Raw genomic sequence first — 121,896 nt, 5'->3', positions numbered from 1 at the left:
TTGAATAAAAAGGAGACACTTATGTACACTGGTTGAACTGTTGATAAAACCAACAAAAGAAAATCTAAAGTCATGCATATAAACATAATTCTGATTAAATTCTTACACTTTTAATAAGGTGATTCTTACACTTTTAATAAGGTGTTCTCAAAAACAGAATTATTTAATCTATAAGATATTAATTACACCTTATAAGGCAATGTATACATATAAACTTATCAGCAAATGGTTACAGATGTAAGCACAATATTGCAATTTTTACATCACAGCGTGAGTTACGTTACCGACATTAAAAGATCAATGTCAAGAAAAATATCAATATCCTTCACAATGTTTAAGTAGCCTTATTCTACAAAATTGACATTTTTGAAATAATAACTGGACCATGGGGAAAATAGCAGCAAGTTTAAAAAATGAAAAAAATATATATGTTCATTTAAAATGAAATTATAAAATGAAAAGAACTAAAATGCTACAACAGTTTGCTTGAAAAAGTCAACAGGTTTAGTGTTCTGATGGCACACAATAAGTCATGTTTTGAAGGAGACATATTAAAAACCAATAATTTAACAATTCTTGCTCCGCTCTGACACTACACCTCTCCTCTTGCATGTTGCAAATAATGCTCAAACAACTCTGACACCCCAGAAAAAAGCCCCCCACACTCGGCACATCTCATGCCGTCCCTCGTCTCAATCACAAGTATGTTGTCTTCAGACGGGATATTGTCCAAAAGAGAATTGGTAAAGGTGGGGGATTTTTCGTGCTTGTGCAATGGCTTAAATGTTTTTATTTCAGCAGACTGTGTGTTGGAAAGGGACAGAGAACTGGGCCACACAGATAAGGGGGTGGGGCAACCCTGGACCAACGGGTTTGATTCCTTGTAGGACTGGGAGCTCGGCTGCCTTAAATGCAAAGGAACGGCAGAACGTTGAAACAGCGTCCGAGGCGGCTCAGCACGGTTTAATTTGGTGCCGGGGGGTGGGTCACCATGTGCGGGATCTGAGGGGAGGCAACTGGACAGAGAGTTACGAAGCTCTGGATGGTCCCTGTCAACCCGGCCGCCGTTTAACAGGAGATTGTCCTTGGAAGGGCCGTGGCAGAGCTGATGGTGGAAAAGGAGATCCACAGACTTAAAGCTGGAGTCACATTCTCCACACTCGTAAGGCAACACGGAAGACTGCAACTCCACTTCGCAGAGCACAGCCGTCTGAGCACGCATGCTGCGGTGTGCAATACTGTGGCATTCGAGCGTTCGCTGATTATCAAAACCCTTTCCACAAACGTCACAGATATGGGGCAAATTCAACTTGTGCCAGTCTCGCTGATGGGCCCTCAAACTCTCGGCCCTTGAGAAGGTGAGAGGACAGAGAGGGCACATGTAAGCATTTAGCTCTGGATGTTCTTGTAGGTGCTCCTTGTATGAACTTGCAAAACGAAAGCCTCGCGTGCACTTAGGGCAAAAAAAGCGACCACGTCTCTGTCTGTGGACTCGCTGGTGGTGCCAAAATTTGCTCCAGCTCGTAAATGCCTTGCCACAGCAGTCATATGAATATTTCTGATTATGGCCGTGAGTGAGCATGTGGGCTCGGAGTCGTCCGACGTGTCTGAAGAGCCTCCCACATCGCGGACAGAAGTACCTTCTGGGGTCATGGTCCTGGTGAAGGTGATTCAGATTAGAAACAAGGCGACTGGCAGCTGGAGCCGGTGCAAAGTCCGTAAGCGGGTCAGCCGACGGCGTGGTCGCGCTGGACGGACAAGTCAGCAACGAAGGCCGCGGGTCTGGTCTCTGCAGTGAGGCGGTCCTGCCTTCTGCACCCTGCCATGCGGCAGTTGCCTTTTTCTTGATGCCGACCTCCGGGAGTTCGCATTTTACAGGAACGCGGGTATTCTCGTGGCTGGGAGGACACGGACCTTCAGTGTTGAGCGAAGGCCCACGGGACAGAGGTTTGGCTTCAGCCCTCATGTCGTTACAGTAAAGACGATGGGTGCTGAGTTCAGATTCGAGACTGAACTGCTTGCCACACATATCGCAGCCGTACCGATCCGTGTCGGTGTGGGACAGCAAATGCTGGTCGTACTCACTCTTCAGAATGAAATACTCATTGCAGAGGTGACACTGGAAGGCCACAGGAGGGTGTGGCTGTTCCAAAGCTGTCGCATGAATACCCACAGCTTTGCAAGCATGTGTTTTCAGAGTTCCGATCTGAGAGAAGCCCCTGCCACATTTAGCGCACACGTATGGCTTGACCGACCAATGGATCTTCTCATGGACGCGCACACTGCACGCCTGAGAAAAGGCCTTTCCGCACACTCTGCAGGAATACGGCTTCTCGCCGCTGTGCACACGCATATGGATCTTCAGCACGGAGCGAAAGCGGAACTCTTTCCCGCAAATGTGACAAAGACAGGGCTTGCCCCTCTTCCGAACAGGCTTGGCACCGGCGGGGGCAACGTGTTCACTCTTAATGTCACTTTTCTCGCTCTGCACACACTCCAGCTTCTTCTCCATTTTGCTGTGGACCCTGCTGTGAGCGTTGAGGTTGGAAAGTTGGGCGAAAGCTCGACCGCACTTCTCGCAACCATACGGCTTCTCACCCGTATGTACGCGCATGTGGATGACGTAGGCAGAAAAGTGATTAAACGGACGGGCGCAATACTGGCAAACTAAAGGGCCCTCTCCCGGCCGGCGTCTGCGTCGACGCCCGGTCTCAGGATTGGCTTCCGACACTATGTCAGGTAGTGAAGTGCAGCTGGCGCCTACAGGCACCACGTGCCTTTGTTCCTTGATCGGGGCTGTAGCTCCGGGGTTTGCACCAGGTGAGGGAAGGACGTCAGCTGGGGAACCTAAAGATTCTGGCAATTTCACGTCTGCTGCATGAGGACTTTTAGCCAAACCGTTCACTGGAATTTTTGTAGCTTTTGAACGCTGGTCTGTGCTGTTAGGTTCACTTTTATTAACGTTGTGACCGGCTGAATTGCTTTTGTTCACAGTGACGTCACCACTACTCACTGTTCCCTTCCTGTCTCCAAGGGGTCTGGAGGGGTGTGCTAGTGGAGGGTCTTCAGGACTAGGCTCATGACAAAAGAATGGCTCTGAACTGATAAGTGCTTCCGCAATAAAATCCTTGGATGTGCTGCTTTCTGCACCGTCCTCACATGCCTGCTCTTTCTTCACACTGCTTGTAACAGTGGGTTTCTGCTTCGCCTTTCTTCTAACAGTTGAGTATACGTGCTTTCTTCTGTACCTCCTCCGAGAGCGAACGAGCTTTGAAGGCATTTCTGTAAACACTTCCCCCTGTTTCAGAACACTTTCCTCATCGGCCGTGGTCTGAGGATGGCTGGAAGCCTGATAGAGCACTGGGTATTGGGGTGGGGGTTTTTCAGCCTGCTTTACTTCTGCTAATTTATTTCCAGATGCACCATCAGGTGCAGCCAACTTCATGTTTCGAAATCTCTTGCGTCGTCTATCAATTTTCCGGGGTCTTTTCAATCCTACTTCACACTGGATGGTACAAGATGTGCTGCCCTCTGGCAAACTGTTTTGGCATTTTGGTGAATTCATATCACTACTTTCTTCTGGTTGTTCAAGCTTCACATCGCATGCTTCCTTAATCTTCTTACGCCTCCCCCTTTTTTTTTTGCTTAGAATGTTTGCATCAAGCGTCTGACTCCCAGCAGCACACAGAGGGTACACAGAAGGTTTTCCCTCATGTTCTTCAAGATTATTTGAATTAACCTGAGGAATTCTCTGATGGGACCTTGTCTTCACTGTTCCATCTGCAATTGGTTCAGCAGAGTTGTGCAATGTTTTTTGTGAGTCTTCAGATTTACAGCACATGACTGTGATTTGTGTCTGATCTTGGTCACATATTTGCAAGAATCTTTTCAATTTCCGTGCTTTCCTCGGTCGAGAAATGTCCACAAGATGATTTGTGCCAGAAGAAGCTTGCTGAATTGATGAGTCCTGAATGTCAGAGGTCTCATGTGAATTCTCTATTTTACAGTGAATGGATACCTGCCTTTTCTTGGCATTTCTTGGCTGTGGAACTCCCACCTCATGTTCTGAGGATGAAAATAAAGACCCGGATCTGTTCAGTTTAACAGGCTGATCAGAAACAGAATGTATTCTTGGTTGCTTCTGTTGGTGCACAATTTTGTCTTTATTGTCTACATTGTCTTTATTTCCTTTACACGCTCGGCTATATCTTCTCAAAGGAAGGACATGTGACTCTGTTCCCTGATTCCCTGATGATTGGAGCTGATGAAACTGAGACTTCTGAGAGTTTGCAGCTCTTTTCAGTGCCAAAGATTGCCTTGCTAGTTCTGTCCTTCTCTTGGCTGGTCTCCCAACTTTGCGCTTTTTCGTAGGTATGCCTTGGTCAGCCTGGCATGATGATTCACCAGATTCATTTTCTTTTGGATTTCCCGACTTAGTAGGCTGCTGGCAATTTTGTGGTGCAGTCGCTTCTTGGAGTCCTAAAGGGCCCTTCTTTGTTGCTTCTGTGAAGGGTTCTTGGTTAGGCTTCTGTCTAAATTGTTTCCTTGGCTTGCTTCTGGAGGTATCAGTTTCTTCTTGACGAGCAGCAATGCGTTTTTTTGGGACAGGTTTACACAGATGCTTCCTTTTTTTCCTCTTTGTGCCATGGCAAATGGTCTCTGCAGGCAACACGTTCTGATTAGAGCCTTCAGAATATCCGCTTTCACTGGATGCAGTGTTTAAACTAGCTTCTTTTGAAACTTCATTGGCAAGGTTACTTAATTTCCTTGGGCGGCCCACTTTGCGTTTTATAATTGTGACAGGTGGTGATGTATCTTTTTCTAAAGGAGTAGCTCTATCCTCTTCTACCTTGATGTTCTTCTTAGGTTGTCGTCCACGCGGCCGTTTCAGTTTAACAGAATTCTGTGCTGCCCAGAGAGTGGATTCTTGTTCAGTTTTATCTCCTTTTTGACACTTTAGATCAGGTTTGCACATTACATGCAAAGCACTTAAGTCTCCTTCTGTTGTGTCATTATGTTCACCATCAATCTGCCATGTTTGCTCCCGCTCATTAACCAGATCACTTGGATTTTTGCAGTTATTTTCAAGGAGTTCTTTTTGACCAATATCCTCAATGTTTGTTTCAGTGTTATGGCACATCATATTGGAAGTCAAAGGTATATTTTAATATTGCTTCCAGCCAGTCAAGTGTTTCACTGTACTAGACCTTCAGGGTAGCTCCCAGCTGCTCCGTGCATTTCAGTGAACATCACTCAGTTTGCTCATTCCAAATGTTGTCCTGATTTTGCCCCCTCTCAGGCTCAAGGCAAAAATGCTTCAGATGGATAGAAGTGGTCTTGTTTGATGAATGTCAGTAGCGACTAAGATGAGCCATAGAGCATGTGAAACCTAATGCACTTGAGAGATATAAATAGGAAGATATTATAATAATAATAAAAAGAAATCATTCATGAATCCCACATAAAATAAAAATTATTATAATTTTTTTAAACACCTTCAATAGCAACATCACTGAAATCATTGAAATCCATTTGAGGTAGCGGTTTCTGGGGAGGGGCACATCAGCAAAGGGGGGTGTTTATCAATCCTGCACCACATGTCTACCACCTTCATTAGTAGGCCATTAATTCTGACATTCTCTGATCAAACAGAATATGTATGGAACTACATTTTAATAAACACATTTACCTTGTAATAGAGACAACAGTGGCCTATACCCTGACATGGAATGTCTAAGGTACTACACAGAAAACAGCATAATGCTTTGTTGGCATGGCATTCTCAGTAAGATGTGCAGGCTGGTCCAAAATACAATGTAATTTATAAGCATTTCATATTAATTGAAGAAGGAAAAGAAACACTTAAGTTTAACTTGGTCTTACCTCTTTAGTATGCACTGTGATTCAAAAATGGTGGAGACTGCCTCTGTTAAAGAATTAATGCAATTAAATGAATGTGTGTCAAGGACAAACAATGAACAGAATACTCTGATTAAGATGGGCATTCAAATACATTTCCTTAATAATCAATTAATCAATGTATTTGATTTTTTCTGTAATGTTCCAGTAATGAAAGACTGTAAGACCAGATGAAAAATAGTTGTATTGCTTGTCTTAACCTGCTAGATAAAAATAATATTGTTATAGTGTTATTTGTGAAATAAATCATTTGTTTGTTTTCCACTGGTGACATAATGACAGCAATGTACCAGGATTCTCAAATAATTTTTTTGGCATTTCAGCTTAGTTTAAATTTACATGTGGTTACCACATGTTAGCACATTATCAGTAGCCTAGTAGTAACATACTCGCCTATGAGCCAGAAGATCACAAAGGTTCAAAGCCCACTTGTAACTAGGGGTGTTGAAATTAATCGTATAATCGATGCATCGTGATGCCGACATGGACAATATTGCATCGATGCAGTGCAGAGCATAATCGATTATCATAATGATGTTGCTTGGTGATTTTCTGTTGGTGAATCTCGTGAAAAAATAGTGCAGGTATTCTGAGTGTTCAGAGATCTACAACACAACAATATCATCTTACCAGGATTTAGAAAACACGCATATTTTTCGTGCGGTGAGCACAGCGTGTTCAATCTGAAAGTGGCTTCAGATTTTCTACAATGAGCAGAAAAACTGTGCCTGACGCTTGTGGCCAGGAGTGAGCACAGACCAGAGGGGCAGTGGTGGCCTAGCGGTTAAGGAAGTGGCCCTGTAATCAGAAGGTTGCCGGATCGAATCCCGATCTGCCAAGGTGCCACTGAGCAAAGCACCGTCCCCACACACTGCTCCCCGGGCGCCTGTCATGGCTGCCCACTGCTCACTCAGGGTGATGGGTTAAATGCAGAGGACAAATTTCACTGTGTGCACCGAGTGCTGTGCTGCTGTGTATCACATGTGACAATCACTTTACTTTACTTTAGACCATTTTTCTGATCATTGTAGAAAATCTACGCATACACAGTATAGATAGTCCCATCAGGGTCATGTGAAATGGGATGTTTAGTTTAATTCAGTTGAATTAAAAAATTGTTTAATTCTGTAATGAATACTATTTGGAACTAAGGTGTTGTGTAAGGAACTAAGGAACTAAGGTGGTTGGATTTTTTACACTCAGTATTGCTGTTCACTGTTTATATTTGAATAAAAGCTCACATACAACTGTTTAAGAATTTTTGTCTGAATTAATAATAATAATTTTCATAGAAAGATATTAGACATTAAAATAAATGATTGTTCTATAAAGGTTGCATCAAATTGCTTACAGTTACAAATAATATTTATATTGATTGAATATGTATTGAAAGTGAAAGTAAAGTGAGTCATTGTGAAACACTGCAGCACAGCACACTGTGCACACAATGAATTGTGTCCTCTGCTTTTAACCATCACCCTTGGTGAGCAGTTGGCAGCCCTGACATGCGCCCAGGGAGCAGTGTGTGGGGATGGTGCTTTGCTCAGTGGCACTTCAGTGGTACCTCGGTGGACTGGGATTCGAACTGGCAACTTTCAGATAACGGGGCCGCTTTCTTAACCTCTAGGCCACCACTGTTCTATTTCAAAGTTATTGCCTGTAACCTTTTTCAAAAGAAAACATCTAATTTCTATGCTGTGACTGAGTTGATAAAACACTGAAAAACTGACATGTACTTATTCACTTGATTTGTATTACAGTAGAACAATAATGTCAGTTCACGTCTTTACCTTCTGTCACTGCAGTGAAATTAGACATTTTCTTTTGAAAAGTTACTAGTGGTTACAGGCCACCATCTTGGAAGAGAACAATACAAACATTTTTCTACTCATTGTAGCAAATCCACACAAGCGTATGATACCCTTGTTTTGGAAAACATCATGTGACCATGTAGAAAGTTCATGGCATGCATCGTGATGCATCGATATCAAGGCACTAATAATCATAATGGAATCATGAGACCAGTGAAGGTTCACACCTCTGCTTGTAACCCCACTGCTCACCAAGGGTGATGGGTTAAAAGCAGAGGACACATTTTGTTGTGTGCACCATGTGCTGTGTTTCACAATGACAATCATTTCACTTTCACTTACTAGCATTGTGTCTCTGAGCAAGACACTTGCGTTGTTATCCTTGGTGATTGTTATCACTGTAATACACAGCACAGCGATGCACACAACAAACTGCATCCCCTGCAATCACACTTAGTGGGCAGTGGGCATCCATGACAGGTGCCCGAGGAGAAGTGTGAGGGGACGGTATCTTGCTCAAATGTACCTCGGTAACACCTTGGCGTTTCGGGGTTTTGGTTACGAGTCCACTTCACCATACGGATTGTAAGTTGCTCTGGACAAGGGTGTCTGCTAAAAGCAACGAATGTAAATAGAGGTGACTGAGGAATGACTTTCACTGTTTACTCTGCATTAATTTTTTATAGAAATACAATTATGCTTATATGTTGTACAGAGAACATTGAAACAGCACAATAAAAGCAACAATCATTTCACTAGACCTTGAGAATTCAGGTTGTTTGTTGAGCTGTAGCATGCATGTCACCGTAATCTTGGGTACATATAACGGGCAGGAACCGTACCCAGAAGGTTGGGGGGTTCGAATCCTGATCCGCCAAAGTGCCATTGAGCAAGATACCATCCACACACACTGCTCCCCGGGTGCCTGTCATGGTTAAAAGCAGAGGACACCTTTGCTGTCCCCTGCTGTGCTGCGGTGTTTCACAACGACAATCACTTCACTTTCACTTTCATATCAGCTGAGTAGAGCCACGAAACATGATTTATTATTTCACATAAGAATGTTGCATCCATAAAGGGACGAGACAATATGTGTTAAATATATTCTGAATACTTGAACCAGAACACCAGAAGGGTTCTCAGTGTCTGGGACTAGTCGTAAATGAGCCTTACTTTGACATTTACATTTACGGCATCAATCTGACGCCCTTATCCAGAGCGACTTACAATCAGTAGTGACAGGGACAGTCCCCCTGGAGACACTTACTGTCTTAAGTGTCTTGCTCAGGGACACAATGGTAGTAAGTGGGATTTGAACCTGGGTCTTCAAGTTCATAGGCGAGTGTGTTACCCACTAGTAAATTTCACCAGGATCGCATCCGACATTTAAAAAAAAAAAAAATTCACATTCTACATGATCTTAAACAGAAGTGGCCCAGTCGTGCATGTGTGTTCCAGACCCACTGGGGTCAAGAAATTGCGTTTGAGTCGGAAGGACATCGGTGATTTGTGAGCAGCATGCACTCAGTCCCAAAGCTTCGGACACGGAACGCAACCGAAGCACAAGATCTGAGTTTAGCTTCAGGTAAAGCCTACCTTGGTTAGCAGAACGCCAGCTAGTCTCGTTTTGCCCGAGAGTCACACGCTCTCGGATCTTGTGCGCACCGCCCAGTCAACGCACCGCCACCGCAAAAAAAACGCCTTTCTACACCACTCGTTTACCTTCTTGCGGCACAGCTCGCTTTTGTTGCGTGTTGAGTGTAATTTTTTTAATATATATTTTTTGAACTACATCCGTGCAGAGCCGGAAAAAAACCCGCTGGTTGGTTACTACGTCATCACTGTGCGCTGGGGCACGTTCGTGAAGATGCTAGCCTCATTATTCACACGTTATGCCTCGCGTTCCTTGAATGAAGAACATAATAATTTTTTTAAAGTCTATGATTAGGCTTAATCCGTGTACGATAAACTGATCCTTACACAAATATCAATGTAAGAACAATTGGATTGCAACTGACGCTGCAATAAATAATACTCAGTGACAAGTGCGACCGACAAGAGTATATCCAAAGACACAGCAATAGTAATGATGCACAAAACGACACGATCCAAATTTCAATAAAAAAAACAAAAAAAAAAAACACAAGGAATGAACACAGGCACAGAACACTAAGCAAACGTCTGTTTATTTACATGTACAGTACTTATCAGACGCCCCCGTCCAGAGTGACTTACAATCAGCAGCGATCAGTAGGCACAGTCCCCCCCCCTGGAGACGCTCAGGGTTAAGGGTCCTGCTCAGGGACCACACAGTAGTAAGTGGGGTTTGAACCAGGGTCTTTTGGTTCATAGGCGGTCTTATCCACCAAGCCATTTATTTCTTCAGCAGGCAATAATACAAAAATATACGTCACATTTTGCATTGTGTAATCAACAAACCTATTTAATGTAGTAAAATAAACCTCAACGCATCCAAACAAGACACCATACAAATTTGATATCAGTTTTCATATCATTTCTCATTTCTGTGAGTGTCGGCCATGTCATAACTTCCATCATCCCATTCTACTTTAGTCTGTACGCCAGTTGTCGTGAATGACGGTACGGGACTATTCACCTCGCATGCTTCAGATTTAGCATTTCTAAAAACACTGTGCGTAGTCTGAAGTCGAACAGTCACTTCCTTGTCCGTGTCCCTTGCAGTCTTGCGGTACGGATGCATCCTTTCTTGTCCTCCGAAGAGCTTTGTTCGTTTTGAAGCATCACTGTGTGCTCGCTCTTGCTTGATCAAAATAAGGTTTTTGGTGCACCAGTGTTGGCCCAGCTTGTCAATGGTCGTAAATGTCACGTTACAGATCACACATCTATGGGCTTCTTCAACTTTTAGACAAGACACTGTTTTAGATTGTTCTCCTTTGTTTGGGGATATTTCCTGGGCTTTCTCAACAGCACTAGGTAAATTTTTCTCACTCGCATGCTGCTTTTGAACATGGCACCTTAAATGCCACTCCGTGTAATACGATGCAGGACAATGCGGACACTTATTAATTGGGTATTTCTTGGCCACCGGCTGGCTTGAGACAAACCTGCCTTCTGTAAACCTGTTCACATCTTGGGCATTATCTTTACGACACTGGTAGTGGAATGAGGGGGGTGAATAACTGAGCAGGAGGAGGCCACAATGACGGCACCCATACACGCCAGTAGTAGCGTGGGTAGCAACATGTTCGATGAGGCTGTCCTGGCTACTGAAAACATTCAAGCATCTTGCGCACACGTACCGTCCGTCCCCACAAAACCTTTGCTTGGTTTTCAGTACCACAGCAGGCCTGAAGCGCCGACTGAGGCTCACGGTGGTGCCGCCGGAATCCATGCGAGACGCAGGCTTTACGGGAGCAACAGGACTGGTCACCACACTTGGGGTCTTCGCCACCTGCTTCTGTATGCCTGGATTTTCCTTTGTCTTTGCTATTTGACTGTCCGACTTCTTATGCACAATGCTGTTGCATTGTGGTAGGAAACCGACCATCCTGGCGGTTTCGTGTCTGATACGATGGGACAGCATGTCCGTGTAATTGGAGAATCCCATACCACAGGAGCAGATGAAACTTGCTGCGGGGCACAGGTGAGTCTCCAGAGAGGCTTTGTCGGAAAACACGGCACTGCAAGCAAAGCAGAAGACCGGGATGGAGTGCAGTGGACTAAAGCTGCTGTACTCCGAGCTCGCCATAGAGCAGCTGAGCAAATACGCAAGCTGTTTATTAGCCATCTTGAGTGGCCGCTGAAACATCTCCACATCAGCCCTAAAAAGAAGAAAAGATAACGATATTAAGAAACAGCTGGCTTCAGCAGACCATATATTTCATTCTACACGTGACTTCCGAACACCTTTCATTTCAAAGTGGCAACGCGGGACATGAAGACAACGCGGGACATGAAGTACAACGTAACATGCGACTTAAACGGCTCTTTCCCGCGTATAAACGCGGTTTACTGTCGTCCGTCTCCCGTTTCACCACCATAACTAACAACGTTGGCCATTTAAAATGACAAAGACTTACTACAACTCGATCACCGCCACATTGCAACAGCACGCCGACCAGGTACAGAATTTCAAAAAAAGAAACATGTTGTGGCGGAACTTCCGGCAGTGACGTCATGATTCCGGTAGTGACGTTTAAATAACGCAAATAACACAACCTCTCATATTGATACAGAAATGCACAGATGGAATTACTAATACAAATACATTTAGAATTTTAAATAAAGTCGGGGGAGTTACAACAATAAATGGCTCTTCGGTAATGTTTCTGGTGTTATTATTTGATTTATTAATTTTTGCCGTGATGGAAAACTATTTTAAATACGTTAAGGAAACACACAAATGAGGGCCTACGATTTGTCTTTACTACAGTGAACACTGTGTTTTCTCAGAATAATGACGATATTAAATGATTCGTGTAAAACAATATGTGAAACCTCAAATAGTGGAATGCTTAAAGTGATAAAATACCATGAACATGGTTCGACCTTAAATCTAAACCTTTAAATTTCACCAACTAGATGGAATAGGCCATTTAATACACTTCCTGCGAGTTTTCTCCACATCCAAATCTACATATTTCTCTCACACACACGCAAACCTTTATATGGACCTGTTCCATCTGACTTTGAAACTTTGACCTTTGAATTTCAAACATTTTTTGCCAACTATCTCGAATTGTCCGACATCCCAAAATATGGTTAGTCCCCTTTGGGGCAGCAGGGGTTTCACAGGGGAGTTAATCTCGAGGCACACAGGCTACATTCTGTGCAATCATACACAGTGGGTACAGAAAGTATTCTTAAAATTTTCACTTTGTTATTGTTAAATTGTTCACTTTGCAGCCATTTTTAGGTCTCTCCAGAGATGCTCAATTGGGTTTAATGCAGGGCTCTGAAAGGGCCGTTCAAGAACAGTCACTGAGTTGTTATTCTTGCTGTGTGCTTAGGGTCATTGTCTTGTTGGAAGGTAAACCTTTGGCCCAGTCTTAGGTCCTGAGCACTCTGGAGAAGGTGCCACCAATGCCCACATTTAAGTCCTTCAGGTGTTTTTAAGCAAACTCCATGCAGGCGATGAAGTGATCAATTCTGGTTCACTAGGACCCCCCAACAATGAACACAATCTTTTTATTCACTCTGTTTCTATACATAAGTCAGACAATAAGAAGGTTACAAGTTAATCTAAATATTCTTTAAAGAGTCTTGAGCTGCCATTTAAAAAAATACTCAGTAACTGCTGTTCTGACCTCAACGGGAAGTTCATTCCTCCACCTAGGGGCCAAGACAAAAGAGTCTAGATCAGTGTTTTCCTTTTACATTCAGAGATGGAGGGACCAGGTGAGCAGTACTCTGCCATAAAGCCCCGACTGGTGGAAGGCTGCAGTGATGGTTGACTTTCTACAACTTTCTCATCTCCTAACTACATATCTGGAGTCCACAGTGATCTTTGGGATCTTCCTTACCTCTCTCATCAAGGCTCTTCCCCCCGACAGTTCGGTTTAGCCAGACGACCAGCTCTAGGAAGGGTTCTGGTCATCCTAAACATCTTCCATTTAAGGATTATGGAGGATTATCTTTGGAACCTTAAATGCAGCAAATTTTTTTCTGCTACATTTGCCAGCTCTGTGCCTTGCCACAATTCTGTCTCTGAGCTCTTCAGGCAGTTCCTTGACGTCATGATTCTCATTTGCTCTGACAGGCATTGTGAGCTGTAAGGTCTTATATAGACAGGCGTGTGGTTTTCTTAATCAAGTCCATTCAGTATAATCCAACACAGCTGGACTCAAATGAAGGTGTAGAACCATCTCAGGGATGATCAGAAGAAATGGACAGAACCTGAGTTAAATATTTGAGTGTCACAGGGGTCTGAATACTTAGGACCATTTGATTTTCTGTTTTTCTGTCAATATGGGGTGCTGTATATACATTAATGAGGGAAAAATGAGCTTAAAAGATTGTTGCAAATGGCTACAATTTAACAAAGCGTGAAAAATTTAAGGGGGTCTAAATACTCTCCGTACCCACTGTAGATCTATTATCATGGCGCTGAGAACGCACAAACTACAGATCCCACAATGCAATCAGTTGCCTTGCTGAACGCGACGATTAGAGCATGGCCGCTGCCAGCATATTACGGAGAATCAGGCAGTTTCAGTCATATGAAACCCACAAATAAAATGTCACGGCCAGAAAGAAAGCCCCGCCTCTGAGAGGTGAAAACAAGATATCACACATGGAATGCTGAACATGTCTTGATGCAATTTAGGTGTTTATGATGGCGTCTAATGGATTTGAGCTAATGGATGTGAATTGTCAATTTGTTCAGATTGTATCGACACACGTCCGGTGCTAGGGCCCTTAATATTGATAAAAAGAATCTACTGTACATTATAATGTGCAGAACAAATTCTTTCTAAGATTGTTCATGCTCAAACAGATTTTCCCAGTTTACAAAATCTATATTTTATTACTGAAAATAGTTCACCACTAAAACAAAATCATAAAACTTTATTTTAAATAATGAAGATTCGGCTGCATCCACAAAGTTATCACAGAAAAAAAAAAATTACAAAATTGAGCACCTAGTGCTCACTCCTAAAATTCCTAAAAAGAAATGTCTTTTATTGCCCCACCAAAGGGCAATTAGAGAACCCATTAACATGTTGTGAGAATTTATATTTCTCACCCACAATTTTTCTATATAATGGCTGTACATAAGAGAATGACAAATTAATTCTTAATGTTTATTACTTTTTCAAAATCTGTAATACATTTAAAAATGACATCGGGAAAATGGGCTAAAAATTTAAATAATACAAAGAAATAACCTGCCAGCATACAGGTTTAGGTTTTACTTAAATATATGCCTATGCCAAAACAAATGTTTGCGCAGTAAAAACACATTAATGCAAATAATCACTACATCTGGTACATCAAACAGCACAATCATTAAAACATCACATGGAGCCTAGGACTACATTACTTTACACTCACAAACTACAGTACACTAATATTTCGTAATATTTTCCTATAACATTACCCCAAGAGACCCTCTAAACTTTTGTTACAACTGAAATGTTTGAAAGTTCGCTATACAACCCCAATATCTTTGTAGACAAATAGAAAAGAAAAAAAAAAATCGGTATGATATTAACAAACTTATTTACTTAAGCATACTTAAGTGACCCAAGTCAGAACCACATTATTGAGTTAAGAGACAAGCCCAGCATTTGAAATTCGATGGATTCTTCTTCTGTGGTCCTTTAATGACTGAAGATGTGGGTAGGTTCGCCGACAAATCAGACAGCGAAATTTGTTGTCCTCGATCTGTCCTGGAACTACGTTATGAACTCTTCGCTGATGCTTTTTTAATGCCTCATGGTTGAAGTAGTTTCGCTGGCAGATTTGGCACTGAAAATCTGACTTTACATTAGGCAAAACTGGCAAAGTGTTACTTTTTTCAGCAGCTTCACCTCCATCCAAAACGCAATGGACTTTCATTTTGTGGTCTTTTAACAACTGAATACTTGGGTAGGTTTGGTGGCAAATCTGACAGTCATGATAATATAGTCCACTAACTTTTTGTGTCTTGACTTCTCCACTAGATGTATTATGGACTCTTCGCTGATGCTTTTTTAATGACTTCCGGTTGGAGTAGTTTCGCTGGCAGATTTGGCAATGAAAATCTGACTGGCAGCTTTGCTTGACATCCGCCGGGATACTTTTTTCTGCAACATAACCTCCAGCCAAAATGCGGTGGACTCTCCTTTTGTGGACTTTTAATGACTGAATAGTTGGGTAGAATCGCTGGCAAATCTGGCAGCGAAATATATTACCCTGGCTACCTTTTTGTGCCTCATGGTCTCCTTTAACCACATCGAGAATTCTCCTGCTTTGCATGACATCCAAAGTGCTGACTTTAGCTGCAGCATACCCTCCAGCCAAGATGCGGTGCACCCGTCTTCTGTGGTTGTTCAGTGACTTCAGGCTGTCGTACCTCCGAAGGCAGATTTGACATTGGAAGGGGGCCGTTTCCAACCTATGAACTTGACCATGTCCAAATATCCGATGAACCCTCCTCCTGTGCTCTTTGAAAGAGTCTATAGACGAGTAATTCCTCTGGCAGATCTGACAGTGAAAACCATTTGACGGAACTCCTAAAGTTTTACCATTTTGCATGTAATGACCCCCAGGAACTCCATGCACCATTCTTTGATGTTCTCTGAGTGATGCGGCTGTAGGGTAAAGTTGCTTGCAAATATTGCACTGAAAAACATCAGGCTGGGCAATTGCCGTTGCAACCTCCTCCACCTTACATTCCTCTTCGACCGTTTCATGAACCCTCTTCTTGTGATCCACCAGCGATTCAAGACTTGAGCAACTTTGCTGACAGATATTACAGCAAAACACACCATGTGAGCTGTGAGTGACCAAGTGCCGCTTGAGTCCTTCCACACTGCTGTACCAACGAACACAAGCAGGACATTGCATTGGCTTAAAAAAATGAGTATTTGAGTTGCCATGGGCAAAATTACTGGATGAGTTGCTTTTTGACTGCCCTGATGTGCCATGGCAACTCATCCTTAGATGTCTCAGCAGAGACTTCAATGACATAAAAGTCCGGCCACATCGATGACAAGCCTGATTCGGCAACATGCGCTTAGATGGCTGCTGTGGTGGCTTAATGAGGGGCTCATGAGACGGCAGAAGATTATGCTGTTGGCTTGACTGCGTGTCGGAGTTCTGCTCAATCTCCAACAGCGATTGCTCTTGTGGAGACAACAAAGATGGCTTCCAAGACACTCCTTGTAGATCTGGCTGATGCTGAGACTGCAAGTGTAATCGTTGGTGAGTCTCATATGAAGCCCAAGACTGCAAGGTCTCACCACATTGGGGACAGATGTAGGATTCTTGGGCATGATTTTGCAAATGCTCAAATAGAAGCCGTGGACAAGTAAATGCTGCTCCACACTCACAGGTCACTCTCCGGGGAAGCACAGATGGTAAGGACATAATCCCCCAATTTCTGCTACTAGAGTCACTGCTGCCCTCTTGCCTAATAGGTTCCGTTTCAGGTGGTGGTGGAAGGACAAAAATGTTGTCTCTAGACTCTGGGGCTGTGACTCCCATCTGCGGTGCGTTCTTTATCTGGCACTTCCTCATGTGTGTCACCATGTTGTCTTTACGATTAAAAATCTTGCCACAGTGAACACATTCAAATAGCTTCTTGGGTTTAACTAAACTGGACGCCATTACCTCCCCGATATATGGGGTAACATACTTCTTTGCAGAACAGACCATGGAGTGTTGCTTTAGATTGAAACGGCGCGTAAATGTCCTTTCACAAGACTTACAAGCAAAACGTCTCACGCCGTCATCACAGATCACCAGCACGTCCTCACTTTGCATTTGTTCTTGCGGAGTTCCTTTTTGAGCAGCAGTGTCCTGTGAGGAGGAAGGTTCCTGATGATAATCATCTGCTTCAAGAAGCACATCAATTTCTGCCTCATCCTCAAGTGGAGATGATTCTAGCACCTCTTCCTTTTTCTCACAGCCTGAAAAATTCTTCGGAGTCACTCCAAACTCACCAGTCAGCAAAGTGGAATTAATTTCATCCATCAATACAGATTCTTGGGTTTGGATGGATGATGTTGGATCATTTTGAGGTGGAAGAAGGCTTTCAGCTGTACTCATTTTGGCACCAAGACTAAAAGAGTTAAGGATGTTTAGCTCACCATTGTCCAATTCTGTTTCTTCTTGAAGAATCTCTTTCTTGATTTGGCACTTGTAGTCCGTACCAACACCAATGTTCACACGCTTAGGGTAATGCGACTTGGAAATGTCTGTTTTTTTCACAGGACCACTGAATGAGGCATTAGAAGACATGCAATTATGATTTTTCAGGTCATCCAGGCAGTTATAGTTGTGACGACACAAGGGACAATGAAAGAATTTGTCTGTAGTTATTGGAGGGCTTTTGAACAGTAATGTGGTTCCAGGGCAAATATGATTCTGGGGAACAGATGTTGTGCTAATGATGAGCTCTTTACAGCGGCGGCAACACTTAACTCTCTCCTTCCTGTGCAAAGCATGGTGCATTATGAGATTATCAATGTTACGGAAGAGCCGCTTGCACTGTCCACAACGATGATTCATCTCGTCACAATTGGTGCCACTCCCATGAAACTTTTGATGGGTTTCAAGAACCACAACAGGACAAAAGGTCTGAGCCACAGACACAAAAGACTTCCGGGAGAGCTTCTGGCTAGGGCTTTTTGGGTAATTAATATATTCAGGTGGCTTTAACCGTGACTTTCTCAAAGAGCTTCTTAAAATTTGCCTTAAATGATCAACAGATGACCCAGTAGAGCCATTTTCATAAGACAATGGTGCATTTTGGGGAGGACTGATTATTTTATTGTGGTTCAATGTATTCTGACCGGACTGTGTAACATTTCTGTAGGCAGAGGCCAAAATTTTCATTACTGTCTTTGACTGACATTGTTCCTTGGTGTCATTAAGTGCATTTTCAGAATTTCCGCTCTCAACATCTGCCGAATCAGGCTCCGGCTGTGATGGCACTTGAATTGTCATGATGTGTTCAGATGTGTCATGTAATTTGGGTCTCTGTTCAGTGAGAGTGGTCACATTCTCAACCGGATTAGTTTCAGAAATGACTTCATGCTTGTCACTTTGCAATTCAGTACAATGGAAAACCAGACCGGATGTTATATTTGAGACAGTATGGCTGGATTTCACCTCACTTGATATTTCAGTTTGTTTCTCTGGTTGTATCTCATGATGAGACCTTTCATGTTCTTGAGGTTCCTTGGAATTGATGTCCTCCTCACCACAGCAAGGGGAGTCATTGAGTGGAGAAGAAGCTGTACAATTGTGTTGGGTTTGGAGTTCCTTGCTCGAAAACGTTGTTCCGCATTTGGTGCAATCTAGTTGAGGACGAGAACATGAAAACTCGCTGGCATGGCTCGCTTGATGCACCAATAAAGATGCCAAGCTGGTAAAGGTGTCAGAACAGCCCACACACCGATACGTTTTTGTCAACAGAGCATCTGAACTTTTTGCCTCTCCAGGTCCCAGCATAGTGGTGGATGGTCGTCCACGTTCCTTATGTGCATCTGTAGCACTTCCTAGGAGAGGGAGAAAAGGAAATATCTTAAAACATGTTTTAGAGATGACCTCTTACACATCATATGACTTCTAACCAAAGGGTTGTCTGTTCAAATCCCAAAAGACCAAGGTGCAATTGAGCAAGGATCTGTCCCCACACACTGCTCCCCGGGTGCCTTTCATGGCTGGCCCCTGCTGATGGGTGATGGTTAAAGCAGAGGACACGTTTCAATGAGTCACTATGTGCTGTTGTCACACTTCACATTTGTTGTAGGGCTGAAACGATTATTCCAATAAATCGAATGATTTGATTACAAAATACGTTTGAGAAATTCTTTGCCTCGAGGCTTCCTTTAATTAGTCACAAAATCCATCTATTATCATATCGCTCCCACGGAGCTACGCAATGTGAAGCTGCAAAGCACTGGAATCATTGTTTTACATGGACTGTTTTAACTGAAGCGCATTTTTAGGGAAGCGCAAGATTTAAGAAGACGCTATTTATTTTGAGCTCTATGGCAATGGTGGAAAATGAAGATACCGGTGTGCGTAAAAGGCATAAAATGTCTAAAGTGTGGGACCATTTTACGCTGCATAAGTTGGACAACATAGGGCAGTGTATATACTGTAAAATGGACCTGGCTTACCATAATAGAACTTGGTCAATACTACAGCACCTGAACCGAACAAATCCTCGCGTAAACCGCCCTTCTCCAAGCGGACTTGGAGCTTCTACATGGTATCGTATTTGTATGATTGCTAACTAACATTAGCGCTTCTTAGAATGTACATTATTTGTAATTTTTTGTTTTATGAGTCAATAGTGACAAGGCATGATATGTGGCAAGAGAGAATGCACACACACATACTGATAGGTTACATCTCAAAACACACCTTCCCCATACATAAGGTAGTAATAATAAATGCAACAGATGGATGCAAATCTACATTCATTAGCATATTGATTTACTTTTGGGTGAGTTTATACCATTTGTTGCAGATCAATGTTTTTTTTCTTCCCCAGAGTACATCACAGCGGTGCAGGCTTGCACATGCATTGCACACACCTGCACTAAGACTAATTCTCTCTCTCTATTTTGCATTGAACTTTGTACAACCTACCTCATCTGGATACAACTGGAAACTGAACGATATTGTTTAAGTTGGATTATTAGTAATACTTGAATTGTTTGTTTATATTTTCTTTTTACTATTTTGTACCTTTATACTTTTTAATTTTTTTTGTTATTCTCAGATGGGCTATAGCAGGGGGTGTACCCTTTTTCCTTTTTTTATTAAAATACAACTATGGACAAATAGGCTAACCTATGTTTGTGAATCAGTTTTTTTTTTTTATGTACATCATGAATGTTTCACAGAAAGATTGATTAAATTGGTTTAATTCTGGAGCCAGTATCCCAAAGGTTTTAAGCTTTTGATCAAATAAAAACTTAGGAATAATTGTCAATTACTTGCTCATTTTAAGAGGATTTTCATGTTGCATAACACACTATTGATAGAGTTGTTTAAAATGCAAAAGAATGATTTATCTGATTACTCGATGAATCAATGAAAAAAAGGACAGAATACTCGATTCCAAAAATACTCGATAATTGCAGCCCTAATTTGTAGTCATTGATCTTCTGCTATGAAGACAATCCAACAACTTTAGAAGAACCAAATTTTGATGCACACTAATCGTTAAAAATAGCAACTGGCAGTAAATCAAATTCAAATTTTATTTGTCACATACACAGTCATACACGGCATGATTTTGCCACTGCTTTAGACCTCAATATTGTATGTATTACAATTATTCAAGTGAACTGATATGCAAATATTGCAAACATAATCAAATATTACATTTAAGTTTTTAAATATAAAATATGTGTAACAGGTAGGGTGAAGGTGTGCAAATGTGTAGTGTAAATGATAATTAGTGCAAATTTGTGCAGTAGGTGGGAAATCAGACAGTAGAGCTGTAAGTAGAATCTGATAATATTATTCATATCATGACACATCATCACAATATTTATACAGTATTTTAAGCAAAATATACTGTTCTATATTGTACTTTGCAATGGTCAAAAAACCTAATCATAACATGATTGTGTTGCATCATGCTATTTTATTTATTTTTATTAGCATGGTATTACTCTGAAATCTGAATACTTTAATACGATTTTCACCACATCAGCAATGTAAAGAAAAGATTAAGCAGAAAAATCACTTCTCATATTGGCCAGAGTCCAGGTACCATAATTTACAGACTATAAGCCACTACTTTTACACACGCTTTGAGAACTGCAGATAGTTTATGGATTTTATAGGCAAACGCATTTAACCTCATCATATCAGAACAATGAAATAACCAAACAGGTCACAGTGGACCAATGAAACTGTAATGGCAAATTGTAACGGTTGTCACATGTATTTAATAGTCAATCAATACCTATTAAGTGAAAGTGAAATGATTGTCATTGTAAAACACTGCATCATAGCACACAGTGACACAACAAAATGTGTCCTCTGCTTTGGTGATGAGTGGGCGGCCATGACAGGCTGCCGGGGAGCAGTGTGTGGGGACAGTGCTTTGCGCAGTGGCACCTTGGCGGATCGGGATTTGAATCGGCAACCTTCTGATTACAGGGCACTTCCTTAACAGCTAGGCCACCACTGCCCATCAATATTAATAATTTCAAACAATCCTGCATCACAAACTTATGTACATAGATCAGTATAATAGTTTGGATTATGACCATTATAAATCTATTTCTAAAAGTTTTTTGTGTGTTTATTCATAGCAATCGTGCTAGAGATGTAAAGTCTTTAATCATTTCATATGCTGGCAAGACCAAGACGATTTGAGCATTTCCTGAAAAGAGTTTTTTATTCATGAAATCAGGTATAATGCAAAATGACACAAACAATAAAGTAGTAGAATCGTGGTTATCTGACGTTAAAAATCTGTATTAAAACGGAATGTATAAGCACATAAAGAGGCTTGAAAACCCGGTTAGAAATACTGCCATCTAGCGCCTCGATTTAAATCTACAGGAAACACGGGGAGTCGGAGCAGACCGCAACACGACCCTGGAGGCGTGTGCCCACGCGGTTCCAGTTTACCCGGGGGACCAGACGTCCCCTCCTCCCTTTACATGTCCTCTTCTGGAGACCTGGGAGTTGAAACTGGCGAGGCTCCTAGCTACGCGTCACTGTGACAGCGACAGACGGCGGACCCGCTGGGGGCAAATTCCCTGCCGCGTACCCGCCCGGGATGAAAAAAAAAACGACGACTCGCTGCGGCAATGAAACACGACGTTCGACGTCGCCGCTGTGGACAGGGCGGGACGTGGGAGCGAGTCTGGCGGCCAGATATCTGACCGGGCGCGCCGAAAACAATGCACGTCCACGGTACCGCAGCCATGTGTTCGACAAGCTCTCTCGGCGGAACGTTCATCGACGGTTCCGTTCATCGCGGCGGGACATGAATGTAAAAATGTAAACAAAAAAAAATGTACACTAGCACAGACCGCGATCACAAGAAATCCAAGGCCGTGACGCCCAGCAGGGGCTCGGACCACGCGACCACCACCCCGAACCCATCCGACTAAACAGCGGGATCTGAGAAATCTATCCAGACAGTGACGGTTTTCCAGACGGAACGAGCGGGTTATCACGCGTGGCTTCGGCATGTAACAGGGCCTGCAGCTACAGCAAACAACTGAAAAGCAAAACGCACGAAGCTGTCTTTTCGGCCCGGACCCAAGTACACACACGGGGCAAAATTCCACGTACCGCTCAACGTGGTCCGAGCTCCTGCTGCATTTTCCCGACATCCAGAGATTCCTCTGCAGGGGGGAAAATACCTGCAAAAACGTCGTTTGCTGGGCGACAGTTTCTCTTCTTCTTCTTCATTCGACAGTGGACACGGAGAAAAACCGAACCCTCCCATACCCCCATCTAGCGTCGCGGAGCAGGAGTGCAGGCGGACGCGTTCTTCAACTGCCTTATGTATTTTATGCACGGTTTGGGCACTTAATATGGTTTGCATTTCATAGTCCTTAATACTTAAGAATACTTGTTTGTTGGCCATTTTAAATTAAGAACTCAATTTTTCAGTGTTGGTGCGTACAAACAAACAAACAAATAACTAACTAAACACAATAAAATGAAAAAAAGCTCCAGCAGGAACTAAATCTGTTTAATTGAATCCCCCACTTGCTTTGTATTTGAGTTTCTTTTAATGATGTAGCAATTTGAGAATTATATAAGTTTAGCATTATTACTAATATACATCTAGACTTGTTTTTAGCATGTCAAAAATGGAAAAATATGCTTGAAGGCTAAGGTTGAAGGCCTAAAGTAAACCTGTAAAAATTGAAATGTTAATACCAACTATATAACAACTGTAATAAAAGCTTTCTATTGGCTTATTGAAATAGAAAACAATTATACACTTATACTAATTATACTACAAAATAATATTAATTTTATAATGTACTTGACAGGTGAATGACAGAAGCAAAGGCATTTACAAAAAAAATGCAATACAAAAATGTATTTAGTATAAACATACTGAATATAATTTGAACCATTACATTTTAAAATACTGCTGTGTTACAGTTCAATGCATTTGGAGTAAACATTTTACAATGTCTAAATGTACACAGCCTTTAAAAAAAAAAAAAAAAAAAAAAAAAAAAAAGGTGGGAGTAAGGGATATATATACACACACACACACATGCAAGCACATGTAACTCCTCTGTAACTTCGTAAATGTTCTAACAACATAACAGATAAAACGTAAGAATTTTTATGGTTTTATAGGAATCAAAAATCAGAAAATACAAAATGTACAGAAGGTAGTATTGCTGGACAATCATTTTAAACTATATACAGATTAGTGGAAATAGTTTCCACCTTATAACATAAAAAATAAGCTTTGTTTTCAAGAAATTCTGATATATACAAATACACCTGGAAGTGCACTAGGGGAGGAGGGGGAAAAAATGTCTAGATCACTTGCTTGTGGTGATTCCTTTTGAAAGAGCAGCACTGGAAGATGAAGCAGCTGCATGACTACACTGGTGCTCTTCCAAAAGGTGAAAAAATGCAAATGCCTTGTCACATTCTGTGCATTCATAAACAACCTGTCCAACATGGCTTTCCTGGTGCTTTCTCAGTTGTGAAAGTTGACTGAAAGACTTATAGCACATGTCACAGCGGTGCTCACCGCTCCCATCGAGCCTGTTCTGGACAGTGGCATGTTTCTTCTCATGCTGTGACAGTTCTTCAGCTGTATTGTAAGCTTTGGTGCAAACTGAGCACTGAAACTGCCAATTCTGAGTGTGGGAAGCTTGATGAGCTAAGAGAGAAGATTCATTTACAAATAATTGTGGACACTTGTCACAGCGATGGAGTCGCTCATGTATTTGTTGGTGTCTAGTGAGGTATCGCTTCTGTGTAAATCCTTTCCCACACACTTTACACTTAAAAGGACGAAACTCTGCATGCCACTTCACGTGTTCTTGAAGGTCCCCCTTGGACGAGAACCGCTTCTTGCAGACGGAACATTTGTAGAAGTCCTCCCCTACATCAACCTCTTCATCCTCGTTCTCTGAAGGCCCAGGAGATTTGCGAACAGATCGATGAGAAGGCTGTGAAGGCCCGTTGTTCACGTGTAGACGTTTGCGGTGAGCACAGTGGTGCCGCCGAAAAGCCTCACTGCCCAAAAAGCTATCGCCACATTCTGTACACTCGTACTGTGCAGCAGCAGTCAAATGGCATTGCTCGTGGTCTACAAGTTGCTCTTTGGATGCAAACGTCAAATTGCAAATATTACACATGTACGAATGTAATGAAAGGTGGTTCGCCAACTCCATGGCTTGAGCAAAACTTGCTGGGCAAATTGGGCATCGATACAAAAGTTCTGAATTTGGGCGTCTATCTGAAGACCTTCCTTCATTCTTTACAGCATGCTCAGAATCCTTCTCGTGTTTCCTTATGTGATTCAAAAAGTGATGGCGATAGCTAAAGCTCATGAGACACTGAGTGCACTGGAAATGGTGCGGCCCAGACGCTTGGTGGCTTAGCTGATGCTTCTTTAGGTGTGAGCCGTGCAAAAAATGTTTGTTGCAGTCAGGGCATGAGTATGGACGCTCTTTTGCTGCTTTGCATCCATGCTCCGAGAGCTGCTCCGGATCTTTGTACCGGTGGTTACAAATGCCACATCGATATTTATTGGGTGAAGTTGAGTCAGTAAGGCCTGGCGAGGAAAACGATTCGGTAAATGTAGGAAGCAAGGGTGGAAGATCTTCGTCCGGCCCACTGTGAACCCTGCGGTGCTCCTCGCGGCTTACTTTGCAGGAAAAGGTTTGGTTACAAAGGTCACAAGGGAAATTGTCATCGCGGTGGGTCTTTATATGCTCTGCCAGTTGGGAGTGCCTTGGGAAGGCCAGCTGGCACTTAGAGCAGCGATGAGGGCGATTCTTCGTATGTGTGTGTTTATGCGTGCGCAAGGCAAAGCTTGTGACAAAGCCTCTACCGCAAGTCTGACACTGGAACTCAGACTTATGGGTCCGCTGGTGTTGCTGCAGGTTTACAAGCTGGACAAAGCATTTGCCGCATTCTTCACACTCAAAAGGTTTCTCCCCCAGATGGCACCGCTGATGATCCTCAAGGCTTTCTGAAGTTGGGAACGTCTTGCCACATACATGGCATGGAAAGTAAGGTGCAGAGTCAGAGTCGTCATCACTGGTGGTGCTCTCGGCACTTGTATCATGTTCTCCAACAACATTTACTTGAGCAGTGTATTCTCGTGATGACGAATCACCTGCAACTTCGCAATCCGATTTTTTTTTGGGACCGCTATGCTTCAACCAGTTGTGCTTGCGATATGATGCTCTGGATGTATAGGACCTGTTACAGGGCACACAAGTGAAACTTGGTTGGGTTTCATGTCTCCGATGAACATGTGTAAAATGCATAGCCAGAGACTGCTGTCGCCAAAATCTACAACCACATATACTACAAGCAAATGGCCGATTTGGATCATGGCAAACCTTATGCATATCCAAGTCAGATGGATAGCGAAAAGACCTGAAACAGACTGAACAGATATTAGCATGCTTCTTGCCATGTTGAGTTCTTAAGTGACGTGTGAGTCCATTCACATGCGGAAAAACCTTTCCACATTGTTTGCATTTACAAAGATTTTTCTCTTGCGCCTCTCTTCCATGGTCCTCTAAATGGCTGATAAGCCGAAGACCATCTGTAAAACTCTGATCACATTCAGAGCACTGATACTTGTTGATGACTGTTCCTTTCTCAGAATCGGTTCCATGCTCTGCCAAATCAATGCTGCTTGAATTATGAAGATCTTTGCAGGAGAATTTGGTCTGCAGAACTCCAGTTCCTGTGGAAGAGTCTTCATTGAACAGCAGAACTTTCTCAGGGAACTCTTGGTCTGGTGTGACTGCTGTGCCCTCACCCTTCTCTTTTTGTAATGTAACACCTGGTTCCTGACATTTTCGAAGATGCTTTCGCAGGGAATATTTGCTCCAAAATCCTTTATTGCACTTTTTGCAGGTGAAGGGGTATATTTGGGTATGTGTGCGAATATGCATGCTCAATGCACCATTGTTCATGAAGGAGGTATTACAGTGTGGGCAAATATAGGATTTTTTTGTTTCTGCTACAGTTATGTTCTGTGTTGTGTTGTTCTGATCATCATAGATATCATTCATAGGTTCCTCTTTAATTTGTATAGTTTGGGATGTCTGCTGCTGCAATTGTGTAGACACCATGGACTGGTTTGAAATTTGGTCATCCCTATGTTTGCTGAGAAAATGTTGCTGGAGCTGCGAGAACAATAAAAATCGGTCACTGCAGTGTGTACAAGAAAATTCCCGGATTTTAGAAGGGTTGCTCGTCTTATGATTTGGAACATCTGGTTGCTTGGAGATGGCAACTTTACAGTTCATCTGGTGACTCCCAAAATCATCAGCAGCAAAGCTCTCACCACAATGGTCACAGAGCACATTTTCACCCTTTGAGACACACTTGGTCAAGTGGCGTTGCAAATAGTCTCGCCGAATAAATCGCTCACCACAGTTAGCACAGCCATATGGTTTCTCTCCTGTATGAAGGCGGGTGTGCACCAGCAGTTGTCCATTATCTTTGAAACGACGAGGGCAGTAGGCACACTGGTACTTCATTTTGTTTGAATACTGCCCTTGTATTCGCTGCAGCAGTTTGGAAGTCTCTCCTCGGGGAATTGAGGGGTCTTCTGCTTCCGCTGCTTTGGCCAGTGAACTGTTCTGCAAGGTGTGCTTGCATTTCATCAGGAGAGTATGTTTGCTTAGTGATGACTTGTGTGAGAATAAAGTCCCACAGTGTTTGCACCTAAAAGGTTTGTCTGAAGTATGTAGAAGGGTTGTGTGGCGACTCAAATTCTGCGTACTGGTGAAACACTTTGAACAGTGCTTGCATTCAAACAATTGTTCTTTTCCCTCCAGATTATTTTGCCAGCCTGTTCCCACACAGTCAGGGCTGATTTTATTAATGCGTACTTCAAGGCGTCGTCTCTTTCCCCTACAGCGGTTCTGATGTAGTTTCAGATGATCGTATCGGGAAAAACAGCTGTCGCAGGTTTTACAGCGATAAGGCTTCACGTCAGTATGGGTTAGGATATGACGCCTTAGATTTCTGGTCTTTGAAAAGCTTTTGGTGCAGAATTTGCATTTGAACTGACCATCAGTCTCACTTCTGATGACAAGGTTGGTATTTGATTGAGAGTGAGCTTCTTCATTTATCAATGCAGCCTGTTTCTGTCTAAATAAACCATCACAGAAAGCCTCATGGTGAAGATAGCGACGCTGACTTGCATATTTATGGCCACAATGCATGCATGTATATTGTTTATCCCGAGTGTGGACTGGAAGATGCTTGAGGAGGTAGCTTCTGTACCTGAAGGACTTTGAACAATGGGGACACCTATGTGGAAGTCGGTCTTTGACAGGTTTGAGAAGGTTTTTGTTCTGAACTAGACTTGTAGCTGCAGTGGCGCCACAGCAATTCTTCTCATGGTTATTTTTATTGTCTTTCCTGCTGAATGTTTTGTCACACTTTGCACATGAGTGTACCACAATTGTAGAGGTATCTTTGCCATCACATGTCCTCTCATGTCCAGTAAGCCTCATCATCTTGTAGCACTTGCCACATTTTGAACAAGGAAATATAGTTTTGGAAATATGGCCTTTCATATGTTTTGCCAAACTACTGGACCAGACAAATGCTTGTGGGCAGTGAGAGCACTTATAGTTTTTCTTCACCTCGTGTATCACATGACTTTTGGTTGGTTTGTCAGTCTTCTTAATGTCTGTAACAGGTTTAGCTTGTGCAGCGACGGGTTTTGTAACCTTGCACAGTTCCATGTGAACTTTAAGCCGCTCTTTTCGGTGAAAGGGCATCCCACATCCTGGACAAGTAAAAGGTTTTTCTCCAGTGTGAATACGAACATGGCGAATCAGTGCAGCACGACTGCAGAACTGGCGCCTACAGAGACTGCATTTAGATGAAAATTTGGGTACATGACTCAAGCAGTGCTCACTTAATGCTGTGGCATCCTCAAAGCCTTTCTTACATACAGAGCACATGAAATCATTACTAGCTGCCATGTTTTGTGGTACTGGATCTTCCACGTTTGGTGGCATTTCCTTCTGAGCTACTAACTTCTGTTTGCGTTCATGACTAGCCACGTGCCTGAGTAGAAAAACAGGATACCTGAACTCCATAGGACAATCAGGACATTTAAGCATTCCCTTATTGATGTGCGACTGCCTGTGCTGGATCAATTCTGAAATTGTAGGAACAATTTTCCTGCAGACAGTACACTGAATCCTTCGCTGATGACATTTTTTATGAGCGCTCAAGTATGCAAGCTTGCTAAATCTTTTGCCACATTCCAAGCAACAGTATGGTCTGTCTCCCCTGTGAAGTGCCATGTGCTTCTTCAAGGCGCCATGCTGCTGAAAAGTTTTTCCACAGAATCGGCAAGGCAAAGTGGACTCTTCATCACTCTCTTCACCTGTTGATTCTTCTCTCTGTTTCTGGTCTACTTGCAGAGACTCTTCCAAGGGCTTAGAATCCATTCCCTTCTTGGCAGTGAAATGCCTTCCACTTTTTTCAAAAAACCGATGTCTTTGCATGTGTCTGTAAAGTCCAGAACTCCAAGCAAAACCGGCTGGACACAATTTACATTTGTACTTCATGTCTTTCTGAAAACGTTGGGAAGTCTCCTTTGTAGCATCCTGAGCTCTGTTAGAATCATCGGTTTTGGAAATCTGTTTAAGCTTAAAATGAGGTAGGCACGTTTTGCTTAAATGCCTGCTCCGATTTGCAGAAAGGCTAAAGGTGGCCGAACAAAGTGGGCACTTGTACCGGGAACCTACTTTGCTCTTGTGGCTGGTGGTATACTGTTTAAGGCACTGCTGACGTAAATGCCGCAAACAGTTGTAGGAATATTTGAATAAGCGAGGACAGACAGGGCACTTGAATCTTGCAGAAGTTGCGTTCAAGTCTGCATCATTTGTCTCATCACCCGTGTGAGTTCTGATGTGAGAATTATACTGCGCTCGTAGTTTGAAGCTTTTGTTGCATATTGTACAACGTATTAGTGTGGTAGTCTCATCTTTCTTACAGAGGTCAACAAGCTTTACAAAGCACTCAGGAAACTTGGGAGAAAGATTATTTCTAGAACCCTCAAAGGGCTTCACACTAAATTTTTTAGTAGTTTGTTGTTCCTTTAGCACAGGGGACTTGACCATAAAAAGGCACTGACTCATTCGCTGGTGGCGACGCATAGAACAGCTCTGAGAGAAATACAAGCCACAGTACGTGCACTGGTAAGGTGTCTTTTGCTTGTGTCTGCCCTCATGCAGGAGATTAGCTCTTTTTTTGCTGAACCTCAGAGGACAATAACGACATTTGTATGGTCCAATTTTTTTGGGGGATAACGAGGCTTGATTCTGTTCAGTCAGTTCACAAAGGTGTTGCTCTGCAAATTTTTGGTCAGTGAAGAAGCCACCACAGGTGCAATGTGTCAAAAACTGATGCTGAACGTGAGCTCTGTGGTAGTGTTCAATTAGCTGATCTGAACTTTGTGTGGTTATTTGACAGGCAGCACAATGATAGATGTTTGTCTGGTCTACACTCTGGCCCAGAGAACGCTGCAAAACGACAACAGGTTGCATTTTTTTCTTCTGAATCTGTGAAGTTATTAATGGATTGTCAATTATGGAGCATGTGTCCTTAGTTGAAAGCAATGAGGGGTCTTGATTTTGCACCTGTGAAAACTGGAAAGGCTTACTGAAGCGTGCACGGAGTACAGGCGGAATTCCATCATCTACCAACTCCTTTTGTGCAGGGTCTCCATCAGTGGTGCCCAGTACAGCCTTTGTCAAACCTGGTGGCTTTGTACGAGTTACACAGGATTCGTTCATGTTTTTCCCTGGATCCTCACAGTCAGACCGCTGTCCATCAGTGTGCTTCATAATTCCTTGATCCAGATTGGTGTTTAGGCCTTCTTCTGTACTTTTCAAGCATGATTCCAAAAACCCAAAACAACTGCGCTCCACCTCTTGATTGCAGGCATCACTGCCCAGCACCTTGCAATGAGACATTTTATTGCCAGATCCTGCATAAGAGATCTTGGGTTTACTGGAAGTAGGCTTTGCAACTGGACTTACTTTGTCATCAACCACAGGAGGAGAAAATTTTTCAGAATCAATGACATTCAACAGCACGTTTTCAGAACCTGATGTGGCCAAGTCTCCTCTCAGTCCTTCCTCCTCTTCATTTCCCTTTTCCTCCTTTGGGTTAATGTTATCTTTAAGATATTCTAAATTTTTAGAGTCAATGATATTTGAATCGGTCATCAGAACATTTTCAGAAGCAGGTGTGGCCAAGTCCTCTCTCAATTCTTCCTCCCCTTTATTTTCATCCTCTGGGTTGCTATTGTTATACGTTAAAGTGTTTACATTTTCTGAGTCAGTCATCAGAAACCTTTTACAGGACAGTGTTGATTCATCCTCCCCTTTTTCATCTTCCTCGTCCAGGCTACTAATGTTGGAGTATTGCTCCTCAAGCAACATATCATGCTCCTCATCCTTATTTTCTGTGGTGCACTGTGAGGTACTCGGCAAGGTTTGAACTACAGAAATTGCTTCCTGGTTTCCTGCAAAAGAATGAGAGTCACTGTCCAAAACTTTGTCACATTCCAGAGACCCCTCTATCTCCGACTCAGAACAGCTACTTACATCAGAGTATTCATTAAGAGTGGAAGTCAAAAAAGCACCGGCTGGTTTTGTGTCTTGCAAATCTGAACAAATATCAAATGCTGTGCTGGTAACACTTGAAACTTTTGATTTTACCGGAGAAACATCCACCTTGCTGCTTTCATTGATACAGTCCTTCTCTGAATTTGCATCTTCCTGTAGGCAAGGTTCCTGCTGCACATTGTGCAGTCCTGTGTTTGAATCACAATTTGATGCAAACTGCTGTATTTCTTGAAAACAGTTCTCCCGATCCTCCTCCACAAGGTTTTCAGGCCGACATGAAGAATTGACTTTTGTGTCCAGCAGGATGTCCAAAGATCTTGAATCCGTTGATGCCTCTGTCCCAAAGCATGTGCCCCCTCCAGGATCCATGCTGTTGTCTCAAATGGATCTAGTTGCCTAAAAAATTAAAAGTTTTAAATTAGTACCAAAGCACTGACCACTTACCATTTGCATAAAGAATGCTACAGCGTTCCCAAACAAATCATTCTAATTACTGTTCATGTTTAAATATGACAATTGGTGTAATCATACAGCGAACCACAAATAACTAAACACATAAAACATTATTCAAACCTACAATGCCTTGATTAAAGACTTGAAATGTTTAAAACCCTTGCTGATTAACAAACCAGGACAATTTGTCGATTTGCATGCGAGATAATAGGGTGGTAGTAACCTAGCGGTTAACACTCTCACCTATGAACCAGAAGACCCAGGTGCAAATCCCACTGACTTCCATTGCTTCCCTGAGCGAGACACTTAACCCTGATTGTAAGTTGCTCTGGATAACGGCATATGACAAATGTAGTAAATATAAATGTATTGCAAAAAGCAAGTAATAACTAAAATAGTAATAGGGTTGGTGGCGTATCCATCATTGTGGGCTACAACAGCGTTCAGACCAAACATGACATGTGCTGCGCTTTGCTCTGAAACCCATTATTTTCTATGGCTTACATGATGAGGAAACTCAAGGTAACTCAAACCTCATAGCAAGTGCAGCACATGTGCAGTCTGAAAGCGGCTTACCATAAAAAGGACAGAAATTTGTTTACTCTGCTGCATGCCCCCTTCGGACAGACAGAGCATCATCTGCCCATGCTCTGCCCATTCGGCTGCATCTGCCATTCGCCTGGTCCCAGTGCCCACTTCTCAATTTTCATTGCACTTAGACATTGAGGGGGCAGTGGTGGCCTAGTGATTAAGGAAGTGGCCCCATAACCAGAAGGTTGCCGGTTTGAATCCCGATCCGCCAAGGTGCACTGAGCAAAAGCACGGTCCCCGCACACTGCTCCCCCACTCAGGGTGATGGGTTAAATGCGGAGGACAAATTTCACTGTGTGCACAGTGTATCACATGTGACAATCACTTCACTTTCACTTGAGGGGCATGAGCGGGCAAAGGGAGGCAGGGGGTCTTTTCCCCACCCTCACTCTCCATTTGCCAGCTGGGGTTGGGGGCCGAGAGGATGAGCTGGCCACCACCCTAGGGTGAAGGAAGACCATCTCCAGAGCCTATGGTACACCCCCCCCCCCCACTCTGGGGGTGGTGTTCCCTGGATTGGAGAGATTAGAGTGAGTATGAAGTACTACACAGAGGTTTATTAATACCTTAGCAGATTTATCAACGCTGATAAACTCACCGTCAGACCCTGCCCGGAAATTAGAACGTAAATGCCGTCGAAGTAAATTAAACGTACTCCGAATAGCTTGGAAGGAGAGCCTACTTAACTATAAGAAGGCTCTTAGCGCGGCTCGATCAACGTGTCTCTCCTCGTTAATAGAGAAAAACAAAAATAATCCTGGATTCCTGTTTAAACCTATAGCCAAACTAACCAGGAATAAGACAGAAGCGGATACTACCACTCAATATCATCATAGTAGCAATGATTTTATGAATTTCTTTAATACTAAAATAGTCGCGAATAGAGATATAGAGATTTAAAGCACAACAAATAGCTCAGCGGATATTTCTATGGAAAATAATATTCAAATATTTGATCACCGATTAGAACGCTTTAACCTTATTAAAGAGCATGAATTAATTAATCTCATCGTCAAATCAATGTACTTGCGCTTTGGATCCAAATCCAACAAGGTTCCTTAAGCAAATAGCACCCGATATTATAAATTCTATCCTCAAAATTGTTAACTTGTCGCTTTGTACGTGGCCGGTGCTAAGTTCATTCAAGGTAGCAGTCATTAGACCCCTGATTAAAACTGGGATCTTGATCCCAGTCATCTTTCAAATTATAGGCCAATATCAAACCTTCCATTTATATCAAAAATCTTAGAAAAAGTCGTAGCCCAGCAGCTGAGCGCATACCTGCTTGATCTGAGTGCAGCGTTTGACACTATCGATCATGCTATCCTCCTTGCCAGGTTAGAGAATGTTATTGGGATTAAGGGAACAGCCCTTGAATCGCTCAGATCATATTTGACCAACTGATATCATTTTGTGGACATCAATGGTGTTTCGTCTTCACATAGTAAAGTAAAGTTTGGTGTTCCACAAGGTTCTGTCCTAGGTCTGTTACTTTTTTCCTATACATGTTACCTTTAGGTGACGTCATCCGCAAACATGGTATTAGCTTTCATTGCTACGCTGACGACACACAGCTGTATCTGTCAGCAATGCCAGATCAGAGGCAGCAGCTGAACAAAATAGAGAATTGTCTGAAGGACATTAGTTAGTGGATGCTCACCAACCTTCTCCTGTTAAGCCCTGACAAGACAGAAGCTCTTGTACTTGGGCCTCAAGCAGCCAGGCATAAGCTGGCTGACTACACCATAACCCTGGATAGCCTTTTTATTTCACCAAGTATTGAAGTAAAGGATCTAGGTGTCATCATTGACAGGGTGGTAGAAGCCTAGTGGGTAACACACTCACCTATGAACCAGAAGACCCAGGTTCAAATCCCACTTACTACCATTGTGTCCCTGAGCAAGACACTTAACCCTGAGTTGCTCCAGGGTGACTGTCCCTGTAACTACTGATTGTAAGTCGCTTACAATCATTGATGCAGGTCTCCCCTTCAATTCGCATGTAGATAATGTCAGGATAGCATTCTTTCACCTTAGAAATATTGCGAAAATAAGAAATATCATTTCAATTCATGATGCAGAAAAGTTGGTCCATGCATTTATTACATCAAGGTTAGATTACTGCAATGCATTACTGTCTGGATGCTCTAGTAGGTGCCTGAGTAAACTCCAGCTAGTACAGAATGCTGCAGCCAGAGTTCTAACTAGAACTAGGAAATTTGACCACATCACCCCAGTCTTACAATCACTGCACAGGATTGACTACAAAATACTACTTTTGACCAATAAAGCTCTAAATGGTCTCGCCCGCAATACCCGAGTGAACTTTTAGTTCTTTACGACCCGCCACACCCCCCTTCGATCAATGGGTGCAGGGTCACTACTGGTACCAAAAGTACAGAAGGTCACAGCTGGGAGCAGATCATCCTCCTATAGAGCTCCGCAGTTGTGGAACGGCTTGCCTGTCAGTGTCCAGGACTCAGACACAGTCTCAGTGTTTAAATCCAATCTCAAAACCTGTTTTTATATTGGAAAACCTGTTTTAGCTACCTTTTATATTCCCCAACCATAAAAGAGGCCAAATTCTGCAGCAGGATGGTGCCCCATTACATACTTCCATCTCCACATCATTACATACTTCCTTCTCCACAAATTCCTCAAGGCGAAGAAGATCAAGATCCTCCAGGATTGGCCAGCCCAGTCACCAGACATGAAGATCATTGAGCATGTGTGGGGTAGGATGAAAGAGGAAGCATGGAAGATGCAACCAAAGAATATTGATGAACGATGGGAGGCATGCTATTCCTGATGACTTGATAAATTGTATGAATCCTTGCCAAACCGCATGGATGCAGTCCTTAAAGCTCATGGAAGTCATACAAAACATCACATTTGCATTTACATTTAAGGCATTTGGCAGACGTCCTTATCCAGAGCAACTTACAACGTGCTTTGATGTTACCATAAATGAAGTGATATATTCTGGTTCACTAGTACCCCCAACTATGAATACAATATTTTAAATCCCTCTGTTGAAGTTTCTATACATAAGTAAGACAGTAAGAAGGTTACAAGTTAATCTAAATATTCTCTAAAGAGGAAGGTCTGGAGCTGCCGTTTGAAAGTGCTCAGTGACTGAGCTGTTCTGACCTCAAGGGGAAGTTAATTCCACCACCGAGGGTCCAAGACGGAGAAGAGTCTAGATGAGTGTCTTCCTTTTAACTTCAGAGATGGAGGGACCAGGCGAGCTGTACTGGAGGCTCGGAATATACGAGGTGCATCGCTATTTTGAATATGATGCATGCAGCTACTGGGAGCCAGTGGAGGGAACGTAGCAGAGGGGTGGTGTGGGAGAATTTGGGGAGGTTGAAGATCAGTCATTCTGCTGCATTTTGTATTTGTTGTAAGGGTTCTTAATGGTACATAGGGGTAGACCAGCTAGAAGGGAGTTACAGTAATCCAGTCGTGAGATTACTAAGGACTGAACATTATCTGGGTGGCTTGTGTTTACAGATAAGGACGGATTTGTCTGATATTGTAGGGAAAGAATCTACATCAGCGGGAAAGATTGCTGATGTGAGTCGAGAAGGAGAGTTGGTTTTGTAGAGTTTCTATTGTCACCCCCAATGTTGCAGGCTGTTGTGGCGAAGCCGCTAGGATACTATGTGGTGAAGAATCTGCTGGAATGAATATTAGTTCAGTTTTGGTAGAATTGACTGAGGTGATGGGCTGCCATCCAAGATGAGATGTCAGTTACACATGCAGAGATATTGGAAGCAGCATATAGAAGCAGAGTCGAGTGTCGTCGGCTTAGAAGTGGTAGGATAATCAATGCGAGGAAATTACCTCACCAAGTGATCTTGTGTAGAAAAGGAGTACTGAGTACTGAGCCTTGAGGGACACCAGTGGAGAGTCTAGGTGAGGCAGAGGTGGATCCTTTCCAAGTCACTTGGTAAGATTGCTCATCAAGGTAAGAAGCAAACCACTGCCATGCTGAGCCCTGAATTCCAAGCCTCTTCAGGATAGACAAGAGTGTCTTGTCGTTAACTGTGTCAAATGCTGCAGAGAGGTCAAGGAGAATGAGTACAGATGACAGTTTTGCCAATCTGGCCACATGCAGCTTCTCAGAAACAGCCAGAAGGGCAGTCTCAGTAGAATGAGATGTTCTGAAGCCAGACTGGTTAGGATCCAGGAGGTTGTTCTGTGACAGATGAATTGTTGACGTCTGTAGGATCGGTGGTGGGTTTCTTCAGGATTGGAAGAACCCTGGCTGTTTTAAAGGCAGATGGTACATGGCCAGATGACATTGAGCTCTTAATGATATAAGAAATGAAAGGGATGAAGTCAGGAGAAATGGTTTGGAGCATTGCTGAAGAGATTGGATCTAGTGGACAGGTGGTTGGATTGCCTGTAGATATAATCTGAATGATTTCATCTGATATTACATTTGGATCTCACAGCACCACTACTTAATATGCAGACATTATTTTTGTATTTGCAGTAAATTTGTTCAATTTCTGTACTGGTGACAAAACCTGTCTTGATTAAATGATAAATCTTTTTTCCGTGAAACTAATTCATTTCAATGCATTAAACATAATTTGGTAGGGTTTTAGCTTTTCATATGAGATATTTCGAACACCAATTGATTGTTAATAGCAGTTGTTTCTACAAAATAGATAAGAGACAACATTTTAGTCAGGGACTGTATTTGCATGTGAGTGGATGAGAGTTGGAATGTCTGCTTGTGCATGTGGGTGCCTGCTTGTCTATGACTATGTGGCAGGTCGGGGGCAACAAGGAACCACATTTAAGCAGAGGAACAGGAATAATGACTAATCTCAAATAAAAAAAATCAAACCAAATAAAAAAGGACAGACTAGGTCAACTACAATAATAGTTAATTTGTCAACACAAATGACCATAGGAATCATGAAGGTCCATGCAGAACACCACCCCCTGCTGAACCCAGATGACATCAACTCATGTAAGTACCTTGATGTAAAATTGATCACAAATGTATTTTTTGTTTCAGTCAAGCAGAGCCTCTGAAGAGAACTATTCTGCATTGATGCAATGCAGAACATGATCAATTATATCATAACGTTGCTTGGTGATTTTCTGGAGGCAGAATCAAAATTCTTGTTAAAAAGTAGTGCTGGTGGTGACAGTGGCTACTTGATCTGAGTACAGCACCGCTCCGGGAAGGAGTTTCTGTGGAGGGAAAATGTATGGGTCTGAACTTCTCACGTATTATTTGACCACCACCTTTGGTCATGAAACAACCAGAAGACAACTGTGTATCTTATGTCCAACCTTGTTGATGCAAAAGCTGAATATAAGCTGATAAAGGGAAGGTTCTGTGACCTTGATGGGCGCCACTGTCCAAAGTGGTTTGAGCTTGTCTTTCGACATTGTATGCACCATGGTATAAAAGCTTGTGAACTCTAATCAGGTGGTGGGAGTTCTTCTTGCGAGTCCCCCCCCCATGTGCATGGTGAATTAAACTTGGAAAATGAACTCTGTTGACATTCATTTGCAGCTCCCCAGATGGAAAAATTCCCACCACATTTTCGAACCACCAATAGAATCAACCCCTTTGAAACACACACAAAGCGGGAATAAAGGAAATGCTGATCTTAACAGTCTCTTAGTGTCCAGAGATCTACAACACAACATTATCTTCTTACAGGGAGCCCCGTAGCGAGTTTGTAGACGACTAACTCCTCCCACAGCATAGTGACCATACTACCATTATAAACAACTGTGAGGCCAGTTAAGGTTCACACCTCTAACGTGCAAGGCCTCTTGAAACCCTACTCATTGGTTTAAGGATTGTGATTAGATTTTTTTCTTAAAATCAGTAGGCCCTACTGTGTACCATGGAACAAAGACCAGAGAGCTTATCAAGAATGTCAGATGCCTGCACAAGGCTTGAATGGATTACAAGACAATCACCAGGAGGTTGGGTGAGAAGGTGACAACAGTTAGTGCAATTATTGGTAAATTAAAGAACCATATACTGGTATTTCTCCATTAAATGCTTCTGAGAACAAGGCCACTGAGTGCCACACACAGCATGAAACACTACCCGGAGCGGCACTGTACTCAGATCAGGCTGACACAGTCACTAATGCCGCATTCACCACAACAAAATAAATAAATAAATAAATAGAATATAAAGATCACCAAGTAACGTCATTATGGTATAATCAATTATGTTCTGCACTGCAACGATACAGAATTGTCCATGAATGAATTTCAATGAATCAATTATGTGATTAATTTCACAATCCCACCTTCAAACATGGAGGTGGAAACATTTTCTGCCAAGGGGACAGGGCAACTGCACTCCCTCAGCCAGGGCATAGAAAATGGGTTGTGGGTGGATATTCCAGCATGACAATGAACCAAAACACACAGACAAGGCAACAAGTTCCACAAATCAGGTCATTTTTGTCCCCAAACCTTCAGGGATCTACTAGGACTCTGAAGGGAAATGACACCTTTCAACAAAACAATGTCCCCAAGCATATATAAACAAATACTAAGTGTGTTCAGAGAAAAACTAAAAGTTCGGAATGGCCCAGCCAGAGCCCAGACTTACACTACAGTGAAAAGTTCGGTGACACCTATTCTGTTGCGGTAACACAAGCACAAGATAATGCAGTAATCTTATTGCACGTGGTAAAAATTAACTACTCTGAAGTGTAAAACATAAATAAATAACCATATTTACAACAAAAATTATAACATGAAGAAGCCTACCTGTGCCACAGACAAAGCCCATTCTTGTAGTGTAGGAAACAAATTGTCCTGTTAAATAAAAACAATAAAAAAGGTCAGTGGTCAAATAAATTAAAATACTAAAGAATGATTAAGATAATCCTGACAAGCAAAATGTGAAAGTGTAATGTATATCTAGCAATATTTCGACAAATGAACAATTCTGTAAATGACAAACATTCTATATAGAGTAACTACACATGATTATTAAACTATATTATACTAACCTGCTTGCGTTACACAAGATAACATATAGGGTTTTCTTTCATTACATCATGAACATTTGAAGAAATGGACCAACACAAAACCCTGAAGATTTATGAAGTTAAATGGGGCAGTTTGATTTGTTTTATTAAAGAAAAGTTCTTAATTTGTATATCATTACCTCCAGAAACCACATACTTATTTACATTATAATTCACCTTTAGGCAATCCTATTAATAAAACACCAATGCAAGACAACTAAGTAAGAGCTACCACCAAGTAAGCCAGACCAAGGAACGGTCCACACAAAGAGATGTAGTACAGGCCAGGGTTGGGTATTAAAAAATTATCCCCAATACTAAATACAACACTAGTAAACATGGATTAAACGATTTATCACCCCTCAGTTATAAAGTCTCCCATAACCAGCCTAAATTATTACAGTCCTGTGAAATGATTTGAGAGACTAATCCTCCAGCACATCATCTCCCCAAACACATCGACCCGTACCAGTTTGCATATCGGGCAAACAGATCCACAGAGGACACCATTGCCATAGCCCTCCACTCTATGCCGAGCCACCTAGATCAGCAACAGAGCTACTTTTGGACACTCTTCGTCTATTACAGCTCAGCCTTTAACACAATAATTCCAGACATTTTCATCACCAAACTGGACAATATGAGTAAGCAGTGCGCGTAATAGTTAGCGAATATTGTTTTATTCACTCATACCAGTGAGAATATTATTAAAACAGTTTTGATTGAAGTATCTTCCTTGTCTTTTTTTGTAGCTAAATATGAGCAATTTTATAATAATGCAATTTATAAACCAGACTAGTTGATTATAGTCGATGAATAGTCCACTATAGTTTAGTTACAATCCTACTGTTATTTAAAAATGGGAAAATACAACGGAACCTGCAAAGAGAAGATCACTCTTTAATTGACCACTCAAGCAACAAAAAGCAATTGCTTAAGGGAAAAATAAGGCAGATAATTTGGAATATACCAAAAGGAATGCTGGAGACTTCAAACATGAGGAAGAAGTATGAACTTTCTGGTCATCAATGCTATGTCTGCAACAATCATAGCACAGACCATCATGTATACCCACATACCCATGCTGATACATGCTGGTGGAAGCATCTTGCTTTAGGGATATTTCTCACTGGTAGGGACTGGAGCTGGTCACAATTGGATGCCCTCTACTGGGCAAGTTGAAAGATTAAACTGTCCTGGAATGACCCAGTCAAGGCACAGAGCTGAATCCAAATGAATATCTGGACTGACTTAAAGATTGCTGGATAGAAGTGGTGATGTTAATATTTCTGCATGATGTTGCAATTGTAAAATAATTACTTGCAAGTTATCTGTATAATAAAGAGGAACTAATACTGTTGTTGTGTAATTACTTGTGAACTGTACAATCATTAGTTTAAAACAGACCCTCAGTAAATTGAAAAATTAGAGGTGCCACTGATGATGATTGACAGTTCTACCTACACAAAACTCCCTGAAAATCTACTCTTGATTAGAAATTTCAGAAAAAATCCAAACTGCACAATCTGGAAACACTATTCTTTCCTCCTCAGTTTACCTCTGGTATCGGTCCTTGACATAAGACAATGGTGCAATCAGTGGACATTACAACATGTTACAATTACAACGTAGTCACCTCTGGACAAGATCAACTTCCAAACCAACCTTGCATACAGATACCAGTACTTTTATTCAATTATAGTTGAGTCACTATTTCAGCACTCTATTTCAGACAATGCCTAAAAATACATACATAGTTGAATTTCTAAACTTTTGTCTGAACCGTGTGCGTGTTTGAGCAAATGTTGATTAAACGTATGCAGATTAAAATGAAATGTGGACTAAAATTATATTAAAGGCTATGGACTATTAAAATGTGAAATTACTTTCACACAAATTCCTAATTTGTAGTAAAACTATGAATCAGACAACCACAATGTCACAGGATAAAAACCCCACATCCTATCCTCGTCTTCTGGATGAAGACACGTATCCCCAACCCATTTGCTCCACTACTAATTCTAAGTAGCTCTGGATAAGGGCACCTGCTACATGCTGTAAACGTAAGTGACATATCTACTGATGTGTGTAGTCATGATTATTTTGTTGTCAGCATCAATAATAATGATATTTAGTGATAGTTAAGAGTGTTAGAAAATATCGATACGACAATATATCGGAATATTTTACGTGATGATATTTACGCGTTGATCCAGGGATATCAAATATAAATATTTTTGTATACAAATTTAGTCCACTTGGTGGTGCTGTTTAATGTTCAACGTAAAAATAAGTTCTCTATGCTGAAAGAGTGGCACTTAAATGCGATTGCTGAACTTCGACGGCAACTGATTTTCCCTTTAATGCGCACTGTGAAGCTAAATTCATTGAGTGAGTAAAGCATTTAAAATGTAGCGTATCAGCAGGCCACGCTGCAATGGCGGATTTTACGTCGATGTTGGGAGTACGATCTTACTCCAAGTATGCTGTTTCTGCAAGTTACTTGTGGTACCATCGGTGAGCTGCTGAAAGGGGAAATGGAGAAGTGGGACAAAAAAAGCGAGGACCCACTTTTTAAATGCTTTACTCACACAATGGATTTAGCTTCACAGCGTGTGCTAAAGCTACCATCTGTAGCCCGATTGCTGGAAAGGGTTTGAAGAATAAGAAGCTTTTTCAAATGCAGCACTACAGCCAGCAAGGTACTGCATGAAATATAAAAGTTGCTGAACTTGGTAGTTAAAATACATTAACATTAGTTAATAATATTTTAGTTGAGTTTATTAATATCATACTGACTGTGCCTTCTGTGTTCATTAAACATAGAATGGATTTGACACTTGCTGACACTTCCTGCACGTACACATTCAATTAGACCCAAACTGTCCCTGGCATGCCTGTTCCTTGACCCAGGAGTGATGGAAGCCTTTAACCATAAGGGACATCATGCATTTAACTTGCAAAATAAAATGCACAGCATATACAAAATGTACAGAGCTTTGTACAGAGTACAAAAAGTCCTAAGCATTGTCCTGGGGTACCAATTTTATATCAGGTAAAAAGTTTGTCTATTGTTTTCATTTGTGATTTAATAAGTTAACTGGAAAATACACAATACCAAGCTGAATGCTCTATCTATATAGACAGATGTGCCAACATTTTGAAACAAAACTTTGCTAATATCAAACAAAACTACGACATTGAAATGTAAAATAAAAGGTTGGAATTTTGACAACATACGTTTTTGCTTACATCTCGCTCTTTTTCATTTTCACTTTTGAGACTTTCAGTTATGCTGCTCTTTTTTACAGTTCCACTGCTGGCTTTTCAGTCGCTTCGCCCTGTTTTACATTACGATGCCTGAGAATACGGTTGGACTTCTGGCACAGTTCTGTCATGTGGGCGGGGCATCACGTCATAGGCCAGCAGGTATTTGGCTGAAAGCTCTGTTCTCCAGAACTATCACTGCGAGATATGTGGGCTAGCAGGGAAACTGTAAAAATGTGCCACGTAACTGAAAGTCCGACAAGCAAAAATTAAAAAGCTGTCAAAATTCCAGCCTCTTATTTTACATTTCAACGTCATATTTAGGTTTCATATTAGAAAAGTTGTGTTTCATAATTTTGGCACAAATCTGATTCCATAGACCTATCATATTGTCAGTCAAATATTCTACTGTGCTTGTATACTTACACAAGCACATGCGTACACATTGCACAAAAAAATACAAATACATACAATACAAAAGCCAAAATTTGTGAAACACTGCAGCACAGCACACACAACAAAATGTGTCCTCTGCGTTTAACCCATGGCAGCATGCAGCCACGACAGGCGCCCGGGAAGCACCATGTGGCGATGGTACCTAGCTCAGTGGCACATTGAACAGACAACCTTCCGGTTACAAGTCCATTTCCTTACCCACTAGGCCACCACTGTGAACCTGATGTTCTAAGCAATCCCAATATAGTGCTCTATAAAGTGAATAACGGATGCTTTGGACAGAATACTTTTGTAATTGATACTTCTTAACAATAAATATAGCTGACAAAACTAGCGATAAAATAATACAGATATAATTATATCTAAAACGCAAACAAATTCCTTGATATCTAGAACAGATTATGTGATAACAGATAAGACATGAGTGATAAATATTATACAATCAACATTACACAACAAACCATTAAATGCTGAATATTATTTTACTGACTTCTTACCCTTCAAGTGACTACATATTGTTTTACATTTAAATGTTATTATAAATAACGACCCCCAGCCAGTTTACTAAGATGAAAAGTACATACAGTTGGGTTACAGTTGGTAACATGGGTTATTAGAACATTAAAAACGTTCCATGGAGCCCCTTCCAGCAGGGACAATGAAAACAGTGCATGAGCAACACTTCATTGGTTTAAGGGGAAACACCCCCCATGGACTGACTGTGCATCTATATGGTTATTTTTACACTGACTACGCTTCGTTTGTAATGCTGAATGTATACAGAATACTTATTTAAAAAAACAAGCAGCGTGTTCACTGATAAACGGTACAGGCCCCCATCAATAGTGAAAGTGAAGTGATTGTCACTTGTGATACACAGCAACACAACGCACGGTGCACACAGTGAAATTTGTCCTCTGCATTTAACCCATCACCCTTGGTGAGCAGTGGGCAGCCATGACAGGTGCCCGGGGAGCAGTGTGTGTGGACGGTGCTTTGCTCAGTGGCACCTTGGCGAATCGGGATTCGAACCGCCAACCATCAAGTCCCTACATCTAATTAACAAGCAATTCATACATTTGTTGTCATACAACATAGCTTGAAGAGCTTTTTTTTTTTAGTCCCGAGGGTAACAAAAAGGAGCACTAATATTATATATATATATATATATATATATATATATATATATATATATATATATATATAAAACGTGATAAATTCACGTGTGCAAAATGTATGATCTGAAAAATATTACAGAGTGAAACCCTCTCTCCCGGGAGTTTTAAATGAGATGGGGGGAGGCACGTTCTACACAAACAACCGTGACAGATTAAAAAAGAAGGAAAAGAAACACTATGACGTTTGAATGCTCCGAACTTTCCCAGCACCACGGCACTGATACGTCCACCCAATTATGCTAGTAAACAAACTCAACTGTGCTAGCTTGCTAATAGCGGGTGAAATAGCACACTCCCAGGTGGATTCGGGCGACCAACGCTGCTCTTCCTGCGCGCATACGCTCGCAACTGCGGCGCGGAAGCCGTATTTACCGCATAACGCTGGACGAAATCAGCTTTACGACAGGGCTGCCGTGCACGAACGTGTCGAAATCCACGAGCCTGCTGCTACAGCCCGCTAGCTGCAATGGCCTCTCTGGCAGTACGCAGCCGTCCGGACCTTCTCGGTGCGCTGCCCCTGCGTGCCCACTTACCATCGCGGGTGGACCTAACGCATTTCGTCGCGCGAAGAATCCTCGCACGCCAGCCGGGACGTATCCGCGTCTGCAGCTCCCGGAACAGTGACGACGACGACGACAACAACAACAACAAAAAACTATTAATGATACAGGTCTCTGTCGTTCTCGTCCCCTTCCCCTTCTTCCAAGGTATTTCTCAGACAATGTGTCGAAGCCCGGGTTATTTCATGACGTCGCAGGACGGAACCCAATCAGGTCGGAGGTACGTTGCGAAGAGCCCGCCCCACTTTCTACGGGGCTTCCATTTCGTAGCGAGTGCTTGCGCAGACACGTCTTTGCGCAGCATGGTGGGAAGTGTTATAAGATGGCCACGCCGCCACGGGTCCATGTGCCGCACTCGGAGGTTCACCGTCCCTGGCCGTTCCCCGCCGTGCCCCTCCTATAGCCCTATGCGACAGAAGCCCCAAACACCAGGATTTACTCTCTAGTTAGTTGCCGGACCCAGGTCGAACTGTGACTGTTTTTCTAATAATAACTCAAAACTAAGAACATTACAAAGGGTTGCAACTGAATGTCACTCTTACCTGACAGGTTGAAAACAACCCTCACAACAGACCATGTCAGGAATGGTATAATACTGGGAAAGTACCAATGTAATGGAGTGACATGAGAATGACCTGGTTATTTGAGCCACATCACTTGCTTTATGCCATTAATTTCTGGACACAAAGGGTAGTAGTCACTGCTGGGAAAATGCATAAAACATGAGATGTATCAACCAGAGCAACAAATACTAATGGGGATCACTCCTGGAAAAAAAGAATTGTCCATTGTCCTGGACATGCTGGACACAAGCAATAAGCATGGAGTACATACAACAGTTCTGACTAAGGGGGTGGTATCCTGTGGAACACAGTAGTCCAGTAGTCCAACATGAATGCTTCCCCATTTATTACCTCTGATGTAACTTTCAACTTATTGTCCAGCAAGGCAAGAAACATTCATATTGCCCAATCAGGAGGGCTTGCTGAATTATTTTAGACAACCAGACAGTTTTTCAGTCCTGCTACAGGAAGTACTCTAATTTAAGATCACATTGCTGACAACCATCTGCGTTGTACATGAGGCTAAGAAGCGGGCGGAGTGACAACAGTTTGGCTGGGGCTTCTCTGAATGCACAATTGAGAAAGCCAGGATTAGATGTATTGTGAAAAGACTGGTTGCCCCCAGGATTTCTGTGATTTGAACACCGGTCTTGCTGGTACACATACACATCGTACACATGTGTCAGTTCAAGGGGTGGATCCTCTGGGGGATGCATTTGAAGACCATAAGTGGCTAGACACTAACTCACCCAGTTTCCATACCCACTTTTCACTAATCAAATCCCTTCTCGAGACCTTGGGACCAGGGAGAGGACTCCACCCAGGGCAAAGATGCCAGTCCTCCTAGTGTCTTGGGACCATGGTAGAAACCAGTGCCAATACGTGGAGCATGCAAACTCCACACAGACAAAGGTGGGGCCAGGATTCAAACTCATGATCTTTGAGGCCAAGAGGCCACAAAGTCAACAACGCCACTGTGCATTCTATTGGTTTGACAAGCCTATCCCAGTTCAAAGGCTCTTTTAATCTTTCTTTCCCAGGCCAAGGCAAAAGCCTTTAAAAATGTGGTCCATTAAGTCCTTTGTAGACCAAATGCTCCAGCCCCCAAATTAGGAGAACACCATGAGTATATGTATTTTTTAAGTGTAGGGTCATAACCTTAGCTTATTGAAATTTTAACATCAGATTGTCTTACCAGGATGTGTCTGAAAAGAAAGGTCTTTTTTTTTTTTAATTTTTCTGATTTGAATGTTGCCTTCTGATCCAAGTTCACAAAAATCTCTACATCATTATAACCAGCTGGTTCAGGCTTCTACGTGAAACCCTTTGCAGTATTGAAAATTAGCAAAAGCATGCACTCGAGATAGTACTGTGTGCATTGCACACTTGAGAGTAGTGCGTACCCAACGGAATAAGAGCACAAGCATGTGTGAATAGTGAACAGCACTGTGTAGATAGCAAAGTAAGCCAATTACATTTCTGTGTGGGTGGGTTTATATTTAATTTCTGGAAGACTGAAGTTGTGATAACTTGGAAAAGTAATCTCTATTTTCGGTTCAGTGAACATTATGACAGAGGGAAAGCCCCCCCCCAAAAAAAAAAAAAAAAAACGCATTTCACGACCGCCTAAAGGTTTTGCAGGTTGGGCTGTCTGGACTGCTGAGGTGCTGGAATATGGACACAATGCAGGCAGTACCACGTGATGTGGTTCACTTTGTAAAGCTTGCAAAGAGCAAAATGGCTGAAAAATGGAGCCAAGGATGGCAGTGAGTCATGGTTTCATAGGGTAATAAATAGTTTATTATCGCTGTTGTCTTTGGTTTTAGTTTGGCAATTTCAGAAAAAATGATCAAGAAAAAATAAATTGAACAATTCGATATGAGAAAGTATATCGCGCTCAAGTTCTTTGGTACATCACCAAGCCATACCAGTGACTGAGGTTTGTTTGAAGTCACTTTGTACATCCTGTTCCTGGAACTCTCCTAGCCAGAATGTTGTCCACTGAAATATGCCCAAACCATGAAGGTCGTGTAACCATAGCACTTTACCTTCATCCATGTAGTAAATATGACAAACTAGTCATCGGGACACCATACTCACTCATGAAGGGTGGGTGGAACAACAGAAACAAAACAATATAAAATAAGCAACAGAAATATCCTGCTTGTGTAAAGAAATTGAAATCTAGTTGATCGGTCTTTAAAAAGCACACACAGAACAGAACTTTTTTTTTTTTTCATACTTCTTCTCTACTCACCTTTGCCTTCTTCTGCCTAAGGGACTTCTCACTTACTCTGAGACTTTGCCTCTGCGCTTAAAGCATGCAAGTGCCAAAACCTGGATCACTGGGTACTAGGCAAGGACTCACACCGAGTGGGTACAAACCTATTGCAAGGCTTCGTTCACTCACATAACTCACGGCTATGGCCAATTTAGGGGTTCCGATTTGAGTCAATGCCTTTGAGAAGACATCAGAGCTTCCTGCAGAGACCCACACTAACACAGGGACATGTGAAAACTCATAGCAGTCATATTTTAACCTATGACCTTGGAGGCCTAAGGTCAAGACACCAAGCAGTCCCTTAAGGCAGATATTCCAAACCTGGGGTAGAATTAGGGGGAGTACTGGGGCAGAATTTACCAAAATTATATGGGTAAAAATAAAATGTATAAAAATCCCAATAACACACTAAATAGGATAATCAAAATCTGTATATTCCTGTAGGCTATGTAGAGTAGAGCTGTAAAACCTGTCAGATCCTGTAAATTTCTATCAGTTTAGTTAGACTTGGGTCAGTCAGCAAACATGAAAGTGCCATTGTGCACTTGTGCACATTGTGAAAGATTGCCATTGTGAAACACAGTAAATGGCACACACAATAAAATGGGTCCTCTGCATGTAAACCTTCACTGTTAGTGTGTAGCGGGCAGCCATGAAAGGCACCCAACGGACAGTGCATTGCTCAGTGTTTGGGGTGAGACGAGCCAGCATACATTGGTGTGGTGGAGGAGGAACAAGTCCGCTTAGGCTTAGGTGATGTCTGCTGTATGGTCTTAATGTTGTAGCAGTTCCGTTGTACATGGGGGCAGACGCGCAGGCAGCAGCACCATTAGGGGAACAATGGAGATGCAATGGAACTAGCAAGTAGCACTGTCGCATGGTACAAACAATGAACCGGCAGGTGCCACTGACATTTGTATGCTGGTCCTACTCAGTGGTTGCACTACGCACCCCAGCATTTGGGTGTATGTGCCCAGGGTCATAGGCAGGCAAAGGGGGTGCTTCAGAGGAACACCCTAATGAACATTAGAACAAGAGTACCCAATGGTGGCCTGATCAGACAAAAATTTGATAAATGGTGTCAGTGTTTCAGTGCAAACTAATTGAGAGTTCATAGACAACAGTGAAAAGTACCACTCCAGTATCTTGTCTTACTATTTGGTTGGGACACTGTTCTTAAGAGTCTAATGGTTAAAAGGAAATACTTACAGAATTGGCACGTTGCTCCAAAGATTACATTGTACCCCAAAATCCTGCTTGGTGGATTATTCACCATAAAATAAAAAGGTATCTGAGGATTTTTTGGAAGAACACAATAGGAATGACATGACATTGATTCTAAGGTGCATCAACCAATGTGGACTGTAATCAACTGTTGAGAAAAAGGTTGAAATTACTCAAGGAACAAATTTAATAAGAAACTGGAAAAAAAGTACATTCAACACAAAAGGCTTTAGTCATATTGACTGAATTAATCATCCCAATGTAGTCCAGGGAAATGTTAGTAGATTTGATGACATTTTAACATATATACAGTGAGCCTTTCCTCAATGACAGAAGATTCAGATATGACATGACAGTCTAAAAAAAAATTAAAACAAAAACCCACACAAGGGAATATATACAGGGGAAATAACACCAATACAGCAAATAACCAATTAGCCCCTCTGAAATGACCCTCAACATCCTTTTCTATGTATGAAACCTACCCCAAGGTTATTCTTCACCTGTAAATCACATACTACTCTTCACAGAATTATCTGCTCCATGAGCACTTTGGTGTTTAAGGAACATCTGTAGGGAGGAAAATGTTTCTGTACACTCAGTGCAATCATACAACACTTCAGGAGAAACACAGTCTTCAGTGTCTACATTATCACCATGATCCTTATACTCAGTTTCAGCATCCATCACATGGTTATTATTGGCAATTTCAGTAGCTGAAGTCTCCTTTACAGTTTGCCTAGAAATCTTATTCTTATGAGTTTCAAGGTGTAATTCAAGAGCAGAGTGTTGTGAGAAACGGCACTGGCAATGCAAACATTTGTGAAGCTGTAGAGATGGTTCTCTTTTGTGATATCGTAGATGACGCTGGTAAACACTGAGCAGACCAAAGATTTTACCACAATCATGACACTTTAAGGACAATCGTGGTTTGGGATGAACAAATGTTTCGTTTTCTTTTGAATGTGGGTTGTCATCACTCTGGTTTTCTTGAATATCTCCAATTGTTGTTGGATCCTCTGAACCATTCTCTACTGTCTGCATAGAGTTCAAATCACTTGACTCCTTTGGATCACATTCTATATCTGAACTCTCTTTTGCATCTGCCAATTCTCCAGCCAATTCTTCTTTATGGTACATGGCTACATGTCTTGTAACATCACAGCGTTGAGGAAAGTTTCTCCCACAGTACACACAAGTATGAAGAGTTCCCTTGTGATATCGCATATGACGAGAAAGGCTACTTGAGTGCACAAAGACACGATGACAATGCTTGCATGGGTACAACTTGGTGTAGTTGGAATGATGCACACGTCTACCTCGAATTCTTGTTGGCTTGCACGGATCAACTCTTTGCATTTGAGGCTTTGTTGGAATGATTTTGTTTTTCTCATCCAAAGGATGCTTATTATTCATGTCTCTTTCTTCTTTTGTTTGATGAGATAGATGATGTTCCTTGAGGTCTGATAACTGCTGAAACCGATTCCCACACAAGCCACATCGGTATGGTCGAGAGGGACTGTTTTGAGAACCAGAAGAGTCCTTTGAATCAGAATCCTTTTTTGTGTTGGTAACTTGAGTAGTATCTGTAGAAACGGTTTTCCTAAGGGAATGGCTGATTAGATGGCTCTGTAAATCAGAGAGCCAGAAAAACTGTAGCCCACATATCTTGCACGGGTACGATTTATCACTGTTCTCTTGATTATCTTCCAATTTACTTAAATTCCTGGGACCAAATGATCCATGTCGTTCTTTTTGGTGGGTTGCCAGAGTTTCCTGTTTCAAAAATCGTTTACCACAGTGTCCACAACTGTAAAAGCGTTCATGGGCATGATCTTGAAGGTGCTCTCTTAAGCTTTCTCTATCACAATGTACTTTGCAGCACAATGTACATTTAAAACCCTGCCCCAATGAATGATATCGCTGATGCTGTTGTAAACTCAGCTGATTACAAAACACTTGGCCACATCTTTCACATGGAAACATTCTTTTATCATGTTCTATTGATCTGGAAGTGGAGGAGGAGTACTTATCAAGAAACTGGTTTGCTAGTTTCCCAGTGGATGGGTTGGGTGACAATCTGTCAACCACAGTTAGGGTTCCATTTTTGTGAAGTGCAAACTCAAGTGGAGCATCATACCCATTACTTGTACCATCAAAAGGGAATGAATCAAATGGCCCATGAATGGCCATATGATTCAACAGCTTTGGGTATTGCTGAAAGCCTTCTCCACATTCAGTACAAATGAAAGCCTCTGTCCCTCCTACAAACTCACAAGACTTTGGAAAATCCAATAGAGGGCGTTCCATGACTGAACTAGTTCCTAGTTCGCAATGGATTGATGTCCATAGAGTGCAGTCAAGCAAAAGTGAACTTAAGAATTCCAAAGCTGTTATGATTGATCAGTATTAATGGCAACTGATTATACATAGTCCATTTGAGCAAAGGCATACAGTTAGAAGATAATGAGTTCTGCACATTAGACCATGGCCAGGGACTTCCTAAACCAGGATTCTTCAATGCCTCTTTTGTGTCTTCTCTTCATCTGCATCTAGAAGGGAGAAAAACAAGAGATTATGAGAACATCTTAGAGGCTTTTGATTTGTTCATCTCAGACATGGCAACCCAATTTAGATTGGGAAGACAAGGTGAATCCTTTGTATTAACAGATTTTCTTGTACAGTGTAATCTTTATCTTATTACCAACTATAGACAGCTAGTGGAGGAAACTCTGTTGAAGCATGCAGGGAAAGGACAATCTCATGAGGTGTCTATTATGCTCTCTATTATTCTTACAGCACTTCAGTTGCACCACACCCAGAAAAATGTTGGTAACTACTTGTACAGGACACAGGGACATTACACTCACCAAACTTTACTGCTTTTATGTAATACAAAATGAAATAATAAAAGGGACCACAGGAGCTTTGACCAGTCAGATTGGCGGAGAGTCGATCTGCATCAGGACTGGGACAGACGACTAACTCCGCCCACAGCACAGTGCCGTGTGGATTTAAAGGAGTACTACAAGTATATATGACTGTTGCAATGGACTGAACGCAAACAGTTTTTCTGCTCATTGTAGCAAATTTAAGTCCACACAGGTGTATTAGACCTTAACCCTGGGATTTGAAAAAAATCAAGTGACAAATGTAGAAAATGTATGGGATGTCAATAGAGACATTGATAATCGTAATTGAATGGAATCATTAGAACAGTGAAGGTTCACACCTCTACTCAACCATCTAGAAAAAAAAAAAAAACAGCCCATTAAAAATGCATAATTGTCACTCGCAATGTGATTAACATGTAACAGGTGGTGGTAGCCTAGTGGGTAACACACTCACCAATGAACCAGAAGACCCAGGTTCAAATCCCACTTACTACCATTGTCCCTGAGCAAGACAGACATTTAACCCCAAGTTGCTCCATGGGGGGGACTGTCCCTGTAACTACCGATTGTCTGATAAATGCTGTAAATGTAAAAATGTAAATTAAACCTAAAAACACACCCATCTTGATTAATGACTCTGAACACACGCCTTTCTTTAATTAAACATAAGATCCCTTTTTAATCAGAGTAAAACGACAGGTTTATAGGTTGCATTTGAAGATCTTTAGTGACTCAACTGATTAAACTCCCACTAGATGTTTATTCTACCACCTATGGGCCAAGTGAAGTTAAGTCTAACACAACAATTTTGCGACAACAGCGAAAAATAATCTGAGAGACTACAAGGACAGAGAAGAAAACTTTAAATCATAGAGAAAAAGACACACACAAAGAAAGGGGGAGAGAGTTCTGCCCATGATCTGAGGTAGGAGGGTACTGACCCATTCTTGCCTTTGTAAGCAAGCATCAGTATTTTGATTCTGATGCAGGCAGTTACAAGAAGCCAGTGGAGAGAATGTAACAGTGGACTGTAGAGGGAGGGTTTGGGAAAGTTGAATGTTGAAGTGCTTAAAGGGAATTTTGGCAATTAATTGAAATTGGACAAGTACCTGCATAACTCGTCCATAAAAATGGCTGAACCCTGGATTATAGAAGTCACAGGAAGGAATAGTTTCTAATATTTTAACACCGTTACATTGCAGTTACATGGAACTATTGCAGTTATTGTAGGTAAAATATGACCAATATTACAGAAAGAACCCAAGATAAAAAGGAGAACGATGAAAAGGGAAAGACAGGAAAAAGCGAGGAGAGAGCTCCAAGGAGGGAGCCTAAACCTCTAAGAAGTTGAGGAAGGAAGAGAAGAGCCCAGAAGCTAGGGAAAAAGAACCCCCAATGAGGTCTAGACAACTTCTTTATACTGAACATTGGGCTCCCCAAAAGTTTACCACAGACCTATCAGATTGTCCTTTGACGTTCCTTATTTGTCCAGAGAGAACCGCTGATTACAGGTAAGCAGGAATAACATGGTCATTACCCCCCACAAGACTCTCCCCTCCCAGGATTTGTTGTCCTTTTGGCCACCTTGTGATAGTCCTAGTTTGTGAGTGGGAGGCAAAATTTGTGAGAAAATGGGGGTCTAAATTAACCCATAAGTCATGGACTTGAAATTGCACGTCTTACAGATATTATCTCACCAGGAATATGAAGTGTATTGGGTCAGTGGTGGCTTAGCGATTAAGGAAGCGCCCCCGTAATCAAAAGGTTGCCGGTTCCAATCCCAATCTGCTAAGGTACCACTGAGGTCCCACTGAGCAAAGCACTGGTCCCACACACTGCTCCCCAGGCGCCTGTCATGGCTGCCCACTGCTCACCATGGATGATGGTTAAAAGCACATTTCGTTGTGTACGGTGTATCACAATGACAATCACTTCACTTTCACTATTTCTGCACAGCCTCTAAGAATATTGGCAAAAATTGGAAAACAGACAGCAAATTCATCACAATTGTTGTCCCATTCAAAACAATCCTTCTGATTTTGGAAGATCTAATGCTGGTTTAACTAATCAGTTCATTAAACGCACCTGAAGATTAGATGAGTGTTGCTGGATTCAATCACCTGAGATCACCCATGCTGCTTGAAAAGCCTATACACAGAGAGAGAGACAAAAGAGACTAAAAACATGATTCTCAAGTCTCTCATCGGATGCTACAGGTGAAAAAAAAACATTACTTTTTAACCCAAACAGAACACAGATTACTACCAGGGTCAACATTACATTTGAAAGTGAAAATAATTGTCAATACTGCAAGCACAGCACACGGTGCAAACAATGATATGGGTCCTATGCATTTAACCAATCACCTTAGTGAGCAGTGGGCAGCCATGAAAGGCACCCGGGGAGCAGTGTTTGGGTGTGTTGCTCAATTTCACCTCAGTGGTACCTTGGTAGTTCGAACCAGCAACCTTCCGACTATGGGTCCATTCCCTTACCTGCTTCCCTTACCACCACCACTTATTGTGAGATTGGAACCAGGGCCAAAGATCCGTTATGCAACCGCTTGGCTATTCCAGCAAATTTCTCATGTAATTATTATTGGTGCAGAAAGGTTTCGGGTTCAAATCCCGAACCGCCTCTGTGCGATTATACAATCACAACCTGTGATTGTGATGAAATTTATTTCTATGCCAGTGATCACCGCGACTGCCAGAAATCCTGCTGTTGGGATGCTTTTCCTCAGCAGAGACAGGGAAGCTGGTCAGTTGATGAAATGATGGGCAGAGCTGAATACAGGAAAAGACCAGTATTGTGTAAGAATAGGCCAGTTTAAGTCCACACCCAAAAACATTTGAGAATCTGTGGCATGAATTGAAAATCCATTTTACTCTACACGTAGATCAGCCATAACATGAAGTGAACAGGCTATTTCATTACAATGGCACCTGGCACTTTAATATTTTGTCCTTATGTTGAACTGTTCAAAACATAAAAGGGCAAGGGTAAAATCGGAAAAGGCCCGAATTTTCATGGCTAGTCGGCTGGTATACAGAATCTCCAAAACTGCCCTTCTTGTGGGATGCTAGTGATCGGCAGAGAACAGGAACAGAACTGGGTCAGAGACTCAACAGTGTTGAGGTAGGTAGGTTTATTTAAACTAGGGCTGCACGATTTGGGGAAAAAGACATTGCAATTATTGAGATCAATGTTGCGATATGATAAAGGGCACTTGCTTGTATATCAATGAAAAGTCGCATACAAATTACTAATAGTGAAATGCTTAATTCCAAAGTGAAACATAGAAACTACTTATAACAACTTGAAATGCCCAGTGCTTTCAAAATACAATATTATACTAAATTAATCACAAAAACGTCTTTACTTTAAAAAACATTACTGTTGAACGACAAACCCTGGTAAGGCTAAACAACTGTTTTGATTATATTTGGCCATTATAAAATCCTGTATTATAGTTCTTACGTTTAACCAAAACGTTGTTTGGAGGCTGACTTGAACACAGGGATGCATAGCTTTGCTAGCTTAGCTAAGGTTAAGATTTATAAACTGATGTAAATTTCTTTAGGAAACCTTCAAAGTTTGAGAAAAGTTAACTAAACAGCTTAGAACAGTCTAAATAGTTAATGCCTACGTTTAGCCAAAACGTTGTTTGGAGGCTGACTTGAACACAGGAATGCATAGCTTCGCTAGCTTAGCCTATTTTAGCTAAGGTCAAGACTTATAAAACGGGATTTTATAATGGCCAAATATATTCAAAACAATTGTCCAGCCTAACCTATGAAATGTAATCCCCCGGGATCTGGTTTGGAGCGTACAGCGGTTTGTACAGCCCCAAGCAGTACAAGAGTGATGCATTTTTATGCACTTCTCTCCATAGACATGTATATGCTTGAACTCCACAGCACAGCCTATCGCAATATGGCGGCGACGTTGATGTACGTCTACCCATATGTCTATGTGAGTCACGAATCTGAGGTCTCCATTGAACCGAATCGAAAGTCATGTGACCAAACAAGTCACATTTAAAATCGCAGCTTTTTGCGTTCATGTAATTGCACAGACTGACATCGCGATTACGATTGTGATTAATCGTGCAGCACTAATTTAAACAGTGAGAGAAAGACCAACAAATATCCAAAAGAATACATTTCAAAAAAGGTATAAATTAATTAGCATTAATGAAAAGTATTTAAACCCCTACCAATCAGCAAGATTTGTCAGTTCCTCCAGGAATGCCCAATGTTGCGATCGCAACAATTAATGCAAATTCAGTCAAACAGCGCAAATTATGTGTTTTGTACTTTTGTAAAATCACCACAACCTGAGCAACTTCACATATAAAGTATTTATCAGACACCATTGTCCAGAGCGACGTTCAACCAGTAGTTACAGGGACAGTCTCCCCCGGAGCAATTTAGGGTTAAGTGTCTTGCTCAGGAACACAATGGTAGTGAGTGGGATTTGAAGCTGGGTATTCTGGTTCATAGGCAAGTGTGTTAACCACTAGGCTACTACCACCAGAACTTGAAATTTCAACAGTTTCACAGCAACTTTTCCAAGAAAAAAAATTCACTAAAGTTTCTGTAAATACAGGCTTTTAGATCGCAACAAATCACAAAAGGATTGTAAATCCTGGAGGTTCTGATTTCTGGCTCCCTACACAAGGCTTGAATAGCCTACAAGATCATCACCAGGAGGCTGGGTTAGAAGTGTCAATTGTTGGTGTGCTTATTGGCAAACAGAAGATCTCACTTGATCTGGAGCCCCAAGCAATGAAAAAAGGAACACTGTGAAACCAGCCTAGAATAACTTAGCCTAGGAACTTGTCAATGGTCAAGGCAGCTTGGCCCATGGTCACCAAGAAAATGGTTGACATACTATGCTGTGAAGAAAGCACATGGACAAGTTAGCACCTGAACCTCTACATGCTTCAGAGCATGAGGGTGAACGTGCTGTGGTCAAATGAGACCAAAATTGATGTCTTTGGCAATTAAACTCCTTAACTCAACTCACCGTGTTTGGCCAGCTGAAATATGGGGGTGAAAATATTATGCTTTGGAAGTGTTTATCTGCCAAGGGGACAGGACAACTAAACCGCATCATGAACAGTCAAATCTTGGGTGAAATTTCTGGCTGAAGAAAGCAGGTTAAGTAAAAGAAAAAAGGGAATTGGAAATGGGTCGTGGGTGGGTATTCCAACATGACAATGATCCAAAACACAAGGAAACAAAGAATTGGCTCAAGTAGTAGTGCATTAAGGTCTTGGACTCCAGACATCAAATCCCATAGAAAATCTGTAAAGTTTCAAGATGCAAATCAGCCACAAATCATTAGTGAAGTGAAGCAAAGTGAATGTCTTTTTGTCTGTGTGGGTCACACTATTCTTTGTTCTGGTTAAATATTTATTTATTTGCCATGTTGGGGGAAATCTTGACTGTAGAGGTGTTGAAATTAATCTTATACTTGATGCATTGCGATGCAGGGCAAAACAGTAAATTACAATATAATATAAAAGTTTGACCGACATTTTTGCACAATCACACATTTCTAGTGCAGAGTCCTGTGGCAAGCACTGAGCTCAACACTTTTTTTTTTTTTTTTTTTTGTGGTGACCCCAATGCATACTGCATTTGATCTGAAAGTGGCTTTAAATATGCTTCAATGAGTGCGGTCTGAACACAGTATCCACAATCAAATCATCCACACAGGTGAACGAGACCTTACCTCTCGATTTCTGAAAACATTGTAAGATTGGGCGTCGCAGGACCATGCTTTTGTTGTGCATAGCGGCCGTCTACAAGAAGAAATGAGACATTCCTGTGCCAACTGTTGTGCATGAAGATTCAACACCTGTTTTTCATGCCTTTTGTCGAACAGCAACGTGTGAGGTGTCGGCCATCAGGACCGCCCACTTTCTTTGTCTTCCCCAGATGGGAGGCACCGGGGGGGGGGGGGGGGGGGGGGGTCTGTGACAACTTCCTGTAGGCCAGGGGTATAAAAAGGTCTGCTCACATGTGGGGAAGGGACTTTTTTTTCTTTTCTTTCCCAGCTGTCTTTCCATCGAAACCGGATCTTCTGGTTTTCGAGCCTGCTCTATCATCTCATTATTTCTCATGGCTCTTTCTCTCTCTCTCTCCCCCTTTACTCTTTCTTCTCATTTGTTTTCTCTGTAACCTTGGTACCTTTTTACATTCAATATTAACATGTAACTACAATAATTATTTCCTGGTGTTAATAAATTAGAAACTGTTCATTTTTAACCTCTATTGTTCCATGCCTCTTTCTGCCAGGTAACATCAAGTTGGAGTGGTTGAATACAGTGCTTTTGTGTGGAGGAAGTTTTTCTACACTCAGTTCTCTCTCTACCACGCTCTTTTTTACAAGATGTAATGTACAAAATTTATGGGATGCATCGTAATGAATGAATATTCAAGGCATTGACAATCATAATCGAATCGTGAGACAAGTGAACCACAGTCAATCCCTGCAACCCTACTACGAAAACACTGCCCACAGCTCATGATATCATAGGTTCTTGCTATTAGACCAACAAAGTTTAGGGTCAGTTTGGTGCTTGTTTTAGAGCACTGGCACCAGTTTTTGGGAACTGGCATTGGAGCCAAAGCAGAGGCAAAACAAGGTTAAGGGTGACTGGTTAAAGATAGGACATTTCAATGGGTGCACCATGTGCTGTGTAGGGCCCTATGACATTTTCATTTTTTCCTAAATTTGATTTTCTCCGTTTAAATTTTTCTGAAATCTCAAAACCTATCTGTTTTCTCTGGCTTTTTGCTAAAGTCCTAGACCCTCATTTCACTTGATTTTGATGCAGTGTCAATTATAAAGTCCAGTTTATCACAGAGTCCCCCTGTTAGACACAGACAAAGTTAAATTCACCAGTTAGGCTGTCCTAGTTAGGGTACCGGGCCACTGTAGCACCAATATACCACTATAAACACATATTTCAGTATCGGTCGTACAGTGCAACCGTCTGCCGCTGCTTCTGTTTGTTTTTCTCCGAGACACGGAATCAAGCGCCCAGACTACTGGCAGACCCCAGTGATCAGACCAGCAAATAAATCCTGGTTCCTGACAACTGCTTTACAAGGACAAAACATGAAACAAACCAGAGGGTCACCACAGCAACCACCACCATTACAACTACAGCTTCAGGGATCTTCAAATGGACCAGTAACATCATTATGGACACATAATCTAGACCATGACACTGAATACATCCTGGACTTCTCAAACCCTACAACCGTAGGACTTTATATCATATCCAACCCTGCACTGACACCATTTGCAGGCTCACACTACCCTGGAAGGGGGTCCCACTCTGTATCACTCCTTCCCAAGGTTTCTTCCTCTCTTTTTTTTGTGTGGAGTTTTTCCTTGTGTGCAGAAGGGTCAAGTGTGGGGGGTGTCAACTGTAGGGCCTGTCAAAGCCCATTGAGACATACTGTATGTGATTTTGGGCTATATAAGAAATAAATGTTGTTGTTGTTATAAACATGTGTGATTATGGAGTGGATAGGGGGAAAAAAACTGCAATATGACAAATGACATTTACATTCAGCACGGACCACCTCTTCGCCAGCGTTGACTACGTGTTTACATTGTGTCTGTGTGCGAATGTCCTGCCTCAAGTGGAAACACGTGTAGTGGGCTGCAGTGGCCAGAAATGCCAATCATATGCAATTCTGCATCTTATAGCAGATTACTGTGCGTGTTGCCTGTTTGTGTAACCAGTGCTAGAAAACATCCTGATTGGTTTACACAGCAAAATAAGAGAATCAGATCTCAGTGCAAGCAAGCTTATATTAAACTTCAAAGACTGCGGTAGTAACTGATAACTGTTACAAGTGTAAAGGAGCATCAATCCAGAGGGAGAGTGCCACAAAAGACAAAAATATAAAATGCATTACCTCAGACTACAAATTTGTTAGTTTTTAAAAGTTAGAAGGTCTGGGCTGATAAGGTGCTGGAACATAGAAGCAACACAGGCAGTACCACATGAAGTGATGCACTGTGTAAAGCAAAGATTGAAATGCCTGAAAAAGCCAAGGAGGGCAGCAATAGGCATGGTTTTATATGTTAATAAACTTTTTATTATATCTTTGGTATTAGTGAAAGTGAAGTGATTCGATATTGATGTGTCCTCTGCTTTTAACCCTTCACCCTTAGTGAGCAGTGGGCAGCCATGACAGGCACCCGGGGAGCAGTGTGTGTGGATGGTGCTTTGCTCAGTGGCACCTTGGCAGACCGGGATTCGGCAACCTTCTGGTTACGGGGCCATTTCCTTATCCGCTAGGCCACCACTGCCCTTTCAGTCTGGTGATATATGGGGGAAAAGAATGTCAATCGAAAAATTTGATCGTTTGATATGGGAAAGTATACAGTGGGTAGGAAAGTATTCAGCCATTTTGTTGCAGCCATTTGCTAAAAACATTTAAGTTCATTTTTCCTCAATGTCCAGACAGAGCCCCATACTGATCAGGTGCTGTCCATTTGTTCTTATCATCCTTGAGTTGGTTCTACACCTTCACCTTCCACTCACAAGCACTCCTACATGATGTTGTCCAGTTGTCCTTGTTCATTGTATGGAAAAGTTCTACTTTTCTCCTGTAGAGAAACCGGTACAGTATTTAAGCTTTATTTAGTATAGTTAGTTTAGTGTGTATATACATATGTCTTTTTCTTATATAAACCAAACTTGAAACTAGAGACAGAATTGTGGCAAGGCACAGATCTAGCCATGGTTACAAATTTTGCTGCACTTAAGGTTCCAAAGATAATGCTCCATAGTCCTAAACATCTTCCCTTTTAAGGTTTATCAGAACCCTTCCTAGAGCTGGCCACCTGGCCAAACTGAGCTATCGGGGGAGAACAGACTTGGTGAGAGAGGTAAAGAAGAACCCAAAGATCACTGTGGGCTCCAAAGATACAGACGGGAGATGGGAAGTTGTAGAAAGCCAACCATCACTGCAGCCCTCCACCAGTCGAGGCTTTATGCCAGAGTGGCCCGACGTAAGCCTTTCCTCAGTTCAAGACACATGAAAGGCTGCATAGTTTACTAAAATCACCTGAAGTAGGGATGCACAGATACATTTGGACAAGCAGTGTTAGCCCCGTGTCGCTAATTAGCCTAACCTAAGCTAGGCTATTTTTTTTTATAATAATTTTTTTCTGTAAAATGTTGCATACAACATGCTTTTCATTTTAAATAAATGTTCTTAATTCCAAACTAGTCCCTTGTTTTTTTGTTAAATTATATGACTAAAGCTGTTACCTGTAAATTTAAGTACTGAATGCAAGTACTTGTACTTGGAGAACAGTGGTGGCCTAGTGGTTAAGGAAGTGGCCCTGTAATCAGAAGGTTGCTGGTTCGAATCCCGATCTGCCAAGGTGCCACTGAGCAGTCCCCACACACTGCTCCCCGGGCGCCTGTCATGGCTGCCCACTGCTCACTCAGAGTGATGGGTTAAATGCAGAGAACAAATTTCACTGTGTGCACCGTGTATCACGTGTGACAATCACTTCACTTTACACTTGTTCTCCAAAAAAAGTGGTATCGGTGCATCCCGAACCTGAAGTAATGGTGATGGTCTCATCAGAAAAATTTTACTTTTTGGCCTTCTAAGCGGTATGTCTGGGGAAAACCAGGCACTGCTCATCACAATACAGTCCCAACAGTGAAGCATGGTGGTGGAAGCATCATGCTGTGTGAGTGTTTTGCAGCTGCAGGGACAGGACCACTGGTTTCAATCGAGAGAAAGATGAATACTGCCAAGTAAAGGGATATCCTGAAGTAAAACCTTCTCCAGAGGGCTCAGGACCTCAGACTGAGCCAAAGGTTTATCTTCCAACAAGATAATGACCCAACACACACATACAATAATGGAGTGGCTTCACAACAACTCCATAACTGTTCTTGAATGGCCCAGCTATAGCCCTGAATTAAACCCAATTGAGAATCTCTGGAGGGACCTAAAAATGGCTGTCCACCAATGTTTTCCATCCAACCTGCAATAACCAGAGAGGATCTGCAAGGAGGAATGGCAGAGGATCCCCAAATCCAGGTGTTGAAAACTAGGTACTCCATTTTAATTCTTTTGAATTCCATGTTTTCTTTTATAAACATATTTATAGACATAAAAACAATTTGATTAAAAAAAAATAAATAACCTCCAATATAACAAAGTGCATTTACCGTAAAATTGTAAAAATGTAAAACATTTACATAAAAATATTTCAGAATAGGGGATTTTTCTTTGATCGTTAAAAGTGTGTACTTGCGTTATTATTCCATTAATATTACATCAGTTGAAAATGGTCTCACAATGACTATATTAATTGTTTATTGCAATAATTCCTGGGACATTTACAGTCCAGTGAAATTTGTTATGACAGGCCTAGCAGCTACGATTCAGTAGAGGCCTATTCATGCAATACATTCAATGCAGCCATCATTACCATCTCAATCGCGGGCAAAAACAAACTTGTAAATATATATATATATATATATATATATATATATATATATATATATATATATATATAAATTATGGGTTCTAATGAGTAACACTCATTAGAAGAGTAATTATGATAACAAAAATGTCTTCGATAATAACGATAATGTTCGAACAACTGCACGGCAAAAAAAAAAAAAAAAAAAAAAAAAAAAAAAAAACACGAGTACAGATCATTTGGAACAGACGCGAAATTTATTTTCAAGCACTTTTATGCCCAAACTCTTAACAAATGTTTCAGCACACAAAATATAACTTTGTTCTGTTGGCACGCAACAAAGCTAAACGAGAGAATAAAGTCAATACCAACAGCATGTTGTCGCACCACGATTCCGAAAGACCGCGCCCGTAGAGTTTATTTCCTTACTTTTATATTTTGCGATGTGATTGCTTAGCATGCTAAGATATCACGTAGCTCGCTAACGTTAGCTAAAGCACAAATGAAAGGCCCGTGTTTCACATGTTTTTTTTTCGCAAACACTTACCGGCAGAACTCAAAAGTTGTTCAACGCCCTGATACACAGAACCAGGTCCGTGCCCGACTGCTTCAGCATTAGCACGTTCCTTGGATGATCTAAATAAGGTCCCGGCTGCTTAGGTCCGTTCGACATTACAGGGCGGCCAGAGAACGTTTGGGGAAAAATGTCTGTGGACTCACAGCTTTACCCCTGACGTGCGCAGTCACGTGTTGTAAATGGAGCGATCCTATTGGCTTCCACTAGAAGAACGACGGAAATATACCAGATACCCAAATGAAGAAAGAATAAGTCCAAAGGCGTCCACTCCATTACGTTTTGTGCCAAATACCGTATGCAAATAAGTGCACGTGAGCACCTGAAATTAAAACAGTCAGCATCATCCCCCGCTCCAGCCCTTGTGCTATTTTAACAATGAAAGCACACGTCTATTTAGGGCCCTGAGGCGGAATCGCGAAATCCGACGTGTCTGGCCGCTGCAGTCCGCTACACGTGTTTCCTGCTGAGGCGGGATGTTCAGTGTCGAACCCGGACCACTTGCCCGATCGGTTCCGCGCAAACAAATCAGCTGATTCAAAGCGTGATTTTATTTACATGGTTCCAGTTCGAATGCAAGAGGCGACTACTTTTGTGTATCCCAGCTCTCCCCGATGTTTATTTATTTGATACGTTTTAATTTTTTTTTCACATGGAGGAATGTGTAATAATGTGAAATGTTTATATTATATATATTATTTATATGTAAATGGTTTTCAAAAGTAAATGTCCAAGCACTTTTTTGAAGAAAAAAGTGTTGTTTAAAAACTGGTTTGTATTAATGTGTCTTAATACGAAAAGAACAAGCCCACATGATCTTACCCGCATAGCAAAGCCAATAATAAATAATAACAATAATAATAATCATACGTAAATTTCCTATGGGGCCACCGCGGCGCACCTCCCCCCTTCTTCTTTCACTATGGCAAGCCAACAGGGCCAACAATTGAGGCAGGTTCACGACGCGTTTTTAAAGGGTTAGTAGGCTACAATCACGGTGCAGCGCACACATCACTATTTGAGTGAAGGGATCAGCAGGTCTGGATATCTGGTTTAATAACAAAATAATGTTTAATAGACTGAAAGTAGCCTAGTGGTAACACTCTTGCCTAACACAGGTTCAAACACCACTTACTTCCTTTGTGTCCATGAGCAAGACACTTAAAGGCTCCATGACATGAAAAATTTAATTTTGTAAGATTATTTAATATTAGTCAGAGTTCTCCTAGGTTGCCTATGGTCCTAGAAATGGCAATGGCTAGAAATGGCAATAGGTGTAATGAGTGCTTTGGCCATTCTACTTCGCTGTTCAGAGAGTGGCAGCTTAAATGTCCGTATCTAGAATTTAGCCATCATTTAGTCATCATTAGGGGAAAGGTTACCTCCCATTTCTCATGCTTTCTTCATCCAGAGAATTTGATTACCTTCCCCTAAAAAGTACCTGCACTGACAGTCATGGTTTGCAAATGCGCGAAGCCCTGAAAATCTGCTTCAATAACCAGCATGCCTTGCAGCTGAGATACGTGCTGACAGGACGGGTGCGCAAGGGTACTGTAAATAGTTATCCATATTATGTATAAATGTGTTCTGTTGGGGTTTGGGATGTGTAAGTTCTGGGGATTTCATGTAGAGTGTGCGAGGGGAGAAGCGGCACACCAGGGAGTAGATGTTAAGGGCCAGAGGAAAAGAAGGGCTGCCTCCCTATTATCTATAAGCCTGAGGAGTAGGTATTGGATGTTGGTGCCGAGTCTTCTTTAGCCAGCCACCTTACAGCTACAGCATTCTGTAGGTCGAGCCTGGTGAAGCAGTTTGAGCAGTTCAAATGCCATTTTATTGTGATGGTGGCACAGAACACAGTGCACACAATGAGATGTGTCCTCTGCTTTCAACCATCACCCTTAGTGAGCAGTGGGCAGCCATGACAGGCGCCCCGGGGAGCAGTGTGTGTATGGTGCTTTGGTCAGTGGCACCTCAGTGGCATCTTGGCCGATCGGGATTCAAACCTTTTGATTACGTGGGCCGCTTCCTTAACTGCTAGGCTACCACTGCCCCCCGCTAGGCCATCACTGCCCCATATCTGTGGGACAGTGTGTTTGTTTACATGAAACAAACACACTTGTCTATAATTCCTGTTTATTGTAACAAAAAGTTGTGAATTACAAAACTCTTCTATTGCCTTCCCCCTAGCTGAATGGTAGAGGCCATGACCCTGATTTAGTGTGTCGGTAAACCGTTTTGTGTGCAGAAAATATATATATTCTTGGTTGTTGAGCTGGTGTTGAGAGCCCAGGAGAGGTTCTCCTCTAGATAAACTCCAAGGAACCTTGTGTTCTTGACAATCTCCACACAAGATCTGTTGATGTTCAGTGGGGAGTGGTCCCTCCATTCTCTTCTGAAGTCAACAATCATCTTTTTAGTTTTGTCCATGTTCAGAAACTAATTGTTGACCTTACACTGCTCCATCAGTTGTTGCACATCTTCTCTATAGGCTGTCTCATTGTTCTGTCTCATTGTGCTGAGGCTCGGTCCTTGTCAAACATCATGGAGAGATTGTCTTAACAAACTTGATGATGTGGTTGGAGCTGTGCATAGTTGCACAGTCACATTATCTGAGCATCTTCCAGGGATATTTTAAGGTCCAGCAGCCTTTTGTGAATTAATTCTGCCAAGAGTTTTCCTCATGTCCACCATGGTTAGACACAGCACCTGATCACTGGGAGGAGGGTTGGATTTCCTTGCAGTCACGTTGTTCTATGTGTTGAATCGTGCATAGAAGTCATTCAGCGGTAGAGAGGTGTCACTGTCACAGGCAGAGGTTTTAGTCCTGTAGTTTGTGATTCTTGTTTGATCTTGTGGTGATGGACTTGAAGACTGTAATGTCATCCAGGGTGTGTCGAAGTAAGTCATCCATGTTGTCTGTTACTTGTTGTAGGTCTTCTGCAAAATCTGGTAAATTGGGTGGCCACAGGGATGGCAGAAGATGTTGAGTAAATTCTGTACACATGGAATTAGTGAATATGTGCTGCTCAGATAAGGCCTAACATGTCTAGAATAGAACATGCTAGGGAATTGTTCTAGACAAATTTGTTTGTTTTTTTGTGAGTGTGTGTGCGTGTGTGTGTTAGTGTTAGACTTGTTAGACTCGTTTGAAACACTTTTTAAACAAGTGAGCTTTCAAATGTTTCTTAAAGGTGGTAGTAGTCTCGGCTAGTCGAATGGAGCAGGGCAAGTTGTTCCACCAGCCAGGGACAACAAAGGAGAATAGAGTCGATTAGGATCGGAGACCCCGTGAAGAGGGAATTTTTAGTGTCATTTCATTTGTGGATCTGTGAGGCCATGCGGGAGTGTAGCCTACTAATAGCATGTTAATATAAGAGGTTGAACTTCCATTTACAGCCCTATAGGCAAGCATCAAGGATTTAAACTCAATGTGAGCAGTTACCACCAGGAGCTAGTGGTGAGAGGTGAGAAGAGGCTATGAAAATGAGGTGGGCTGCCACATTTCAGACCATCTGGAGGGGTTTAATGGTAACTGCAGAAGCTCCAGCCAGGAGAGAGTTACAACAGTCAAATTTAGAGATGACCATTGCCTGGACGAGGAGCTGCATAGCCTGATCTGAAAGGAAAGGTCTAATCTTGCGAATGTTGTAGAGAGTGAAACTGCAGGATCTGGAGATCGCAGCAACATGATGGTTTATACTCAGTTTGTCATCAATCCAAACTCCAAGGCTTATTGCAGACGCTGTAGGTGTTAACAGTAGCGAGCCAATTTGAATTGAGAAGTTTTGCTGAGGGGAGTTGTTGCCAGGAAAGATCAGAATCTCAGTTTCGGAAAAGTTTAATTGGAGGTGTCGCTTAGACATCCATGCCGATATGTTTGAGAGACAGGCCGAAATTTTGGTTGCAATAGTGGTATCGTCTGGTGGGAAAGACAAATAGAGCTGGGTGTCATCAGCACAGGAGTGATAGGAAAAGCCATGTGATTGGATGATGTGACTAAGTAAGCGAGTGTATATTGAGAATAGAAGGGGGCCAAGGACAAAGCCTTGTGGAACCCCTGTGGTTACCCTGGAGAGGGCAGATGTCTCACCTCCCCATGATGCCTTGAAGGACCTGTCTTGAAGGTAAGAGGTGAACCAGAGTAGATAACTGACCTCAACATCTTTTTAGCAATCTCACAGACCGTATCAATATTATTTTTGGATTTATGCATTCAAACGTCATTTGTGCTGACGTTCATTACAATTTTAGAAAACCTGATTTTTTGCCTTCACTTTTCAATTTGATTTGAACACCTCAGCATCACTCAACAGCTATTTCTGCCACTTTTGGCATGATCTTCTAATTGTACTACCTTATTCTGCCACCCTCGCCATCAAGCTAGTCACTAGCCTACACTTTTGACAAATAAATCTGGCTTTACCGCTAGTGATGGCAGAAGCATAAGTAGAGAAAATAAACATCCTACAGTTAGAACAAGAGATGGAAGAAAAATCCATAATTTACAAGTGGATGTGTGAAGTGTAGTCACATGATTACATATGGCACTGCTGTTTCCTCAGCCTGGAATTGAGCTGTCTGGAGACGACATTGTGTAAAAAATCCCCAGCAGTCGTCCATGTTGCCATCATACAATGGAGAACAAGTCCTGGGAGGTTGGCTGCGCATGAGGGGGCGTTGCCATGGTGACTGCAGCGGCAGCATCTGCTGGAGTGGGGGAGGAAGCAAGATGAAGGCCAGGCAGCGCCTTCAGGGAAGGCTTAGCAGCAACAAAGTTAGACTTGCAATGAGCGACCCTCGTTCAAGTTGGCTGACCCCTGTGGGCCAGGGGGTGGCATGGCGACTTTGACAGTGCGTTAAATATCTCAAGATATAAACTCAGAACTAGTACATGAATTGTTAAGAGGTAGAAAAGTCCAGGTCTTTAGACATAACTTGTTTTAATTTTGGGATGTTCTTTAAATTTGAATAAAATGAAAACTTTTTATTTTAATCACAACACCTTTATCCATATAAGCTCATTTCAAAATTGCAGATCCCAAAATGTTTGACAGGGGGGCAACAAATGGTTGCAACTAATTAAGTTCATTGTAATCAGTTCTGTAAGATGATTAGCTATAAAGTGATGTCTTAGAGAGGCAGAGTCTCTCCAATTTGTGAAAGATTGTATTAAATATTTAAAATATTTAAAAAACAATATTCTCCAAGTCAAAATGCAAAACTTTGCAATTCTCATAATCTAAAGTGCATAAGATTTTTAAAAGAGTAAAAACAATTGAGATATCTCTGTGTGTAAGAAATAAGTCTAAATGCCCATATTCTTCGTCCCATCAGACAACACTGCATCACTCAATGACATTACTAAATGGGCCCAGAAATACTTCCAGAACTCACTGTCGGAAAACACAATCCACTGTTCCATCAGCTGATGCATAAAGGAAGCCATACATACATGTTCAAATTTGACATTCTTGTTGGTAATCATGGACGCCGCATCTTTGGTGCTTAAGATGAGGGTGACCTTCCAGCTTGTTAACAGCGTTCATTTCATGCCCGAGGGGCAGGGAGAGGAACAATGAATGCAGAGGGTGCAGAAAAAGGAACATAGTTTAACAGAAAACAAGGGATCACAAAATAGGAACAAAGCTACTGTGCAATGTGGTGAAAAAGGGGCAGGGCTCTTCTCTTCTCCAATCCTGTATGTTTCACAGAATCGTCACTTGTACAACACCACAGCAGGACACGGGGAAAACTTGGGGTTCATGTTGGAGAACAGCTCTGTATACTCCAGATTACGGGGGGGTTTTGCAAGGGAGTGGACAAGACACAACAAGCGGCACTTGATGCTCATTACACCTGTGAGGATCCCTATCCATGCGGAAGGGACCTAGGAAGGGAACAAGAGAAGGAACCCGCAACCCGGAAGTGCAAGAGAGGTGACGGCAACTGCATACTATGGGATTGGGACACGGTTACCAGCAAAACAACACACACACACCCTAATATTCAGGGGAGGGGGAGCATGTCGTAGGTGTTGAGCTGGTATGGACATGACAGTTCAGTTCCAAAGTCTGATGGCATGGGGGTGCATAAGTGCATAATTGCACATTCTGGAAGAAACTTTGAATGCTGAAAGTTATATAAAGTTTGTAGAGCAACAGAGAAGACCTTGTGCAGGACAAAGAAAAACCACATACTGCAGCTATTACACAAGCATTGTTCCATCAGAGAAGAGTTTGGGTGCAGAATTGGGCTACCTGCAATCAAGATCTTTCATCTGTAGAGAACATTTGGCGAATAATGAAATAAAATATTCTATGATTATGTCATGATACGGACCGGCAGGGGTTAATCCGGATCCGGAGTCCGGACCGGAGTTTCATGTTAGTCTCGTGTAATGTTCCCTGATCGTGTTCACCTGTTGTATATTTATATAATTGTATAAAACTATCATGTACGTGTCTCTTCACCATCGGGTCATTGCGTGTTTATGTTCCCCTGTCTCGTGTAGTTTGTATTAAACCCCTGTCGTGTGAAATCGTGCAAATGCGTCCTCCTTCATCGCCATGTCCAGCCCAACCGTGACAGATTATGAATTTTTCAGCAGCTAGAAACCTATATCATGCAGAAAAATGAGATGCCATAATCATGGTAAACATGCCCCTGTTCAAACTATTTTGAGACCCATATCAAGCATGGAATTTGAAATATGCAAATTTTGTGAAAAATTTTAAGAGTTGAAATATTTATGTTATCTGTGTTCTGAATAAAATATTGGCTCATGTTATTTGAAAGTCTTAAAGTGTTGATTATTTTCAAATTTAAGAAACATCCCAATGTCCCAGAATTCAGGATATATCTTCACTGTTACTGTACATCACTAGACTGCAACCAGGAAAGTGCTAATAAGATATAGAGCCTGTGAGCTCTTGTTTTGTTTTGTATTTGTTTTGCAGATTACTGTAACCGCAGATCAAGAGAGACCGCAAGGCCAGACGTGGTTGGCCTAGTGGGTAAGGAAACAAACCCGTAATCAGAATGTCGAATTGAGTCGATTTGAGGTACCACTGAGCAGAGTACCATTTCATGGCTGCCCACTGCTCACTAAGGTGATGGGTTAAATGCAGAGGACACATTTAGTTGTGTTTAACGTGTGCTGTGCTGCAGTGTTTCACAATGACAATTACTTCACTTTCAAGTAGAGCCTATAGAGTATTTGGTCAGTTTTCAAAGGAATTTGGGCTATGAGCTTCTTGAAGGTAACAGTACCCACTACTACTGTATGCTGTTATCATTTTGATTACATATTCTGTTGCACCCATGCACTGTTATTTTCATAATCTTCCTTTTCTTCTTAAATACTATGTGTGCATTTTTATGGCTTTAAGTGTTATTCTATTTTCATGATCCAGTCTATGTGACTGTATAGTCTGTTTTATTACTACAAAATAAAATACCACACAGGAGCATAAATATACACACAACATTTAATGCTAATTATTAAATACAAAACACCATACTTGATGACAATGCAACAAAATATACAAAAATAAACACATTTACATATTTAACTACATACATAACTTCATACAACAGAAATACATTTATATATTGTGACATATTTTACTATAATAACTATAGTAAATTGTCTGTATATTGTTTGCCCTATACAAATGATAAAATACATACACATGTACACAAGCACCTTGTTTCAATAACAATGGATGAGCAAAGAAGCGTGTTCACCATCACTCCTTTCAATACCATGGTTCAAATATTGGCCTAAAAAGGGCCCATTCCTTCAATTACTTGAAATTGGTTAAAACAGATTCTCTGACATAATGACATGCAATTACAACACTCACACTTCTGCATCTGAAAATGATTTTTCCTTACTTCGATTATTGTGCATAGAATTTGTGTTCAATGTGTTTGTGCGAGACACCTCTTCGGTGAAAGCTGTCTCAAGAACTTTCAAGATGGACTTTCGTACCTTGTCCTTAAAGTCCTGACCCATGAATACATACAACAGTGGGTTCAGACAGCTGTTGAAGAAGGCCAGGCTGGTGGCAATGGGAATTCCAACTGTGGTGACATGATGCAATATGCGATTATAATCATCTGACATGTGGTAAAACATCTCAATAAGCACAAGAATATGATATGGTGCCCAGCAAAGAAAGAATACAGTGATGACTGCTGCAATAATCTTGAAGGGGCGTCCTGTTCGACCCGACATTGAACGGCTCCTCCGAAGACGGTGAATGATGACAGAATAGCAGGAAACAATGATGGTAAATGGCACAACAAAGCCAAGGACAAAACGTGTAATAATCATAGCGCGGTGTCGGAGAATGCCAAGTTCTTTGGTTTTGTCTGATTTGGTATCATCCGAGAGGATAAAATTGTTGAAACAATTTATAACATTCTCACTATTCAGTGAAGGTGCCGTGTCTCGGAAAACAAAGTAGGGTGCACTGAGCAAAAGAGCAAAAAACCACACAACAACACTGACTCCACACGCTCGACGCACACTCCGGTGATTTTGTGCCCATATAGGGTGCACGACAGACACACATCTGTCTACACTGATCACCACCAGAATATACACGCTTGAAAACATGTTCAGGAGACCTAAAGTGCTGTTGAACTTACACATAAATTTTCCAAAAGGCCAGTGGAAATCCATGGCTGTGTAAGCAACGCTGAGCGGGAGGAACGCAGTGAAGAGGAAATCAGCCACAGCCAAGTTCAGAAACCAGACTGTGTTGACTGTTTTCTTCATTCTGAATCCAGTCACCCAGATCACAACACTGTTTCCCAGCACACCCAGAACGAAAGCCAGGGAATAGACAATGAGTGACATGATGTTTAGGGTTCTCCTAAGCTCTGGATGCTCTTCATAATCTTCATAGTAATAATCTTCAGTAAAGTTCGCCTCCGAAGAATAATTGTCTGGAGATAGAATGCCAGTTTCTGCGTTCCCTTGGGAGACCATCCACTCCATCATTTCTGTAAGTCTAGCAGGGAAAAAAAACACCAAACAAAAGTTGAAATTCTTTAAAACGACCTGAGCACAAGAAGTGACATTATAATTTGTTACAATTTGATGTGTGATTAACCCTCTGATGCAGGTTCATAAAACTTCAGTTATTACACCTTCAAACTAAAATAATCTATAAAAAGTTTATAAATAATAAAGGTTATGCAAAAAAAAAAATTTTTTAGTTGTTTACTCCACAATCTGTCCTATCCATAGATACCTAACATTCATGAAGTTGTAACATTATTAACCCCATAATCACTATGTTTATGTCATAAGCATCCATATGTTTTGCCTGAAAAATACAAATAAATAAATAATTTTCATTATACTTCATGTTAACTGGATTATGTGTAGTGACTATTGCAGCCTGATATATATAAATAAATTGCTATTGTTCTTCTTCCCAGGACCTGTCCTATCCATAGATATCAAGCATTCATGAATTGTAACATTTTTAACCCTTTATTCGCCAGGTTTATCTCATAAGAGCCTCTGTTTTTTTGCCTAAATATACTTCATGCAAACTGGATTATTTCCTTTTTTTTGTACAGTTTCATATTTACTAAAAAACCTCCGAGCGCTTGTTGAGTTCGTTTTCACATTGTTCCACTAGAGGTCACCAAAGGGGTGAAAAAAAACGGGCGTACCCGTCCCACGAACTTTATATTATCTACAGGAGCAGGTAAACACACAGACGACAGAAGTTTATCATTCTGTCATGGAATAAAACAAAATATCCTTGACGATTTCATGTGATTTTCATATGATTCATATGATTGTAGTCAGCAATTGACTACATTTGTGTTAAATCTTAGAGGTTTTTCTTCTGACAACTGCATCTTCCTAATTGAAACATACCTTGAATGTTTGAATGTCCCAACTCCACCGCGATCTCTCACAACTCTGGAGCGTTTCTCGCCGCTGCGTTGCGATCCCAGAAAAGTGGAGTTGGGTGCTTCTGGATGCGCTGTAGTCTAGAATCGGCGTGTGACGTCACCCCCCAGACGCGGGCCAGGCGAAGACTCCGCAGCTGCGCCCTTCAAGACGCGGCGTCCAACTGATTGTGGGCGTTGCGCAATGTTGTCGTTCGGTCGTGGTTCTCAACAGGGCGGCCCGGTTTGACCGTGCGAACAATCGGACGATTCCCTTGCTCGAAAAGCCGGGGCGATTCTGTAAACGCAGTTTTCAGGTCTCAATAATACTACGCATCCGCCCGGTCGCCCTTCATTTAAACAAGTTAAAAAAAAAAAAAAGCCATGACAGTTGGCCTAATATTAAACATGAAATGAATGAAACACCCATGCATGCAGCGCGCATGCCAGCTTGAACGCAGACGCGCCAAAACACTGCAATTAGCGCCAGTGCCGAGACACCAAGAATGCGCCTTTCACCACATGACGGGCGGGGCAGGATGTGCGGTGGCAAATATATATGGACACACACACACACACACACACAAAAAAAATCTGTCATTTTTTACAGACCAAGTAAACCAGTGCGTGTGCCTTGTTTGCAAAAACAGTCTAAAACTGTTATTTGCTATTCCTATTGTTGAGAGACTGACATGCAAGAAAATTAAGCCAAAGACGTATTCCATCGCAACTGGATTCATATTGTACATCTGATTTATTTACAATCTATTTTGTTAAATTTAACCATATATTTTAACCATGCTTTGGAAGGGGTGTGTAAAGTGTGTCACCATGTGAGTATAGCAATAAAAGCAGCAGCAACCACTTTAGAAACCCTTTTGAAGTTAATAATACAAGATGTTTTAGTGTTTGGGAACACACATGGAAAGTCGCATCTCCCCTGGGACAAAGTTGCATTTAGTACATTTAGCACCTTGTTCAAGTACACTGCAGCTAGCGGCGGATAACTGGATGCTCTCTCTAGGACCAGGCCCTCCGTGGGTCTGTATTCTCCTGAGCCTCAATTCACCCTGACCCACACAGAAGTCACTGAGCAAAGTGGAACATGCAGAATGATCACTTTGTGCTCTATAGCAGATAATTCGATTTTGCTTTGTGGCTGTTGGAGCACTGCCTGCAATTAAGGGATTTACAAACACTTTCATTTGCCCAGCCATAATGTTCTGTGAACTAATCTTGAAAGACCACGGTAGTCGAAGGCAATGGGTGTATATATGAGTATATATTTTGAACCAGAAGACCCGGGTTTGAATCCCGCTTACTACCATTGTGTCCCTGAGCAAGACACTTAACCCTAAGTTGCTCCAGGGAGACTGTCCCTGTAACTACTGATTGTAAGATAAATGCTGTAAATGTAAATGTAAATGTAAGTTAAACAAAATTATATGATGCACCTGGAAAGTATTCACAGTTGATCAGCTTTTCTACATTTTGTCATAATACAGTCTTATTCCAAAATGAATTAAATGCATGTTTGTCCTCAGAATTCTACACACAACCCCCCCACAATGACAACGTGAAAAAGTTTACTTGAGATTTTGGCAAATTTTGAAAAAAAAAAACACCAGGACTCTTCCTAGAGCTAGCCAGCCACCTAAACTGAGCAATCAGGGGAGAACCTGACAGTCACTCTATCAGAGCTCCAGAGGTCCTCTATGGACAGATGAGAATCTTCTAGAATGACAACCATCTCTGCACCAATCCACCAATCAGACCTGTATGGTAGAGTGGCCAGACAGACTCTCACACCATGAGAAAAAAAAAAAAAAAAAAAAAAAAATGGTATGAATGCCAGACTTCATATTTGGAGGAAATCAGGCACCACTCATCACCAGGCCAACACCATCCCACGGGTTAAATGCAGAGGACACATTTCACTGTGTGCACCATGTGCTGTGCTGCTGTGTATCACACGTGACAATCACTTCACTTTACAGTGAAGCATGGTGGTGGCAACATCATGCTGTGGGGATGTTTCTCATTGCACTGCTCTTTAGGTACACTCTGTTTATAAGATTGAGATTTTTTGTCTATTTATTGTACTGCACATTGTTAAGCTATACACACTTATAGACCTATGTACATTCATACATATATTCAGTATATATATTTATAAAAAAGTATAAACATATTCTACAACTTGTTCAAATAACACACATCCTTACACATTGTTGTTGTTTTCTTCTACTCTGTACTTGAGAGACACCATCTACCGGAATCTAATTTCTTTTATGTGCTTGCAAATACTTGGCCAATAAACACATTCTGATTCTGGGAGACCAGTCAGGATAAAGGGAAAGATGACTGCAGGAATATACAGAGACATCCTGGATTAAAACCTGCTCCAGAGTGCTCTTGAATTTAGAGTGACAGTTCATCTCTCGGCAGGACAGCAACCCTAAGCACACAACTAATATATCAAAGGAGTGGCCTCAGGACAACTCTGTTAATGTCCTTGAATGTCCCAGCCTGAGCCCAGACTTGACTCTGATTGAACATCTCTGGAGAGATCCACAAATGGCTGTGATGGAGCTTGAGAGGTGCTGCAAAGAAGAATGGGCAAAACTTCCCAAGGATGGTTGTGCCAAGCTTGTGGCATCATATTCAAAAACACTTGAGGCTGTCAACAAAGTATTGAGCAACCTGATTTTTCAGTTTTTTATTTTGTAATAAATTTACCAAAACATCAAGTAAACTTTTTCACATTGACATTATGGGATGTTGTGTGTAAAATTCTAAGGAAAATGCATTTAATCCATTTTGGTATGAGGCTGTAACATAACAAAATGTGGAAAATGTGGATGCACTTTGAATACTTTCCGGATGCACTGTACATGGGGCAAAAAATTTACTCTGTGTAAACTGAAAGGGCTGGTCTGAGGTTTCCCTGCAGATTCCCCTGGAGCGTATGTGGGAGAGGGAAGAGACAAAAAAAAGAAGCCAAAAGTGGTCACCATATGTGAGAACTCCAAGATTTGGAAATAAACCCCAGGTTGATACTTCATGATGAACAATGCCAGAAGTGATATTTGTCATTGGTGGCTACTTTTAAAAAGTCTAAACTCTGTTTTCATCACATTTTCAGCCTTTGCTCATATGTGCATTTCCTTATGTGTAATTTCACAGCTTAGATTTCCTTTCTGCTGGAAAAACAAATAAAACCCCTTAGAAATATTATTTTCAGGCCGAGTCAGGCAGCTGTGTGTGATTTTCTGTGGCCTAGACCAGAAGGGTGACTCTGATGAGTGTCCACTGAAGACTGGCACTGGTCTTAAGCAGAACTGTCACTGCAGCAAAGTAGCAGCTTCATAACAGGGTGGAGTGTATATTTCCTGGACCATCAATTACACAGACATCTTTCTTCATCCACTCAAGATTAACTTAAAATATGCACTTATGCTGTGCATGCTGTCTTTTTCCTGAAGTCATTTCTACCATGGAAATTGTGTTCAGTCTCTGGGCATTCTACGGTTTCTGCTGTACCAATTGATTGTAACTTAACATAAAATGGTCTGTTAGATGGATTCATGTCTTTGGCTTCACTGTTTTATCTAACAAACTCATAACTTTGCTAAGAGAAAATAAAGTGCTGTAATATGATGAAGAAAATGTAATGTGATGTCAAAGTGATTACCAAATGCATCTTATCAGGCAAAATAGTTGAATGCTTTACACGCCTTGATCAGTTACATACTGTATAATGGTTAATTACATTCAAGCTGTACATAAAGTTGAAAGAAGTCTATTGGTGAAATTGCACAATTTGTTCAGAGGAAGTGAAACTTGCTGAGTTAAAAACATCATCTGAATATCTTGATAACTATTAAAGAGGAAATGTATGAAAGATTTTAGAGGAATACCATATGGTATCCACAATAACATGTCTAATTTTATCAGCAATGCATTGCATCATGAAATACACTGAACAGCATATAAACATGGCGCTTAACACAAGGCTGATAGCACAGAAAACAAACAATACATTTAATAAATCAAGACCTTCATCTCCCACACACTCCTGTTTCAGGACTAAAGTCAGTCAAGAATGTGTGACAGCACACAGTCAGACCTGCAAAGAAACTGTCTGAACAAAAAGCTGGTCATTAAGACTGATTGGTATGGACTGTACACAAATAGGAAATTGCCACGTGGTCTCAGTTCAGAACAATCATTTATCATGCACATAGGTGGACAAGGCCATGCAAGAGCCTCAGCTGTATCCTGAATACAGCATATGCATGTTTTTACTAAAACCCAAATCATTTCAAGATGTAAAAGTGGGATGTGGAGGTGGGGAAGATACAGATCTGATCGCTCCTCGTGGGCCTGCTGTGCAGTCAGTTCTCTCTCAAAGCAAAAATACCTCACAAGGGATAGGGAAGGGCTCTGCAGCACCACTGTACCCCATTTCCTTCCACGTGTTCTGTCCCTGCATTTATTATACACCCACAATGAAGGCATGTGTACATTTCAGCGGGGGAGGCTGTGAATTCTGGCAGACATTCTGCAGACTTCTGCATCCTGAAAGTTGTCCAAAGTGGAAAACAAATTCTAAGGGGAAAAAAGATTTTATGGTCAGACATAGAGTTCGTGTCACTTGTCAAAACTCTGAGCGTGGAATGGTGTTCTTTAAAGAGCAAATGCGTTACAGCTGAGGGTAAAATGTAATGCATTTGTGAATTGATATAATATGTGATAAATACAGTGGTATTCCTTAGGTGCATATTGTAACTATAACTAAATGAATAAACTGTAAATGCATCTAAGATTAAACGGTTATGTATGTTATGTCATATGAAATAGGTTCTAAATTAGTCATTTGAAATGCAAAACTACAGCAAGCAATAATACACAGCAGTGTGTTCACTGTACAAAGGTATTTGCACTGAAGTTAGCACCATGAACAGCCCCTCTCTGTTTCTCCTCTCTATCCCACACTGTCTGCAAATTTCTGGCACTACTAGCAGACAGTGGAACATCGTAAGAGTTTCTGAGAACTGCCAGTGGATTTTGTTTTTAGACTGAGTGGGTGCTTTTTAGTTGATCCGATTCTTGTACAGTTCATTGTCACTGGGTAGCAGTGGTTGCCAGAGTAATGTGCTTCCGAATCCATGTAACCAATGGTGCTGTATTTAAAGGAAATGTAGGGTGATTGCAGAGAAGGTAATATAGATGCAATTAAATGTAATTGTTAATTTATTTAATCTCTCATCATTTCATATTTTCAATGATGTTGGTCCCAGCAGAGCTACAATGTTGTTATGACTCATTGAAAATGATGGTGTCAGCCTGGGATATTAAAAGATCGCTCAAGGCTATAGTTTGTGGGCAGCTTTTACAGACCAAGTTCTGCCACACTTCTTGATTTGCCAACCAAACGTGCAATTACGTCAGTCAGCGCAAATACCAATTTGGGTGGGTAAACCAACAGGCAGAACTGTGGGGCCAAATGAAGTTTTTCTAGGGTGAGGCTGAGGGGAGTTTAATGCTTTCATTCAGCTTGGAGCAGGATGTGGATTTGTGGAAAAAAAGTTTTTCATACAAAAACTTATTTCTCAATACGCATTTGACATCTGTAAAATATCAGTTACTACCATGGACAAAAGGAGGACAGGAGAAATTTTCAGTGCATGACCTCTAAATGTTTGTTGATATAATGTGGTTGAGTTGACTGGAAGTTCTGTTTGGACTTGGAGTGGTCAGAAGATTTTTTTTATCTAACCCCCACCTTTTATCATATCCTAAACCAACAATAAAAACATGAGTAAGGCACCAACCATGACAAATGTAACCATTTCCTCTTGTTCATTCCAGCACACATCGAAACACACATCTGACTGATTAAGGAGATATGTTGACTTGCACTGCCAGTAAACAAGTGCTGTGGTGTGCGGTGCAGATGACTGTGCCTTGGAAGACTTGTTCTTTTTTGTGTGCCATAGGAAAGACAGTAAAAAAGTTTTTCTCCATGAAGCATGAGAGAAAATAAAAGAGCATTGTCTTGCTTGAGAGCAGAGCCGATGTAAGAGGAAGGACGTGTGTATTTTGAGAAGTGAATGGGATTTCTGGTAGAGTGACAAGGTCAATAGCATCCTCCGTCTGCACAAGTGAAGTCTGTGGATTCTTTGCCTTTTTTCCATTCCGTTTGACCAAATCCTCTTTTCTCAGCTCAAAGCGACATGTGTGTGGCACATGCTTGGTGTTAGTTGCATAATGGTTTTCCTTTTTGTCAAGACAAAAAAAACCTCTTTTATTCATCATAGCTCATATGTTGATCATAATTAAAACATATGTTGATTGTACATAAATAAAAAGCACTTAACATGGCAGCAGAGGTCGGTCTGCAGATTGTCAGTCGATTGAAGCTGTTGAAAAGTCTCTTGTACCACCATAAAGGTTCCAATGTGAATGGTTGGAGATGCTCATTTGACTGATTTTCCCTTTAATCTGATTTGACATTCAGTCCTAGTTTTATTTCTACATCTAGGATGTCACAAGTTTATAGGTTCAGAATGACATTCTGAAGTTTTTGTTCCCTTTAAGTCACAAGACAGTCACAAATTTCAGATGAATTACAAAATACACACATTAAGTAAGCAGAAGTTGCCTGAACAAAAATACCTTAATTTCTAAAATTAGTACTAATTTTATGCATCTATCTACAGTTGATTTTTTTGTTAAATAAAGGTTTAGTTTTGTACTGATTTGTACTTGTTTAAATAAATTCTACTTAAATACAACGATAATTTTCCAAATAAAGCAACAGTCATGTGATTAAAGGTTCAGGGTATTTAATGCATAGAAATGCAGGAAATACACTTCAATTATTTATTATTATTATTATTAATTTTTCCTCCATTATTATGTTAATCTGGCAAGAGCTTTAGAGAGTGTAAATAAGAGACATGATGCATTAATCTGAATAACTGTGCCATGAAAAGATAAATAAAAAACAATCAATTAATGTAACCACTGCATGGCATGGTTATATTGATTGCACTGTCTGTTTAATGTGTTTTTAAATGGTAGTAAATGATTATTTCAAATGCAGTTGTCTGAGAGACTGAAGAGAGGTGGAACATGCCCATGCTAGATGAGAACGTGGTATATTTAAACCTTACGCATGTATAATGACAGGGTCTCTTTAATGGAGGCCTAGACTAACATTTGAATGGTTCCTTGTCTGGGTCTGATAAACGTAGTGTATCTACGTAATACCCGTTTCAATCAGCTCCATTAAAAGTAAAAGAAGATAAATATGTTTCAACAACATGTTCCATTATATTTCTGCAAAATACTCTAGAGAAACACATCCTGGCACATTATGCATTGTGGATAACACCTTATAATCATCTATAAAAAATACTTGAGAACAGCAAAAACACTGACATAGAATTTCCCTTCATCTGTGCCTGCACTAACCAGTTTAAAAGCAATGCTGTGCCATGTAGTTTGCATAAATTTAGCATCCCAGTTTTTGTTTAAAATCTATTTTGCTAAATTGGAACCAATTCATGGATTTATGGGGAACAATGTTGCAGTGAAAAACAGTGAAATAATACTGTATAGAATTTACACTGAGCTATATGAGATACAGCACATGGGCAATATTTGTGTATACCAGAAAGTTTGCACTGATAATCTATTTAATTAGACCTCAGAAGATACATAAATATAGCTTTCCATGACCTCAAACCCAGAAAGCGCCATTAGATAATCAATTTCAATCAAGACTGCAACACCCACATCACATTGCATAAGGAGGAGGGGATGCAAGAGCAAGGCAAAGTAATTTTATTTACATAAAAGCAAAAAGGGCATGTGGCCCCAACTGGTTGAATAAAAATACAGTGCATGTAACATTTGTTTTGTTACAGCCTTATTCCAAAATGGATTTTTCCCTTTTTTTAAAAAAAAGTTTACTTGAGGTTTTGGTAAATTTATTAAAATAAAAAAAAACTGTGAAATCACATGTACATAAGTATTAACACAGCCTTTGCTCATTACTTTGTTGATGCACCTTTGGCAGCAATTACAGCATCAGCATTTTTTTACATTTACATTTATGGCATTTGGCAGATGCCCTTATCCAGAGCGAATTACAACGTGCTTTCAAGTTACCATTGATGAAGTGATCAGTTCTGCTTCATTAGGACCCCCAACTATGAATACAACCTTTTTATTCACTCTGTTGTAGATTCTGTACACAAGTTAGACAATAAGAAAGTTACAAGTTAATCTAAATATTCTTTATAGAGGAAGGTCTTGAGCTGCCTTTTTAAATTTGATGGCCAGTTTGGTCCATTTCTCTTTGCAGCACCTCTTAAACTCCATCAGGTTGGATGTGAAGCATCAGTGCTGCACTGTGAATACAAATGCTCTGTATGTATATATTTGATGTGAAATTTGTACAAGTGAAAGTTATTAGTTGTCAAAATTTGACACACCACAGCACAGCACCAAGTGCACACAGTGAAATGTTGTCTCTGCATTTAATCCATGCCCTGAGGGAGCAGTGGGCAGCCATGAAAGTTGCCTGGGGAGCAGTGTGTGGGGATGGATACTTTACTCAATGGCACCTGGGATTCAAACCAGAAACCTTCTGATTATAGGTCTTTTCTTACCCGCTAGGCCAACCACTGCCTCAAAGCATTATAGAAAGAAAAAGAGACAGAACGAGACAGAGGGCATTTCTAAAAAGGCAGTGGCTCAAAGTTCTGAGCCACTGCCTTAAATGCTTTGTTCATAAAACCACAGTAAAAAGTCAAAAAGTGAGGCCATTTCACAATAATGGGGGTGAATGTGAGCTTAACAAGTGCTTGTTGCTGCAGTTCTTCTATGCAGTGATATCAGAAGTGCACTGCAGTGGTCCATTTTTTATCTAACTAAATGCTAAAGGGAAGATTATATAACCTTAAACATTTCTCAAATGCAATCTTGTTGATTTGTTGATGCAATCCCACAATTCAATTCAAATGAAAGTATAGAGTGCTGTGCTTGTTTACCACTTCCACTAAAAATCCAGTTAAAATAGGAAGTGGTAAACAAGTTTTTTTTCATTTGTATTGAATGGTAGGATTGCATCAACAAGTCTAGACAAATATAGGGTGCAGAACAAATGCACCTTTTGTCTATCACTGCTTTAACATTCTTTCTAAGCCAAATATGTACCTTACCTGTGTGTGTGTAAAAATGCTGATGAGATTTGAAACATAATCCATAGTCAGTGTGTATGCTGCCATTGAAAACTGACTCTGAAGGTGTCAGTGCCTCACAAGCCATGCAGGGGATTTATCAAACACAGTGGCCTGCAGTACCACACAGGAAATCTGTGTATATCATTTACAAAACTGATTCCGGTGGTATTCTACTGGAAGCTGAACTGTTGTGCATCTGATTTAATTGACAGAGAGCAATCTGGTCTATATTTTTTGCAAAACAGCAAATATAATATAATTGTCAGGGACTGCAGGGGGGGCTCTCTGGCGCCATGATTTGCACCAGAGTTTTGTTGTGTAACTTGTTAGCCTGATTGTGTGCTGCTGTTGTGAGCATTCAAATGTCAGCCTCTTGTATCGCTTCCTTGTCGCATCATTAATCTGTAATTCTTATTCCCTAGTCTATAAAATTGTATCCATGCGTGTGAATCTGTGCGAATGTGCCATTCCTTTTTTTTGCAGATTAGTATTCAAGTTAGAATTCTATCACAACACATTGTAAGTTTGGAGAAGTTGCCTTGAGGCAACAAATAACCATTTACTTTCAGACACTAAGGAAAATTGTGCGGGGGATCTCAGTGCAAACTGTGATGCTTGATGATGGCCAGAGAAATCTTTAAAACAACAGATCCTGTGAGATGTTCCTGAGGCGCAGTAGTTAGTACCTATGAGAAAAGGTTATACCTACGTGTTATCAACTGTAATTTTTGTTGGTTTATCAGGTTATCCATCTGTCTGTCAACCTGTTTCTCTATTCATTTATCTTGAAAGCATTAGGGTCTACATACCTTACGATTTGCAGCTTAACTGTCTGCTGAAATGTAACTGTTGCAAAAAAACACTCAAAATGTAATGCTGACAATATACTATACACAATATAGTTGAACTGTCTGCTGTGCTGTCTTGTTTTCATGATGACAGCTTTTACAAATAGGCATGGTGGAATTGAGAAGACTAAACAACAGCAATACCCAACTTTGTGGACATGCAGTGTGTCTGCTTGCAGTTGATCACTATATATATAAATATAGGTTTTCATTTTCCTAACAATCCTCATGCAACAATAACCAGTCAAGATATCACAAGAAAAAAATCCATATTTCTATAAAGCATACAAACATAGCACTTCATAAACAGAGAAAAAGACATGAAGCATTGCAGTCCCCATAAAAGCCTTCTCAACAGGACATTGGCAATGTTTTTTTCCTTCAGTTGTCTAAAAGAAGGGAAGTCATGTAACTATGGGATCTTAATATCTGAAAAAGAAGAAACAAGCTGAGGCTATGACATACTACTACAGCCATTCACGTCACTTATCCAGAGGGACTTACAATCAGTAGTTACAGGGACAGTCCCCCCTGGGGCAGCTCAGGGTTAAGTGTCTTGCTCATGGACACAATGGTAGTAAGTTGGATTTGAACCCGGGTCTTCTGGTTCATAGGCAAGTGTGTTACCCACTAGGCTACAACCACATCACTATGAACAGCTTCCTTCTTAGAATGTATCTCTTGTAAAAAAATGCAAAATCAAAAGGATATTAGTAAATTCCAAACACAGAAAAAAGAGAAAAAACAAACCCATGTCTGTTAAAAAACACATTGATTGTTTCCTTTTAGAAACAGAGCAGATGATTTCCTCTTTGGTGAGACATGCCTTTGTTGGTCTTTCTGGAGAAGTGGCAGTGAAGGAACGCCACCTGCAGACAGTAGTGGGATCTTACAATCTGGATTTCTGTCCCGTCCATCAGCCTGGGAGTTTTTCCTTGCCACTTGATGTGTCTTATTCATTGTAAAGGTACAATTTAATTTTCTTCAATATTTGTCTTTACCTCATATATCTCCAAACCATCTACACCACCCAATGTAGTATGAGGTAGTGCCTAATCCTTCCTCAGTCTGTTACCCTCTGGTAAACTTTACCAGAGCATATTCCTCCATGTAACACAATTCAGAGAGATTTTCCATGTGCCATCAGAACTGTACTCAACAAAGACTCATCTTTTGTTCATCTTTCACTGCAAGATTTAAGCTGATTTAAAATAACTTCAGGCAAATGTTTAAGGCTCCTGAATAGCTGTAACCCTTAACAACAGCAACATTTATTTCTTATTTTGCCCAAAATTGCAAGCAGTGTCTCAATGGGCTCTGGCAGGCCCTAACGTTGGTAAACCACACTTCTGCACACAAGGAAAAACTTGTGAAAGTGAGAGTGAAGTGATTGTCATTGTGATACACAGCACACGGTGACACAAAGAAAAGTTTTTTTTGTGGGGAACATTGACTCAGTGCCAGCTGACTCGAATTGACTCGAACCCGTCGTGTTAACCATTTGGCCAACACTCCCCATGAGGAGAATAAAAGGGAGAAACCTTTGGAAGCAGAAAGGGACCCCCTTGAAGTGAAATGATTGTCATTGTGAAACACTGCAGCACAGCACATGGTGACACAACAAAACGTGTCCTCTGCTTTTAATCCATCACACTTGGTGAGCACTGAGCAGCCATGACAGGCGCCCGGGGAGCAGTGTGTGGGGACGGTGCTTTGCTCAGTGGCACCTCAGTGGCACCTTGGCGGTTCGGGATTCTGATAACGAGGGTAGAGGGAGTGTGCAATAGTGTCAGAGCAGGGTTGGTATTAAATTGTTTGAGACATCATTCCATAATGGAACATGACCCTGCTGGTAAGGAAGCAGCCCCGTTATCAGAAGGTTGCCGGTTCGAATCCCGAGGTGCCACTGAGCAAAGCACTGTCCCCACACACTGCTCCTCGGGCGCCTGTCATGGCTGCACACTGCTCACCAAGGGTGATGGGATAAATGCAGAGGACTCATTTCATTGTGTCACCGTGTGCTGTGCTGCAGTGTTTTAAAATGACAATCACTTTCACCAGTACTTCTCAGCAGACACTTAAAGTCAGGAACCAGGATCTAGAGTTGCTCAAACAAAGATCATGTTCAGGTGGCTGGGATTATGTGGTTATGGCAGAACATTTAAGTGCATCGTTATAGTATATGTCAAGGCTTTAATATTAGAACAAAAAAATCTGAAGAATTCAGACATGTACGCATAGCACTTAAACCACTAGATGGGGTGCACACTCCATTAAAAGTCAAACAATGCCACTGAGAACTGTGAACTGTATCATCTACTGTATCACTGATGGTAATCATTTTAAAGCACAGAATATATCAATCTCATATGCTTCTGTTAATTATGATGACGACAACAACAAACAAGGAAAAACAATGATACAAATTAGATTAGTAATATTTGGAGTTTACAGTGTTAAGTTATTGTAAATAGTAATAATAATAATAATAATAATAATGGTAATAATTTGCATAATTAACAATGATTGTTGTGGCATTCTGGTCCCACAACATCTGCATTCCACTAGGTCTTTTTTTATATTTCTTTCCTAATATTCAGCATTTCCTTCTTTCTTAATTTAACAGATCACAATCGTGTAATACCAGTAGTTGGGATCGTTTCCGAGTTTTATTCGAAGATTATGATGAACGCTGAATATGGACGGAAAGTGTAACGGAATCCTGAAACCCAAAGGGGCTGGAGCGGGAGTCCAGAGCGATTACGCTCCAAACTGCCCCATTCCCGTGACGTCGGACCGTCCCCGCGTGGCGTGGGCTTACTGGAACATCTTAACACGGCTTCACACATCTGGCGCCAGATGACGAGGCGTGTTCACACGCAGACTATAAGTGACCGCGTGTGCGCGCTGGGAAGCGGTCGGTCCGAGAGGAAGACGCGGCTGCGCTCAGAGGTAAGAGCCAGATGTGCGGCTATGGCAGGACTCCATATGATGGCAAATATATTTTACTCTCTCTCTCTCTCTCTCTCTTTATATATATATATATATATATATATGTACACACACACACACACACACACACACACACATATATAGTTTTCTTCCATATCAAAGCCAAAAGCGAATTCAAAATACTTAAACACCAGGGGTTTTCATGTATGTACATATAATTATTTCAAAAATTGGTCAAATACGTCCATTTGTGTAATATACAGAAAGATATAATAAAAAAAAAGGTTTTCACAATTCTGGTGTGCCTAGTTTATTGACCAACACATGCATGCATGCATGCATTAATGTATTTTTTATTTGATCAAGAAAAAGTATTAGAAGTGTTTAAAGTTTGCTTCATTGTCAAATCCAGGAATAAATCAATAGGAGAGCAGTGCCCCTTTGACTAACACATGATGACAAGCCCAATATATTTTCGTATCCGAATTTATAAAAAAAAAAATTAAGGCGTATACTGCTGCCATCCCATCAATATTTCTATTTTTTTTCCCAGATCAAACATGGAGTTGAAGCCACTGCTATGGAAGTCTGGTTTGATCGCGCGCTTGTTACTCACGTTCATGTTTGCTCTGCTGGTGCTGTGTGTAATGGTGTGGGCCTATGCTGATGGTTTCCAAATTGCTGCATCCCCCTATGGCATCATCTCCTTTGGCTTCTATGGCCTTTTCCTCAGCATACATATGTTGGTGCAAAGTCTTTTTGCTTTTGTGGAACACCGGCGAATGGCTGCAAGGCGCAATCCTTGCACCTACTCAAAGACCATCGGCTTCACCATCTCTGCCTATCAGGAGGATCCCATCTATTTACGTGAGTGCCTGAACTCCGTACGTGCCCTGAAATACCCGCCTGAGCTGCTCCGGATCATAATGGTGGTGGACGGAAACAGCATCGATGATTGCTATATGATGGAGATGTTCAAGGATGTGTTTGCTGACCAGGACCCAGGATGCTATGTGTGGCAGAACAACTACCACACGTGGGACACAGCCAGGATCTGTGGTGGTGAAGCAGGTAATTCTGAGTGGGAAGAGGATCCACAGAGGAGAGAGGTAGAAGATCTGATCAGGACCAAAAGATGTGTTTGCATCATGCAGAAGTGGGGAGGGAAGAGGGAGGTCATGTACACAGCATTCAAGGCGCTGGGATCCTCAGTAGACTACATTCAGGTACGACACGAAGTGAAATGCAAAATGGTGTTTTTCTGACGAAATTCTCTCAATTTCCTGAACGATTTTCCTGTTGTATTTTGTTGTCTTAGGTGTGTGACTCTGACACCAAGCTAGATCCACTGGCTACAGTGGAACTGTGCAAGGTACTGGAGAGCGACCCAAAGTGTGGGGCTGTAGGGGGAGATGTGATGATCCTAAACCTGAGGGACTCCTGCATCAGCTTTATGAGTAGCCTAAGGTACTGGGTGGCTTTCAACGTCGAGCGGTCCTGTCAGTCTTTCTTCAACTGTGTTTCCTGCATTAGCGGTCCACTGGGTGAGAAATCAATATGTTTTATGGCAAATATATAACACAAACAGAGATATTCCAAAAACACAACCTCAAGGTATTTGTCAATAATGAGATTATAATACCAGAATATCTTATTTCCTCTTTGTTCCTTCAGTTCATTCCTGTTGTATTTTCTTGCGGACAATACATCCCACAATACATTGCATTCAGATCATTATTAAAATCACAACTATACATGCAAATGATTTTGGTCACAATCTGATTTCATCTGATCGCATTTTGTGGAGATTTTGTGCAAAGTGCTCCTTTAGTATCGACCATTTCTCTCTCTCTCTCTCTCTCTATGATTTATTCCTTTCGCTCTAGGACTGTACCGGAACGACCTGCTCCAGCAGTTCTTGGAGTCCTGGTACAATCAAACCTTTCTTGGAACACACTGTACATTTGGGGATGATCGCCACCTCACCAACCGTATGCTGAGCATGGGCTATGCCACAAAGTGAGAATACATACTTTTCTGTGTTTTCCGTTGTATAATCCTGCCAAAAGCCCACACAATCCTTTATTTGCTGAAATCAAGTTTTTAATAGTAAAGTAACTGTTTCGATCTCAGCAAATCTCCATATTACATAGATTTTCTGCTGCTGCCTATCTAATGACCACGATTTTTCAGATACACGGCCTGTTCTAAATGTTACACCGAGACCCCAGCCCAGTTTCTTCGCTGGCTAAACCAGCAAACCCGCTGGACCAAATCCTACTTCCGTGAGTGGCTCTACAATGCCATGTGGTGGCACAAACACCATCTCTGGATGACCTACGAGTCCATTGTCTCCGGCGTCTTTCCCTTTTTCGTCACAGTCACCATCATAAAGCTTTTTTGGACAGGCACCTTGTGGGACATCCTCTGGGTCTTGTGCTGCATCCAGATCATTGGGCTGTGCAAAGCCATGTATGCTTGCCTCCTCCGCAGGGACTTTGTGATGGTTTTCATGTCCCTTTACTCTGTTCTGTACATGACCAGTCTCCTCCCTGCCAAGTACTTTGCGATTCTGACAATGAACAAGAGCAGCTGGGGCACCTCTGGCCGCAGGAAGATTGTGGGCAACTACATTCCCCTTCTTCCTCTGTCCATGTGGGCAGCCATCTTGTTAGGAGGCCTCTGTTACACCATCTACAGGGAGAGCAAGCAGGACTGGCTGACCACTGAAAAGCAAGAGGAGGCAAAGTTTCTGCTCCTAGGTTCTTTGAGTTACATGTTCTACTGGGTCATGATGCTGGCACTATATTGGGGATGGATTCTAAGAGTGTGCAGGAGAAGATCAAAAAGTTATGATGTCACAGTGTAGAAATGCACTCGGTCACATTGTTTGCAGGATGATTTTATTTCAAGGATAGGTTTAGTTACTGTTCATTATTTATGTATTTATTTGTGAAGTATATTTATTCATGGTCAATTATAGTTTCATTTTACTATTTTTATTGTATTTTTGTCTTTTTATAATTCATGCGAGTTTATACTGTTGACCTGCTGACTGCACAAAGGAGCACTGTTTTGGATCAATAAATAGAGCCATGGCGTTCATAATTGAAAACTGCTTTACTGTTTAAGCCAAGAACTTGATTGTGATATTTATTCGTGGAGGGAGATGTTTTCAGGGCTTCGCCGAACAAAACCTTGGACAGCGGCCAGGCTCCAGTTCATCATTTGAAAATGTTTTAGTGAAGCACGGCATTGTTTGTAACTAAGTATGCTGGAAATTGTACAGCTGCACAAATGTTAATGGGACTGTGTGTGTAGTTTGTTGAGTGTTTTGTTTATTTATTTTGTTGCAAATCATGTGCCATCCAGTCACTGTAAATGGACTTAAGTTGCACAATGTGAATTAAATTAATTGTTTTAAAAAAAAGAAAAAAATCTAAGTGGTGGTGTGGTTTATGCAACAATGAGCACCAATGTTTGAATTTTCACATGCATAGCACACACTGGCCGCACTCGCAAACACACTAATACAGTCACAGCTTTTGAGTTTTGAAAAGATTTGAGAATGACACAAATACTGGTTTACACAAAGTTTGCTGCTTCACTGTTTTTAGAGCTTTTTGTTGTTTCTGTGGTGTATTGACTTCTGACTGATGGCAACCCATTCCTTCATCATCAGTGCTTCGAGTTTGGTTTTTTTTTTATTGTCCACCTGCCTCTTGATTATTTGACCACAAATTCTCAATTGGATTAAGGTCCAGGGAGTTTCCTGGATCCAAAATTTCAATGTTTTGTTCCCTGAGCCACTTAGTTATCACTTTGGCCTTATGGGCCGGTGCTCCATCATGCTGGAAAAGCCATTGTTCTTGGAAGGTTGGGAGAAGTTGCTGTCAGAGGATATTTTGGTAACATTCTTTATTCATGGCTGTGTACTTAAGCAAAATTGTGAGTGAGCCCACTCCCTTGGATGAGAAGCAGTCCCACACATGTATTGTCTCAGGATGCTTTACTGTTGGCACGAGACAGAACTGATGGTCACCTTTTCTTCTCCAGACAATAATTTTTCCAGATGCCCCAAACAGTCGGAAAGGGGCTTAATCAGTCCTCAGCCGTCCAATCCCTGTACATTTCGCAGAATATCAGTCTGTCCTTGATGTTTTTCTTGGAGAGAAGGGGCTTCTTTGCTGCCCTTCTTGACACCAGGCCATCCTCCACCTGCCTACTGCCATTCCTGAGCAAGCTCTGCACTCGTGGCACCCCGATCCCGCAGCTGAATCGTCTTTTGGAGACAGTCCTTGCGCTTGCTGGGCTTTCGAGGGCACCCTGAACACTTGAACTTCTCTCCTTGAAGTTTTTGATGATCCGATAAGTGGTTGATTTCGGTGCAATTTTAGTTGCAGCAATTTCCTTGCAGGTAACTATAGTTAAGAGGAGAAGAACAATTTTCAAGCATCACCCTCCCTTTAAAGTATCCAGTCTGCTATTCTAACTCAATCAGCACGACAGAATGATCTCCCGCCTTGTGCTTGTCAGCACTTGTGTTAATGAGAGGATCACTGAAATGATCAGCAGGTCCTTCTGTTGCACGGATTAAGTTCATTTTAATGGCAAAGAAGGACTTCATCTGATCACTCTTAATAACATTCTGGAGTATATGCAAATTTACAATAAAAAACAGAAGCAGTGAACTTTGAGAAACTATTTGTGTCAACTGTAGGAATCTATACTTTATATGAATTTGAGGTGGGACATGGTTGATGTTCAGTCTAGATTAATCTATTTTAGTACTAGCAGGCCTTATATTTCATATGTATATACAGATTTGCACGATGTGAAATGTGTGGATTTATTAGAATACAGCTCTTTCTACAGAAAGCAGAAAAATAATTTCATTGATAGAATACATCCAAAACATTTTCAAAGCACATCACTTTTTCTAAATGTTCTTATGTTACAGTCTAATTATAAAATAGATTAAATGCCTTTTTTTCTCAGAATTCTTTCATGTTGTCACCCCATAATGAGTTTACTTGCGGTTTTGTCCAATTTATTACAAATAAAACACTGGAGCAGGTTTTCATCCAGAATTGGGAATATTGGGAAAAATGACTGCAGCAGTACATGTACAGAGACACATTACAGCAGTCATGTTTCCCAATATATAGACAAGTGTGTACAATGTGTCTAATCAACTGTTTTTTCCACAGGCTTCCATCAGGGGAAACTGAGGCAACTGAGCACACCAGAGCTTCGTGGCAAAGGTTGTGAATACTTATGTACATGTGATTCTGTTTTTATTTATTTATTTTTTATTCATTTGCCAAAACCTCAAGCAAACTTTTTTTAGTTTTCATGATGGGGTTTTTGTGTAGAATTCAGAGCTAGAAATTTAATCCAGTTTGGAATAATACTGTAACATAACAAAATGTGGAAAAACTGATGCACTGTGAATACTTCCTGGATGCACCATTCATGTAAATTTACCTTTACAGATATTTATGGTCAATTTAACCGTTTTCAGGTCCTGCCTGGTTAATTAAGCTCTTAGACATGAATGTCTTCCATCCAGACATTTACTCATGCACACAATAACAGTGACTCAGAGTCACTGAGGTTTAAATGGTAGATGGTCATGAGTAATTCAGGAGTAAGGGTCTCTCGAGATCAAATGCAATTCATCATCAATGAAATGCATCATAATTCACCTCACTCTCAAAGATCCCTCTACTTTTACACTAAATACACAGATCAGCCATAACATTATGACCATTATGAAGCAAATAACATTGATTATTTTGTTACAATGATACCAGTGTCCTATAATGAGTGGGATACATTAGGGACAAAAAAAAAAAAAAAACAAAAAAAAAAAACAATCGCAAGTTGTGCCACTTCTGATAAGGTCCAAATTGTGATGGCACAATGTGGCTGCATAGGATCAGATAGCATCAATTTTCATCTGGGAAAGCTGGGGTCCTGCACACATGTGGATGTTACCCATGTTCCGCCTACCTAAACACTGTTGCTCTCAGATTATTTCCTGGTGACAGTTCCAGGGCTGCTTATTGGTAAAAGGGAGACATACTCAATGATCAGGCTTTTCATTGTATAATTCATGAATAGCAGAATGAACTTGGTTAAGTGTTAGAAATCCCATGAATACAAAAAATGGTTTTATGACTTTAATATATTCCCATTCAGAGGAGCTACTTATGGCAAGAACATCTAGAACTTGAATCTATTTGACCGATTCTTATACATGAGTCAACAGTAATTGTGAGGTCAATTGCACAGTCACTTGCGAATGAAAATTGTGACGTAAAGAGTGATACCCCTTCCCTGACATCTGTTTTCAATTCTCTGTCCACTCCACCCTTTCCTTACTCTCACGCCTTCTGTTTCACAGTTGCTATTTCCCCTGATGAATGCGCGGCCAGCATATGGGAATCATTACAAAAAAAGGAAGTGAAGTATGAGTACACAGTGAAAGGTCTGAACATTTAAAAAAGTTTACCTCCGTTTCCTTGGAGCTAAATGTTTTCTAGTTTTTGTGTAATAAGCTGACTGTTATAATTTTAATCAACAATCTTCAACAACAACAATCAACCAACAATCACATCTTCATCCCATTAGATAGAGGAAGTTACAGTTACATGCTAATTTATATTGAAACAGTCAATCAAAGATCAGTTAAGTGCAGGGATTTTCTACAGGGATCTAACATTAAACAGATTCTTTGCATATTCCATGTATTTGGTGATAGTGGAGAAAAGATGAACTCTGACACTAAGAGTAGCTTATCTGTTGGCAATGTGATCCAAACACATTACTTTTCCATTTCTGCTTCATGAACTGATCTGAAACAAAATTGTATATTAAGGAAAAACAGTAACACCAGCAACTTAAAATAAATGTTTTATATATATATTTCATACATCTGCTAATTTGTTTAAGATGATATACAGAATTTGATATTGTAACAAGGTTTTATTCTGAATGTTTCAAATATATTTCAAAATTGGAAAATTATTATTATTTCAGTTACAGCTGGGGTGGTGGTCATGGGATCAAATTCACCATCTGTCAACTTGCCACTGAGGTAACCTTGTTACTGCTAAAATTTGGTCATTAATATACATAAAGTGATCCAAAATAGCCATTTACATTTACGGCATTTATCAGACAAGTGACTTACAATCAGTAGTTACAGGGACAGTCCCCCCCTCAGGGACACAATGGTAGTAAGTGAGATTTAAACTGGGTCTTCTGGTTCATAGGCGAGTGTGTTACCCACTAGGCTACTACCACGAACGATAAAATCTGTTATTAAAAATAAAAAAACTCAACAAGCATTATGAAACTACAGAGGGTAAGTAATTTAAGATGAACTGTAAGTAAAAGTGATGTTCAGACGTTGAGGCATTACACTAAGTCAGGACAACCAATCTCCTTTCCACAACTATTGGAAAGTTTAAATTCACTACTGATAAATTTGTTATTTAAGACCACTGTATCTTAAGTTTCCTTGGAAACCACAGCAAAACAAACTGCTAAGGGATCACCCTCCTAGTTAAAGAGGCAGGGTTATTTTGTGAGTCATGTCTGGATATATTTAGTAACATCCCTAGAGCTGTATAAAAAGGCACAATGGTCACTCCTGAGTCGTAAATCAATGAACTCAAGTCCCAGAATCATAACGATGGTGACCATTGTGACTTCCAAGTGAAAGTTTTTTGTTATGCAATTTTAAGGATATTAAATATTGCCTTCTATGAATACAAATATATAGATTAAATAGTCAGATTTGTATATCTGAGTATTTTAAGTAAACCAGGTTCCCTTTTTAGAGAACTACTTGTAAAGGATTAAAGGTACTAAAGACAAACACTAGTCTATTACAAATAGCAAATGTTGAGGACATTTGCAAACCAACTATGAACACAGAGTGATTCTAAAATAAGCTCAACACTAAATAAATTAAACTGGATTCAATGGAGCGAGATGAAAAGTAGAATGTAGTGTACGATTATTGTACAGTATCCAAGACAACATCTATGATATAGGTTAAGGCATGTTCCTTTTTTATCTCTTAAAAGCAATGCTTGTAAGAACAGACCCTTATTTTCAATGATGCTGTCTCTAATAAATATTTAATCCTCAGGAGAGCTTTTTTGGTTTGAAGGGTGGTAGTAGCCTAATGGGTAACACACTCGCCTATGAACCAGAAGACCCAGGTTCAAATCCCGCTTACTACCATTGTGTCCCTGAGCAAGACACTTAACCTTAAGTTGCTCCAGGGGGACTGTCCCTGTAACTTCTGATTGTAAGTCGCTCTGGATTAGGGCGTCTGATAAATGCTGTAAATGTAAATAAGTGTTTCCCCATCTGCAAAAAGAGACCCTAATGTAAAATGATTATTGTAATGTTAAACATTTGTTCACACCAACACTTTTGATTCAATTGTAACAGAACACTGGTCACTTTAAACAAAGCTTGAACATAAATGACTACAGCCTTATTGGAAGTCCGTCAGAGCAAACCCAAGCCCTGCACACCCTCTAGTGGTAAAAAAGGGAAACCTGGACAGAGCTGTCAGATGGATTAAAGACTTACTTAAAGAAGTATTTCATTCTCTTTAAAGGTCTTGTGTCTGGAGCATGTTCTTCTTCTCCAAATGACCACCAGAAAAGAGCCCTTTTAAAGACAACATTTTTTAATTTGAACAAAACTATTAATACACTATTATGATTATCCTATGCTATGTTCTATTCGCCATATGATAACATTTGATCTATGTAAATTTGGTTCAATAAATAAGGGGAAGAAAAGAACAAAAATTTTACTGCAACCTCTGACAAATATACCATGTGCAGGAGTCCTGATTCAATTACACTAGGAGTACATGACGGAGACATGTCATTCCTTCACTACTGATCATTTAATGAAATATCTAGGCCAGAAGAAAAAGAAAATGAAAACACACACCGTCTGCTGTGGGCTAATGCGTGTACTTTCAGAATCCATTTCAGAATCATTTCTAATGGTCTATAGCCACAGGCACTGTTCTAAGACCGAATTTATTTTCTAGAAAGCAAATAAAAGAATCACTCTCTGCAACTGCTACTGTATAGCCTTCAAATGCAGTACATGAGGTGAATGTGCAATGTGATCTCATTATGCCCTCTAATGACAGAGCCTATGTGGTGAATCCAGAGACTATGATATCTGGATCATTATCTCTGGAAATTCTGATCTCCATGTTCCCTTGAAAATCTCTCCACACAGTAGAGAATAAATCCATAGATCTTAAAGGCATGCATTGTAATGACATAGCAATTACAATTGAGATATTTTACTTAATTTGGGGTTGTCCTAAACCCCAAAGATGCCCACCTATCTCTGCTTCTAGTTTTACCTAGCTTATGGTTTTGTGGTTGGAGGTGGCACAACCAATTTCTTTTATTTAAGTTCATATTAAAGGCAAATTAATCATATGTGTGTTATTATACAGAAAATAATGTATAATTTTTATTTCCTACATTATTATATAAATTTTGTTAATTATCTAAATATTTTTCATTTGGAAAATTGGGCTCACCATAACGAAACAGACAATATTGCAATAAAATGTTTTGATTTGTAAAACAATGCTGAGAGACAGCCCCGTTTTTTGCCCGGCATGTTTACCCCAAACAGAGGAACAGGAGGAGCAGCAGGCTAGTCAGGCAGGCTGTGAGGAGAGCGGGAGGTGGCAGGCGCAGCTGGGATACAGACTCACTCTCCAACAGATGGAGATGACCAGAGAGAAGGACTTGGTTAAAAACACTCTGCAGCTCAGACTGGCCAATTACATCCTGGGGTGTGACTGAGAAGAAAGGTAAGAGGCAATGTGAGGATGCAGGTGGCTCAGAAATAAAAATCATGCATCTAGCTTTTGAGCTATCTGCTGGGATAATCCTGTGTCTGGAGTGGACAATGAACTACTTCACCTCTGAGGTAAAAGTATATTCGAACAAGGGAGCGCTCTTTAGAGAAGATCTCACACTGGTAGGTGCCTTGGTGCTGGAGACTGGTTGAGGAGATGAAATAGAAAGGATCCAGACCTACAGTCACCTCCTCAAATTGATCAATCAATGTGGTCTCTATCTATATGAAAAGTAGTCTCAGTGTGATTATATGATAACCCACCAACATCCACCCAATAACCAGTATAAAATAACCACCTATATCAAGCAGAACTGTTAGTTTTTAATGAAGATGGACAAGGCTGCAGTTTTTTCCCTCACCTTTGCATACCTCCAGACAATCTCTATGTCACCCGGCAACTTGAACAACACGTCACAGCTCATCAGCGTCCGGTTGTTTTCCCCGACTGTCACTTCTTTTACTGTAGTCACACATGCAAAGATCCATATAAAGAACACACACAAGTGTAGAGACTCACCTTGCAGACTGTCTCAGGAGAGGCTTTGGGAGACGGTACTGTCTGCCTACAGTTTCCTAATTACACCGTTTAAGCAGCGCCTCCGGGGAGAGCAGTGAAAGGGACTGATATACGCTGAGAGTTAATTGTACACCACTGGACGGAAATTAATATTACCGTGTGTGTGTGTGTGTGTGTGTGAAGGGGGGGGGGGGGGTGCCTTACATCAAGAAGTCAAGGACTTAAAGGGTACATAAAAGGCGTTTCTAGAAATTATATAATGTGTGGAAATATTCACTCAAGGCACAAGCTGTGTTTCTCAAATGCTGACTTGGCCTGCAAATCAAGCTCTTCGAATATAATGAAAATGAATTTGCATAGCTAAATTTATTTAAGTAATATTTCTGCTTTGCCTCTGTGGCACACCTGGACAGTCCAGAGGGAATTCACAGGAGTCATACTGACAGGTAATGCAGTTGTAGACAGCACCGGATGCTTGGAAACCTGAGGGTCAGACGATTCAAGGTCATTAACACTTGACATGCCCAGAGCATTCTGAGATCTGCTCCAGGCCTTCAGAAAAGCCAACAACAGTCTCTCTATTATTTTCTCACAGCAATATATTATCACTAAATATTTATTACCATCACATATTATAGCAATGTATCATTGATTAATGATACATAACAGTGATTTGTAAAGCCAGTACTAAAACATTCAATATAACAATTAAAACTATTGCGAAGTCAGTGATCAGATGCATTTACTCACCACATGGGGGAAAACACCCAGAAGCTTTGTAGAAGATTTTTTTAAGTATAGAAAAACACACACACACAAATATGACTTTGTACATTTTCCATTCATTCATGGTGCACTCTCATTTCAATATGATATATACCATTTACATGAAATTAATTAAAGGACATAATTCAAATCAATGCTCGAATAAAAACATATAAAATCATATACATTAAGAATATATAGGCTATAAAAAGGGAAATGTATACTTCACCTCTAGGCAGCCTTGTGGCGGCATCTACAAAATTGCCTGCTGCGGTCTGTAACCTGTCTTCGTAAACACTATCTAAATACAAAAAAAATTGCAGACCGGCATGATCGCTATTATTTATGTGGCAGATTTTTAACTCAAGCACTTCAGGGGTGTCTTCCGCAGCCAGTCACTCATTCCCAAGTCCTCAATTTTGTTGTTCAGGAGGTTGTAATTTTGACCAGAATGCCTGAGAAACGTTGTAAAGCAGCGATATCGTTCTTAAGAAATCCTTTAAGACATTATAATTTGCCTAGAGTATAATATATAAATCAAGCGGAAGTCTCCGGTGCAGTCACCAGTTTGGACGGGGAGTCCTGCGGTTCTTACCTTCGTTGGTCTTCTGGTCAAATTCCTCAACAATGGGCAAAATTTCTGCAAGCATGATCTCCTTGAGCTTTACATCATAGCCTCGCCCTGAAACGAAGCAGATGAGAACAGGAGGCTTCGACAGACAGAAGGTCACGTCAGGTCACACCTGTCCCGGTATATCGGTGAATTTTTATTTATCTTTTACCGACTTTCGGTAAGTTTTCGGTCGTTTTCGTGTGTGTGCGCAGTGCGGCTGGATCCCCGAAGTTAAGAGGACGTTACCGTACCGAAACGAACAGCTAACTTTACTTCAAACGTAAAACAAATAGTAATACAAAATCATAAGCTCCCCGCAGCTGCAAACGATGCTCTGGGGTGACTTTTTTTTTTTTTTTTAAAGCGTTTTTCTAACAAATCTTTTTAAACAGAACAAACTCACCAACTTCTCCAGCAGTGATGACCCTTCGCTCGTCGTTAAATATTCTGTCCAGTGTTTTGAAGCACGAGTCTATATTTCGAATATTATATTCGGCTACAATATGACCCCAGCACAGGCGCAGGCTGTCCTCCTGACTCACAAAGCACTGAAAACAGCTCAGAGACGGCGCTGCGAGTGAACTGAAGTGCATCAGCCACAAAACACGAGCCCTCACTGCTGCCATTTTGAGGTCAATCGGGGTGACAACGACGGTAGAATCTCAGTGATTGTAAAAGCGGTGACGTCACCGCGCACAGGACGTACGTGTGCTCCTCGACACACTTTGTACAATAAAGTTTTTTTTTTTTTTTTATCAGTTTCCCTTTTTTACTTCAGCAGAAATGTGGAAAAGGACAGTCAGTTGTAGCTTTAGTGATATAAACCAGATTTACACAGTCTTTATTTAAATGAAACAGAACAATTGAACACAGCAGAAAACAGACATTGTTCTGTTTAAATTATGCTGACATACTCCAGACAATATCAGATATGCTTTATTGTTAAGGACAAAATTTATTCTCTTCAAGCTACACTTTGATATGCATGAGAAAATAATTTACAACAGATCTACAATATCCACACACTCACAATTTTTATAACTGGTGACAAGGTGAGAGACTGGGGCCGTGTCTCTCTCTGTACTCATCTTTTTACCCCTCCCATACTTCCCATTGTCTTTCTCACTCCCCACTCCCTCAATGCACCACTTTTGCTGCAGAGCTATGAGATGTGGTGAGAGAATGAGGCAGAGGCGAGGGATGAGGCTCAAACTGCAAAAGCAGATGTGCAGAAAGAGGGAGAAAGGATGGTGGGATTAGCGCACGGGAGCATTGTGTGTACAAAGGAAACAATTAATGAAAGGTAAATCTGAAAGCGACTGGAGGGTAATGAGGCAGACAGAGGGGGCAGGCAATAGAGGGAGGCAGCAAAAAAAAAAAAAAAAAAAAAAAAAAAAAGGAAATGAATGGCCCTGGCACTGGTGTGACACAGAGGGTGACAAAAAATAAACAGCTGTATAATTATACCAATTCTACAATTTGGAGGCATGAAGTGAAAGAGGGTAAGATAGAGAGAGAAAGAGAAAGATACAAAACACACAGACAAGCCCACAGCCTCATCGCATCCCATATCCTACACCCTTCCCCCTCGGCCCCCCACCAACTCCTCTTCTCCCCTCCCCATCCCTCGCTCCCTCACTCTCGGTGTGTCGCCATGGTAACGAGACAGGGTGCCTAATACACGAAGTTAATATATTTCCAGTGGCAGGGCGAGTTGGGTACTAATGCATTCATCTGTCTCTGCAACGACAAGCCAATCAATATTGTGCAAGAGGCATGTTCCCGGACCGCCACAGCCACAGCGATCGGACGAGTCAGTCAAGGCTACGCCGCTGTTTCACACATCACCTATTGCGGAGCCCACAAAGGCAACGGGGGTGCCGCTAATCAGCCTTTCTGCAGAGCATGTGCAGTTTATTCGGAACATGACAACCACTTAATGAGCAATGAAGTATTTTCAGCCCTCCTGGATTAAGAAGAATAAAGGGTCATGGGTTCATGTCTGTAGATGAATTGAGACAAAAGAATGAACTTCTCTGGCTTCCAATAACGCTACAGACCCCCCACCTGCAACATCCAACATGTTCAAGTAAAACGGCATCTTCATTCCACTACTCGTTGTTTTTTTTCCGAGTGACATGGGAGGCATCAAATGATGACTGTTAAGCATTGGGGTCACTACCCTTGGCTGACTTCTAACAGGGTCTCTGACACTTCAGAATACAAAGACAGTCGAAAGGGTATGCCCCCTGAAACCTGGAATTGGCATATATACAAAAAGGGGAAAGTCGCCAGCAGACGCCTGGTCCCTCTTGATGGTTATGCATGCAGCTGTGTTCCTGAGGACCTCACCTGTGACCTACACAGACTTCACAGGTTAAGGGTCTCAGGGACAGAGCAGCACACTGGGACATTGATGTTGCAGGGAACGGTCAAATAAACTGTAATCATATTACATAGGTTGCACAATAGATCAAATACATTTACACACTGCGCAATGTTTTTGCCCCCCCCAAAAAAAAATTACTGCACACTGCAATATGGCCGAAGGAAAAGTCTGCGCCAAAGTCAGCATTTACGATAAAGTGTAAAATATATAAAAATATATATATATATATATTTTTAAATTACACTCACAACCTCATAGTGGCATCAACTTCTTCCTCACCTGGACTATATGCACACACATTACATCTACACTTCGACCTCTTCCTGCGCATCATGAGGACAAAGCAAGCTAGAATACGTACGTGATCGTCGACAAAAATCCCGCAGGATACGATCAACGCTTTGTCAGCCTGCAAAGACAAAAAAGGATTTTATTTGCTCAGAGCTTGGCATTTAACATTTAATCAAATTAGACATTGCAATTTAAAGGCTAGAGAGAGAAAGACACAGACAGGAAGAGAGACAGACAAGATGGGGCCCCCTACTGGTAGACAATATTACAGACTTGCCAGACAGACTATATTTGCTGTGTGTAGTCAGATTTAAATATGGTTCTAAATTTCTAAATTGCATGGTTTACATGCTTTTTAAATGCAGCTGCCAGTCAATCTCAGTTAAATAAAATAAAGACGTTACATTTCCCGAAATCAATTTTTATTCTAACACAATTAAAGGTGCATGGGTTATGAACCACCACATAAAAATATACAGGTAATACTCCATTAATTATGAATGTACCTGCAGCAAAACTTCAGATTTTGTCCCTTCCTTCATTACACACATTGCAGCAAATGAATTATTAATGCATTCCAATTCTTTATGATTAAAATCGTTATGGATTTCGCAAATTTAGTGATGGGTCATTCTTGAAAAGTCCTTGTACAACCAGACATATGAAAACATGGTTCTCTACCTGGAATAGACATATGTGCACAGGCGCCAGACTGCATGTTCACAAAGTACCTCTTCTTAAATATAAAAACGCATAACATTATCAGATTTAAGGCGCTTTTCTGTCGATAGAAGACTGGCAAAAAGATAGATGGAAGACTGGCAGACAGGTTGAGAGCCTGTGAATTATTTTTTTCTTTTTTACATTTTATGCTGCATTTTCTTACAACTCATACATGAATATGAATGTGCACAGACACTAACTTACACACAGATCACATATGTACAACTATGTACAGACACACAGAGAAAAGAAAATGTCTTCCTCTACTTTTAGGAAGCGGATCTAAAGATGAAAGAAAGGCACCTTTTCCGAAGTCACGTTGTTTCGCTCTCTACCTCATCAGTGTCTTGGTTTTTGTAGTTACCGGAGGTGAAAAAATTCGAACATCAAAAAGAAATCACGGCGCCATCGCTTTACTATCTCCTCCGTCTGTGCTCCCTGTCTGAGTGCTCCTCCTCCTCGCCCAGCCGAATGACTGGCGGTGACTGGAGGCACACAGGCAGCTTATTTGCAGGTATATTAAAGACAGCTGTATTGATTCCATTATTTTGGTGCACAACCTACCTCCCCCATTGCCACCAGCATCACAGCCACCTCAGCCTGTCCTCTCTGTCTCCCCTCTCTCCCTCACCACACACAGACACACACTATCAGTCCCATTCCAGCATCTCTCTCTCTCTCTCTCTCTCTCTCACCCTCTCTGTTCTCAGCATCTCCCACTTTTGCTCAGTCTCCCTTCCTTCTCCCTCTCTTCTCTTCTCTCTCTCTCACGTTTTTTTGAGCATCACATCTTCGTTGCCCCCCTCCGCACACACCACTCCCCCACTAGCGACACCCTCCCCTACCTCTTTTGCAGTCTGTGCGCACATGCGCCTGGGAGTCTGTGTGTATGCGTGTGTCTGGGAGAATGTGTGTGTGTGTGTGTGTGTGTGTGTGTGTATGCGTGCGCGGTTGGGGGGACACAGAGGAGAGCGTAGGAAAGGCAACAGAGGGGGGAGGGTCAGAATTTCAAACAGTGCGGGATCTGAAAGTACATTAAGAGGGTGAGATATTGAACCTGGGGAAAATGTTACCTTGCGTGTTTGTGCCCACCATTTGCTTTAATCAGTTGTTTTGTGTGTCTCCTCCGATCATCCCCCAGGCTGCTAGGATCCAGGGAAAAAGGTGAGAATGACAGGTAAATGGAGAGGAAAAGAGCAGCAAAATGTCAATTAAAATCTGCTGGAAAATGATCAGAGACAATCTCATCAAACCCATTCTATATTTAACGCTGTGATGCAGCGTCAAAGCAAGTACAAATTATTCAGTGTAAGGAGATGTTTAGGGTAGTTTCAGGAGCTTGTTTCATTCTCTCCCCTCACCATACTGTGCCTCCTAAACGCATTATTTTTTTTACATGAACAGTTGAACAAATTCCTATGAAGGTCAATGAGGGAATTAACCAATAATCTGATTTATTGTTTTGCACCAGGATAGACCATAAGGAGTACAGCAAATTGCAATTTTATCCCCATGAGAAAGAAGAGTGCATTACTTTGGAAACGGCAAAGCATTTTAAATATAAGCATGTGGCCGATAAAAATCCAAATCTGTATTCTTGTTGTGATCATTCAGTGATTAAAGGGATGCATTAACATGCTCTGGAAAAGACCAATTAGCCACATCCTACAGATCTTCATTATTGGAGTACCTACAACGTAACAGCTCTTTACTTATGGGCAGTGTCCAGTCTCCGTGCCAAGGATGCTCAATAAGAAGGCAAATCCAGACAACAAAGCATTCGCTGACTTAGCCTGCAAACAAAAAAAACAAGCACCACAGACAAGGACTTCTGGGCACAGATGCTCTTATAGGCACACTCAGGAAAAAGGTACATCAGAGCTAATTCATGCACATGCATCAGATCCTCAGTGGTGACGGTTGGATGAACCCTGGTGCTACGTACATTGTAGGCACACAGACATCCTAAAAAAGGGTCAGGAGCTGGTCCACTAGGACACGGCATGATTCAACAAACGGTTTTACATCATGCTGACATGAAAAAGTAGGAAATTAAACAAGCGATTAGATCTTTAGTAATTTATATGATGGAAAGACAAATGCAAACAGGTGTGGATTTGGTATTACACAGCTTTCACACTGATCAGGCCTTTTGACGAGTCAGACAAGAGGGAGAAAGAAAGAAAGAAAGAAAAGAAAGCTGCAACGCAATGCGGATGCTGGCTGTCTGAGACACTAGCCAGACAAAGTGGGGGAAGGGGGTGCTAGAGGTGATGATAGGGAGGAGGGAGATGCAGGACACACACAGAGACACACACACCTAAATGTAATTGCTTGCAATAAGGGTGCTTATGAGACTGAAACTGGGGCTCATAAGGAAAGGTGTAACCTGTCTGAAAGACTCATTAACAGGCCTGGACAACTGCCAGCCAGGCTGAGATACTGCAGGGGATATGGCATAAAATAAATAAATAAATGCATTTTGGAATGCAGAAGCTCTGTCAGGGTTATTTAATACTTGATTAAAATACTTGATTAAAAACAAAGTATTAAAATTCCACAATATGAAATGGAAGGGTCAAACAGGTGTTTAATGTGCCATTCAGCACAAGCAGGATATTGACTAGAGGTTTATAGTTTGGCTATGACATGTCGCTCCGACTTGTATCTTCAAATCACCTGATTAATTGCCTAAATCAATTGCTAGATTACTGAATTGCCAATATAATCAATAATTACACCCCTAGACCACAGTAAACCCTGACAAGCAATCATTACTGAATGTCGCATTGGTGTGACAGATAGATGTCATGGAAGTGTTTCAGTCTGGAAAATAACCAGCAGGGCGATGGCTGTATCAGCTGAAAATTAAATCCGGACTTCCGATTTACACCATGTTATTGTTAATTGTAAAACAATTGTTGTTTATTGGCCAGAATACTAAAATTAAAAAGTGCTGCAAAATGAAAGGCAGCAAAGCAGTAACCACCTTCACAGTCAAAAAAAAAAACAGACAAAAAAGAAGGCAAATCTCAAGGATTAGGCACTTGACTGTAAGATGCCCCTTGTTATAAGCATAAAATGGTGAAGAGGTTCTCAGAATATATTCAGCTTTGCCACAAAGATCACAGCTTTAGGTAAACGCTAAGTGCATCCTTCAAGAACACCTTGGGTGGAGGATATTCTACAAAGCAAAATAAAATAAAATAAAGGCTGTCTCAATTATCTGGATATCTTGTGGCACAAGCTAAAAAAAAAAAATCCAAAAGGAAATAAGATAAAGAACATTCCTACTGTACAGTCTCATGCAAATAAGTGACAGCTCCCAATGAATTTAGCCCCATCCCCTGATGTCAGAGTAAAACCTTCAAGTCAAAGTTAAAAACATGAAACTCTTATTGAAAAGCAGGATTCTGCCAGATCGACACATCATTCAAAGCTGCAGTGGTCCTGGGGCGCTGCAGGCGTCTCCATCCGTTGCATAGCTGCTGGTGACACCGCGGGGAAAGCTAGAAGGTTGTACAGTTATCTCCGGGCTGATTACTATGCGAAACCATACAACCAACTACCTCACACCGCAGCGCACACTGTGCCGATTGATCAGTCTGCGTCGACTCCGCCAGGGGGCTTCAGAGTTCATTCCACCCATGTGTCCATCTGTCTGTCTATCCCTCTCGTCCAGGAAAAAAGGTCCTGCTTGATTATGTTGTTTTCACGTGGTCAGGCCCATTACTCTGCCTGCTTTAACATATTGTATGCTGGTTACTAAAACAGCCATATTGCATTCAAATTCATCGAAAAGATTGGGCAGGCAAAAAACATGCATAGTGCGACATTTATTACATGGCATCAGAATGTATTGGTGGACAATAATATATTAATAATTAGACATGCTAAATTTAACCCCTATATGCATCAATGAAATTGCAAATACTTATGTGAAAGCCCTCTTTGTAGTTAATTACAAAAAAAAAAAGGGTTTTATGATATTTTTAATGCACTGTTTCCCTCTAGTGGTCAAACATTACAGAACACTCCCAGTTACTCTGGTGTGGTTCTGGATGCCATTTCTGTAAGCTTTCGCCAGTCTCATTTTCATGGTGGCCTCACACATCCATCTGACCCAGTTCGCAGATAAAGCCATTTTCCCCCAACAACGCCTGAAATATTCATGCTGACCTGACAATGTCGGCTGAGAGTGCATTATCATGACACGCTGCACGTCCCCTCTGACTGCCACGCTCACACTCGATAAACATACAGATAAAATGCCAGGAGTAAAAATAGCCGCACCTTACCGTGTGTGTGCGCGCATGTGCATGTGTTTACTGAGCGACTGCACTGTTGTCAGCATCGCGCAAGGCGTCCGTATGGCATCCGCCTTGTTTCTCCAGATGGGGTCTTCATCTGACAGGGACACCAGAGTCTCTCTGCACAGCAAATGCATATTCACATGACAGCGCTCTCAGAAGATTAAGGACATGCTATATGTGCATAAAGAAATACAGCTGCACTGGTTTTGGGGTACAAATGCTAGGCAGCCAGGGGACAATTGTTTCATGAAGTTGATGTACTGAAAGCAGTAAATGTGGGAAAGAAGGATCTGAGAAAATTCCCTGATGATAGCTGCATTTCCAGTCTGGCTTGTATTTTGGGGCTAATCCCAGTACGGAGTGGCTGATGTCTACTAAAAATGTTCTAAAATAAGTCAGTAGAGGGAACTGGTAATTGGGTCATGGACACCAGTTGTGGCAGTGTGATGCTCTGGGTAATGTTCTGCTGGGAACCATTGGGTCCTAAAGATAGTTGCAGACCACATAAACTCCTTCATGGCAGGATCATTCCCTTATGGCAGTGTCTGCTTACAGCAGGATAATGCACTCTGCTACATTGCATAAATGGAACATCACAAAAAGTCGTGAAAGAGGTCTGAGGCAGGACCACCACTGAACCTGTGAATTGGTGATGGGGTCATTGGTGAAGGCTAGCCATCATAAAAAGGTCTAAAACACACAGGGGCATCACAGCTTGCTGCATAAGGTGCTGTGTGGTCACAGAATGTCTCACCTGTCAGAGAGGTGATGTTGACCCCTGTACATGGTCGTGTGAGGGTCATCAGCACCACTGAGGAGGAGGAGGAGCATCAGCACCACTGAGCATTGGAAAAGGTGACATCTGCATTGTTCAGCGTGAGAAGTGAAGGCAGCAGGATGCACTACGGGCAGAGGTCAGGTTGGGAGGTGTACGATATGAAACCTCTCTGCAGACCACATACCATCCCTCACAACAGTATTGAATTACATGCAGAGAGTGCTTTCAACTTGAAAATGCACCCTGTCAAACTGCAGAAACTGTTTGGGGTCTTCATTATAAAAAAAAGGGACCAGTCCCTGAGAACTAGAAATGAGAACTATTTTGGGAACAATGTGAGTTGTGTGGCTGATAGAGCTCCTCCCCATTATTCAGGTGCATTTCACCCTTGCCGTAATGACAATTTGAATTCAATATGAATTTGAATCTGAAGACGTGTGTATGCTGGTTGCGAGGGGAAACTTTCACTTGGTTTCCTAACGCATTCCTCCTGCAGCCTTTACACTCAACAAAACAATGATGCATACAACGATGTCACAATGCTGGATGAGTGTCACATTTGACAAGAGGGTCAGCGGTTCAAAGCCCAACAGGGTGCCTCAAATGGGCCAAAACCCGGTGAAACACAGAATCTGATTTTATAACCTGCGACTCTGTGGGCTTGTTTGCAGCAGCCGCAGGTCTTCCCAGGAGCATACTGTCAGGTCAGACTATGTAAGCTAGCACATGAAGAGCAGTGACCAGGTCTGACCCATCGCTGTTTTCCTCCCTCCACAAACCTACAGATCTCTGCGTGGGATCCAAAAATCTGCAAATAAATAGATTGGATCACGTTTCCATGGAGATATTATAATAGTGGTACCATTACCATGTTGCCAGAGAGTTTTTTTTTTTATTATATATCTCCTTATGTTCCTGCTATTTTCACTCTGGATTTTTCAGAGGGGAAATGCCCAACAGCTGCATTTTCTCCTGTGCCTTCTGTCCTGAAGTGCTCCCCATGCCAACTCTTCACCTTTCCCTTACCCCTTGTCCTCAGCTGTCTTTTACCCCTCCCATCATCCAGTGGCAGTGTTTTCTCCTCACCCTGTCACTACTCCCCACCATCTACCTCTCCAGTTCTACTAACAGCTACTACTTAATTTTCAAGTGTCTGTCAAATCAGCATATACTGATTATCCATCATGCATGAAGATGCTTTAGCTGTTGCACTTGCTAATTTGCGGTTTCCCTGCACAAAAACCCGTAGAATGCTACACATTGTGTCCTTAGGCCTTTTGTTCTGAGTCATTATAATTGGAAAATGTGATATAACAGGGTTACACAACTTGTCACATTATGACACTACTGTTTGGTGAGGGATTGTGGCATCTTTGTCATTGCCCCGCTTTCATTCAGAGGTGTTTACAACAAAGAAATAAGAGTATATGTTAGGGCTTAGTGATAAATTATTTTCACAATAAAGTCAACCAAAATCTTCCTCTTAGCAGAAGAAGTCTAGACACTTATATTTTCAATATAGTTTCAATATTATGTCCGCAATTAAATAATACATTTTTAAGTAATTGATTTTAATTTATGCCAATATTGGTACAAATTTTATGAATCACAAATATCTCTTATAAAAAGTATATTACTGGGCAAGACCTGTACGAATTTGGGTACAGATTTGACAAGACCAAATGGAATCCTGGCTCGTATTTGTGCACGAAATCTGCTGTGTTTCTCCTTGGTGATGTGTGAACGAGTGTCAGTGTGTGTTGATTGCACCCCAGAGCTGTCAGTCCACACCAGTGGGGAGGGGTGATAAGCTGCTGTGTGGAAAGTGTGCAGAAGCTCATTAAAAGTAGGCTGCAGACTGAATGGTAATCCCTCCTCATGTCACAAGCTAGTGGCTATCCGACCAACATAAGCCTTTAGTACCATAATGAAAGCTAAAGGATAAATGCATTTAAAAAAAGAAAATATTCTGAACAAATATTGGCACATATTTGTTACAAAAATGCTGATTTTTCAAATATCCTATTTTCCTTGATCACACATGTATTTATCACCCATGTCATTCAGAGTTAGAATTGAACACCATTCTCACCACACCCCATATTTTCTCAAATTCTCATTTTTCAGCACTGCATCCCATGTAATCTCAGTCTCTCTCCTGCCTGTGGCAAACATTATTGTAGTGGCAAAAAGGGAAAAAACGTTGCCATAGAAACTAGTTTCCTGGCAACCCCTGGCAACTTGGCAATGTGCCAAGCGGTTGCTAGGGCACAGCTGTCAATCACACTGTTGGCTGGTACGTGTGGGGCATACTGGCTGCTGCACTGCATGAAGTGGAAATGGGATTTTACACACCACTTTGAAATATGAAGGTCAGTGGGACTTTGGGAGAACAATAATTCATGATGCCATTCATGAAAATTTCAATCAAGACAACTGCTTTGCATTTATTGCAGGAACTACTTTAAATGAGCACTATGGCTTGCAGATTCGCTTTTGTGTCACTGTATCATTTGCTTACAGTATCATCCAACAGTCCTCCTTACAAACAGTTACTTGAAGAAAGCTTACACTATATTGTATAACACAAGGGGATGAGAAACTGGATATACATGAGTAAATAGGCCTGTAACAGAAACCTTCATTGCTTAGTAAAGCCCCCTTGCAATGCATAGAGAATTGGCTTATGTGGGCAGTCAAATCGATATAGCATCAGTGTAAAAAAAAAAAGAACTGAACCTCTCATTAAGTACATGCAGGTGCCTTAGAGTAAAACAAGGTCACATGGAGCATTTGGTTCTGTTCCTTCTAGTGTAGAAATTTTTTTTATCATATTTATTTGTCCCACAAGAACCTTGTCAATTGTTTTGAAACGTATATATACAGCTCTGTATACAGTACAGGCCAAACGTTTGGACACACCTTCTCATTCAATGTTTTTTCTTTATTTTCATGACCATATACATTGGTAGATTCTCACTGAAGGCATAAACACATGTGGAGTTATGTACTTAACAAAAAGTGGAGACCTGGCCTCAACAGTCACTTGACCTGAACCCATTTGAGATGGTTTGGGGTGAGCTGGACCGCAGAGTGAAGGCAAAGGGACCAACAAGTGCTAAACACCTCTGGGAACTCCTTCAAGACTGTTGGAAAACCATTTCAGGTGACGACCTCTTGAAGCTCATCGAGAGAATGCCAAGAGTGTGCAAAGCAGTAATCAGAGCAAAGGGCGGCTATTTTAAAAGAAACTAGAATATAAAACATGTTTTCAGTTATTTCACCTTTTTTTGTTAAGTACATAACTCCACATGTGTTCATTCATAGTTTTGATGCCTTCAGTGAGAATCTACCAACGTAAATGGTCATGAAAATAAAGAAAACACATTAAATGAAAAGGTGTGTCCAAACATTTGGCCTGTACTATATAAAGCTGTTAAATTCTCATAGTGCATTGAATGAGAAAAAAATTCTGATACATAAATAACAAATATTTCAGACTAAACTGACTTTATAAAAGATTTTTAACGTAAAAAATCCCATGTACCTACCTGTTTGGGATACAGAAAATAATACTGCTCCAGTAGTATATTAAAATTCATTTTTAAAAATGTGTATTTAAGTTTTTGTGCATAATATAACACATTTGTGTATATTTATAACCTTCTTCCAAATTGATACACTGTGATAGATTACACATATACAATCCCCAGGCTGTAACATAATTACCAACGCATGCAAATTACTATGAACTCACTGGAAGATGTAGAGCATTTTAACAGATATTTGGACTTTTGGAGTCTATTTCTGACTCACTTTCTTAACTCACTTTTGATACTTATGGTTATTAAATGTGATATATTAAAAATGTCCCACCTTTAACAGCAAGTCAGCATGTTTACAGTCTTAAAGAGAAGTTCTGTGGATTGGGTGGGACATTGATACTTGAGTACCTGGCTAGCTGCTCCACCATTCTGATGTGAAGGTAAACCTGAAACTCCTATGGGAGGTTTCAGGTTTACATCCAGCACCCAAGGGAAACAGTTTACTGAAACACAATCGGAGGAGGCATCGTTCTTAAGGCATGAAATGTAAAGACAAAACATCTGCACATGGATACAATATCCAGAACGGAAAACATATCCAGCGTGATTTATGGCTGCACCTATATAAATTAATGCATCTGGAAAAATGAATAAATCCGTGTCAATTCAACAATTTCAGGGGGTTAAATAAAGGTAGCAAATGCTGGCATACACAGTAGAAGATCAAAATCTCTCATTAAATAGCCACGTGCATTAATTAAATCTATACATAAACTTGAATTAAAGTTTTTAATTGTCTTACCAAACATTTATATGAAGAAGAGCATGAAAAAACTCTTCACTCTTCACAGCTCATTATGTTTCTTACAAACTGAGCAGATACATTCAGAGGAACTGTGTAAATTAGATTAATGTCATGTGCATTTCTTATTTCTTATTTAGTGACGTGCATCATTGGAATCTGGACAGGCCCAGTTTTCACCAAATAAAGCACAGAACTGACCACAGATTATTCAAGCCATAGCTAGATTATAGTGTATAGAATACACTATAATACAGTAGATTATAGTGTATAGAATTCTTATTACTTATTACAAATGCATTAGCACTTAATTGTTTTGTTTATGATGCACAATATGAAGGACCTTGAACTGGTCCAGTAGTGAAGCCAAGAACCCTCCCCCTCTGACGAGACTCCTGGGACTGCAAAGGTCCATTCATTTTTTTCCTAGATAAAGCTGCGCCACGGATATCTGCATCTGCACCTTTGTCTCATCTTACGCTTCCCTGAGTTTGGTGCGCTGCACCTCATTTTGAGAGAGGAAATGCACCCCCTATCCCCCCTTTCAGCTTTCACCTCAAGGGTAATGCCTGATTGACCACAGCACCCCTTAAGGGGGTCAAAGGGCAGACAAAACAGTCTGGTGTCATGGCAACCTGACTGCCACCAACTAAATGTGAAGGGGGAGGGATGAGGAGCAGGCACAAATGAGCTGTCCATCAAACCGCACTCTGCAGGTTTTCAATAGAAAAAAGGAGTAAAACACAGACACATAGAGAGGGCCATGCAGGTGCACACAATGGCACAATGTTCCACATTAGAGGAAGCTTTAAATGTGGTGCAGGAATGTTTGTCCGGACTGGACAAAGGGGTGGATTTCTTTCAAAAAAATTCTTGCCTGCATAACGGACTCCCCAGAAAGCAGTCATGTTGAATTGAGAAGAAAATGTATTTCCCCCAAAGAATAAAACAATGAGTAAAATGTTTCATAAAAAAACATGCACAAATGAAACAACATAATGCATCACGATCATATTAATGACATTGAGCAATTATGTCCAGTGTTTAATTATTCCTTCTTCCTTCGACTTCTCCCATCAGGGGTCCCTCAGTTATTCACGCTATCTGCACAAAGATGTGGCAAAAGTTTTACGCCGGATGCCCAAACCTCCACATTTACGCTGTAGCTGTGTTTTTCCTTATTTGGCAGGTAATGAGTCAAAATGTTTGTGAATACAACATTTAATTTGAGACTTTATATTGAATTGCAAAGGCCATTTCAATATGTACAGGGTGTAAATGTGTGTTTTTCTGTGCAGGTAATTTTCCCGTGGGCCCAGTGTCGGCTCTCCACCATGTGGCTCTTTGTGTTCACTCAATGCAGATGAGGTGAGGAGGGAGCTTACTGAATAAAAAGAAGGCAAATGGATTCAGACCAAGCTGAGAGGGAGCAAGAGAAAGAAAGAAAGAAAGAAAGAAAGAAAGAAAGAAAGAAAGAAAGAAAGAAAGGTGGAACATGGAATATAAAGCAGAACATTTGATTGCTGATTCCTGCTTCAGTTACAGAGGATAAGACGAGTGAAAATCTATTTGTATGTTTATGCATTTCTGTCTACAGAAAGGCTTTTAGGATTGGGTTAAAAATATATACAAAATAAAAATGACAGTAGTTTTTCCCCAAAAAAGTTATTTCTGAATGTCATCATGTTTTACTCTCCATTTCCTCTTTCAAACTCCATAATTTGTGAAATAATGATTATATAAATATTATGTATTATTATTTATTATATAAATAAACCATCATAAGTATTTGTAAAGACCTCCTGAGAAATGTCCTAAGCAACTCAGATTCATTCTGGTATAGATGGAATGGGTTAATAAATGAGAAGAGGAAGAACAGCATTAAGAGTTAATGTCGACCTGGCAACAAGTCCAGCACAAGAGGGGTTGAGAAGAGGGAGGAGGGGTTTCCCTTGTCTTGACATCTGACCTTCCGGCTGTGACCTTGCACATTGTTTGAGAGGGCAGACGTCCGGCTGTGGAGCACAAGTTCAGTCCCCGTGGAAGTACCACTTTAGTTGCCATGTGCCTGATGTTCGCTCCACTAAACCCAGGGATTGTGTTCAGCACATAGGTAACATCCAGTGTTTTTTATACAATTGTACAACACAAATGTTTCTTTAAAATGAAATATAGGTTCAAGTCTTAGTTTGAACTTTTTGTGTCTGGATAGACTGAAAATCTGGAGAATCAATATGAACAATTAATGCTTGCTATAGAATCCCAAATTCTTAATTTAAATTGATTGTAAAAATATTACTAATCCATCACTAAAGAGGGTACCCCAGTGTCTCATTCCTTCATCTGGACTGCTGATCAATTGAAAATTCTTTGAACCTCATTAACCACAATTACATTAACCATGTTTTGCTTACAACACATCAGCTGATGAGAATGAAGAATGAACAGAATGAAGAATGCAGAAATTTTAAATTAAGAATAACAATTGTCCACCCAAATCAGGAGGTAATTTAAAAATAAATTCAGCAGAAGCTGTTGAAACCAAATACAGCGAACAGTGAACTGTGCTTGGTTGTAATTGCCAGACAATCACATCATAGCTTGACCAGGGCTTTCTGCAATTTTGTTAAATAAATGTTCAGAGCGTGGGTGGATGCAGTGTGCATTCAGAGGGATGGGCTCTTAACAACAAATGCTAGTGGCTGAAATGAAAAGGGTCCTTCTGCATCACTGTTAACTCTATGTCTAATGCTTGGACAGTTTCTCCATCACCTACAACATCTGTGTTGTGCATTACACCAGAAGTCTTAAAATCCCTTGAGGTCTTTGTGGGATTTCCTTAACCTGGATTTGGATTTGGGACCCAAATCGAAAGAACCTTATTTCAGCGTGCTCCCCTAAGGATTCTGCCACATGGGAACAGGAAGACTCGGAAGATAATCTGTGGTTTTTCGCATTCAGTATATTGAGCAGAGGGGGGAAAAGAGAGAGGTGTTAAACCTCCGGACTCCTGATAATGCTCTGTGATGGCAGAGCTGTAAGTGGACTGTGTCTGGTCTGTGGGGGGGGCCGAAGTGAAAGCTGGTTAATTTCTCAGAGGGCCTGACAGTACAACAGCAGGCCGATGCCTCCGAGCTGCGAGACAGAGTGCTGAAACTGTGATTTTACTCAGTGAGACGTGTCTGGGAGCCCGAGCAATGTGTAAAACTCACAGCGGGTTAAATGAAGCAACTTTCTCCTCCTCAATTATTTCTCTCTCTTAAAAAAATCTGCCAAAGTTAATGCCATGAGACTAATAAACTAGCTTTGCATTTAAGATTTTCTGACTATTTACAATGGCATGACAGAAGTCGCAAATTTCGCGCTGAAGTTGCAAAAACAGACAAAACATATCTAAATTGCAAAAACCTACTTAATGCAACAACCCCGAAGGTCAACACCACATGGTACCACGGTGTCTCTCTTTCATGTTACTCCAGCACTGTATCCTTTCAATATTCTGTGCAATTTTCCCTGGATTTTCTGTGTGGAATGTTATCACAAGAGCTCAGGCATAACAGGAATCTCCTGGGTTCAAGATATGCCCTGCAGTCCTTGCCCTGACCTCCACTCCCCTGGGGAGGATATGAGCTGGCGGTGGAGGGGAGGGGCAAGATACTGGGATTGAAGGACTTCCAGGGCAGAGCCATCCAGAACCCAAAATACAGGGGAACTTGGACATATATAGCAAGAGAGATTTGAGAGCGGAGAACACAGCAGCCGCCAAATCCGACTCAGGCAGCAGCAGCAGAGGAAGAGACAAGCGGGACCATGCAAAAAATAAAAAGATAAATGCAACATTGAGACGACAACCCAGAGCGCCTCCAGCCCAGATTTCAGGCGTGGCTTATTCAGAGGGCGCTCGGCACTTGAATACTCATGTGTTGGGTCTGTGCACTTTTCAACCCATCAGCATATCTGACTGTCTCAAGCGAAACCGGGCTTTGTTCGGGCATTCTTTAGCTTCAGCAAGAAATATGCTGACACGTGAAGCAACCCTTCAAGACAAAGATGCCTGTCAGTCGCCATGAACTTCACGGCACCTGACAGAGTGCGACCGCTGGCGCCTGAGCATAGGACACTGCTTCACTGGAAGAGACAAAAATAGACTCCTTGCAGTGCAAGGAGCAATTCCCAGTTCACAGCAACAGGGCACCATAAATCATACATGAACAGTAGCACCAGCCAGGGATGAGCTGTGTGCACAAAAACTGCATTTATATAACTCTCTCTCTCTCTCTCGTTCACCCAACCCCCATCACCTCAGGCTCTTAGATGTCTGTGAGAAATGGGAGGGGGGGGGTGGCACAACAGAAAAAAAAAAAGCTGGGGGGAGGAAGGAAATATGGTGAGACGTTGGGGGATCAAGGGAGGAATGGGGGCAAGAAAATAAGGGGGAGAGGAGGGGAGACCGAGCGGGAGCGTGAGAGGAGAGAGGATAGAGGAGTTCACCAAAGCAAGCAGCAGCACTGCTGTGACCTACTAATGCAGATTTGAGGAATTCTCGCTGCTGGCCCAAAACACATTCCTTTGGACTACAGACATTAACCCCTGCGCTCCCGCCGGCTAAATACCTCTCATATGTACCTGACTTTCAATTATGCAGCCACACTTTTTTTTTTTTCTAAAAACTCTCCAACCTGGCGCCAGTGACACAATGCTGTTTTAAGACATAGGCCAAACATAGCTATATCACTCCACTTTTATAGGCGAGGGGGAGTGCATGCATTGTAGCAATATGCGCGTGAGATTCCAAAAAGAAAATCCTTCTACTTCAATGGCAATAAAAACATTAAAAACTTCATTGTGGTTACAAAGAAGGCATGAAGCCACAATGGAACGGGATGAATGCATAGGAAAACTGATCACCATAGTGTTCGCCATACAAATCATTTTGAAGGATCTTCAACACCGAAAAAAAGGAAAAAAAAAAAAGAGCTAGGAAATGTTCAAATGCATTTCAGCCTTCTGATTTACGGGTTACTTTGCCTCATTTATTAAAGCCGGTTAATACGCTAAACACTTAAGAACAGATTATTGAGCCTTGACAATCCTCTCAATTCAAAGGGAAGTCGCCAAGGATCGTACTTGAAAAAAGCAGCAAAGCTGTCACTTGAATTAAACCATGCTCCCATCTAGCTCAACCTCTAAGATGCCTGAGAAGCCGCGACCACAGTACCTCACAGAAAATGATCCCAAACCCGGTGAAGAAAAAAGAAAAACAAACTTGGAGTGCCTTCAGTAAACGGGAATACAAGAAGAAATCCACAGTGCTGCATGGGTCTGCCGACAAGAGCGACTGCTGTTGTACAGTGATGGGCGAGACAAAGAGAGATCAAGCCTGGATTAACTGTGGTTTAAAAGCTGCTCAGTTCAAAGCAGACAGTGACTCGGCTACACCGCCGACCCCAGAAGGGAATTTACTTAACACATAGCACGCGCACCCGGGCAGCGGTCACATGCAAGCGTCCACATTTAGCGTGGCGCTCTGTAATTCACAGACGCCCCCAATCCTCTTTGCCACACCACCCAAAACCCTCTTAGCCAAACACTGTATAATTGATGGGCCCTGCTGAGTAATGTTTCATAAAGCGAAAGCCATGAGAGGCGCTCTGCACATGGCGGCCTCTCCGGTTCACACTGTGCCTGCGTTGCACCCCGCCGCCCAGGGCTTCCCGCGACGAGCTGGCCGTCACAGTACCATGTTCCTCCATTTCACCGTAACTCTGGCCCGTGGTTACGCTGCACGATTAAATATTCAGAGCATGTAGTGTGTGTGTGTGTGTGTGTGTGTGAGTTGACAGTGACCACACTTAAGAGAGCAAGTTTAACATGGATCTGTCAAAATCGCCATTTGATTGCTTTGGGCGTGAAAATTGTGGATTTTCTGCAACTCACCAGAAGTGATGCGGGCAGGATGCGGAACTTCTCATGCAGGCAGCAGGATCGGCGCAGCAGGTGGATGAGAAACCAGCACACAGGCTGGAAAATAAACCGCAGAAAACGTTTTACTAAAGTGCTCAGTATAAAGTGCTCAGTTTCATGTGAAATGAAACGAACAGTTCAGCACAATTACTGACACGCTTACATTACAAACACATTTATTTATTTTTTTTGCTGTTTGCTTAAAGAAAAACCGAAAGCCAAAGGGAGCTTTGAGGGAACTGGTCAGATTACATCTTTCCCGCATCTGACAGCATCATGCGGGCTGGAAGCGTCGAACCTCCAACCCGCGCGCGTGCACGCGTGTAAATCGCATCCCGTGCACGCGCGCCGTCGGACCCGGGGCCTAAACCGGTGCGCGACCGTGGCAGGAGTGACACGAGTGGGAGTCGCATCACACAGGACCACGCAAATAAAAACAACACTACCAACACAGCCAAACAACTCTCACTCCTGAAGCAAGGTCTGGTGCATTAACGCGGGAATAAAGCGCGCGGGGAATTACCGGGAAATACCGTGAGCGCGACGACTCCCGCGATCCGCTCCGCGTCCCGCAGCAACGCACCAGCGTCCACGTCTCCCACGCCGCGAGTTCTCATCTCCCCGGTCCCGGGTCCCCCAGACACCTTTCTCTTCCGCTTCCTTCAGGGATCGGCGGCCGGTCGGCCGGGCGGGCTGGCGGGGGGGTGAAGGTGTGGATCTTGGGGAGAACTGAGAGAAGAAAAAAAAAAAAACGAGTTCAGGAACGAGTTTTTAAAAAATAAAAATAAAATAAAACACGGGTTGCAGCTCCGAGGACCGTTCGGGCTCCGGCAGACGCCAGGACGGCGTGTGCGCGTCGTGGGGGGGGATTTGGGAATATGTTGGTGGGAAGAGGAGGAGTGTACGAGCCGCGAGCAGGGGAGGGGGTGCCGCCCCCCGCCAACCTCCCCATTCACTACAAATACCGCGGTCCGGTGGGTGCAGCTTTACTACTGGGGTCCTCGGAGAGATATTCTTCTGTGTGCGTGTGTGTGTGTGTGTGTGTGTGTGTGTGTGTCGGTTTCTCCCTTTGAGCTCCCGTGAACTTGAACTTCAGACGTTTCCTTGCGCCGCCCAGCACGCGACCCGGGTGAGAGAGAAGGGGGGGGGGGGGTGAAAATGGGGCGAAGGAGGAGACAGAGAGTTGGGGGGGGGGGGGTCAGGGGTCCGACAGTGTGACTTCAAGGATGAAGCCGAAGTGTCACCTGCCTCGACCAAAGATACTTCAGTTGTTTTTTTGGTAAAATAATGGTAAAATAATATAACGAAGAATGTGGCAGTACTTGTATAATTACGTTGTTCATCACGTAACAAAACATTGTATTGGCCAAAATAAAGTGCAAAGGGGCAAATAAAAAAAGGTTGTTGGTCACGTCAGTGTCACAAAGGTGTCTAGGTGTCATGTTTTGAAGCAGACATGGTGGGAAATGCCCCGGGATTTTATTTCTACAAGAGTACCAAGAGAGCCATTTATATGAGACAAATTCCTTGTTTAATATGTCATTTATGATTTGTTTCTCATTCATTTCTTCTTGTGTAATTAGTAGAGTGTTTGCATTATTCCTACACACACATTCCTGTACACAGATAAGAAATAAATTCAGCCCTTAAATATTTTCATTGTAGAAAAATGAAAGGACGTCATGAATACAAATTCAAGTTTTGAAATTCATAGATGTAGTTGGTTCATCCAGATAAGAAACAAATCACAATAAATGTTGCATGGAAGAATTGGTTGTCTCCATAATAACTGTTGGTAATAAATAAAGAAATACCCATCACATACATTTCCTAAACAATGACAAACAAGATAAAATATACAGACCCAAATGTCCCTCTATTTGCGTCAATTTAGTCTTTGGTAGAAAAGGATGATTGCACCTCCACATTGCTTTTTAGATGGACTCTGCTCTGGAAATGGATTTGGATCCAGAAGATAATGGTTCAACTCGGCTAAGCGTTCAGACTTAAGGTCCCTGCAGTCAAGAGTTACGTGAGAACTGAGCAATGAACAAAGCCCCATTCATTACAGGATGCGGCACCTTCAGTTCCCAGCAAATTCAAACAGGTATTGATCTCACGGAGGAGGGGGTGCACAAACCTGGCTGCATATTAAAGGTCAGCAGTAAGCTGTGCAGCAATTTCTTTCACTTCAGTTAAAATAAAATGCATAATTTGCATATTTCTACAACGGAAGACCTTGTAAATCACCTCAATCCTAATGCAGGCAAATTGTTCTTCGTTCCAAGGACACATGCTACCCAAGGCAGGAAAGGGTTGTGTGTATGTTAGAGGGGAATATATGCTTGTGCTGGTGCTGATCTTGAACGCTCTTGGGTATTGATCGGTTTAAGCTTGCTGCAAAACTGAGAAATCAATATGTTTTTAAAGGCAAAGTGGGCTGCATGTGGTCAGAAAGAATTCATTAATTCAAGGCTGTTTGAAAATATTAAATATAAGTACAAATGTCAACAGTTTTGTGGAGCACTCGGCTTTGACATGAAAGATTACTACTAGATATCTGATGTTTCTGATGAACCTTTGATGAGGCCTACCTTCACCTTATAAAAGTCACCTTGTAAAAGAGCAGGAATAAAATATTGAAATTGTTTTTTTTTTTTTCCATGCTTAACCTTCTCTTTGGAAAGTTGATGCAAGTTCTGCTGCCTTTTTTAAGGTGACTTGTCTGCCATCTGCTGCACACAAAGAAAACCTACATCTTCCAATGAAAGACAGCTTCTGAAAATGCTGACGGCGCTGTTCTTTTTCTTTAATACTTCTGATGCAGCATATATATTTTTAAAATTTGTTCATTTTAAAAATCATCTGACCTATATAGTTACAAATAAGCATACATTCACACACACCTCATGCTACTTGCTCCCTTTTTCACAGTGTTAGTGTTTAGACAATAACAGGGATAGCCCTAAATAACAAAAATGGGCAATGTCAGTAGATGGTGTTTCCACCATTTGCTGCAATGGCAGCTTGACAGTGACATCTCATGCTCCTCACTAGCCTCATGATGGTTCTGTCATGTCTCTGAGGTAGGAATGTGCAGGGACTGAGCCAAATCTGGTTTGCGATGACTGGTGATACCTTCCCAGACTGTTGCACCTCCTCCACCAAAGCAAACCCTGGGGACCATGTTGACTTCTCCAGAAATGCTTACGACCATCATTTCTGTACAAGGGGACCTGACACCTGACGGTAGACCACGTGCATTGTCCAGGTCACATGGTCTTGTGCCCACTGCAAACATTCACGGCGGTGTCTTGGTGCCAGTGGAGTCACCTGCAACGGTCGTCTGGTATTCAAGCCAAAGTGGTGCAGTTGGTTGAGAAAGGTTTGATCTGGAAACCCTAGTACCCTCACATTTCATAAATGGGCCTGCAACTGTGTAGAAGTTGCATAACGATGTCTGAGTGCATAGGTCCTTAGGTACTGGTCATCATTGCGGTCTGTCACTCATGGGGCTCCACTCCTTTGTCTATCATAAACTCTGCCAGTAGTTCTGTGTCTTGATGCAAGTCTACTGATGACACTTTGAGACACACCAAGATCACGAGCAACATCTGACTGCCTGCCACTGACCCGAAGGCATGCCATGGCCAGGTGACACTGTTCATATGTTAAGTGTCGTTGTGTGTTCATGGCTGTTTGAATAATGAACTTGGAACGACTTACTGATAATACCAGCTTTTTATACCCACAGAATGTGTAAATTGATGCCACATTGCGAAAGGTTGTCTCTTGGTGTTGGACCCAATATAAGGCACACAATATAAGGCACACAATGTACACAATGAGACCAATACACGGAAAACACAAAATGAGATGTGTCCATCACCCCAATACAATTGTCTCCCTATCCCAAAAACAAGTGAAGTGAAACAAACACTGTGTGTATGACATCCACTAAGTCATTCACAATATCCTTAGCTTATTGTGAGTAGTGTATTTATTAACAAAGGAAAACTGAAATATCACATGATCGTAAGTATTCAGACCCTTTGCTCAGAGTCTTTTTTCACCCATGGATTTGGGGATCCTCTGCCATTTCTCCTTGCAGATCCTCTCCAGTTCTTGCAGGTTGGATGTAAACGTTGGTGGACAGCCATTTTTTGGTCTCTCCACAGATGCTCAATTGGGTTCAACTCTGAGGTCCTGAACACTCAGGAGGTTTAAGTCGAGAAAATCCCTGTATTTGGCGTCATTCATCTTTCCCTCGATTGCAACCAGTCATCCTGTCCATGCAGCTGCAAAACAATCCCACAGCATGATGCTGCCACCACCATGCTTCACTGTTGGGACTGTATTGGAACTTAAATAAGGGGGTCCGAATACGTTCCATACCCACTACATCTTGGCGCCACTGACCAAGAGGGCGCCACCACCATTGAGCGCATTAAGTACAGTAGAGACACTCATGTTTCTATTAGTATACAATGCACTTACAATTCGAAGATTTTAAATGCTCCGGATCCCAGCTGGCCGAGTGAGATCCTGAGGAAGGACAAAGAAGGGCGCGACGCGAATCAGTGGCCCCAGGGAAAACGAGCCGCCGTCAGGAACAGTCTTAGAGCCCGTGCACATCACACACCTCTGTCTAGCATCCTGCTTGCCAACTTTACCCTCAGGGCCAGGGTAAAGGTCCAGAGACTGCAACCTCCTCTGCTTCACCGAAACATGGCTGAACCCAGCGGTGCCGGACCACGCCATCCAGCCGGCCAAGTTCTTCTCGGTTCACCACATGGACAGGACACGGGACTCGGGGAAGACACAGGGAGGCGGCGTGTGCACACCCAACTGGTGCCAGAGGAACAATCTCCACCTCAACGTCAACAAGACAGAGGAGTTGATAGTGGACTTTAGTACCAAGCAGGAGAGGAACTACCAGACCCCTGTCATCAACAGGAGCCCAATGGAGAGAGTGAACAGCTCTCCAAGGTGCTCAGGAACTTCTACTCCTGCACCATAGAGAGCATCCTGACGGGAAACATCTCAACCTGGTTCGGGAACAGCACCATGCTGTCACGCAGGCGAGCTGACAGGGGAGGGAAGCGCAGAGGCGGGACATTCGGGAAACAAGGATTTATTATAGTGCTGCATGATTAATCTAATCGCAATCGTAATCGCGATGTCAGTCTGTGCGATTACATGAAAGCAAAAAGCTGCGATTTAAATGATTAGTACATGGATTGGATCGGCAACATATCCGATCCATTCTCTCATTCTCTCAAAGTTTGCGAGTCTCACTTCAGTCGGATGTGACGTATTTGGTCACATGACTTTCGATTTGGAGACATATGGTTAGACGCCGCATGACGCGCTGCATCGTACGTCAACGTCGCCGCCATATTGCGAGAGGCTCTGCTGTGGCGTGAAGCATATACATGTCTATGGAGAGAAGTGCATAAAAATGCCTCACTCTTGTGCTGCTTGGGGCTGTA

The 121,896-nt window shown here is 41.5% G+C and overlaps 8 protein-coding genes across 13 annotated transcripts; 1 reads left to right on the top strand and 7 right to left on the bottom strand.

Moving 5' to 3' along the window:
- Positions 1-304: 304 nt before the first annotated feature.
- LOC114790356 (uncharacterized) lies at positions 305-9,567 on the bottom strand. Of its 3 annotated transcripts, none has more exons than XM_028980350.1 (3): positions 9,453-9,567; positions 5,884-5,926; positions 305-5,397 (listed from the first exon to the last, which is right to left on the bottom strand). In XM_028980350.1, exon 3 carries the CDS (start codon positions 5,141-5,143, stop codon positions 593-595), a length of 4,551 nt encoding a protein of 1,516 aa, XP_028836183.1. In that variant the 5' UTR covers positions 5,144-5,397; positions 5,884-5,926; positions 9,453-9,567; the 3' UTR covers positions 305-592. The 3 variants fall into 3 exon arrangements, with proteins under 3 accessions (XP_028836183.1, XP_028836182.1, XP_028836184.1); XM_028980349.1 differs by having other exon boundaries at positions 9,327-9,558; XM_028980351.1 differs by lacking the exon at positions 9,453-9,567 and adding an exon at positions 8,257-8,353.
- A 448-nt stretch (positions 9,568-10,015) lies between these two features.
- On the bottom strand, positions 10,016-11,878 carry LOC114791031 (zinc finger protein 574-like). Its single transcript, XM_028981533.1, has 2 exons — positions 11,792-11,878; positions 10,016-11,533 (listed from the first exon to the last, which is right to left on the bottom strand). The coding sequence occupies exon 2, from the start codon at positions 11,518-11,520 to the stop codon at positions 10,243-10,245; it is 1,278 nt and encodes a 425-aa protein (XP_028837366.1). The 5' UTR covers positions 11,521-11,533; positions 11,792-11,878; the 3' UTR covers positions 10,016-10,242.
- Positions 11,879-14,501: 2,623 nt separating this feature from the next.
- Positions 14,502-22,846, bottom strand: LOC114791358 (zinc finger protein 423). The gene is made up of 2 exons (XM_028982148.1): positions 22,698-22,846; positions 14,502-18,919 (listed from the first exon to the last, which is right to left on the bottom strand). Exon 2 carries the CDS (start codon positions 18,870-18,872, stop codon positions 14,982-14,984), a length of 3,891 nt encoding a protein of 1,296 aa, XP_028837981.1. The 5' UTR covers positions 18,873-18,919; positions 22,698-22,846; the 3' UTR covers positions 14,502-14,981.
- Positions 22,847-23,612: 766 nt separating this feature from the next.
- On the bottom strand, positions 23,613-45,078 carry znf1035 (zinc finger protein 1035). 2 transcript variants are annotated; one of them, XM_028979435.1, is made up of 3 exons: positions 44,749-45,078; positions 39,052-39,099; positions 23,613-31,636 (listed from the first exon to the last, which is right to left on the bottom strand). In XM_028979435.1, exon 3 carries the CDS (start codon positions 31,607-31,609, stop codon positions 23,921-23,923), a length of 7,689 nt encoding a protein of 2,562 aa, XP_028835268.1. In that variant the 5' UTR covers positions 31,610-31,636; positions 39,052-39,099; positions 44,749-45,078; the 3' UTR covers positions 23,613-23,920. The 2 variants fall into 2 exon arrangements, with proteins under 2 accessions (XP_028835268.1, XP_028835269.1); XM_028979436.1 differs by lacking the exons at positions 39,052-39,099; positions 44,749-45,078 and having other exon boundaries at positions 23,613-31,137; positions 31,220-31,349.
- Positions 45,079-49,006: 3,928 nt separating this feature from the next.
- LOC114789949 (zinc finger protein 91) lies at positions 49,007-63,049 on the bottom strand. Of its 2 annotated transcripts, XM_028979437.1 has the most exons (3): positions 62,773-63,049; positions 53,823-53,885; positions 49,007-51,395 (listed from the first exon to the last, which is right to left on the bottom strand). In XM_028979437.1, the coding sequence occupies exon 3, from the start codon at positions 51,151-51,153 to the stop codon at positions 49,354-49,356; it is 1,800 nt and encodes a 599-aa protein (XP_028835270.1). In that variant the 5' UTR covers positions 51,154-51,395; positions 53,823-53,885; positions 62,773-63,049; the 3' UTR covers positions 49,007-49,353. The 2 variants fall into 2 exon arrangements, with proteins under 2 accessions (XP_028835270.1, XP_028835271.1); XM_028979438.1 differs by lacking the exon at positions 53,823-53,885.
- A 7,219-nt stretch (positions 63,050-70,268) lies between these two features.
- fpr1 (formyl peptide receptor 1) lies at positions 70,269-73,028 on the bottom strand. Its single transcript, XM_028980578.1, has 2 exons — positions 72,704-73,028; positions 70,269-71,819 (listed from the first exon to the last, which is right to left on the bottom strand). Exon 2 carries the CDS (start codon positions 71,807-71,809, stop codon positions 70,661-70,663), a length of 1,149 nt encoding a protein of 382 aa, XP_028836411.1. The 5' UTR covers positions 71,810-71,819; positions 72,704-73,028; the 3' UTR covers positions 70,269-70,660.
- A 12,724-nt stretch (positions 73,029-85,752) lies between these two features.
- On the top strand, positions 85,753-89,198 carry has1 (hyaluronan synthase 1). The gene is made up of 5 exons (XM_028980959.1): positions 85,753-85,774; positions 86,328-87,000; positions 87,093-87,318; positions 87,661-87,793; positions 87,968-89,198. Exons 2-5 carry the CDS (start codon positions 86,335-86,337, stop codon positions 88,641-88,643), a joined length of 1,701 nt encoding a protein of 566 aa, XP_028836792.1. The 5' UTR covers positions 85,753-85,774; positions 86,328-86,334; the 3' UTR covers positions 88,644-89,198.
- Positions 89,199-89,929: 731 nt separating this feature from the next.
- On the bottom strand, positions 89,930-98,229 carry spaca6 (sperm acrosome associated 6). Of its 2 annotated transcripts, XM_028980723.1 has the most exons (10): positions 98,003-98,229; positions 97,582-97,668; positions 97,216-97,287; positions 96,972-96,995; positions 96,627-96,704; positions 96,064-96,164; positions 95,767-95,923; positions 95,465-95,642; positions 94,391-94,471; positions 91,679-92,634 (listed from the first exon to the last, which is right to left on the bottom strand). In XM_028980723.1, the coding sequence occupies exons 1-10, from the start codon at positions 98,223-98,225 to the stop codon at positions 92,604-92,606; spliced, it is 1,032 nt and encodes a 343-aa protein (XP_028836556.1). In that variant the 5' UTR covers positions 98,226-98,229; the 3' UTR covers positions 91,679-92,603. The 2 variants fall into 2 exon arrangements, 1 of the variants encoding a protein (XP_028836556.1); XR_003749828.1 differs by lacking the exon at positions 91,679-92,634 and adding an exon at positions 89,930-90,195 and having other exon boundaries at positions 94,391-95,642.
- Positions 98,230-121,896: the final 23,667 nt, after the last annotated feature.

Source organism: Denticeps clupeoides, chromosome 5, assembly GCF_900700375.1.
Source record: "Denticeps clupeoides chromosome 5, fDenClu1.1, whole genome shotgun sequence".
NCBI lineage: Eukaryota > Metazoa > Chordata > Actinopteri > Clupeiformes > Denticipitidae > Denticeps > Denticeps clupeoides.
This window is presented reverse-complemented; position numbering and strand designations above follow the sequence as displayed.

Coding starts and splice junctions, on each gene's coding strand:
- fpr1 (XM_028980578.1), bottom strand. CDS start 71,809: ATGATGGAGTGGATGGTCTCCCAAGGGAACGCAGAAACTGGCATTCTA.
- LOC114790356 (XM_028980350.1), bottom strand. CDS start 5,143: ATGATGTGCCATAACACTGAAACAAACATTGAGGATATTGGTCAAAAA.
- LOC114791031 (XM_028981533.1), bottom strand. CDS start 11,520: ATGTTTCAGCGGCCACTCAAGATGGCTAATAAACAGCTTGCGTATTTG.
- LOC114789949 (XM_028979437.1), bottom strand. CDS start 51,153: ATGGAACGCCCTCTATTGGATTTTCCAAAGTCTTGTGAGTTTGTAGGA.
- znf1035 (XM_028979435.1), bottom strand. CDS start 31,609: ATGGATCCTGGAGGGGGCACATGCTTTGGGACAGAGGCATCAACGGAT.
- LOC114791358 (XM_028982148.1), bottom strand. CDS start 18,872: ATGCTGGGACCTGGAGAGGCAAAAAGTTCAGATGCTCTGTTGACAAAA.
- spaca6 (XM_028980723.1), bottom strand. CDS start 98,225: ATGGCAGCAGTGAGGGCTCGTGTTTTGTGGCTGATGCACTTCAGTTCA. Junction 97,669..98,002: donor CATCACTGCTGGAGAAGTTG/GTGAGTTTGTTC, acceptor GCTTCGTTTCAG/GGCGAGGCTATGATGTAAAG. Junction 92,635..94,390: donor AGAATGAAATACTTCTTTAA/GTAAGTCTTTAA, acceptor ATTTTGTTTCAG/ATCAGTTCATGAAGCAGAAA.
- has1 (XM_028980959.1), top strand. CDS start 86,335: ATGGAGTTGAAGCCACTGCTATGGAAGTCTGGTTTGATCGCGCGCTTG. Junction 87,001..87,092: donor CCTCAGTAGACTACATTCAG/GTACGACACGAA, acceptor TTGTTGTCTTAG/GTGTGTGACTCTGACACCAA. Junction 87,319..87,660: donor CTGCATTAGCGGTCCACTGG/GTGAGAAATCAA, acceptor CTTTCGCTCTAG/GACTGTACCGGAACGACCTG.